At 45.0% G+C, this 144,179-nt stretch overlaps 1 protein-coding gene, 2 long non-coding RNA genes and 2 pseudogenes across 4 annotated transcripts; 2 read left to right on the top strand and 3 right to left on the bottom strand.

The window, feature by feature from the left end:
• Nucleotides 1–35,045: 35,045 nt before the first annotated feature.
• On the top strand, nucleotides 35,046–37,140 carry LOC146704128 (uncharacterized). The gene is made up of 2 exons (XM_085465100.1): nucleotides 35,046–35,165; nucleotides 35,607–37,140. The coding sequence occupies exon 2, from the start codon at nucleotides 35,611–35,613 to the stop codon at nucleotides 37,138–37,140; it is 1,530 nt and encodes a 509-aa protein (XP_085321226.1). The 5' UTR covers nucleotides 35,046–35,165; nucleotides 35,607–35,610.
• A 246-nt stretch (nucleotides 37,141–37,386) lies between these two features.
• LOC146704127 (uncharacterized) lies at nucleotides 37,387–67,650 on the bottom strand (annotated as a pseudogene).
• Nucleotides 67,651–79,905: 12,255 nt separating this feature from the next.
• On the top strand, nucleotides 79,906–80,970 carry LOC146704126 (uncharacterized). Its single transcript, XR_014921639.1, has 2 exons — nucleotides 79,906–80,133; nucleotides 80,208–80,970. It is a non-coding gene; the product is annotated as an uncharacterized LOC146704126 (long non-coding RNA).
• Nucleotides 80,971–84,679: 3,709 nt separating this feature from the next.
• On the bottom strand, nucleotides 84,680–88,219 carry LOC146704125 (sterile alpha motif domain-containing protein 3-like; annotated as a pseudogene). Its single transcript, XR_014921134.1, has 6 exons — nucleotides 87,749–88,219; nucleotides 86,615–86,810; nucleotides 86,095–86,305; nucleotides 85,700–85,891; nucleotides 85,498–85,577; nucleotides 84,680–85,393 (listed from the first exon to the last, which is right to left on the bottom strand). The product of XR_014921134.1 is annotated as a sterile alpha motif domain-containing protein 3-like (transcript).
• Nucleotides 88,220–140,019: 51,800 nt separating this feature from the next.
• LOC146704124 (uncharacterized) lies at nucleotides 140,020–140,648 on the bottom strand. The gene is made up of 2 exons (XR_014921638.1): nucleotides 140,615–140,648; nucleotides 140,020–140,537 (listed from the first exon to the last, which is right to left on the bottom strand). It is a non-coding gene; the product is annotated as an uncharacterized LOC146704124 (long non-coding RNA).
• Between the last annotated feature and the right edge of the window lie 3,531 nt (nucleotides 140,649–144,179).

Below are 144,179 nucleotides of genomic sequence, written 5' to 3'. Positions count from 1 at the left end.
CCTCTCTGTAAATTAAAACCATTAATAACCAACTGGGAGAGGAGCGAGAGGGGGCAGGAGGGAGATTGATACAGGCCAGAGAGAGTACCAGAAAAAGTGAGACTTGGGAATGAAAGACTGGGGAATGCATGATAAGCTGATGGGCAACTTATATAACTACGAGAAAGTGTAGAAAAAAGTGAGAGCAAAACAGAGATAATAAATATTTTCTATTCATTACCAGAAGCAGCACATACTTGTAGGTGGCACATTACACAGGTCAGCCCAAAGAGTGGGTTAAACAGACGAGTGGAAAGTATCTTGTTCAGTGTGTATTTAAAAAAAAATACTTCATGTTTCAGGGACAACCTGAAACTTGAAGTATCTGTTCATCACCTTTGTGATGAGTGGAGGGTCCCTGCAGACATGGCGGTTAGGTTTTGCCAATTTCTTGCTTGTTTTCAGGTATTTAAAAAAAATAAAACATTTTAAATGAAAGTCTTTCTTTGAATGTTACTTCGGTGTAACTCCAGTATAAATATTTAGATAAATACATTTTTCAAGTGGTACAATTTATTTAATTTGTGTCTTGGTAACAAAAGATATTTAAGTTACAGCTGAATACCAACTTAAAATGAAGCCATGAGGGTTCACTGGACAAAAATACTGCAATATCTATTGAAGGACTACGGTTATTATTATACATAGTTTTCTTTTCTTTTCTTTCAGTTATCAAGTCAAGTCAAGTCAAGTCAACTTTATTTGTCAATTCTGCCACATGTACAGGACATACACAGAATAGAAATTGCGTTACTCTCAAACCCTAGTGATTAGAAAAATGCAAATAAAATAATTAAAAAGTAAAAATTTAAATAAATACAATACAATTTTACGTATAACAAAAAAAAGCTATGCAATATACAATATACAATATTCAAGTAAGAAGGCATAGTGGTGCAAAATAGGCAAATAGTGCAAATGGGGATTTAGTAGTGTACGGTAAGAGATAGTGTAAAGTAGTGTACGGTAAGAGATAGTGTAAATATTGTGTTATATTTCCTTGAAAAGCTTTTTCATTGGTAGTTGTGCAGTTACTGTTTTGTTATTTGCCACGTGCTTTAAACAGGTAAATGTTCTAATGGTGTGGCATCTCCATTTTGGAAATACAACTGAAACAAGTCACTTTCTGATTGCTACTCAAATTGATCACATAGATATCATATTTACGTAGGCTTTTTTTATATGATCCAGACAACCAGCTTTTCTCCCCAGAGCATGAAGTGCACAGCATCTCCTGCCCAGTTTTAAAGACATTCACAGACTTAAACTTCAAGGATCAATAACTCATAAGGGAGAAGCTATAAAAACACAAATGTTTCTTTCTTTTCAGCTGTAATAAGAAAGACAATGATCTATAAACTTCCGCGGGACCGTCATTCCACTGGAATTCAGCCATAACCCAGCGTGGACCATAACAACGCGGAAGGTCACCTTTCGCGTTCCTGAGGAACACCTTGGGACATGACAAAACATTGGTATACTACGCCCTGGGAGTGAGAATGGGCTGCGATACCAAGTCGGCATCGGTATCGGATCGATCCTAGCCTGGTGAGATCGATTCTTTACTTTAAGCTCCGCTTTTCTCTGCAATGCTGTGGTTTCGGCAAAGACAAAACAGCCAGATCACTGGACTCACCGCTCCTGTGTCAGCGCAGAGCAGGCACACTTTGCCCCCCCCCCCCCCCCCCTTTTTTTGTGTTTAGGTGTTTTTGTTGTTGAGGATTTTAATTGTATTTTTGTATTGTAGTTTCTCAACAGTACTTGTTCATTTTAATTTGTTTACTGGTTTGCATGCACTTTTTAAGATTTTTCTAAAAAAAACACTTTTTTTAAAATTGATAACTAAACCACCACGGCAGACCCGACAGCATTTTCATGCTTCCCAGCATCATTGTCACGGGGTCCTCTCCTAAACTTCTCCCGAACAAATGCAGGCATAGACAGGAAGCGTTCAGTGTGTATAGTTTCATTCTGCCGCCCTCCCAGGTCCACAAAAGATTATTTACAAAGAAAATAATTGACTTAATGCAAAAAAAACCAAGAAAAAATCTACATACAAAACACAAGCGGCTGAGCTAGTCTGCATGTTACCCTCACTGTAACATCTCACAGAATGCCCAGGGAGGCTCTGACGGCCTCCTTTTATGCCCCCTTGCCCCTCCCACTAGGCATAATAGTCATTAGTCATCCCTTTATCATTTCTTTCCCCAAAACACTCTTTTTTCCTCAGCATATTTCCAGCTGTATTCCTACAATAATTAAAATTGTAAATATATATTTTAACTCAAACGTACAGTTTTTAAATTTAATGTTTCTGAAACAACAAAGGGATAAAAAAATAAATCTGATGGAGGAATCACTCATCTTTGGAAAAGAGAGTTTATTACAGAGAAATGGCTCTTTCAAAATAAAAGCTATACTATACGCTTCTTCTGGGCTATATTCTCAGCTCTCCAGCGAGTAGTGCGGTGCTCTGAACGGATAATTGGAGGTGAGCTTCCCTCCCTCCAAGACATCTACAGGAAGCGGTGCCTGAGGAAAGCGGGGAGGATCATCAAGGACTCCAGTCACCCCAGCCATAAACTGTTCAGACTGCTTCCATCAGGAAGGAGGTTCTGCAGCATCCGGTCCCGTACCAGCAGACTGAGAGACAGCTTTTTCCATCAGGCCATCAGACTGCTGAACACGTCATAGACACCTCAGCTTCACTACTGGAACTTCAACATTATGCACTCCACACTGTATATAAATGCCACTTGTTTTGCACATATTCAACTCTGTATATTTTATATATTTTATTATTATTATTATTATTATTATTATTTTATTTTATTTTTTTACTATTTAATTTGTAAAAATGTGTATACACACACACACACACACACGTAGGAAAATATTTAGTATACACATCCAGAAATGCATACACTATTATATATTGTACATATATTTATTAGTTTCAGGTTGGCCATTCTTGTATTTTGCTCGTTTGTGTTGTTGTGTTTGCACATCTCTGTTGCTTGTGGGGCTCGCACACAAGAATTTCACTCGCATGTGCTGTGCCAGTGTGCCTGCACATGTGATGTGACAATAAAAAGTGATTTGATTTGATTTGATTTGATATCAGGTCCCCATAAGGAGAATCCTGTGCTAACGGCTGTCTAAATGACTCGGCTAAAGTTTGTAGCATGCGTGCTTGTTGTTTTTGTCTGCTTCCACTTGTCTTTGCACTAGGATGATGTCGGCGTAAATGTGCAGTCATATTCGTTGTGTTCCCACTAGTGCTGTCAGCGTTAATCTGAAATGACGTTAAGGCCACAACACGGCAAATCTCTGTTAACAAGTTACCGTGGACATAATGAGACACAGGAAACAAAGCAGAATATACTGACATAGGACACAGACTGTCAAAATAAAACAGGAAGCATGAGGCATTCACAAGGATGCAGACTAGACAGAGATGTGGAAACATGACACACTCTGGAACAGCAGGAACATGAAGACAAAAGTAACAAGACACAGGGAAGACATGAAGACAGAAGACTAAACATACAGAACAGAATTAAACCTTCACCAAGGACACCGGGGAGGCACAGAGACAAAACAGAAACCTGAAAACCAGGAACTATAAATATAATACAAACAAAAAAACATAATTCAAAGACTATAGCTTAAACAAGAAACACCCAGTGCCGTGACACTTATAGTACCACGTGACCTCAGTGGGGCTCTTTGCTATCTAAATACTGACTTATTGGGTGGTATTTAAAAGTAGAATGTGTCTTTTGTCCTATCTCGCTTCCCTCACCCTCAACCAATCGCAGCAGATGGCCCCACCCCTCCCTGAGCCTGGTTCTGGTGGAGGTTTCTTCCTGTTAAAAGGGAGTTTGTCCTTCCCACTGTTACCAAGTGATTGCTCATAGCAGGTCATCTGTTTGTGGGGGTTTTCTCTGTAATAATGTAGAGTCTTTACCATACACTATAAAGCACCTCAAAGAAATGTTATGATTTAGCACTATATAAATAAATGAACTGAAATGAACTGAGAAAACTGCATGCATCTTTCACCATCCCGTTATCCCGAGGTGGAAAAGGAATGTCTCACATTTTTAATTATTACAAAGAGTAATGTACCTGCAGTATACAACTGCAGAAGGTACGCCACAGTCTTTGAGCATACTAATTAGAAAAGTACTGATGATATTATAACGTCAGAGTGAGTAGAAATGGCTTTGGCTTCTTTAAGTAAAAGCTACATCTGCCCATCAAGGATACCGATATTGCCTAGCAACAACTACATCAGTTGTTTCTTTCCCCTCTTTGTTGTTCACATGTTCATTTATGTTCATTGAAATCTGCCAGATAGTTCACCAGTTTCATAAGCAGCCACAGCCTTGAGTCAGCTCACTGAGTTTTTTAGCTACACACACACACAGATGCACTTATACATGACTATTTGTGCACAAGCACACACACCCATTCACAAATGCACATACACACACCTCTGAATGTGTGTGGCTCTCACAAAAAGATGTTACAGAGTGTCAAACCAATATCTGTCTCTTCACTGTAGCCTGCCTCTCCATTTTCAGCTCAAGGACAGAGAAAGGGAGGCAGCAGGAGAAAAAAAGAGTGAGAAAGTGATGGAGAGAGCAAGTGACAAGAAGAGAGAGATGACGCTTTAATCTTAACAGAGGAAAGCTTTTCAGAAATAGAGAACATCCGTAATCACATATAAATACATAAAGGGTGCTCTGGCAATGTCAAGACCCTGAACACTTACCATAAAATTATATATATCCAGCTTACACTTTACTGGAAATTTCAGTACATAAAACCACGAGTAAACCAGTGGTGTATTTATGAATGCCAGTATAGTTGGAACAGGTGAGACTCAAGTCGGTTAATAACGTACGGGCTGATATCATTCCCTAGTTGGGTTGCTTGAATTTGCTAATCATATGCATGTATAATTCTTTCAGCAAAAGTGACCTTGAACGGATCAGCTATAGACACACCGCAACTGCAGCAGTATTTATGCAGCCTGGGGAAGCTATATCTGCTAAGTTAGTTGGAAACGTAATAACTGAGTGTCTGTGAAGGTTCTCAGTCATCCAGGTCATCGTAGTTAAAGGAGCTTGCAAAGTAATAACTGAGTCTTTAAGATAACCAGATATCGCTTTTAACGCATTTAAATAATATGGAGCTCATATTAAACTGGAATCTAAATCATCTGAAAGTATTATTTTAAAATGCAGCGCACAGGTGTACAATATGCCATTGTTCTCTTTTGCCAGTATATACTTTTACCTTCTCAAAGGCAAAGTTTGTGGTTTGGTTGTCTGTAAAACGTTAGTTTGGGGGTTTGCAAGACAAGTGAGTTTTTTGTCAGGGCTAGTCACTTGTATTTTTTTAAAATAGGGATTTTGCGCAGGCCCGCATGGTGGCACAGTTGCCTCACAGCAAGAAGGTCCTGAGTTCGAATCCACCATGTGGTCAAAGGCCTTTCTGTGTGGTGTTTGCATGTAAACGTGCAGTTAGTTGGTTGGTCATTCTAAATTGCTCATAGGTGTCCTTTGACTGGTGACCTGTCCACGATGTCCCCCACCGCTTTACAGGCTTCAGTTAATAAAATAAATACATTTTAAAATCCATCAGAAAATATATATCTGTCCACATGAAAACAGAAAAAAGAGCAACAGGTGGTGATCTAACCCTTACTGCACAGAAACGCTGGCCGAGCTCAGAGTTTGATATAAAAAGAGGAAGATAAAGGCACACCTTTGATGCTGTGTTTCCCATCTCCACACATAAATACAAAACAGAGTTTTTCAGAAGGGCTAGTTTCAAGCATGTTTTTCATTTAAGCTAAATTTCCAAAATACCCATGTACTTGTGGAAAGGGTTTTGGTAAACAGCACGGGCTGTGTAAGTGCTCAAACGTAAGGGAACTGTGCAATTGACACTGAATTAAAAATTCTGGCAGGCCTACGAGCCTGAAAGGCTTGCCAGTTCATCCCCTAACCCTCGGCCTAGAGGAGGCTTACAGATATGAATCAAAATGCAAATCAGGATAGCAGGGGGGGCTTCCGCTGGACAAGAGGTTACAGCTTTGTTCCTCAAAGGTACTGACTCCATTTTAGGATATTCTCTGATATAAATAGATCAGGCTTGGGTCAATTAGATACTCATTAATTGTAGCTTTAATAGATGAAAGCAAGCATTTAATGAAAGCAAGCATGCCACAAATAAGAGCAGTAACATTACTCTTACCCAAAGGTTTGGGACAAAGCTAAATAATAAAAATGGACGAAGTGGCAAACTTTAGACCCTATAAAAGAAAAGAAAGAAGATATAACTGAGTCCCATATTTTAAGAAATCATTGTAGTTTGGGAGACACGGAGGATTATCAGTTTCACCATATCTCACCTGTTTAAATGTGCTGTGCATAAATTAGGGGCGTGGCTGCCATACGTGTTGAGTTTCCCAGGTAAGTACACTTTGTGCCCCACTCAGCAGTCTTAACTGTAACTCATCAGCTGTGCTTTTGTGCGCAAATATATTAACATAAAAATAAATACACAGCATAAAAAGGTGACTCACAATGGTTAAAGATGAGTTACTGTGCTTTCATCTATCTTTTATATACAGCGTACACTGCAAAACCAGTGGAGGTTGTTTTTGTTTGTTTGTATTTCTGTAAATGTTAAAAATTCAATCCAAAGTTTACAACAACCTGACAAAAAATCCTTCATTTTAAAATAATAAATGGTACTGTAAAGCTTTTTCAGTTTTTAATGCACATGTCAGTAGACTGAAATATAGTTTAGTAAATAAATATAGTATAGTTTATATGTTTAGTTTGTTACATCTGGAACTGAATCCAGTGTTGGACTTTGAATTCTTTCTCCTGATATTTAAAATAAACACGAGATAGGAAAACCAAATCCTGCAGCACCCACACGTATTATTACAGTGAAAAATGATAGATTAGAAAACAGAAAACTCTAATTGTTGAAAAACATTCAAGTGAAATTTGACTTGGAGCAGCAATTAAAACTCATAGCTTTGTGATGTTTCTCATTAGGTTATAGACTCAAAAGAATTCATTTTATTTTCACATACGATTTTATATGAACTGTCTGCTTTTAGCTTTTAATTACATGTATTTATTTTTCCACTTTGATGGTTAAGAGTGATTGTTTACAGCGGTGAAACTTAAACAACAGCTGCTTGGTTCTACAGCGTGATAAGAAAAAGGTAAACGTTATGAAATGTGCAGTCAGTGAAGCTTTTATCTGTTTGCTGTCGTTAACATTATCAGGCGCCTACAGACAGCTGACAGAGAGGTGAGAAAATGAACGAAGGGAAAGAGATCAAGTGATGGGAAAAGAACAATGAAAAGAAGATTAGTGGAGCTGCACGACGGCCATTAGCATTCTGCCAGCATTGTTTAGCAGTGACAAGACGAGCTGTTGTGTTTCTAATTATGTTATTAGCTTTTTAATACACATCCACATGCAGTCATTTAATTCTAGTAGCGTTTCCCGTCCCAGTGATGGGTCGCTGATTGCTGCACTCAGCCGTTTTATTAGGCCTAATTAAATTAACGTTATTTTGGTCCTGCCGTCAGCTACACACTCAGAGTTGAGGCAGTGTCATAAGGGAACCAAGTGTGTTTCTATGGATTTAAAAATACAATCTTTATGGGTTTTTTAATTGTAGAATTCTTATGGGTCGGTCCTGAGGTGTGTATGTATGTCACACAGTATTGACCCAGCAATAAGAAATATTTCCCCTTAAAGTAAGTGTCTAAATGATTAGAAGTACACGAGCAGCAGCTCATCCATAATTAGGCACACACAGAGTTAAAGTCAGGTTTATCCTTGTAGTGTGATCTATCATGATGACTTTTTCAGCATTAAGATAAAATAAGAATTTGCACATTCACATTTGTGTGTGCGTGTGTGTGTGTGTGTGTGTGTGTGTGTGTGTGTGTGTGTGTGTGTGTGCGTGCGTGTGTGTGTGTGCGTGTGTGTGTGTGTGTGTGTGTGTGCGTGCGTGTGTGTGTGTATGTTCGGTCACAGTTATTTCTCTGTGTGAGCACTGCAGTGACGCGCCATCATTACTCACCACCTCTCTCTTTCTCCACTCCTTTCCCTCCATCCTGGAACCTTTCCATTTCTTATCTGCCCCCCATGTCTTCTTCTCAAACTCTCTTTCCTGAGTACACACATTTTACCGGTTTCCATGTTTCCCACCTGCTGACCGTCTTTCTCCACATGCCTCAGCTTCTTTCTTTCGGTTTTACTCTCTTCCTTCTGTGCCCTCGCACCAGGGGTGTTATAGTGAGCAGAATAGTGGGACTAAATTAGGGCCAAAACTGGCAAAAAGAACAAAGGCAGGGGCCTCAAAGAGTCTGAAATTAAAACAATTATTTTTAATTAAAATGTTGAGGTTTTTTTTATTATTAGGAATTCATGTGTTGGTTGAATTAATGCTTTGGCAGACTGTTGTCGAATATCAGAACATTCTACCCTTTTCAAATATGCACACAGTTAAATATAATCCATTATTAGGTTTAACAAAAACAGCTTTTTGTTCTGTTGCTTTCTCACTTTTATATATATTTGAATTGTGCCTTTTGATGTTTTATTATGCTGCTTCAGTGTCCCGACTGTCTAAGCGGGCGCTTTTTAGTAACTAATTAACATAAATTCTGCAAAGAGAAAACATGATTTCAGTGATGTCTTCCTTATTTGGCTTTTATTTTGATTGAAATACCTGACTCATTCTTCTCAGCATGGAGTCAGACTGATCCTCCTAGAGTGTTTAAAGTATAACTAAAACAGTGAAAGAAATAAGAATGACATGTAAAAACCTCATATAGCCAACCAGTTTGTGCTCACACACACGCGTAGATAAATGTCAGACAAGTACAGGCTCATATAGCCACTGAAGGCGCCGTGTCTCGTGGGTGTCCCTGCTCAGAGACAAATCCCACATTCATCACACGCACACAGACACACCTATGGCCCAGTGTTCGCCAATGAAATGTAGACGGAAGGTAATTAAACAGGGATCAGGCTGCTCTTTATCAAGGGCTCTTCACTGCTGGGCTAAATTAACCTCTGCCCACACACACACACACACACACGCACGCACACACATTTTGCCTTAAGAATCCATACACACACATTAACACATGCACATTTTCATGCATACAAAGACGGACATATGCAATGAAAATCACTGGGACACCTCTGAGTACTGCTTGCTTTGCTCTAATGTATTTTCTAATGTAAGCTCATGTAAATCCTTTGTTACTTTTTCTCATTTAAAAAAATAAAGGCATTGACTAGTTTGTTACATTTATAGCTCTGATAGTAAAAAACAAACAAACAAGAAGCCACGTGAAGTCTAAACAATAGTTTAGTTTTATTTGTTTAAATAAATTATGGTTTCTAATCAGCTCTGTTTTGTCCTTTAATTGGGAAAAATGATTTTTCCTTAACCTACTGCACGAACAAACAAGACAGCGGTGCAGCACTGGCTCTGATCGCTGCTGCATGCTCAGGGCAGCACAGTGCTGTTTTGTGAAGTCCATACATAACAGCAGTGATCCTGCTGTCAGAGCAGTGTGTGGTACAAACTCACAAAAATCACAAGCCCTAAAAGGGTGTCAGTACAAACACACAGAGTTATACTCGTTTAAAATTTGGCCAATAACCTTCAGTCAATCACAGTTTTGCCAGGGCAGGGGAAAATGCTGCAATTCTTTAAAATCCACACAATGCTTCAACACTTCACAGCTATGACATAAAATTCAATTTAATTAGTTTATGTACATTATATAGAAACACACAGTGAACATGGGTTGGTTTGTGATGCAGCCACACATTCAGTGAAACTAGACACCACCAAAAACTATTTTCTGCAGAGTCACACTGGGTACAGATCTCAACTTATTTCAGTCCAGCATCCATCTACCACCTACAGGCAGGGAATGTAACAGCCACACGATGCTCCAGTATTTTCCAGTATTTGTGTTGCTCGGACAATCGTTTAAAGGCGGCTGTCCCAAAGAGATTTTGTTTGCCCACAAAAAGGAAGATGCATCCCTCGGTTCTCATGCGGTGGCTTCACAGAGAGGGGACAACCCGAGTACTCAAAGTTACCACAAGAAAGAGCAAGGACATGGAAACAGATCCACTCTCAGTCCAACAGCTGCCTTCGTCAATGGTAATAGTGCAGCTGACACTGTAACCTTGTGATTGTTGTGGTTTAATATGACAGAGTTTCTTTAGGAAAACAGCATTTTGACTGCACAGCTATCCAGCATTCACCCTTTGTCTCTCCTTTGTTCTTGGTGTTGCTGTGGTTTGTCTTGTCTTGTCCAGGTGCTCGTCAGGATCAGAGTACTTTGCTTCTCTGCCCAGCTGTTCAGCCACCTGTGGAGGTGAGACCGAAACAGAGAGGGATGAGTGCTACGGAAGCACACAAGGATAAAGAGATGGGGATAAATACAAACAGTGAAACAAAAAGGGAAAACTGGTAACAGAAAGAAGTGAAGGCAAATTTTACCTTTTAAACTACACTACGGAAAACAGTTGCAGCCTCGGGCCTCTGCGCTGTGTTTTCTGGCTTGAACCTTTGTATTTTAGCAGCAGATGCTCACGCTCGTCAGGTGATCATGGACAGAAAACTGAACAGCAACCCTGCAGAGATTTTTTTGTTTATTTTAAAAGGACATATTAATCAAACTCAGTTTAACATGAATGACACTCATGACAGTTAGTGTTAAAACCAAGCTTAAAAACAAAACTACATGCACGTATTTGCATATATTGCATGTATGTAAAAAAAAGAAAGAAACGAAACATCATGCTAAGATTGTGTGCTTTACAGTGCAGTATGCAGCAATATTATGAATCCTAGACTTGGCCAGTTGATTGTTGTGCACCATGCTGTAGAAATCCTATTTTCTCAGGCAGAAACACTCAGGTTGTCTTAAGAAGACTGAGAAGATTTGTCTTTTTTTGCAGATCAATTACAACTAATCCCTTGGATTAAAATCCCTAAAAAAATGTCGATGCATTAGAAAAGTTTAGGCAACTGCACGGATCCTTTGCACGTAAATAAGGATAAATAAGGATCGGTGCTTGTGTAGATGCATGGGGATTTGGAGCTGTTACAGTAGCTACAGTGCCAGAGTGTAGATTAATAATATTTTGATTAATAATAACTGAGCACAGCACTGCGGCAGATTGGCAGCCTATTCAGGGCGTGCCCTGCCGCTCCCCCTGTGACAGCGAGGAGGAGCTTCAGCCCAACTGAAACCAGCCACCTTTAAGCCGTCAGGAACATGAGCATGATTCTCTAAAGGTGCCAAGCTAATGACTATATGAGATTCACAGTAGGATCCATGTATTGTGCTAGATGCCATCAGCATACTAAAATGCTCAACTATATACGATACCTCAGGGAGCGATTTGCCGGGGGGGATTCCTTCCCAGGGGCTTTTCTCTGCTTAATTTCTTTTATCCCACGTGGTATCTCGAAACAGTCGACAGTCCAAACAACAGTAAATTCAGCTTTCAGAACAAATCTGTGACAGCAAACATGACACTGCTTGAGGCGGGGATTTGGAGGGGGGGATGTTTCTGATCCTGTTCATCTTTTCATGGAGTCACTAAGCTCCACTGTTTCAGAGTAAAAACTACCGATAATGAAATAACGATAATGAAATAAAAGAGACTCGAAATAATCTTCAGTCTAAGACTACGTCCACACGTGCACGGGTAGTTTTGACGGAGATTTTCTGTTTTCGCTTTTTTTTTAAATCCCGTTGTTAAGTCAAATTGTTGAATGTTGTCATTGTGTTTCTTAAATTTGTAAAGTCTTAGTTTAAACTATAGGATCAAAGACATTCCTTTGCCTGACCACCTCTCCAGCCTCTCGAGGTTCTGTTTTATCACAAGCACATCCCTTGTGAAGGTTTGTTTGATGCTTGGTCAGCTTCCTGCCCTTTTATGGCTTCACTGTGTTGTGTATGGTGAACCAATACAGGAATTGAACCATATATTGGGTGTGGGGGAGATTACCCCCTTATGACCAAGGATGTTGTGATCAGGACGTCACGCACACAGATACACACACACGCACACGCGGACACAGCCTAAGAGTTGACACATATGTTCCAAAGGTTTTGTGAGATTTTAGAAACCACAGATTACCACGAAGAACTCTTTCATGTGCATAACTGACACATTACAGCATTTCATGTTGCTCCCCTAATGACCATCTAAACTAGGACAAATCAGATTATTAGCAGATTCATGAAGAGGCAGCTTGGATTTAACTCCAGCAAACACTCACATCTTTGATGTTCCACATTCAGCCCGAACAGCTTCACCATCATAACACAACTCTCTATTTTTTACAACCAGGTACATAAATGAATAGGTGAATGTAAACTTTATATATATAAAAAAAAAAAACACCCAGCACGCCCATGCGGGCGGTTTATCCTTCAAGCTCGGGTCCTCTACCAGAGGCCTGGGAGCTTGAGGGTCCTGCGCAGTATCTTAGCTGTTCCCAGGACTGCGCTCTTCTGGACAGAGATCTCCGATGTTATTCCCGGGATCTGCTGGAGCCACTTGCCTAGCTTGGGAGTCACCGCACCTAGTGCTCCGATTACCACGGGGACCACCGTTACCTTCACCCTCCACATCCTCTCGAGCTCTTCTCTGAGCCCTTGGTATTTCTCCAGCTTCTCGTGTTCCTTCTTCCTGATATTGCTGTCATTCGGAACCGCTACATCGATCACTACGGCCGTCTTCTTCTGTTTGTCTACCACCACTATGTCCGGTTGGTTAGCCACCACCATTTTGTCCGTCTGTATCTGGAAGTCCCACAGGATCTTAGCTCGGTCATTCTCCACCACCCTTGGGGGCATCTCCCATTTTGACCTCGGGACTTCCAGGTTATACTCGGCACAGATGTTCCTGTACACTATGCCGGCCACTTGGTTATGGCGTTCCATGTATGCCTTGCCTGCTAGCATCTTGCACCCTGCTGTTATGTGCTGGATTGTCTCTGGGGCATCTTTACACAGCCTGCACCTGGGGTCTTGCCTGGTGTGATAGACCCCAGCCTCTATGGATCTTGTGCTCAGAGCTTGTTCTTGTGCTGCCATGATTAGTGCCTCTGTGCTGTCTTTCAGTCCAGCTTTGTCCAGCCACTGGTAGGATTTCTGGATATCAGCCACCTCCTCTATCTGCCGGTGGTACATACCGTGCAGGGGCCTGTCCTTCCATGATGGTTCCTCGTCTCCCTCCTCTTTCTTGGGTTTCTGCTGCCTGAGGTATTCACTGAGCACTCGGTCAGTTGGGGCCATCTTCCCAATGTATTCTTGGATGTTCCTTGTCTCATCCTGGACTGTGGTGCTGACACTCACCAGTCCCCGGCCCCCTTCCTTCCGCTTAGCGTACAGCCTCAGAAGAAGAAGAAAGTGTACTTTATTGGTCCCCGTGGGGAAAATCCCTCTCTGCATTTAACCCATTCACTCAGTGAAGCAGTGGGCAGCCATTGGGCGCCCGGGGAGCAGTGTGTAGGGACGGTACCTTGCTCAGGGGTACCTCAGGGTAGCTGTTCAGGGGAATTGAACCCCCGACCTTCCGATCATGGGGCCGCCACTCTACCTACTGAGCTATCCCTGCCATCCCTGCCTCAGGGTGCTGGACTTGGGGTGAAACCCTCCATGCATGGTAAGGAGCTTTCTTGTCTTTATGTCAGTGGCTTCTCAATGGGGATGTGGCGTACAACACTAGAGGCCAACTCCAAGCCCATAGCACAAGTCACCATCAAGTCTACCAAGGAGATGCTCTGTCCCCACTGCTGTTCTGCATAGGCCTGAACCCCCTCAGTGAGATCATTAACAAGACTGGCTACGGATACCGACTACGGAACGGAGCAGTTGTCAGCCACCTCCTGTACATGGATGACATCAAGCTGTATGCCAAGAGTGAACGAGACATCGATTCACTGATCCACACTACCAGGCTATACAGCAATGACATTGGAATGTCGTTCGGACTGGAGAAGTGTAGTCGGATGGTAACAAAGAGAGGGAAGGTAGTCAGAACTGAGGGGGTTGAACTACCAGAAGGCAACATTGCAGACATAGAGGACAGTTACAAGTACTTGGGGATCCCGCAGGCGAATGGGAACCATGAAGAGGCCGCTAGAAAAGCTGCAACCACCAAGTACCTGCAGAGGGTCAGGCAAGTCCTGAGGAGTCAGCTGAATGGTAAGAACAAGATCCGGGCCATCAACACGTACGCGTTTTGTCTGCAAAGTGGAACACCCCAATCCTGTTTTCTATTTTCAAAATAATGTATTATGCAGGCTTACAGTGCAAAATGTATTTGTTGTCATTTGACTGCTGTGAGTTGTTTTCTTGATTACAGAGTTAAAAAAAAGTTAAAGTTAAAAAATACATGGAAGTGGAAGAGAACGTCTGGTCAGTTGAGAATGTCAAGAGAAAAGATTAGCATTTGTAATGAATTTATTTTGTCAAACCAGCATAAAGCTGGTTTGATGTGGGCATAAAGCATAAAGCATAAAGCTGCTCTACAATCACGTTCACCAAAGAAAACCAACATTCAGAGAGGATGAGAAGAATGCCCTTAAAGTGTTCACAGTGGGAGATTTCTGTCAGCCGCAGGCCAGTCTGGGTTTCAGGTTTGGCTGAGGAAGACCCAAGAGAGACAAAAACAGAGGGAGGGTTAACACACTGAACATACTGGAGAGTATGAGGAAGGAGGAAGCAACAATAAAACCCCCTTTTGTTGTCTGAGAAGTTGTGACCATAGTTTTAACTGTGTGCGTGCGTGTGTGCGTGCGTTTTTCAGTATGACCGCTGAGAGATCGCATCCCACGCTGGGCATTTCTGCTGAATCAGTGACTAGTCACCTCTCTTAGGAAGATAAACAAAACATTAACGCACACATACACATGTGCACAGGAGTGCACTCACAGGCTATGATACACACACACCTACAGTTACGCATCTTCATTGTGCAGAATAACAAACCATACATATCTATAAAGACCCAGCCATACACACTGAAATAATGTGGATAGAGGTACACGTACATTTGTGAGTGTCTTCTCCTGAATACTCAAAGACAATGAATTCTTGGGCTTTTATTATGACTTTTGTTACCTGTGTATTTGTCTTGTATTGATTCAAAAGGCAAATATGAACAAAACATAGGAAATGTAGAACAGAAATGCACGCCATGCCATTGCAGAAAAGGGATGATCCCTTCATCACTGCATGGACACTACTGCTGTTAGCGTTAGTTTGGTGGTTTAAGTGAGCTTCAGTATAACCAATTTCTAGTAAAAACAGCTTTTGCATCAGTGTTAACAGCATGTATATAAAAGTAGAACAATTAATTAGCATTGTTTCCGTATTCTCACAGTGACTGTGCCCTTTCAAGCTGTAATGTGTGGTTAAAGGATGCTAATGTTGTAGATGTGGTTCACATATTCATCTAACAAGCAAAATGTCTGTGGTTCAGTGCTGCGGGAGACACAAATCCCTTTGGGGTTGTGTCGGAGAGGGCATCTGGACAATCTGCCAAGTCAAACATGTGCTACCTGTTGTGATGACCCTTTGTGTGAATAACGGGGCAGCTGAAAGTAGCATACCGCTGCTGTCAGACTTTTGCTGCTGATCAAACCCTCACACGTGCAATAAGACTGCTATCTGTGCAATTCTTCTTCTGACGAAGTTGTACTTTTGTATTTTCTTACTCAGTTGTATATAGCATTTGTATTTCTATTTTATTCTATTGTATATATTATTCTATTCTATTTTATTCTATTGTATATAGCATTTTATTTTATTTTATTTTATTGCATTCCAGTGTTTTCTAATTTCTGCTACATAACTTTGCACTTTTGCTGTAACAAAACAAATTTCCCACCTGTGGGACTAATAAAGGTCATCTTATCTTATCTTATTACAATTAAACAAATTAAAAAAATCAGTGGTGGATTGGAGACAAGGTAAAGTGGTTATTGAGCTTCCTTCAATGACGTGAATACCACATTGTTTATAAACTCCTTATTAGAGTTAAAGACTGTCCCTCTACTGGGTGACAGGAGTGTTGCATATATTCAATATTTATCCAGCTGCAAAGTAACAGTCATATATTCATTCACCCTTCTCCTGTGCTTGTTTACTGAAGATCATGAAAGGTAAATGTCAACTATGTCAGTGTTTCCATCCCATCTTTTCTCTTCATTCTTCAGTGCCTTACCCCAGGGAATATGTAAGTTATCTAGAAATCTGTGTGCTGAGTGACTCTCGATTAAACTTAAACTTTAATCAACTGTGGTAGTGATCTGGTGTTATATAAATAAAATAGAATTTTTGTTTTTGCATTGATTTAAATAGCCAGTAACTTGAATATTAAAGCCGTCTTTGTCACAGCAGCCACAGTAATTATAGCACCACCTCAGGGAACGCAGAGGGGAAAGAAGAACCCACATGTAGACTCTCTAACCCACCTTTAAACTGTCCAAATAAGTTCATACAAAAAGATAAAAAATATATAAAGCCACAAACAACATCCAAGCATGGACCACACAGAAAACACAACACAGACCAAAGGAAGGGCTGATCCATGACGAGAACGAGGTAATCAGGGGAAGTGAACACAGCTGGGGGAAACAAGGTAAACAGAATCTAGAGAGCAAGACATGGGGATGCAAAACTAAATCCAAGACACGACAGATGAATGACTACCAAATCAAATAAGGCAGTAACTTAGTAAACACAGAAAGGCACACAGAAACAAAAAAGGAGGAAGCAACAACAAAACACCTTTTCTTTTCTGAGAAACTGTCACCATGGTTTTAACTGTGTGTGTGTGTGTGTGTGTGTGTGTGTGTGTGTGTGTGTGTGTGTGTGTGTTTCACCTTGACATACAAGGAAACACTCTGGAGACTAACCTCCAGTTAGCTATCCACAGTTTACAATAAATACCAAGGAAGAGTCCCGTGATGAGGTCTGTGAGAGGTCTAAGACCTGTGTGAGAGGTCTACCTATGACAGACAGTAATTAGCCAGGTGCACCTTCTGAATTTCTCATTTATGTTATCGCTGCGCTGATTAATCCTTACTTCATACTGTATACCAGACCCTAACCTTGTGCTCCAGAGTTCATCACTGCTCCTGGTTCAGTTGTCCTACAGTATACCCTGTACTATTTATAGGAAACATAATTATTTTTAAATACGGGTTGTTTTTAATTGTTCCTTATTTTCGGAGACATCCTCAGCACATTTGCTTGATATGTGAAAATACATTTTCTACCTCTTTCACTTCATTATGATCTTCTTATGTTTTTTAATTTTTATTTCTAAACTTTATATTTTTCTTATTACCTGTGCTCATTGTTTATATCTTCTTCTTATTACAGTCCCAGTTTGCTCCTCTGCTAATAATTACCCATCTCTGTTTTCTACTGATTTATCTGTCATTTTCACCACGCCTTGATCTTCTTTTGCTTTTCTCCTCTTCAAATCTTATTGTAGCTCTTTTTTTTTAATCTTGCCAATTTCATTTTTTTATGTCTGGCTTTCCAATTTTTCTTCCTGAAATAAAAAATTCTTACTCTTACTCTCTCATCCTGTTGGCAAGCCTTTGAACCTCAGAGAACCACCCTGCACACATGTTTTTTAATTTGAAAAGCAGACATTAAGAGAGATTTATTGGTTCCCCACTTATATCATATCACATCAGTGCAGTCTGCTACCAACAGACAGATTATTGGTCGAAGAAATCCCAATGGAGTGGTACTATGTTTTATTGCTTATGTAATGCTAATAATGCTAATAATAATAATCTTTAACCATTTATTCAAAAATCTTTATCATGCATACTGAGATCCTAATCTCCAGTCCTTTAAAAAATCAACCAGTGTATACAGTCTGACCCATGTGGCTCAACTCTGTAGCTCAGATTTCGTAAGGGTCTGTGGGAGGTGCTCAGAGTGGGTGATGGTTGTACAAGGCACATTACTCAACTGCCTTAAACCTGCATTCGCTTTCAGTGACCAGCGAGGTGCAACTCTGGAAAGAAATCTGTGGATTGATATATTATATTCTTCATTCAGCAGATCCCTTTGGGGTAAATTGTCTCATTTAATCTCATCCTATCTCTTGGATCATCTTCTTTCACATGAACCTCCTGCACGTCTTCCTTTAATATATCCCTGAATCTTCTCGGTGGTCTCCCTTCTTTCCTCTTGCCTGGCAGCTTCATATTCACCATCCTTTTCCCAATATTCCTCTTCTGCACATGTCCAAGCTGTCACAGCCTTGCCTCCTGAACTTTGTCTCTAAAATGCTCCAAAAAGGTCCATTCTGGTTGCTCATAGTGAAAATCTTAACATCTTCAACTCTGCTGCCTCCAGTTCCACACCAGATACACTTCCTGACGCAGCCCTACCCTTTTATGCATGCTTTGGACTGGGACTACAGAACACTGGCATGCAGTGCTTGTATTTTGGTTATAGAGGCATGTTTTTTAACAGGCACAGATGTGCAGCGTTCATTGTTTTTGTTGCAGTAATTGTAGTTTGGCACCCAATAAAAATGAAAGTGCTATATTTATTTTTCCAATCAAGCCAACTACACGATAGCATTAAGACATTTTACACATTTCCCTAGCTGGGACCACATCCTCGGTAACAATGGACGATGAGGGAGTATGAACTGGTGCTGCGGTTTGGGGAAGGCCTCGAAGGGGACTGGCGACGGCTCCGGGGCCGGGCAGATCCCGTGTACTAACGAGAAGTGAATGAAGGAAAGGAAGAGAGGAGAAGAGGAGAAGAAAGGGAAAATGGGGGGGAAGGGTGGGGCATGCAAATGAGAACAGCAGGTGAAGGGGGGCTTTTATAGCCTGAGGCCAGAGGGGGCGTGAAGGAGGAGTGGTCCCGCTCCTGGAATTCAGATGATATTCAGGTAGCTCCATGCCCTCCTGGGTTTTAAATGCACCTTAGAACACACATGCATCAACACTACAATGAGCGGGTGGAGGGAGGTTTGGAGTCTTCTCTCACCCCCGTTCTCTGCGGCCTGCTGGAGCGGGGGGGCTAGGAGGAGTTGGCCATCCGACTGCGGTCTGGAGTGTGGGGCCTCCCTGCTGCTGCGGAGTCAGGGCGGTCTGCCTCCCCCCACCGCAGGGAAAAGGGTAACACCACCTGGGTCTGGGTGCAGTTCCCCCCTCCAGGGGCAAGGGTACCTAGACCCGGTTTGTAGAGTACGCTTGGGGAGTGTGATTGTGTGTACAGCGTCTCTTTATGTCTGTCTCCACGTTGGTTGAGTGTGGAGTAAGTGTATATGAGAGCATGAGGGTGGGAATGGATGTTTGTGTCTGTGTGTGCCTGTATGTCTGTGTCTATATGTCAGGTTGGGTATCAGACGCCACCTCTCTGGGGACATCTCAGGCCCTCCAAGGTTTGGAGGCCTATCTCCACCCACCACCACTTCCCCTGCCAGTGGCGGACTCCCTCAGGTGTCGGTGCGTTGGTGGTTCTTTGTGTCCGGGGGTGGGCGTCCGGGTACACACCGGCTCACTCCTTGGCTGCCGCTTATCGGGGCCTGGAGCCTGGGGCTCGCTCGGGCCACTTCGGGGGTGGAGTGCCCCCGGCCTCTCAGCCTGGAGCTCGGTCACTCAGGCACGGCTGGCTGCCAGCGGAGCTCACGGACGCGTCACTGCAACTCCCCCTGGCTTCTGCTCCGCGGCTGCTGAGTGAGCCCTCATCTGGGACTCTCCTCAGCTCTTTCTGGGACAGTGGCGCGGCTGCCCCTCTGTTGGTCTTCCTTGGTCTCTTGTGTTCTGGGGGCCTCTGGATGTCTGGAGTTTTGATCTCCTCCATACCTGCTTCATGCCCTGGAGGACGGGGCTGTGGCCCCCCCACACCCTCTAGCAGATCATTACATGGGGAAACCTTTGGAATGCAAGCATGCTGAGCCACACAGGTATGCACACAGGTGTACATACGGGTATTCACAGACGCGGACTACAGCTTTCTTGGCTGCTGCCTCAAAGCACATTGTGCGCTGTCTATTTTGCGTGCTGCACAATATCGTTTATTATTTAGTATCTACTGATATCTACTGCTAGCTAGTTTATTGTGATGGTGCCGGTTTTTTTATTATGTTGCTCTTTGTTGTTTGCGTTCTCTTCTGTTTTTTTCTCCATACAGGTGACCCAGGTGTTTTTTTTTTTGTTTTTTTTTCTTTCTTCCCCCCCTTCTCCCCGTCTCTTCTCCCCTTTGGTTTTCTTTCTCTCCCTCTCTTTCTTTCATTCTTTCTCCCTGTCCTATCCCCCAGTCATGTCTGTCCCGTTTGTAGCAACTGAAAATAAAATAAATTCATAATTATAATAAAGGTCAATCAAATGGACCAATATGGCAAGGCCTGCAGTAAACGCCAGGACCGCCTCCTACAACGCGGGTCTCGCCACTGGCGATATGAGCGCCTACAAAGCGGCCTCATACGGTGTGCGGCGCGCGGTGAGAGATGCCAAACGCCGGTACCGGGAACGTGTGGAGTCCCGCTTCCACCAGGGCGACACACGGAGTATGTGGCACGGACTACGCACCATTACGGACTACAAAGCCAGGGACACTGCGCCGATCAACGCCGACTCTGCATTCACCAACGAGCTGAATCGGTTCTACGCCCGTTTCGAGGTTAGCCAGGCGGCTAATGCTATCTACCGCCTGACTACCGAGGACAGTGACGTCATCAGCGAGAGACCGGTGACCAGCATCGCGGAGCATGACGTCCGAGCGGCACTGAGGAGAGTGAACCTTCAAGGAAAGCGGCGGGGCCAGACGGCATCACCGGCCGTCTGCTGCGCTGCTGTGCTGACCAGCTAGCAGGTGTGTTCACTTACATCTTCAACGAGTCCGTGGCGAAGTCTGTGGTCCCCACATGCTTCAAAAGATCCACCATCATCCCTGTGCCCAAGAACAGCAACCCCTCATCCCTGAACGATTACCGGCCAGTTGCACTGACCTCGGTAGTAATGAAGGTGTTTGAGAGGCTGCTGAAGAACATCATCTCCTCCTCCATCCCAGACACCACAGATCCGCTGCAGTTCGCCTACAGATCCAACAGATCCACAGAGGATGCCATCGCCCACGTCCTACACACCACTCTCAGCCACGTGGACAAGAAACAGGGTAACTATGTGCGAATGCTGTTTGTTGATTACAGTTCAGCGTTTAACACAATAGTGCCCTGCAGACTGTTCACAAAGCTGAGGGATCTGGGACTTAACAGCCGTCTGTGTGCATGGGTGTTGGACTTCCTCACTGGCAGAACTCAGGTGGTGAGGGTGGGCAGGTGCTTCTCCAACAGCATCACCATCAACACAGGAGCACCTCAGGGATGTGTCCTCTCGCCACTGCTCTACTCCCTCTACACTTCAGACTGTGTGGCCACCCATGGCTCCAACACCATTGTGAAGTTTGCTGACGACACAGTGGTGTTGGGTGCCATCTCCAACAACGATGAGGCGGCCTACATGGATGAAGTGAAGAATCTGGCATCGTGGTGCCAGGACAACCACCTCCAGCTGAACGTCAGCAAGACCAAGGAGCTGGTGGTGGACTTCAGAAGGGGTCAGCACAGAGACTACAAGCCCATCATCATCAATGGAGCTCCAGTGGAGAGGGTGCAGTCCTTCAAGTATCTTGGTGTCCACATCTCCTCAGACCTGACATGGGCTGCCCACATTCAGGTCCAGACCAAAAAGGCTAGGCAGCGCCTGTATCACCTACGACAACTGAAGAAGTTCAGGGTCTCTCCAAAGATCCTCAGGATTTTCTATACAGGCGCTGTGGAGAGCATCCTCACACAGAACATGACATCGTGGTTTGGGAACAGCTGTGTGAAGGACCAAAAAGCTCTCCAGAGAGTGATCCGTACAGCAGAACGCTGCTGCAGGATTGCTCTCCCCCCGCTTCAGGACACCTACACCAGGAGATGCTGGACTAGAGCAGCGCAGATACTGAAGGACCCGTCCCATCCTGGCAACAAACTGTTCCAACTTCTGCAATCTGGTAGAAGGTTCCGCATCTTCCGGGCAAGGACAGAGAGACTCAAGAGGAGCTTCTATCCCCAAGCCATCCGTGCCCTAAACACACACACCCGCCCTCTCACATCATCTATAATTGACTGAGACAGGACTCTTCCAGACACTAAACCAAGGCACAATGTACATTTCAATTCCTTTAATTTTAAATATGTTTATATTGTCTATCCTGTAAAATAGTCAGATGTCTATTCATATTAATGTTCAGAATTCACCTGCTTGCTGCTACTACTGCACATTCACCCAGTGTATATACTATATGTATGTATATATATATATAATGTTCTTCCTCTACAGCCCCCCCCCCCCCCCCCCCCCAATTTTTGCACATGTCGAGGAGCGTGTCAGGCTACATTTCACTGTGTGTTATACTTGTATAACTATGCATGTGACAAATAAAGAACCTTGAACCTTGAACCATGATGATCCACTTGGTAAAATATATCCGCTTGGCATCTTTCTTGGCCTTAAGACAACAATTCTGATGGCTAAAGATCCAAACGGGACACAAAAAAAAAAAAAAAAAAAAAAAGAGAACAGCAGGTGAAGGGGGGCTTTTATAGCCTGAGGCCAGAGGGGGCGTGAAGGAGGAGTGGTCCCGCTCCTGGAATTCAGATGATATCGCCACTTAAATTTTCCTTAGGAATTAAAAGTCCTCTGGGAACTGATAAAAGTCCGGTCTTTTATCAGTTCCCAGAGTCAGAACCAGACACGGAGAAGCTGCATTCAGCTTTTATGCTCCTTATATCTGGAACAAACTCCCAGAAATCCTCAGATCAGCTGAAACACTCAGTTTATTTAAATCCAGGTTGAAGACTCACCTGTTCTCAGCTGCATTTGAATAAAGCACCAAATCCACACTTTTAAGCTTAAATTTTAAAACTAACATTTTAACTATTGATTTTATCTATTGTTCTGATTTTATCTGTTTTGATTTTATATACAGGTTTGTTTGTTTGTTTGTTTGTTAATTAGTTAGTTAGTTAGTTTGCTTGTTTAAATCAATTTTAAATCATCCTTTTTATTTGTTTTTGTTTCTAATGTCTCTGTAAAGCACTTTGAATCACCTTGTTGTTGAATTGTGCTAAACAAATAAACTTGCCTTGCCTTGCCTTGCCTTGTGCGTCACTACTTTAGTAATCCAAAATATCTCTCTGTTAGCCTTCTTGGTTCCGAATCATCTTCAGCTTCTCATCAGCGACGTCCCACAGGGCTCAATTTTAGGGCCACTGCTGTTTTTCCTGTATTTGTTGCCGCTGGGTTCCATCCTTAGAAGGCGTGGGATCTCTTTTCATTGTTATGCAAGTGACTGCCAAATTTATTTGCCACTAAAGCAGAAGGATGGCATCTCCATTAAACCTCTCTTGACATGTCTAGATGACATTAAAGCTTGGTTGGCTTTAAAGTTTTTACATTTTAATGAAAAGAAAACAGAGATGGTATTGTTTGGACCCAGTGGTCCCTGTGAGTCCTCCTCTGTTTGATTTGGGACCCCTGGAAGTTTATTTTAAACCTGTTGTTACTGACCTTGGTTTTAAGTTGGACAGTGATTTTAAGTTAGATAGCCAAATCAGAGCAGTGGTGAAGTCCAGTTTTTGTCATTTAAGGCGACTGGCAAGAGTAAACTTTTTTTTTCTTTCTAGGCAGCACTTTGAAACAGGATCAATGCTTTTATTTCTTCCTCTCTGGACGACTGTAACTCACTTTCTCAGCTGGTTCAAAATGCCGCTACACGACTGCTAACAGGAACTCATAAAAGAGAGCATATAATCCTGTGTTGGCTGCACTGGCTGCCTGTGTCTTTTAGAGTTCATTTTAAAATTCGCATGTTTTTTTTAAATGCTTTCACAGTCTTGCCCCGTCTTACCTCTCTGACCATCCCTACACACCCTGTTGGTCTCTTAGGTCAGCTGCCCAGCTGCTCCTGGAGGTACCAAGATCCAGGAGGAAGCTCAGAGGGGGCGGGGCATTTTCTATCGTGGCTCCTAAATCTTTTTTTTTTTTTTTTGCCTGTCCCGTTTGGCTCTTTTGCATCAGAATTATTGTCTAAAGGCAAAGAAAGATACCAAATTGACCATCCCAGCCTTGCCGTAATGGTCCATTTGATTCACCTTTTATTGTTTATTTTATTTTCACTTGCTGAATACGGGACAGACTTGACTGGAGGAAAGAAGGGGAGAAAGAAAGAGGGAAAGCGAAACAGCTGAGAAGAGGGACGGGGGAGAAGGGCAAAAACCAAAAACCAACAGAATGAGCAGAAAAAAAATGCATATATCAATCACCTGGGTCACCTGTTGAGAAAGAAAAAAGAAAACAAGCAGAAGAGAACAAGAGTAATAGAATAAACAACATCACAATGATATATGGGAATATGACAGTAAATACTAAATATTAAACATTATTGTGCAGCACGTAAGATCAACAGAACACAGTGTGCTTTGAGGTAGGAGCCAAAAAGGGTGTAGTTTGTGGGTGTGATCACCCGTGTGTACACCTGTGAGCATGGACGTGCTTGTTTTTAAAAGATTCCTTCATGTAATGATCTGCTAGAGGGTGTGGGGGGGCCACAGCCCCGTCCTCCAGGGCATGAAGCAGGTATGGAGGAGATCAAAACTCCAGACATCCAGAGGCCCCCAGAGCACAAGAGACCAAGGAAGACCAACAGAGGGGCAGCCGCGCCACTGTCCCAGAAAGAGCTGAGGAGAGTCCCAGATGAGGGCTCACTCAGCAGCCGTGGAGCAGAAGCCAGGGGGGGGTTGCAGTGACGCGCCCGTGAGCTCCGCCGGCAGCCAGCCGTGCCTGAGTGACCGAGCCCCAGGCCGAGAGGCTGGGGGCACCCCACCTCCGAAGTGGCCCGAGCGAGCCCCAGGCTCCAGGCCCCGATAAGCGGTCGCCAAGGAGTGAGCCGGTGTGTACCTGGACGCCCATCCCCGGACACAAAGAACCACCAACGCACCGATGTCTGAGGGAGTCCGCCACTGGCAGGGGAAGTGGTGGTAGGGGGAGATAGGCCTCCAAACCTTGGAGGGCCTGAGATGTCCCCAGAGAGGTGGCGCCTGACACCCAACCTGACATATAGACACAGACATACACAGATACAAACATCCATTCCCACCCTCATGCTCTCATATGCACTTACTCCACACTCAATCAACGTGGAGACAGACATAAAGAGACGCTGTACACACGATCACACTCCCCAAGCGTACTCTAAGCCCCGGGTCTAGGTACCCTTGCCCCTGGAGGGGGGAACTGCACCCAGACCCAGGTGGTGTTGTGGCTCCTAAATCATGGAATAACTTGCCCTTGCACGTTAGAAAGAATCATTCACTGTCCACTTTTAAAACATGTCTTAAAACTAGTGCTGTCAGCATTAATCTCATTCATACGACGTTAACACCATAACCACATTAACACAGCAAATCCCAGTTAGGGAGTTAACGCGGATCACCCCGTGCCAGCACTGCACGGCGCTAATGCATTAACAAGCTAACCGCATTAATGCGGCAAATCCCCGTTAATGTGGTATTAACGGCATTAACGCTGACAGCACTACTTAAAACCCATTTTCAGTCTGGCTTTTGACCTCAGTGAGACTTAGTTAATAACTAATTTAATTACAAGAGAAACTAACTAATTAATTTACTTTTTTCTTTTATTTGGCTTTTATTTCTATCTTATATAATTTTATTATTTAATTCCAGTGTACAGCACTTTGCGTTAGCTGTGGTTGTTTTAAAGTGCTCTATAAATAAAGGTGATGATGATGAAGTATGTCTTAAGTTAATGAAGTAATAAAATAAATAGATATGAGTCCGTTGTTTAGTTGTTTTTATTTAAACTTTTCATGCTTTCAGAAGCTATGCATGCCATCCTTTTTCTGTTGTTATTGTCATTGGCTTTATCATTTAACATGCTAACTAAGGCCTGTAGAGCTCTTGGGAATTTTATTTAAATCTCTCTGAGCAATGCATAATCTAACCTTGAGGAGAATTTGCTGGGACATCCACTTGTGGGAAGATTGGCAGCTGTCGCCAATGTTTTCACTTGTGAATTATCTTTCTTGCTGTAGATTGATGGACCTGAAATTGTTTGAAGATAGCCTTATAACCCTTTCAGCACTCATGGGCAGCAACAATTGCAATTAGTCAACACACACACTGCTCACAATGCTCCAGACCACCACTGCTTAACCAAGCACAGTTGATTAGCAGCACCAGACTGCTGCCTACCCTCTTTATTCCTCTGGGAACAACAAGGGGTTTACTTAGTTTTTCATACACTGTGTCTCCATTTTGAATTAATGTTTGTTAAATAAATTATTTCTTTCTTTCAGTTTTAGACTGCTCTATAAGTAAATGGACTGATTCGTATATAGCACTTTTCTACTCCCCCAGAGTACTCTAAGCGCTCAATACAACATGTCTCATTCACCCAATCACGCCCATTCTCACAAGCACTTTATCTATACATAGTGCTTTCTAAGTACATTCACACACATTCATACTCCGATGGATGCATTGGAGAGCAAGTTGGGGTTAGTATCTTGCCCAAGGAAACGTGACATGCAGACTGGAGGAGCCAGGGATCGAACCACCAACCTTCCGATCAGTAGGTGACCAGCTCTACCTCCTGAGCTACAGCCACCCTCTAGCATTTACCTTTTGGCAAGTTTACTTCATTAGAAATTACAGTGATTCAGTCGACATTTTAAGACAATAAGCAGAATTTAAATTTCACATTGTTTAAGACTTGTACTTGTTCACAGTAACAAATATTTGTCAGCTGTCAACAGTTATTTTGGGAAAATGACCTGGTAAGAAAACCATCCCAAACACCAAACAGGTACCAGTAGCTCTGATTTTATTCTAGGCGTCATTCATTGTCCTTTCATTGTTACTATTTTTGCTGGAAGACAGTGGTACAAATCATAACAACACCATCATTTTTTCCAAATGATTTGCTTGATTAGGCTGAACTTTCTCCTGTTTCATTTGATGGAGTCAAATCCCTTCTGCAGCTTCCAGCTAATTGGGAATCAGTGACCTAGTGTAACAGAACTGATAAATATTGCATTTAGGAAGTTAATGTGAGCTGACAGAAACCAGCATTAATCAGCTGGACCGTGATCACTGTGTCATGCTGTCCTACAGGCAAAGAGCCTAAACATAAATGCACATGTGGAATACGATGCATGCATTCAGGCAGAATGGATGGATCACAGATGTTGTTCATATTTACTTGTATGTGTTTGGTATATCCCTTCCTAAACATGTTCTTAGACATATTTTGTAGGCTAGTTTTTAATCAAACACAGTACTACCTGAAACAATTTAAAAACGTTGAGTTTGTGGGTTTAAACACCATTTCAAATCAAATCAAATCAAATCACTTTTATTGTCACATCACATGTGCAGGTACATTGGTACAGCACATGTGAGTGAAATTCTTGTGTGCGAGCTTCACAAGCAACAGAGTTGTGCAAATGTCTTCACTGTAAATGGTAAACTACCATGTTAGCATGCTGGGAATCTTTGCTATAATCAGTCAGAAAAAGTTCTTCAAGCGTGATTTTCCTCTTTAATGTGGCATTTACTGCCCCCTGACATTTTTTCATCGTTTGATTCAATAAAAATGAATTGAAAAGGGAGAATAAGGCTCTCAAGCAGCTAGCTTCCTAAGTGTCATAAATAGCACTGGTAAGGTCATGGGCAGATTAACCTCCTAAGGGACCCCACTGTACACATCAGTTTCGTTATTTCTCCAGACACCCAGAAACCAAGAAATCTTCTAGAGGTGAAGAGACCAAGTTGATTAATTAATTAACAGTGTGTAACCCAGAGTAAAATCTGTTTTACTAGAATTTAGTAATTTCCTGCACTTATTGCCTGCCAATGAACGCATCACAAATACATGACTCCAACCACATGACTTTGCTCAGCCAATCGGATGGCATGTAGGTCATAGTAAGCCTGTCCCGGCTTTCTCCCGTCAGATGCGTGGAGGCAAGCCAGGTGACAGAGCTGTTGCAGGTTTGTATTGGCAAACACTTGCTTTTCCCGTTTTAACCCTCTGGGGTCCAGGGTATAATTGGCAAGTTTTTGACAAATTTTGATTTTAACTCTATATTTCACCTTTAAAATATTTTTTTCTTGCCTTGTTTGGTACCATTATTTTCAGCACAACCTCAAATATCTGAAATTTGAGTTATTTTTTTTCATTTTAGTATACTATATTAGCACAGTTGATCTAAATTAAGACAGAAAATTCAAAATCCGAGTAGAAAAAAGTTATATTTCTTACTGTAAAACCCACAAACATGTTTAATGAATCATTGTCATAACTTGAAATGCAAATAGAAATTGTACATTTCTAAAAATTATGCACAAGTTTTGCAAACAACAAAGTTATATGATACTATTTACCTAAAAATGCAGCCAAGGCCTCAGGCGGTTTTTATATAACCATTTAAATCTATTTCCAGAACAATCAGGTGTGCTGCATCAAATAAGAAGGCACACAAATTATTTGTGCCAGTCCAAAAAATGTAGTTTGTGTTCAGTATAAGACAGAGGAGAACACCACAGGCCTAAACCTGCAGGTCTGACAGCAGGAGGTGCATCAGTCCAGTTTTCCATGTGGGAACAGCGTTTACACTGGAATCTGCCTTTGACGGCTTTTTTTTGGAGAAAATGTGAAATTCAGCAGTATAACTGACACACAATACAAAACCATAACTACATAACACACTAACTACAGCCTCCAAACACGCTAAACGTCACTAATGTCTCACATATGAAAACTCGCTTTCTCTCTGTCTTTCGCTCGCCCGCTTTCCGTCGCGGGTGTCACTCCTAAATCTGTCCCCTCTTCCTAAACAACCAAGTGTCACATGTTGCCATATCATTTTTTTGATTGGCTGACATAGTAAACTAACACCAATAGGGAAGAGGTGTTTTTTCTTTTTCTTTTTTCACTCGCAAGCGGAGAGTGTTTGCTAGCGCTGTCTGTAGAAAACGCCGTTTTTACCATTCTTCCTGCTGTAAACACTGTAATGATAAGCAGCTGTTGCTGTAAGTTAACGTAGTTTCATGCCATACCACAAGGTGGTTGTTGTTGGTTGTTTTTTGGCGTGGTGGACAGAAAAGTCAGGGAACGGCTGCTGAGAGACACTGACCTGACGCTAGAGGGAGCCATATGGATTTGTCAAGCGTGTGAGTTGTCACAGCAGCATGTTAAGACTTTCAGTGAAACGGGTGCCATTGCCATCGGTGACGGCGCTACTGTGGGAGCAGTTTCCAGTCAGAGAAAGAAACGCATACTGCCACAATCTGACAGCAGGATGTTGGATTGCAAGCGCTGTGGCCTGAAGCACATGCCCAAAAAGTGTCCAGCTTATGGTAAAATATGCTCCGCCTGCCACGGAAAGAACCACTTTGCCAAGCAATGCTTCTCAAAAGGTAAAGAGAACAAGACAAAACGACCAATAAACACAGTTGAAGATGCTGATCTCAGCGACACATTTTTTGTTGGTCTGGTTAACTGTGAAACTGAGCCAGACACAGAGATAAATGCCGTAGTGGAAGACAAATGGACAGTGCCACTGGCGATTAATGGGATGCTTGTCACATTGAAACTAGACACTGGTGCTAAAGCAAATCTGATCAGTTTATCTGACATCAAAGAAATGAAAGAAAAGCCCAAAATACAAAAAGCAAAATCGGCCCTGAAAGACTACAATGGACAGGAGATTGAGAGTTTTGGCACATGCAGACTAAAAGTGACAGTAAAGGATAAAGTGCACCACCTGTGCTTCTCTATCGTTGCTGAAGCACATGAGTCACTGCTTGGTGACAAAGCCTGTGAAGATCTTGGATTGGTGAGACACATGTATTACATCAACGCAGATGTGGACTCGCCACCTGACTCTGTAGGCGACATAGTTCAGAGCTTTGCAGATGTTTTTAAAGGACTGGGCACCTTACCCTTCACATACAAAATCTCACTGAAGGAAAATGCAAAGCCAGTTGTGCATGCTGCCAGAAGAGTTCCTGTGCCACTGAAAGATAAGTTGAAGAAGGAATTGGACAGAATGACAGCCCTGGGAATGATAAGAAAGGTTGAAGAGCCAACCGACTGGGTCAACTCCATGGTGTGTGTAAAGAAAAAGAGTGGTGACCTGAGAATATGCATAGATCCGAAGGATCTAAATGAAAACATCAAACGGGAGCATTACCAAATACCTAAGAGGGAGGAGATTACCTGTGAAATGGCGGGTGCCAGGTACGAAACTCACAAGGTTACTGAACACAAAATGAAAAACTGCAAAGAATTGCAGTTTTTCAATGCAGTGCAGTCTTTGACTTCTCAATGAAACAGATGGGGGTTTTTTGGGGGGTTTTTTGTGTCCCGTTTGGATCTTTAGCCATCAGAATTGTTGTCTTAAGGCCAAGAAATATCCCAAGCGGATTTATTTTACCAAGCGGATCATCATGGCCTTGCCATATTGGTCCATTTGATTGACCTTTATTATAATTATGAATTTATTTTATTTTCAGTTGCTACAAACGGGACAGACATGACTGGGGGATAGGACAGGGAGAAAGAATGAAAGAAAGAGAGGGAGAGAAAGAAAACCAAAGGGGTGAAGAGACGGTGAGAAGGGGGGGAAGAAAGAAAGAAAAAAAAACAAAAAAAAAAACACCTGGATCACCTGTATGGAGAAAAAAAACAGAAGAGAAAGCAAACAACAAAGTGCAACATAGTAAAAAAACCCGGCACCATCACAATAAACTAGCTAGCAGTAGATATCAGTAGATACTAAATAATAAACGATATTGTGCAGCACGCAAAATAGATAGCGCACAATGTGCTTTGAGGCAGCAGCCAAGAAAGCTGTAGTCCGCGTCTGTGAATACCCGTATGTACACCTGTGTGCATACCTGTGTGGCTCAGCATGCTTGCATTCCAAAGGTTTCCCCATGTAACGATCTGCTAGGGAGTGTGGGGGGGCCACAGCCCCGTCCACCAGGGTATGAAGCAGGTATGAAGGAGATCAAAACTCCAGACATCCAGAGGCCCCCAGAACACAAGAGACCAAGGAAGACCAACAGAGGGGCAGCCGCGCCACTGTCCCAGTAAGAGCTGAGGAGAGTCCCAGATGAGGGCTCACTCAGCAGCCGCGGAGCAGAAGCCAGGGGGAGTTGCAGTGACGCGCCCGTGAGCTCCGCCGGCAGCCAGCCGTGCCTGAGTGACCGAGCTCCCGGCCGAGAGGCCGGTGAGTGGAGATAGGCCTCCAAACCTTGGAGGGCCTGAGATGTCCCCAGAGAGGTGGCGTCTGATACTCAACCTGACATATAGACACAGACATACAGGCACACACAGACACAAACATCCATTCCCACCCTCATGCTCTCATATACACTTACTCCACACTCAACCAACGTGGAGACAGACATAAAGAGACGCTGTACACACAATCACACTCCCCAAGCGTACTCTACAAACCGGGTCTAGGTACCCTTGCCCCTGGAGGGGGGAACTGCACCCAGACCCAGGTGGTGTTACCCTTTTCCCTGCGGTGGGGGGAGGCAGACCACCCCGACTCCGCCGCAGCAGGGAGGCCCCACACTCCAGACCGCAGTCGGACGGCCAACTCCTCCTAGCCCCCCCGCTCCAGCAGGCCGCAGAGAACGGGGGTGAGAGAAGACTCCAAACCTCCCTCCACTCGCTCATTGTAGTGTTGATGCATGTGTGTTCTAAGGTGCATTTAAAACCCAGGAGGGCATGGAGCTACCTGCCAGAGAGCAGCAGGTAAGCGCATGGTCCCTCCTGCTAGCCCTCAATGTCTACGTGGAGATTATCCCCACTGCGAGAGTCACCACATTCCCAAACCAGAAACCGTGGATGGACAGATCGATCCGCACTGCAGTAAACGCCAGGACCGCCTCCTACAACGCGGGTCTCGCCACTGGCGATATGAGCGCCTACAAAGCGGCCTCATACGGCGTGCGGCGAGAGATGCCAAACGCAGGTACCGGGAACGTGTGGAGTCCCGCTTCCACCAGGGCGACACACGGAGTATGTGGCACGGATTACGCACCATTACGGACTACAAAGCCAGGGACACTGCGCCGATCAACGCCGACTCTGCATTCACCAACGAGCTGAATCGGTTCTACGCCCGTTTCGAGGTTAGCCAGGCGGCTAATGCTATCTACCGCCTGACTACCGAGGACAGTGACGTCATCAGCGAGAGACCGGTGACCAGCATCGCGGAGCATGACGTCCGAGCGGCACTGAGGAGAGTGAACACAAGGAAAGCGGCGGGGCCAGACGGTATCACCGGCCGTCTGCTGCGCTGCTGTGCTGACCAGCTAGCAGGTGTGTTCACTTACATCTTCAACGAGTCCCTGGCGAAGTCTGTGGTCCCCACATGCTTCAAAAGATCCACCATCATCCCTGTGCCCAAGAACAGCAACCCCTCATCCCTGAACGATTACCGGCCAGTTGCACTGACCTCGGTAGTAATGAAGGTGTTTGAGAGGCTGCTGAAGAACATCATCTCCTCCTCCATCCCAGACACCACAGATCCGCTGCAGTTCGCCTACAGATCCAACAGATCCACAGAGGATGCCATCGCCCACGTCCTACACACCACTCTCAGCCACGTGGACAAGAAACAGGGTAACTATGTGCGAATGCTGTTTGTTGATTACAGTTCAGCGTTTAACACAATAGTGCCCTGCAGACTGTTCACAAAGCTGAGGGATCTGGGACTTAACAGCCGTCTGTGTGCATGGGTGTTGGACTTCCTCACTGGCAGAACTCAGGTGGTGAGGGTGGGCAGGTGCTTCTCCAACAGCATCACCATCAACACAGGAGCACCTCAGGGATGTGTCCTCTCGCCACTGCTCTACTCCCTCTACACTTCAGACTGTGTGGCCACCCATGGCTCCAACACCATTGTGAAGTTTGCTGACGACACAGTGGTGTTGGGTGCCATCTCCAACAACGATGAGGCGGCCTACATGGATGAAGTGAAGAATCTGGCATCGTGGTGCCAGGACAACCACCTCCAGCTGAACGTCAGCAAGACCAAGGAGCTGGTGGTGGACTTCAGAAGGGGTCAGCACAGAGACTACAAGCCCATCATCATCAATGGAGCTCCAGTGGAGAGGGTGCAGTCCTTCAAGTATCTTGGTGTCCACATCTCCTCAGACCTGACATGGGCTGCCCACATTCAGGTCCAGACCAAAAAGGCTAGGCAGCGCCTGTATCACCTACGACAACTGAAGAAGTTCAGGGTCTCTCCAAAGATCCTCAGGATTTTCTATACAGGCGCTGTGGAGAGCATCCTCACACAGAACATGACATCGTGGTTTGGGAACAGCTGTGTGAAGGACCAAAAAGCTCTCCAGAGAGTGATCCGTACAGCAGAACGCTGCTGCAGGATTGCTCTCCCCCCGCTTCAGGACACCTACACCAGGAGATGCTGGACTAGAGCAGCGCAGATACTGAAGGACCCGTCCCATCCTGGCAACAAACTGTTCCAACTTCTGCAATCTGGTAGAAGGTTCCGCATCTTCCGGGCAAGGACAGAGAGACTCAAGAGGAGCTTCTATCCCCAAGCCATCCGTGCCCTAAACACACACACCCACCCTCTCACATCATCTATAATTCAAATTCAAATTCAAATTTTATTTGTCACGTACACAGTCATACACAGTACGATATGTAGTGAAATGCTTGGACAACTGCTCGTGACCTAAAGAAAACAAAAAAGGAAAGGCTATGAATAAGATTAAAAAGGGTAAATTTAACTAGGAAGGAATAAAATATAAATTAAGGTTAAAAATGAAATAACTGTACAACACAAATTAGAATGAAGGGTAAATTTAACTGGGAAGAATAAGATAAAATATATAAATTAAAGTTGAAAATAAAATAACTGTACAACAAAATACACAATACACAATATAGAACTATATAAGAATGTATGAAGAAATCTAAATATAAATAAATATATACACAATAACAGCAGCTGTACAAGTATTAACTGGAAATGAAGAATATAGTGACCAGTGTTGTGCAAAAACAATGTCCAGAAAGTCCAGTGTGTGTGTAAGAACCATATGTGTGGGTCAGTACTGTGTGGTGGTGTGATTGAGAGACCGTATCGCCTGCGGGAAGAAGCTCCTCCTCAGTCTCTCTGTGTTGGTCTTCAGGGAGCGGAATCGCTTTCCTGACCTCAACAGAGAGAACAGTCTGTTGTTGGGATGGCTGAGGTCCTTCACGATCTTCCTGGCCTTAGTCCGGCACCGCCTGCTGTAGATTGAGTGCAGGTCAGGGAGCTCGGAGCGGATGGTGCGCTCAGCTGACCGCACAACCCTCTGTAGAGCTCGTCTGTCCTGCATGGTGCTGTTCCCGAACCAGGTTAAGATGTTTCCCGCCAGGATGCTCTCTATGGTGCACGAGTAAAAGTTCCTGAGCACCTTGGAGGGCAGTTGGAAGTCTCTCAAGCGTCTGAGGTGGTAGAGACTAGGGTTGCAAAATTCCCGGAATTTTCAAAGATGGAATCTTTCCATGGGAATTAACGGGAATTAATGGGAATTTATGGGAATTAACGGGAATTTATGGGAATAAAGTGGGAATTTTCAAAATTGAAGGTTGGCTCTTCTTAGGGAACTTAAATATAGTTGAGGAAAGTATATTTTAGCATAATATTGACAAAAACAAACAAATGCAATTCAAATACACTTGAATATCCATGCCATTCCTTAATCACATGTACAGAGCACAAGCTTGCTGCATAGCTATTGAGACCACCTACTGGCACTGTGCATGCCTCCATCACATGTACACATGGACCACACTTTTGAGCCTGAAGGACAAAGAGTATTAAAGGCACACATTTGAGCCTGTGGACTTAACAAGTGAGGTAAGTTTTGATGATATTATGGGAAAATATATTCATTAAATGTTTAAATTGTGAATATCACATAAAATGTATTAATCTGGTAGATAGCAATCTGATAAGATGCTAAATAAAATGCTAGCATCTGATAAGATGCTAAATAAAATGCTAGCATCTGATAAGATGCTAAATAAAATGCTAGCATCTAATCAGATGCTAAATAAAATGCTAGCATCTGTTAGATGCTAAATAAAATGCTAGCATCTGTTAGATGCTAAATAAGCCATAGCTAGTATAACATAAAGAAGATGCTAGCTTCCTCATTTGGTTGTTTTGTTTTGAAGATCATTCCAGTTGTTTAGCTAGCCTTACTATTTATATCTGTTTATTATCATATTGCAATTGTATTATTACGATCTCTTGCATTGCATTAGCATTTTTACAAGCTCTTGTTTTATTTTACAGAAAAATGCCACGTGCGCTATCTGATGTGTGGAGACATTTTACACCAGCTAATGTACAAGGGAAATCTGTATATATGTGTAAGTATTGTGATAAGACGTACGTGAAGAATGCCACAAAAATGCAGCAGCACATTGCAAAGTGCAAAAAAATTCCTCAAGGCCCAACACATGCAGCAGCCAGGAGTTCCACTCAAGGGGAAAATGAATCTGTTTCAGCTGTATCAGAGTCAGATACCCACTCATCAGCTCCTGGTCCCTCTGGCATCAGAGGATTCTTTGATTTTATGGATGACACTAGCCAGAAAAACGCAGATGAGTGTTTCGCTCGTGCAATCTATGCAACTGGCTCACCCCTGATGCTGACATCCAATGTGTACTGGAAGAGATTTTTGAATGTTCTCCGACCAGCATACATTCCCCCAACCAGACATGCATTGTCTACTCATCTACTGGATGAAGAGTTCAGTCGAGTTCAAGCAAAGGTGAAACAGACCATTGACCAAGCTGACTGTATTTCAGTCATCTCTGATGGATGGTCCAATATCAGGGGACAAGGAATTATTAACTACATAATCACCACTCCTCAGCCTGTGTTCTACAAGAGTGTAGACATAAAGGAAAACAGACACACAGGCCAATACATTGCAGATGAGCTAAAAGTGATCATCAATGACCTTGGACCAGATAAGGTTTTTGCACTGGTCACTGACAATGCAGCCAACATGAAGGTTGCCTGGGCACATGTGGAGGAGACCTACCCTCATATAACTACTATTGGCTGTGCAGCCCATACACTAAACCTTCTCCTAAAAGACATAATGGCACTAAAAACAATGGACACTCTGAATAAGAGAGTGAAGCAAGTTCTGAAATATGTTAAAGGCAAACAAGTAACTTCCGCTACATTTCTGTCAAAGCAAAAGGAAAAGAACAAGAGTACTACACTGAAGCTTCCCAGCATAACGCGATGGGGTGGTGTTGTTATCATGTTTGACAGCCTTCTGGAGGGAAAGGAGTCTCTGCAAGAGATGGCCATATCCCAGTCTGTAGGCATCGACAGTGACATCAAGAAGGTCATCTTGGATGATGTGTTCTGGGAAAGAGTATCTAGCAGTCAGAAAATCCTCAAACCTATTGCAGCAGCAATAGCGAAGATAGAGGGGGATGGTGCCATCTTGTCAGATGTCCAGTGCCTTTTTGCAGAACTCAAAGAAGAAATCCAGACAATTCTGCCCACTTCCCTACTACTGAAAGCAGAGGAAACGGCTGTGGTCAAGTCATTGGAACAGCGGAGGGAGTTCTGCATGAAGCCAGTGCATGCAGCAGCATACATGCTGGACCCCAAATATGACAAGGGCATACTTTCCGGGGAAGAGATCAACGGTGCCTATGTGGTCATTACAGCCATGTCTGACCACCTGGGTCTCGATAAAGGCAAAGTTCTAGGCAGTTTGGCAAAGTATCGAACAAAGCAAGGCCTTTGGAAAGGGGATGGAATATGGCAGTCATGCCAGCACATATCTGCAGCCACCTGATGGAAGGGACTATGTGAATCTGAGGCCCTTGCACCTGTAGCCTCCATCCTCCTCCAAATCCCACCATCATCAGCCGCCTCCGAGCGCAACTGGTCACTGTTTGGGAACACCCACACAAAGGTTCGCAACAGGCTCACAAATGTGAGAGTGGAAAAGCTGGTCGGCATTCGGGCAAACCTACGGCTCTTTGAGCCTGACACAGAGCCATCCTCAACAAAGCTGGAAAGTGACACTGAAGAGGAAGACTCAGAGTTGGATGCTGAGGAAGTGGACATGTTGTTGGATGATGATGAGGTCCAGGAAGAGTCTAATGACTGAGCAAAAATGAGAAAAGAGGATTGCTTGAAGGAAGATTTGAATGTTTAATGGGACGTTTTGGAGGATAAGTGGCATTTTTCATTTAACGTTTTGAATGGGACTTTGTGGAGATTTTTGGACAGGGGGCATTTTTGAATGAGCGGGGTTAGGGGATGGTAATATTGAACTCAACATTTCTGTTTTTATTCATCCATGAAACAAGTTATTGAAACGTGTTCTATTCTACTGTACTTACAAATAAATCTGTTTAAATATCTGTTGAAAACATTTTGCATGGAGGTTTTCTTATGATTTCTGTTTATATTTATGCTTGGAAATAATATATTCCCAGTTAGTTCTCCTAAATTCCCATTAATTTCCATAATTCCCATTATTTCCATGGACAGTTTCCAATATGGAATATTTCCAAAATTCCCAAGCTTAACTTACCATGGAAATTTACCGGAAACTTTTCGGAAATTTACCGGAAATTTTCCGCCCCTTTGCAACCCTAGTAGAGACGCTGTCGGGCCTTTTTCACCACGGTGTTGATGTGACAGGACCATGACAGGTCCTGCGTGATGTGAACTCCGAGGTATTTGAAGCTGTCCACTCTCTCCACTGGGCACTCGTTGATGACGGGGGTCTGGTAGTTCCTCTCCTGCTCAGTGCTGAAGTCCACTATCAGCTCCTTTGTCTTACTGACGTTTAGAAGGAGGTTGTTCCTCTGGCACCAGTTCTCCAGATTCCTAATCTCCTTCACGTAGGCCGTCTCGTTGTTATCAGAGATCAGGCCCACCACGACGGTGTCGTCAGCAAACTTGATGATGGTGGTGGAGCTGGTAGTGGCCACACAGTCATATGTGTACAAAGAGTACAGCAGGGGGCTCAGAACACACCCCTGGGGGGCTCCAGTGCTGAGAGTGGTGGAGGCTGAGACATGTCCGCCCATCCTTACTGCCTGTGGTCTGCCAGTTAGGAAGTTGGAGATCCACTGACACATAGATGAGCTGAGTCCCAGATGCTCCAGCTTGGTGGTGAGTGTGGAGGGAATTATGGTATTAAATGCAGAGCTGTAGTCTATGAAGAGCATTTTAACATAATTCCCCCTTCTAGTGTCCAAGTGAGTGAGTGATGTGTGGAGGAGATGAGAGATGGCATCGTCTGTGGAACGATTTGGACGGTAAGCAAACTGTAGTGGGTCCAGTGTGTCTGGTAGTGAAGAAATGATGAAGTCTCTGACCAGGCGTTCAAAGCACTTCATCACTACTGAGGTGAGGGCTACAGGGCGATAGTCATTAATAATAAATCAAATCAATAATTGACTGAGACAGGACTCTTCCAGACACTAAACCAAGGCACAATGTACATTTCAATTCCTTTAATTTTAAATATGTTTATATTGTCTATCCTGTAAAATAGTCAGATATCTATTCATATTAATGTACAGAATTCACCTGCTTGCTGCTACTACTGCACATTCACCCAGTGTATATACTATATGTGTATATATATATATATATATATATATATATATATATAAAAACCCAGCACGCCCCTGCGGGCGGTTTATCCTTCAAGCTCGGGTCCTCTACCAGAGGCCTGGGAGCTTGAGGGTCCTGCGCAGTATCTTAGCTGTTCCCAGGACTGCGCTCTTCTGGACAGAGATCTCCGATGTTGTTCCCGGGATCTGCTGGAGCCACTCGCCTAGCTTGGGAGTCACCGCACCTAGTGCTCCGATTACCACGGGGACCACCGTTACCTTCACCCTCCACATCCTCTCGAGCTCTTCTCTGAGCCCTTGGTATTTCTCCAGCTTCTCGTGTTCCTTCTTCCTGATATTGCTGTCATTCGGAACTGCTACATCGATCACTACGGCCGTCTTCTTCTGTTTGTCTACCACCACTATGTCCGGTTGGTTAGCCACCACCATTTTGTCCGTCTGTATCTGGAAGTCCCACAGGATCTTAGCTCGGTCATTCTCCACCACCCTTGGGGGCATCTCCCATTTTGACCTCGGGACTTCCAGGTTATACTCGGCACAGATGTTCCTGTACACTATGCCGGCCACTTGGTTATGGCGTTCCATGTATGCCTTGCCTGCTAGCATCTTGCACCCTGCTGTTATGTGCTGGATTGTCTCTGGGGCATCTTTACACAGCCTGCACCTGGGGTCTTGCCTGGTGTGATAGACCCCAGCCTCTATGGATCTTGTGCTCAGAGCTTGTTCTTGTGCTGCCATGATTAGTGCTTCTGTGCTGTCTTTCAGTCCAGCTTTGTCCAGCCACTGGTAGGATTTCTGGATATCAGCCACCTCCTCTATCTGCCGGTGGTACATACCGTGCAGGGGCCTGTCCTTCCATGATGGTTCCTCGTCTCCCTCCTCTTTCTTGGGTTTCTGCTGCCTGAGGTATTCACTGAGCACTCGGTCAGTTGGGGCCATCTTCCCAATGTATTCTTGGATGTTCTCCTCAGGACTTGCCTGACCCTCTGCAGGTACTTGGTGGTTGCAGCTTTTCTAGCGGCCTCTTCATGGTTCCCATTCGCCTGTGGGATCCCCAAGTACTTGTAACTGTCCTCTATGTCTGCAATGTTGCCTTCTGGTAGTTCAATCCCCTCAGTTCTGACTACCTTCCCTCTCTTTGTTACCATCCGACTACACTTCTCCAGTCCGAACGACATTCCAATGTCATTGCTGTATAGCCTGGTAGTGTGGATCAGTGAATCGATGTCTCGTTCACTCTTGGCATACAGCTTGATGTCATCCATGTACAGGAGGTGGCTGACAACTGCTCCGTTCCGTAGTCGGTATCCGTAGCCAGTCTTGTTAATGATCTCACTGAGGGGGTTTAGGCCTATGCAGAACAGCAGTGGGGACAGAGCATCTCCTTGGTAGATCCCGCACTTGATGGTGACTTGTGCTATGGGCTTGGAGTTGGCCTCTAGTGTTGTACGCCACATCCCCATTGAGTTCCTGATGAAGGCTCTTAGGGTCCCATTGATCTTGTACAATTCTAGGCATTCCAGTATCCAGCTGTGGGGCATTGAGTCATAGGCCTTCTTGTAATCAATCCAGGCAGTGCACAGGTTGGTCAGTCTGGTCTTGCAGTCTCGGCTGATTGTTCTGTCTACCAGTAGCTGGTGTTTTGCGCCTCTGGTATTCTTGCCAATTCCTTTCTGTGTCCCGCTCATGTATTGACCCATGTGCCTGTTCATCTTAGCCGATATGATGCCTGACAGGAGCTTCCATGTAGTACTGAGGCAGGTTATTGGTCAGTAGTTGGAGGGGACCGGTCCCTTCTTGGGGTCCTTGGGGATCAGGACCGTCCGGCCTTCAGTTAGCCATTCCGGGTGTCTCTCGTTAACTAGCAGCTGGTTCATTTGTGCTGCCAGACGCTCGTGGAGTGCAGTCAGCTTCTTCAGCCAGTAGGCGTGAACCATGTCGGGCCCTGGTGCTGTCCAACTCTTCATACTGGAGACCCTTTCTTGGATATCTGCCACTGTGATGGTTACTGGACCCTGTTCAGGGAGGTCGCTGTGGTCTGCCCTCAGATCGTCTAGCCACTGAGCATTGCCGTTATGGGTTGCATCCTTCTCCCATATGCTCTTCCAGTATTGCTCCGTCTCCAGCCTTGGTGGTGCTGTTCTCTTATTGTTCCCTTGCCACTGAGAGTACACCTTTGCTGGTTCTGTGGAGAACAGCTGGTTTATTCTCCTGCCTTCTATCTCTCTGGTGTACCTCCTCAAGCGGCTGGCCAAGGCTGTGAGTCTTTGCTTGGCAGTTTCCAAGGCCTCAGGTATGGACAGCTTGCTGTATTTCTTAGGCACCTTATTTGTCGCACCTTTCTGCAACTCCGTTAGTTGGCTAACCTCCCTCCGTGCTACTTTGATCTTGCCCTCTAGCCTCCTTCTCCATGGAGGGTACTGCCCCTTGTCGCTGTTCAACTTGTAGCCAAGCATCTCACTGATCACTGTTGCCGTATTGTAGATGAGCTTGTTAGTGTCGGTAATCGTGGTTGTAGGTATTGCCCGTAGTGCTGCATTAACATCATCTAGCAGACCTTCTGAGGGTACTTCACGTAATCTTGGTAACCGGCTACGGGGGATCCAGGTTTCAAGCTTGGCCATGGTCCTATTTTTCAGGTCAGTTCCTCTCGCACTCAACGATCCTTCTCCTATCGCACTTGGGGCTATGTACCCAATCTCGGGTGATGATATCTCCCCCCTGACCTGGCGTCCTGACTCCTCCTTGCCGTAGCATTTGTGTTGTACCTCGTCAATCTCTAGCTGTGAGAGCAGTCCCTTCTAGTCCCTAGTTGTTTCGCCGTCATTGTGGATGTTGGGTATCGAAGAATCCATAGGTCCCTCATCCTATTCATGTAGCCCCTTCCGCCAGGGTTAGCATTCCAACAATGCCCTGTTTTCGTCTCTTGCCCACCGATGCCTTCTTGTTCCAGTAGCCCACTTTTCGTCAGGGTGCCCTGGTTCCTCAACACCTGACGCGGACCTTGTTGATCCGGGCGACGTCCGAGCCGGCATGCCTTCATATTTATCTGTCTCGCTCATGTCTGCGGTAGGCTTGCTTAGCATAGGGGGTCTAGCCTTAGGACCCTTACTGGATACAGACGCCCCAGGCAGGAATCGAACTTGCGATCCTCTGTTCCAAAGGCGTGTAGTCTAACCACTACGCTATCCAGCTGCTATATATATATATATATATACATATATATACACACAATGTTCTTCCTCTACACCCCCCCCCCCCCCCCCAATTTTTGCACATGTCGAGGAGCGTGTCAGGCTACATTTCACTGTGTGTTATACTTGTATAACTATGCATGTGACAAATAATAAAGAACCTTGAACCTTGAACCTCTACGTGTATTTAACATTGGATTCCGTGTATCGTGCCCACCCCCAAGATCCTATATGTATGTGTAATGAGAGTGTGAGTAAGTAATGTGAATGTCTAAGTTGTGGGATAAAATTGTGGCAGAGGCAGCCAGAAGGGGACAGGGGGGGGGGGGGGGGTAGCCTCCTCTGCACCCTGGTGACATACCCCTACTCCAAGGTCCTGCATGTGTGGGTGGTTGTGGTGGAGCGGGAAGGGGGAGGCAGCTGGAGATGGGGAGGGAAGGAAGGGAGGGGCAAGTGACCCCTCCCTGGGGCCAGCTCCCCCGCTGACCCCAGTAGGCACTCCCATACTCCGCGACCCGCCAGGGAAAGGGGGCCCAGGCCCATCCAGACCGGGGCCCAGCGCAGCAGCACCCCCCGGCCCCACAGATCCCGGGACAGTCCACCCAACCCCACCACAGAGAAAGCTGCACCCACCCCACCATCCACTCATCTTCCAGACTACATGAGACAATAGACGCCCAGGCTGAGATCTTCCTCCACCTCTCCTGTATCTCCCCCTCCTGCAGAGAGTTCCTGAGGAGAGGAAAGCTCCTGCAAGGTGTAACAACCTCCCCCACCAGTTGAAGAGCCCCCCAGGTGGCTCGACGCACCGGCGGCACCCTGCGCCAGGGCTGGGCCCCCATGCACCCACCCGCCCACAACCCCGGCAACACACAAACCAGGACCCAAGGCCCCGAGGCCCGGCCAGGGCCCCAGCCCAGAGACGGAGCGCCCCCAGAACCTCACGCCCATCCCGGACCCACCCAGGGGACAGCCAGGCTACCAGGTCAGTAACCCACGTCCGTCAGCACAGACCCTCCCCTAGCCCCGCTGCACGCAGCCATGAGGAAACAGTCACCCGAGAGCCAAAAGAGCCCCCAACCGGACATGACCGCTACCCCGGGTTGAGCCCCCCAAGGAAGATGCCTCCGGGGAACCCCCCGACGCCCTAAGCGTGTCCCTACCCCCACCCCAATCACAACAGTGAAGGCGGGACCAAACAGATGGTTTTTGAAAGCAAGAACTTTAGAGAGTTTAGCTCCATCCAGTTCCATGAAAACCTTCTGGAAAACGTCAACGTTGTAGCGAAGGTCCGCAGGGTAGGCAAGGTTTAATGCATACATGAGTCCAAATAGCATTATCACAGCAAATGCTACATTATCCAAATTCTTCGCCACCCTGATGCCTGCAAGGACAACTCTTGTTCATCTGCTGAAGCTTGCTCTTTAAGGAGATAAATTCAAACAGTGGTGTCTTCAACAGTCTCACTGATGGCACGTTCTTCCATGTTAGTCATTTCATGCCAAGCAAGTAATATGACACTGTGGAAAGTCCGAAAAAAAAGAAAAAAAAAGACAAGTACATACCACATACTCCCGGATAAGCATGCCAGGGTCTTCACCCATGTAGATTTCACTGTGTGTTATACTTGTATAACTATGCATGTGACAAATAAAGAACCTTGAACCTTGAACCTTGATACACACTCCCTTGACACACTCAGCATCAACATCTTCACACTGAAATTAAATGTATGTAATTAGCATCTTCATTCAGCTCTTGTCCTTCATTTAAGTTTTAATAGTGTACTTTACATGAATGTTTTTAAAGTAAAGGCACACAAATTAATAATAGATTTACTGGCAATTAATAATAAGTTGACAAAGTGAAGGTTAAAAAAACAAGCAGATATAAAAATACAAAATGAGAGAATTTATCATGGGAAACATGTCTGTGAAGGTTCTCAGTCATCCAGGTCATCGTAGTCAAAGGAGCTTGCAAAGAAAAGCGTCTGGACTTCTTTATGTAGCCGGCGTATCAGAGAAACTCAGGAGAGTTTTCTCCAAGCATGACATCCCAGTGTATTTCAGACCCAGCAACACGCTCAGACAGAAACTGGTTCACCCGAAAGACAAAACGCCAAAACACAAACTTAACAATGTGGTGTATGCTGTACAGTGCAGCGAGGAATGCTCAGACCTCTACATTGGAGAGACCAAACAGCCACTTCACAAGCGCATGGCACAACACAGAAGAGCCACCTCCACAGGACAAGACTCAGCAGTCCATCTGCATCTTAAGGACAAAGGACACTCTTTCGAGGATGCCAATGTTCACATTTTGGACAGAGAGGACAGATGGTTTGAAAGAGGAGTGAAAGAAGCCATCTATGTCCACTGTGAGCGACCATCTTTGAACAGAGGCGGGGGTTTACGACACCAACTCTCTGCCATCTATAATCCAGTTTTGAGATCCCTTCCCAGACGCCTTAACGCCCACTCACATCCTGGGCCATCTGACCTCAGGAATTTGCATGATAAGGTGGGGCCAGGTTTCACAATGAACACACCCGAAACTCTGGCTGATTGGGACCCACGCCCAGTTTCCCACCTTGGCTCAGGCGATTAGAGGATCATCAGGGGGTCCTTTTGTCCCTCTGTGGGGGGTCACTCCCACTAGGTTTATATCTGGGACTCTCCACCATTTGACCTTAGAACTGAAGAAGCTTCTCGGATGAGAGGTGAAACGTCTTCAAGCAACTTAAAGAAGTCCAGACGCTTTTCTTTGCAAGCTCCTTTGACTATCATGGGAAACATTTGAAATCTTCCACAATTATAAAGTTTCATCCAAAGAGGATCATGTTAAGTGAATGTTGAGGCTTAATCACTTACATTATCCATTCATGCCACAATTCTTTTCAGTATTAGTCCAAGCTCTGCTCTTCTGTTGACCAACTTCACCAGGTTGTCCAGGTGGAGAGCCAGCTGAGCCACGAACTTTGTCTGAGGGGGGATGGTGGCAATTCTCTTAAACTCAGTGTTGATCTGAAAACATGAGCACAGAGAAATGAGCTTTAAATCAGAATCAGAATCAGAAAGGGTTTTATTGCCAAATGTTGAGCAGGTTTACAACATTAGGAAATTGCTGCGGTGCTTCAGTGCAAACATACTGTCATAAAAATATAAAAATAAGAATACGAATTAAAAGTGCTAAGTGGATAGATATATACATGATATATACATGAGTGCAGGTGGTGATCAGTGCCAAACATGGAATGATGCAGTGAACACAGCGTAGGGTCATGTGTTAGTGGTGGGAACAGTCATACGGTTATTGTTCATGTGTCCGACAGCAGAGGGGAAGAAACTGTTCTTATGGCGAGAGGTTCTGGTGCGAATGGACCGGAGCCTCCTGCCTGAGGGGAGCAGGTCAAACAGACTGTGTCCAGGGTGAGAAGGGTCAGCTGAGATCCGAGCTGCACGCCGCAGTGTCCTGGAGGTGTACAGGTCCTGCAGAGATGGGAGTCTGCAGCCAATCACCTTCTCAGCAGAGCGCACAACACGCTGCAGTCTCTGTTTGTCCCTGATAGTGGCTCCAGCGTACCACACGGTGATGGAGGAGGTGAGGATGGACTCGATGATTGCAGTGTAGAATTGCATCATCGTCCGTGTTGGCAGGTTGAATTTCTTCAGCTGCCTCAGGAAGTACATCCTCTGCTGGGCTTTCTTAATGACGGAATTGATGGTGGGCTCCCACTTCAGGTCCTGGGTGATGGTGGTACCCAGGAAGCGGAATGAGTCCACAGAGGTGATGGGGGTGTCAGTCAGGATGATGGGGGGGAGTGGGGCTGTGTGCTTCCTGAAGTCCACAATAATCTCCACTGTCTTCTGGGCATTCAGCACCAGGTTGTTGTGGCTGCACCAGGACACCAGACGTTCAACCTCCCTCCTGTAGGCAGACTCATCCCCGTCCGAGATGAGTCCGATAACGGTGGTGTCATCTGCAAACTTGATTAGCTTGACAGACTGGTGGGTGGAGGTGCAGCAGTTGGTGTACAGGGAGAAGAGCAGAGGAGAAAGAACACAGCCCTGAGGGGAGCCGGTGCTGATGGTCCGGGAGTCCGAGACATTCTTTCCCAGCCTCACGTGCTGCTTCCTGTCCGTCAGGAAGTCAGTGATCCACCGGCAGATGGGATCAGGCACATTCATCTGGGAAAGCTTGCCTCGGAGATGGTCTGGAAGGATGGTGTTGAAGGCAGAGCTGAAGTCCACAAACAGGATCCTGGCGTAGGTTCCTGGGGAGTCCAGATGCTGCAGGATGAAGTGTAGGGCCATGTTGATGGCGTCATCTACAGACCTGTTGGCTCTGTATGCAAACTGCAGGGGGTCCAGGAGGGGGGCCGTGAGGGTCTTGAGATGGGAGAGAACTAGGCGCTCAAATGACTTCATGACCACAGATGTCAGAGCCACGGGTCTGTAGTCATTTAGTCCAGTGATCCTAGGTTTCTTGGGGACAGGGATTATGGTAGAGGACTTGAAGCAGGCAGGCACATGACATGCCTGCAGTGAGGAGTTGATAATGCCAGAAAACACTGGGGCCAGCTCGTTTGCAGTGTCTGAGGGTGGCAGGAGACACACCGTCTGGGCCGGGAGCTTTTCGAGCATTCAGACTCTTAAACTGCTTCCTCACATCTGCTTCATGAATATGAAGAGTTGTGGTGGGAGGAGGTGGTGTGAAATCCTCTTTTGTGTGGGGTGAGGAGGGGGGTGTTGCAGGTGAAGTGATTGAAGGTGGTGATGGCTCTATGGAGGGGGGAGAGGTGGGGGAATGAGTGTCCAAAGTGTCTCTATTGTTGGGGCCGTTGGAGGTGTGAAGGCTGCCTGATGACTCGTCAAAACGGCAGTAAAAGTCGTTAAGGGTGTTGGCCAAGAGCAAGTCGTCAGTGGAGTGGGGGGTTTTAGGCTTGTAGTTGGTGATATTCCTAAAACCTTTCCACACAGAGGCCGAGTCATTCTCTGAGATCTGCTGCTGCATCTTCTCAGAGTGCTGATGTTTAGCAATGTCCACTTCTTTAGTGAACCTGTACTTGGCCTCTCTGTAGCAGTCCCTGTCTCCGCTTCTGAACGCCTTTCTCTTTTCAAGCCACAGCTTTTTGAGTTTAGGAGTAAACCAGGGTTTGTCATTGTTATAACTCACCCTGGTGCGTGATGGCACAATGCTGTCCTCACAGAAGTGGATATAGGAGGTGACAGTGTCCGTAAACTCGTCCAAGCTGTTAGAAGCAGCCTTCAATGTGTCCCAGTCTGTGGTCTCCAAACACGTGCGAAGCTCCTCCACAGCCTCGTTGCTCCACAGTTTTTTGGTCCTCACGACAGGTTTGGAGAGCTTCAGCCTCTGTCTGTACGCAGGGATTAGGTGGATCATGACGTGGTCAGAAAGTCCGAGTGAAGCGCGGGGCACCGCACGATAGGCCCCGCTGATCGTGCTGTAACAGTGGTCTAATGTCCTCTCCTCTCTGGTCGGGCATTTAATATACTGCTTGTATTTCGGAAGCTCATGGCTCAGATTGGCTTTGTTAAAGTCCCCAAGAGCAATGATGAGAGAGTCCGGGAATGTCCGCTCCATGTGCAGTATCTGCTCCGCGAGTGCGCACTGAGCTGCCTGCGCATCCGCATCTGGCGGGATGTAAACAGCGGCCAGGATGAATGAAGCAAACTCCCGCGGAGAATAAAACGGTTTAATACCTGGAAGAAGGCTGCAGTCACTCATGCTGAAGAAATGGGCTGTCAAATAACAACTGTGCCTTAACCATTTTAGGCTAATACCACAAGAACACCGTGTATGAGGCAAACCTTACCTCATGGAAATCAAATAGATCAGGCCATCTTGCCATGAAAGCCTCCACCATTGGTGCATCACGAACAACTTCATGTCTTCATGTCTTCTGTATGAAAAAGTTTTCTGTTACTCTTTTTTATGTCCATGTGGTGGGCTTTGGCATGTCAATAGCTTTAAGAGTCCCTTTGTCTGCTACTTCTGAAACTGAGGTGAGGTTAAGAAACTCATTCCCAAACAAGGAATCCATAAACTGAAGTCTGAAACTGCCCTGAAGACAACACTGTCTCTTGACTTCAACGATGAGATCCTCAGTTGATTCAGGCGCTCCATTAGAGAGTGAGCCTTCGACAGGTTCCGTCAGCCAAAACAGTCTTTAGGACCATAGGACTCCCCATAGGACTCTGTAGGCAAAAAAGAATTACATATTCAGAAAGAATCCTTTCAGTTTAGTTTTCATAAAGCTACCCATACCCAATAGTCAAAGTTATAAAGATCAGACGTAAAAAAAGAATTTATCTAATGAAATACATGCCACTGAACCTATTACACTTATATGAACACCTTTTAATTCTATATGCCTTTTTAAAGTCACAATGTGGACTGATCCAATCTCATAGTCAACCAATGGATAAGTATCAAGGAATTCACAGAGTGAAATGAGAGTGAATATTCTTGTGGATACTGGGCTGAGCTCAAAAGCTCTGTCGTGCTCTCTGTACCAGCCACCAAGCTCTCTGACAATGTAGAATATGCTGTGATACAATGCAGATATGGTTTTTCAGTATTCTGGCAATCCACCTGCTGCCCTTTAGGCCAGTACCATTCCATTTCTATAAGTTATGCCCTTTAATGTCACACACTGTGCAAGGTTGACCTCTAGAATGTCAGGGAATATGTACCTAATGACTTAAGCTATTTCCTCTTTAAGTCTTTAACTCTTTAAATCCACTAGAAAGGCCGATACAGCTGAGCCCTCTAATTCAGAATTGCCAAGAGATGGGGAGTTTAAATGGTAAGCTATCATCATCTGATGTTTTGACTTCTGTAATCATAAAGGTAAAAATTCCACCATCACAAAAAACATTAATTTTAATTGAAAAAAGGTATTCCAGTCCAGAAGAGCATCAATGGTTTTTTAAAGTACCAATTTTCCCCTCATTTATACATAATGTTTTGAGAAGCAGCTCACATATGTTCTACACAAAGTAGAAAAAAAAGGGGGGGGGGGGGTCCTAATTTTTGTTAGGACGATGTTGGAAAATTCACAATACATCACTTAATAAGACATAGTCTGTTGAACAAACGTATCTCCTTGTAGATATCTGCTGTATTATTTGGGCTTGACCAATAGAATAGTCAAGTAAGTGACACTTCACCTAAAACAATGACTAAATGGAAAAATGATTTGGCATTTATGGGCACAGGTTCTTAAACCCACGTCTAAGGTGGCAGGATCCTTATTATAACTTGAGTGTGTGTCAGCAGCAAGAATTAAGGTATGGCACTGTGGGGCTCTCAGCTTCTTAAACTCTGACGGTTACAGCCGGACTAATTAGCCACTGTAGCCATAACTAGCACGAGTAACACAAACACTACTGCGCTCTCTCAGTGACGTTTTAACTTGGTAAGCCATCAAAAACGTCAGTGCTATCTGCAGAGATGGGCAGTAACGCGTTACTTTTTTCAAGTAACGAGTAAAGTAAGGGATTACTATTGCAAAAACAGTAATTAGATTACCGTTACTTCCCGTAGGAACGCTGCGTTACTGCGTTACTAAAACCGTGATTTTTTGCGAGAATGTCTCATTACAGTGAGTGCGCCATTCGTGACAACAGCTGTGTGCAGATCAACAATGGATCACATATCGAGTGCGGGAGAGAGTATGAGCGTGCAGCGTTTAAAGCGTGGAAGTACTGACCCTACTTTGAGTTTGATTCCATAAAATGTGACAAAAACATTAGTGTCCGCTGTGCGTGGGAAGAAAACTTCTTTTTACAGCGAAAAAAACCCCTAAACTTCCAAGCAAGTACCGAGTAGCTACGACGTAATGGGAAACTCACAGAGAAACTCGCGGATTCTTCCACTGACCGTGGCACACCTGCACCAGGGTAAACCTCCGCCTGCCCCACTCCTGCTTTACAGGTGAAAATAGAGCAACAGGACCGCTGAGTCTTTGACTTTATTTATTTTCTGCTGTGTTTTACTTGCATCTATTTGAAAGACTGTGTGTAAACACAAAAAATATTTTGTTTTATGTGCTGGAATGTGCAGAAAATAGGTTTCAATGTTAAACTAATTTATTCAAGTCAGAATGTTGCATATAATTAAATTTTTGCTTGATGCATAAAGTTAAAAGATTAAAACTAATAAAACAAGTTAAAAAAGATACTTTTCCATTTGATTACATTTTGTATGATGGATTATGCAGAAAAAGTAGAATTGGGCTGAAAGATCTGTCACTTTATCACCTATTCAGGTTGTAAATCGGGTTTTTTAAAAGTAACTAAGTAACTAAATAATTAATTACTTTTGAAAATAAGTAATCAGTAAAGTAACGGGATTACTTTTTGGGGGAAGTAATCAGTAATTAGTTACTGATTACTTTTTTCAAGTAACTTGACCAACACTGGCTATCTGTCACATGCATAAATTTCGACCGGCAACAGCTGCAATTTGTTACTATTTTTCAGTTTTAGCCACAAAGCTAATACCAACTTTAGCTAGCACTGTAAAAACAACATGTAGATGCATTACAGATCACTTTTTATATAGCATGCACTACAACAATTCTGTGAAAACGTACCCAACTAAAACAAATGTATTTAAATTACTTACCTTCTCAGTATGCCTGACTCAGTGCCAAAGGTTGCATGTGGCTAAACAGTCTTCCAGAATCTGGCGGTCAATCGCGCTCTCCTTAAATTATGTTGTTGTCTTATTGGATAAGACTCTAGGTCTTATTATCCAATCATATTTAGTTGTTGTCTTTGAATAAATTGCATCATTTCCGGTTGTGGTCAAACATGATTACAATGGTTTTAGTATTCTAATTTAGTCACTTTAAATCAATGCAAGAAAAATGAGTAGTCTCAGTATTGTTTATAATCAAGTAAATGGTACTTTATTTAATAATGTAAATAAGAGAAACATGAAAGGCTTGTGTAGCATTAACTAAATTCATTTGTGCAAATTCAAAAGCCTGCCAATTCCCTTTTTTTCAGTGTGGTTTTACGTGGCCCATCGACACAATTCAAAAACTGGTATGTAGTTTGAAGTCTTTCGACCCAAGTTGAAATGGAGACTCTGACATGCTGCATCTTGTAGCTGTGCCGTCTTAAATTGGTCATGTGATTTTGAGGCGCCGGCGGGTCAGCTAACTTGTGCTGATTACGGTGAGCCAGAGCCATAATGTTGTTGTGCACTGAACAGAACGGAATTGGTGAGTTTGAACTTTTAATTGACTGTTTGTATTGCTACCAGCTGACGCTAATTGGCTGCTGCTGGTCCAAACAATTTGATTTTGATTTTTGATTTGACTGATAGTTGTTGAATAACAAATGTTGTGAAGCTATATAATATGTATATAGCAGTTGAAATGTTTTAGTTAAATCCTTATTGGTACTGTTTGTTTATTTATTTATAAATTGTGTACACAGGAACAAGAATAACTTAATGTATTTAGCTTAACTGACTGACATTTTGTATTATTCTTGTGATTTCTTATTGGCCTTGTTTATTTAATGCAGGCCAGTTGAACCTTTTTGGGTATGGAAAAGGATGGCGAGCCAATGAACGGCTAGGAGCAGGACTCATTCTGCATTGAAGCTTCCACTGGACTGGTAGGAAGCTATCAACGACGACGCTCTGTCCCCATTTTCTGAATACACTGATTTCCACAATCATACACTCCATTTCCCCCGTTTATGGACAACAGCGCTTGGTATGGAAGCCCGTTTCCGCCACTAAATAAAAACAAAACAGCTAGTATCCATAACTCGAGATTTTGAGTTATTTTTCTCAAAATTTCGAGTTAGCTTTGCCAATCAAAAATATACGTGAATGAGGTCGCTTTCTTGTTACCCGGAAGCATATGGCGCAGAGGAACGCGCACTCAAAAACGGATCCCAACAAATTGGCGCTTTCGCGAGTACGTTTGCTAATAGTAACACCATGTGATTCAGCTAATAACACAGGGATTTCATCATTTGTGAAGCCTGTATTAATTCATTAGCGCTTCATCAGTGTTACAAGTGGTATAACAGGTCAAAACTAGAAATCAAATAGATAAAGACACACAACCCTCAGGGATGCACAAAATCACCAGGGATGGTGCAGAAAGTGTTCAGTGCATGTGAACAGTGGCTTTAAAGCCTTGTGTTAGGGGTTAACATGTGAGTCATAGCACAGGTGGGATCTACTGTACGCTTTCCTTCTTACCATTAACAGGCTGTGTTTTTACAGGGACTGGGTGATGGACTGATAGGAAAGAGAGATGAAAGATCAAAGACACACAGAGAAAGAGAGAGTGTGTACCTGTGACTGTGCAACAAAGAGATTTGGAGAGTAAGATGCTATCATTTAGAAACCACAGTGCAGGGAAGAAAAACTTTGGCAGATGGTCGCTCAGCATCAGCCAGTCTGCACTCTTCCCTGTCAAATATCCCTCTCTCTGTCATACTGTCAGCATCCTCCTGTCTTCTCTCGAGTGCACACTTCTGATTGCATTGACTCATTTAAATCTGTGTAAGAAAAAAATGTGCAACATCCCATAGATAGATGTACATGTGTGCGCGTGTGCTCGCATGTTCTAATGAGTTATTTCTGTCTCATGTATTTTTCTTTCTAAATTCATGCAATGACTCAAACCTTCAGATAAAGCCGGCAGCATAAATACTGCCCATGTAAGGTGACCAAAAATCTACTTGTAAATGTTTAAGTCTAAACAACAAACAGTAGGAAGAAGAGCTCAAATGAAAGACATAAAGTCCATGAGCTGGTAGCTGTTAGCCTGAGGCCGACAGCAGCAGAGAGAATAAAACTAAAGACGTGGTCACGGCTGAGAGTGAGTGTGTATAAAGGAGAGCTGTAACCTTGTCTCTATGGGCAGTTTTAATAAAATCATTTATCTCTGTTCTTGAGGATGATAGCGCTCTGTGAAAATTTAATTCCCAGCTGATAAATGTTTGTTTGCTGCAGCAGAAATTCTAAAGATTTTATGTTTAAAACAGAAATAGAAACGTGAGCTCAAAAGGTTTCTCATTTTTGATTCTATGTTGTATTATGTGACTCACCAAGTTCATCAAAACATCTGTTAACAACCCTGTTTGTTGAGACCTTTGCTGAAAACAAATTAAACAGCAGCAAAAACTTTGTCTTCCGAAATGCTCCAATCATAACTGTACCACCGTTTTATGTGACAACCCTGCAGGAAACAGCTGGCATTTTCGAAACAGGAAACGAGAAGTTGTCTTGTGTGATAATCCTCAGCACTTTCCTCGCCCACTGATCCACCTTGACCTCCTCTGTACCCTTTGCTTTCACTTTTGCTGATGTCACATGTACTACTGCTTTAATTGGGGCACATACTGAAACAAGTGACTTTTTCATCTTGAAAGAATAGTGTCCAATTCCGTGTTTGTCTCATTTAGGGATAAAAAAAAAACATAAATGCAAAAACACGAAGGCACCGTCTTGTTCTCAGGAAGCTTACTCATCGTCCCTGCGCATGACCTATAATTCTCTGCGTGCTTTCACAGGCAGGTACAGCTCGTTCCCCCACCCACTTTCTCTCACACAAAACACAGGAACAAGGACGCCACATGAAAGCAGAAACAGCAACAAAGTGCTTGACATAAAAAAGAAAAATTAAATAGAGTAAACTTAATAGAATGGAGCAGCCTTAAACTGACTTTTCAAAGCAGAGGTTGTTGGTTTGCTTCCAAGTATCGAGAGTACTGAGAAGACAGTGCCGTCTTTCACTGACAGCCTGCAGATACACACAAAGTTTGGCTTCATACATAGATATGGATTCACAGTCCTCGCAGACCCAGACTTACTTTGTCGTGCTTCTTTCTTCATCGCAGTCGGGGTCACATCTAAATGGATTCATCAGTAGGAAATGTTGACAAGAGGTGCTGGCTGCTGTGTGCAGCTTTGTGTAGGTGTGTGATTAGATATTCAAGTACAATACATCTACCTTAAATTCTGTTTCACACTCAGTAATAAGTGCTTAACCTCTGGTATCTTTATGTGTTTCTGCAGTACAAGTAGTTTTGTTCATGTTGCATAAGAGAAATGTCTTTATATGAAATGTTTCAGGACACACACGTCATCAAATGATTTACTTATCAGATAAAACTGATGTTCTTATTCGAGATTCAAATGAATGTGTGTTTGTTTTCTCAGCTTACTGACTGCCTAACGGGATTTAAGTTTGTTTTCAGTGTAAACGGGTCCTGAATCTGCTCATGTGTTTATACTTTGTAGGAGTTGAAGATTAGACTTGCCTGCTCACCAACTCTGCCCCTCTGACTTCAGCAGAAGTGTTAATCCTTCTGTTTTGATTTGGGTGACATCTTTGGTGTCAAGCTGTCATTTATCAAAGCCCCGATAAACAGATGGTATAATGGGTGTCAGTGTGACGCGACAGATAACAGTATGAGTCACAGAGAATCTGATCGCTCTCACACACTGACCCACAGGCAATAGTCCACACACACACTCGCACACACGCCTGTATTTGACTGCAGCACTACAGTTGCTCACTCGTTCATCTTGTGTTTACTCTGACATATTGTCCAAAATAATACCGTCTTTCCTAGTTCGTCCTTGGTCACTATGACAACTGCCCAGGTAGCCTGCTACGTAGCACTGTGTGACTGTTTTTAAATCGATGCAAATAAAAAGTGCAGTAAACGGAAAAATCCTAGATCAAATTTTAGTGCGACTGCTTGTCACGGGTAAAATAGCACCGGTTCACAGTTCTTCAAACTACTTGGCTGGTAGCTTGTTTCAAGCATCTTGGAGGACTCGACACATTTTGCTTTATTTGCTGTCGAGCCATCTGTTGCAGGAATACTTGCTTTTAATCACGTAGTTCTTTATGGCTGCATTTGTGGTTGTTGTAACTACCAGGAATGACATTTTGGTAGAATGGCATCAGAAATCTGGACGTCCTTGATGTGACTGTACAACTTCAATTCAAATCTATACACTTTGATGTATTGTTGCTACAGATTCTGCTATAAAGTGGTCCATTAACTGAAGCATCTGGAACAAGAAGACATGTTTGAAATCGTTATAATTACAAAGACAATGCCAGTCTTCCTCCTTTTACCTTCGTCCTTATCTCTTTTATTTTCATATTCACAGTCATCTCTCATTCTTGCCCTCTCTATCCAGTTTTGTCACCCTCCCCGAGCTCTCACTGCCTCTGTTCTCATCGCTTTTCATCTCTGTCCTTCTACCCTGTTTCGCTCTCTTCCTCTCTGCACTCTGTTCTCCAGCTGCTCACTGAGCTGGGTGTTTATTTGACATATTGAACTGTTTTGAAGCCAATAACCTTTCTGTGTATCTTGGACAGTAAGTACTGTTCAAGCTTGCGCACACACACATTTTATCTATAGATCATCATGTTATTGGCCATTACCACATATAAGCATTATAAAATCTTAGTACACATTTTATAGATTACATGTAACCAACACAGTTGTGCACAGTGTGAAAACGTATACACATAATCTTTCAGCGGGCAGGACTTATTTTCTTCCATCTAAAATCTAATTTTCATTTCCTTATGTTCTTTGGCATCACATCTGAAATCAAAGGCAGGCCCGTAATAGGATCATATGGTGAAAATATAACCAAATAATTTTCCTGCATAAAATTTTATGCATTTAATCAACACTATAGACTAAGACATTACTAATAAAGTGTTACAGAGTGTGATTCCAGTTATATTAAAAAATTAAAAATAGTAATAGTAGTTAGTGATAATCACGTGTTCACTTATTCTTAATTTTTCCATGTGTTTATTTGTGTTAGAGGTGGACAGATATAGCCCAAGGTATATTCACTTTACCCCAGATGATTATGATGGTGATGACGACAACAATGATACCTCCAATGACTCTGGTGGTAGGCCTGCTGAATGCACTTTGTCATGGCCCAATAACATGAGAATATAGAATTCCTCTGTGCATTTTTGCCAAGTACATCTGTGGTCCTAAAGAATAGGGATATAGGGACCCATCACAGGGAGACAGTTTTTTAAATTACTGCGATTAGCAAGTCCATCTAACCTTTCCTGCAACATATCCAGGTCTGGGTTGTGGGGGCAGCCAAAGAGATGCCCAAACCTCTCTTTTCCTGGCTTTCGCTCCTCTAGCTATTCCCTGGGGACGCTGATGCATTAGTGATAGCGGAGAGATGTAAACTTTTCACCATGTCCTGGGTCAACACCAGAGTTTCCGTCTGGAAGGAGGTGCCCAAAACACCTCACCTAAGCAGTGCCTAGGAGTATCCTAATTAGATGCTTGTCCCATCACATCTGGATCCTTTTGGTATGGAGAAGCAACTCTGAGCAGCTCCCAAATGACAGAGCTTATGATCTCAAAGGGTGAGCCAACACACCAAAGAAGGACATTTCAAGTGCTTATAGCCACAGTCTTATTTTTTCAGTTACTACCACGGCTCCTGGCCAGCTCCTTCACCACCACAAAAGACCAGTACAACATGTGCATGTCTGTAGATGCCACAGCAATCTGTCTTCCAAGATAGTTAAAGCTTGGGATAGAAACTCCTCACTGACCTGGAGTGGGCACTCCATCCTTTTTCTCCTGACGACCTCCTAGCCTCACCTTTGGCAGAGCTAATTCTCATTCTTTAACATTCCTATTGTTTGGCTTCAACATGCTCCAGTGAGCGCTCCATGTCCCTGGTGGATGAAAACAAAAGCACTACATCATCTGTAAAGTGCAAAGAGATAATCCTTGGGCCACCAAACTGGAAATCTTCCATCGCTTGGCTACATGTTGACAATGTGTCCCTAAAAGTTATGAAGCCAGTGATCGTAGTCAGTAGGTAGTCCGGGCTGAGTCCAACTGACTTCAAGCCAAGTCAGAGCTGGCTAGTAAGCTAAATGACTGAAGCACTGTGTGAGATTATTTCTGGTTTCTCCGGTCTTCCTGTTTCCCATTCGGCCTTTTAAAGAGTGTTTGCACTGTTCTTCACCTCCTGTTGTTTTTTTTACCATTCCCGTTGTGGAGCAGTTTGCACTTTGACTTACGGCGAAATAAAAATATTTTTTACAACACAGCAAATGTATTAAGTCCTGCAGCATCTTCCTTTCTGGACTTTCACACTTACCTCAATAATAGGTGCTGTCAAAACTGCTTGCTGTTGGGCAAGGTCATTATTTAGCAAAGCAGATTTTGGTGATAAATTCAGCAACTACCCACAACATGAAACGCTAGCAGCACTGAGTAGTGGTAAATAAACTGTGTATAATTATCTCATTACTCGATGGTTTATTAGTGTATTTGTAAATCAGATTTTCACTGACAGGAGAATTTCCTAGAATTATCTTGACTTTTTTTTTTTTTTTTTTGGGGGGGGGGGGGGGGGCGGGGCAACCGTGGGACTACCTGCTTTTTTTTTCAAGATTCTTTATTCATCACATGCATAGTTATACAAGTATAACACGCAGTGAAATGTGCAAAAGGGGGAGAGAAGAAGAACATTATATATTATATACATTAGGTGAATGTGCAGTAGTAGCATTGTATGAAGCAAGCAGGTGAATTCTGTACATTAAGTGAATTAAATAAGAATAGACAATCTGAACATTTTACAAAATAGACAATATGAACATATTTAAAATTAAGAAAAAATTTGAAAAGTACATTTTGCCAGTGGGTTTAGAGTGTCTAGAAGAGAGCCCTGTCTGACATACTCTGAGAGAGCCCTGCAGTATAATGTTTCAGTCATGAGACCCGAGTGACATGAATATATGAATCCTGCTTTAGGGTGCAGTACAAATGAGGCTTACAGGTTTGTCTTTATTTCAAAGACACAGTATTTGAATAGTGGGACAGTGTGTCTCTGGCCGTAGATGCATTAATGTCTTCGTTGACACCCAAGGGCACCGTGCCTGCTGTATATCATTACTGTTAAGATCTGCATAAATCTAAATAAAGCTCTAATTTGATCTCTCAGCAACCAACAGGTCCAAGTTCAGTCCTGACCTCTCCCTCTCTCCCTGGAGCTCGTTTTCTGCTGCACATTTGCATAAATGAAGGATGATTTTGAATATGTGGCAAATATGCAAATAAGCCAATTATGATTGATCAGCTGATTGATTGGTGTTGTCTTTGCCAGTGCAACCTGTCTGCATGTGCTGATTTTTCTCTCTTTGCAAGTAGACCTTAAATTAGCACAGCAGACGCTTTTGATGGTAGATGTCTCTGATTGACAGGTGTGTATGTGTGGCCAGAGGTTCGCGATGGTAGAGGTCGCGTGCACATGCCCATACTCTCGTAAACCCATCGTTTGGATTCAATACGGGTGACAGATCAACAAAAAATAATAACTCAGAGGGGAAAAATAGAGTAGGAATAAGAAAATGTTGGTTTTAATCTTGTAAGCATGACAAACACACACGTGCAAGCTAGAGTTATTGAAAACCTGTCTCTCATACTAATGCATTCAATCTGCAGAGGCTTTTGATTCTTTCAAGGACACACCTGAACACACGCCCCCGCACAGGCACACACAATGCATACTCATACACACAGTGAAAACGCTCTCGCTCAGTTCAGAGGAGAAGCCAGGCCAGTGTCTAGTCCTGGCCTGACAGTGGAGGGAGGGCCACAGAGGTGAGTGGGAGTTGATTGAGTTTGCTCAGCTACAGCCCATGGGACTACAAACAATATTACAGGACTCACACTCTCCCCCACACACACACACCTGAAAAGCGGCCAGCTACTACACACTCAATTTAATCAGGGCTTATGTCTATGGAAGTGAGCATATGTGACCTCCTCTGTTTCCACGCCCCCCCTACACCTGCCTCTCTGTCATTCTATCTGTCTATCAATGTATCGTTCTGTCTTTCTCACGGTTTGCTTCTTCTGCTTTCTGTCTGACTGCCTGTCTGCTTTGAGACATTTTACCTTTTTCACAGTTCGTATAGATCCACCTTTAAGAGATGACAAGGGATGTGGTTTTCAGAAAGCAAAAGCAAAGCCCATTAACTCATAGATTTAACAGGAAAAGGTGCTGTGTGCTGAGGCAGGGCTCTTAGATCTTGGGCTGGCATGTTATATACTCAACAACGAATTTAAAGGTTCTCAGACATGGCTTGCATTGTGATTTCTCTGCTGTGCTCAATGAGAGAGCAGACAGTACATAAATTGAGAAGAGTTTGGACAATCAGTAATAATTCTAAAATCAGGGAATGAAAGCATATTAGTAAAATGTCTGATATAACAAATATAACGTTAGAGGAATTTACAGGTCAGCCAGACTCACAGACTGAGTTTCTGGTTCTGATCTGCACATTTCTAGGTTTTATAGCTTTATGTGCAGCTAATTCCTGTCTCACCTGATCTTTTAAAACAGGCTGAAAAATAGACATCTGTACTTTTGTAGTTCTCATGAATCAAACTGGTTGTTGTTTGCATAGCTACTGTAGTTGGGGGGGGGGGGGGGGGGTGTCAAAGCTGATTTAACATATATGTTTTTATTTTTATTTCTAAGATATACATGGGACTGTGTGACAGTGTGTAAGGATATCTGCTGCTTGTCTGTGCTAACACATACTCTCTGGAGGAACAGAATTGCAGCATTCAGGTTACTTTTCCCAAAAGCCTCCAATTAACAGAATCAGAGAGATGACCTCTCCTTCCTCTTATCTGCCCCTCTCTTTTTTATCATACACACAACACTGATCATCAATAAGTGTGACCACATTTCTAAAAGCAGAACTCTTGGCAGTATGCTGGTCTGAAGCATTCAAATGATTGTTACGATGACACAATCTTCCCAGAAGTGGCGCCTCAGCAAATTCACAGTCTGACTTGTACAATGGTCAGAGTAACTGCAAAAACCTAATGTCTGCCTCTAGGACTGTACAGTCCTCAGTCAGCATGTAAATGTTAAAGTTCCCAAGAGTGCAATAAGAGAAAGGCTGAACATGTAAAGCTTATTTGGAAGGGTTGCCAGGATTAAGATTAGGTTTGCAAAGTTACATCTGAACAAACACAAGACATGTGCAGCAGTATCTTTTGGACTGATGAGTCCAAAAAGTAGAGATGTTTGGCCATAATGCCCAGCACCACACTGGTACAATGTCCATTTCCATCAAGAGTGATGCACAGTGATGAAGCAGTGATGATTTGAGCTTGTTTTTCAGTCAAAGAGTGACTGCACTTTGTTATTCAGAGGAGTTAATGGTTAAAAACAACAAAATACTGTAGAGTCAGTTCTACCGACATCTGTCTAACTGCTAAATCGTGGCTGAAATTGAGTCAGGACAGTAAGTGAAAGCACAGCATCATCTACAGGGTGGGCCATTTATATGGATACACCGTAATAACAGAGGAATGGGTGGTGATATTAAAGTCCTGTTTGTGGCACATTAGTATATGTGAGGGGGCAAACTCCTCAAGATGGGTGGTGACCATGGTGGCCATTTAGAAGTCGGCCATCTTGGATACAACTTTTGTTTTTTCAATAGGAAGAGGGCCATGTGACACATCAGACTTATTGGTAATGTCACAAGAGAAACAATGGTGTGCTTAGTTTCAACGTAACTTTATTCTTTCATGAGTTATTTACAAGTTTCTGACCACTTATAAAATGTGTTCAATGTGCTGCTCATTGTGTTGGATTGTCATCTGGGGTCCCTCATTATTCTTTCATGAGTTATTTACAAGTTTCTCTTTGTTCACAGCCATTGACATGTCGAAGAGGTTAACACGTGAGGAGCGGATCAAAATTGTGTTGATATCTGGTGAACGCAGTAACCGGGTCATTGCACCAGATTTCAATGCAAGACACCCTATGAGACCACCCATCTCCCATGCTACAGTTAGCAAACTGCTTGCTAAGTTTCGTGAAACTGGTTCAGTGTTGGATTTGCCAAAATGTGGACGCAAGAAAACTGTCACTAATGAAGAAACATCAGTGGCTGTCCTAGCTTCATTCAGCAAGAGCCCACAGCGCAGCACTCGCCGCATGTCACGAGAGATTGGCATTAGTCGAACATCCCTTCAGTGGATATTAGCTACTCACAAATGGCACCCTTACAAACTCCAGCTACTGCAGGATCTCAACGAGGATGACCCAGATCAGCGCACAGAATTTGCAGAATGGGCAAAACCAAAATTGGAACAGGACCCTCAGTTCACGCAGAAGATTTTGTTCAGTGATGAGGCAAACTTTTATGTGAATGGTGTTAACAAACAAAACCACCGCTATTGGTCTGACACTAACCCACATTGGATGGATCCCTCCAAGACTGTTGGCACAACAAAAATGATGGTTTGGTGTGGTATATGGGGAACAACGATAGTGGGTCCATTCTTCATCAGTGGAAACCTCAAGGCCACTGGATATTTGAAATTGCTACATGATGATGTGTTTCCCTCTTTATGCACTGAAGCTGGCACGTTCCCTGAGTTTTTCCAGCAGGATGGTGCACCACCACATTATGGGTGCAGGTCTGAGCATTCCTAGATGAGCAGTTTCCTGGAAAGTGGATTGGTCGTCGTGGGCCAGTTGAATGGCCCCCAAGGTCTCCCGATCTGACCCCCTTAGACTTTTATCTTTGGGGTCATCTGAAGGCAATTGTCTATGGTGTGAAGATACGAGATGTGCAACACCTGAAACTACGTATACTGGATTCCTGTGCTGGCATTTCTCCTGCGGTGTTGCTATCAGTGTGTGAAGAGTGGGAGAAGAGGGTTGCATTGACAATCCAACACTTCTTCTTGTACTTAGCGGGCGACCAGCGGCGGTGGTCTGCCGCACAACCAGTACGCTGCTGTAGGTGCCGCAGGTTCTCTTGCTTGACCAACAATTATCTTCCACGCTTTTCGATCTAAGGCGATGGTTCTTGCCTGCTCGAGGTCAAGTCGAAGGGCCTTAAAATCATCCTGGATTTGTTTCATCCATGTCTTCTTTGGTGCATTTCGATGCACCCTCCAATCGGTGGGGCGGGTCAACCAGAGTAGGCCATGGGGTAGCGGCTCGGGTCCATTCGACAAATGTGGCCAAACCAACGGAGTCAGCGGCGCTGGATTAGGTCGCCGATCGTCAGTTTGCTGCCGCAGCTGGTGAGGATGGTGTTATTCGAATGATGGTCGCAAAGGGAAACGCAGAGAACGCATCTAAGGCAACGCATTTGGAAAACTTCGAGCTTGCTCAGGTCGTGTTTGAGCATTGTCCACGTCTCCGCGCTGTAAAGTAGAATGGGCAGGATCAGGGTTCGGTAAAGGCGGATCATTGTCGCCAATGAGATGTTCTTCTTCTTCTTCCAGACACACCAGCACAGGGAAGCGAATGCTGCCGCCGCCTGCCCAGTTCTGGAGCTTATCTCCACTGATGATGCCACTTTCTTCTCCTCGATGAGGGACCCCAGATGACAATCCAACACAATGAGCAGCACATTGAACACATTTTATAAGTGGTCAGAAACTTGTAAATAACTCATGAAAGAATAAAGTTACGTTGAAACTAAGCACACCAATTGTTGTTCTTGTGACATTACCAATAAGTTTGATGTGTCACATGGCCCTCTTCCTATTGAAAAAACAAAAGTTGTATCTAAGATGGCCGACTTCTAAATAGCCACCATGGTCACCACCCATCTTGAGGAGTTTGCCCCCTCACATATACTAATGTACCACAAACAGGACTTTAATATCACCAACCATTCCCATCATAGCTGGACTGGCCATCGGGCATACTGGACTGGGGGCATCGGGATTTTTTGTTTTTATGGGCCGATCGATTTTTTTATTTTTTTTTGGAAGGGTATAAATAATGAAAGGTGTTGGATTGGCCAATTGGTCATGATCGACTCTCGGCTGGACCAATTACAGCCGAGGAGGTCCCCCCTTGTTTAGCAATCTTATAGACGAACTAAAGAAAATGGAGGTGCAGAAAAAATTAGGGCCAAAAAGAAACAAGCCCTTCAGGCAGACGTTGCCAAATGTGTAAAAATAACTGAATTGTTTGGTGGTAGCTATGGCATAGCTTCCACAGATTTAGCAACATCAGCAAGTGGTGGAGGCCAGCAGGTGGATAAGGGAAAGGGGAGTCAAGAGGAGGAAAGACCCGAGGCGGCCGCCGGTCATAGTGGCAGAGGAACTGAACTTCACATAAGAAGTTATGACCTGCTGTCTCTCTGTGTCAGATATAAACCAAGTTTAGTTGTAGTTTGTTTTCGTTGTGCTGACTTTTTACAGTCGCTTAGAATAACTGGTACTGCGTACTAGCTAGCATGACGGAGTTTATATACTGCTGGGCCAGGTGCTATGAAGTTACTGATAGTAAATTTTATTTTATGCTTAAGGTTAGTTTCTCAAACTCCTCAAAACCTTAACAAATTGTGCCAATCCTTACATGTTGCACCAGGCTGATTTATCATCAAAAGTGGAGAAATCTGTGACAGAGGAGACAGAAGAGCAGCAGAGAGAGATGGAGAGATGACTTCATGTCATCCACGAGGGACGCATTTGACATATGTTTCACATATTATAGCCCAACAAGTTACTTACAGCAATTTAAATACGAGCAATCAGTTTTTGGCAAATACCGGAAATCAGTTTTTGGCAGACAATCACTTTTTGGCACAACACCGGCTATTGCAGTTAATAATACAACAGCTTCTTGCCATTTTTTGTGTTTCTTTTTATCGCTGTGTAACTGAGTTCAATTGAAAGCCTGCATGCGCTAGTACCTCTTGCCACAAGTTCCCAGAATCCTTTGCGGTTTTACCCCTGAATGACGTCACATTTTTGGTGGGCCGGTCTCTAGTCAAAATGCCCAGGCCGATTTTTTGTCCCAGTCCAGCCCTGATTCCCATGTTATTACGGTGTATCCATATAAATGACCCACCCTGTACATCTACAACATAATGAATCTGTGAAATAAAAGCTACATCCTAATCAAAGTCCAGACTTAAACCCGGCGGAAATGGTGTGGAGAGACCTTAAGAGAGCTTGCGTAAAGTTTTCACAGCGCTGCATAGAGTCCTCTGAAAACTTTTTTTTTCCAAATTTGCATTTAAAAAGCTAAAGGCTCCATTTATAATTAATAAAAAACAAGGAGCCAAGAAAGATCATAATAAGACAGTGCGTTAGACTTTTTTGCTTATTTGTTTTCAGAATTAAAGTATTACTTTTTTCTGTGCTTGCCCAGTGCTTTCTCTGGAGTAAACCCGAGTGTTGGCAGATTCTCCTTTCCATCCACTTCCCTTCAGGAATATTATTGGCACGCACCTTCATCCCACACCCCCAGCTAACTCTTGAAGTATGCAGCAACAGTCCAGGGTTTTTTTTTCCCTCACCTACTCTTTGCTTCTTCCACCCTGCCAAACCCAGCCATGCTCTCCCTGTCTCTCTCTTTCAGTCATTCTCAGTCATCCCTCTCTCACTCACATATTCTCCCTCTCTCTCCATCTAAAGGTGAATGTTAGCGGTCACTGGCGGCAGATTTGCCCAGAAAATTGAATCAGCCAGCAGGTTGGGGGCCAGAGAGGCACAAGTGCCAAGCTGTACACTAATTTAATTCAGTGTGTGTGTGTGTGTGTGTGTGTGTGTGTGTGTGTGTGTGTGTGTGCGAGGTAGAGATTGTAGTTGCTCTGTGTGTTTGTCTATAGATACAGTATGTGCTTACGTGTCTGTACTACATATGCAGCATTGGATACAGATTTGTGTATCCTTCAGAGAGAGTTCACCTCTTCGTGGCTACTGTAGCTGCATGTGTTCACAGTTCTGTTAAGTCTAAGCTGAGCTGATTGTTATGAGACTGGCATGTGTTGTATTTTTGCACTGTTCTAGTTACAGTATATCATGTAAATGTGATTTTTACATAATTGAAAAAAAGTCTGGTCCCTTCAGGTCTTCAGATAAGTAATAAAACATGAGATATTACCCGATGAGATTTTTTATTTAACAAAAACTAAGTAAAAGTAGTAGTAGCAGCCATGATACAAGATTTCTTACTGAAGAAAATGAATAGCATTGTAAATCCTATGTTTCGCTGATAATTTTCCACCAATGGTCATAAAATACCAGTCTATTTTGACTAATGTGGTTCTATAAACAGTGTATTTTACAGTCATTTTATTTTTGGGTAAAATCATTTAGTTATACTTGTCAGTACAACAAATAATCAGTCAGTCAGCAAAAACTTCCTTGTTTATGTATTATATTTCCAAAAGATAAACAAATAGGACTCAGTTGTTGTCTATGTGCAGTGTGTATCCATAGCAGCTTTTTTATCTTTTCACATTAGTGTAGGCTTATAACATTTATAACATTATAACATTCTTGGAAAAGAAAAGGTGTATTTGTTCCAAGCCTATCAAGTAACTCCCTCAACATATGAATCAGAGAGATTAAAAATCAAACATGGACCATTTCTAATTTTCTCAAATCAAATGGCCAGAAGACACACAAATTCCCATCTATGGATCGTGCTGACTTTGAATTTTCCACCTCCACTGTAAAGATTTGGGAAAACGGGAACTGGCATACATAGGACTAAAGCAAGCTGTAGGGAGGTAGTTTTTCAAGTCTTGCCATTTTGTAGATGCTTGCTGTCTGACATCATCACCCAGCAAATTCAGCCACACTCTGCTGTTGTTCTTACAACAATATATAAACAAGAATATAAAGATGATTGCAAGTCATTTTAGTTTGACTCTTCATTGGCCCTTACAAATGACAGTGCCAGTGGGCTCATTAATGGGAAATATGGTGGTTTGAAATAAACTTTAAAAATGTAACTTTTTAGGAATGCTAGCAAATTTTGAGGTTAAAAATAGTTCGTGGTACCTACCCTACCCCACCCTCGCATCCCTCCCTCTGCTGTACATGTAAGCCTCTGTGTTTAGAGTTCCAATACTTAAAGATCACACTTTATATTGCTAGAAATGAGAAGCCTGCTGCTATTGCTTGCTACTGTGTGAAATGAAAATCAGCTGTTTGAAAAATTAATGAGAGTTTTGAATGGTAAATCTAAAATCAATAAGTTTGTAAACTGCCTTGGAGCTCAATTCCTCTTATTAGGTTTCTTGAGATTGTTTTGGTAATTACATAAGACTCATTTCAGTAGACTCAAATGAAGGGAAAGGAGAAGGATCAAGAGAGACAGAAACAAAGGCATTCTCCTCTGTTCTAAAGATAGACAACAAAATGTGAGGTCAAACAGAAACAACAGGTGACAGCAGCAGAGGAAAAATGACTTTTAAACCCACAAAGATGTGACAAGAGACAGAAAGACAGTGAGAAAGAGAGATAAACAGAGGTGCCTCTGGCTGTCAGGTGGACCAAAACAAACACTGGGTGCCATGTTGCCAAAGGGCCTGATTCAGCCAGACTGACACTAAATTAGACCCTCTACTGTCTCGTTCAAAGCAGCAAAACACCAACACAACATCCAGTGTGAACCTCTGCCTGTTTGTTTGAAAACAATTCTCCTTCTGTCTCTCCTTTTCTTTCTTCCCCTAGCTTGTGATTTCAAACTCGTCCTTCTCTTTGATTTCCCCCTCCATCCCCTCTCTCATTTCTTTCTCTTATTTCTTATCCTTTATTATTCTGTCTTTGCACCAACCCTACGTCCATCCATACAACCTTCCCTCCCATTGATTGCACTGCCCTCTTCACCCCATCTTTCTCATTCATAATTGAAAAGCATTAACTGCTGCCGAGGCCAAGCATTCGTTTAATTAGCTGACCAGCATGCTGAGACTCTGTCTTCTCTGTACTGCAAAACATACATTAAACTCCTGCTCAGAATATTCACAATATAGAGAACTGGACCTTAGTGCGTTTGAAGATGGGTTTGGTGTTTTAGAGTCTAATTTGTCCACTAAACCTCCATTCTTTCCCTTCTAATAGGAAGAGGATCTCATTTGTCTAACCCATATTTTGTATGTGTACAGAGGTTGTGTGTCATGGTCTCTGCTGCATATTGTACACTGTTGTTGTTTCCACCCAGTAAACATGGCTTCCTTGTAGCCTACAGGCACATGTGTGGTGCCACTGTGGTCAAAGTGGGCTGTCTTCTTATTTTGATTGTCTGTAAACCAGGACCCTTGTGGCTGATTACTTAGACTACATAAGGTACCCTCTGAAAGTCTATTAGAAGATGTCAGTGCAGAATTACAGACAATTCCTAATGCGACCTTCACTGAAACCATCCAGCTGATCTACACCAGGCAACAGTGATCCTTAAGATGCTGGGCTAAGGTCAAAATGAAGGCAGCACAGAGGGAAGTTAGCCAATTATCGGAACTGCAGAAAGGTGTGATGAAGAAAGGAGTGCCTTAAAAACACAGCAAGGTGTCTATTCCTGAGGCCTTGGAAACAAGCAAAGAGTCGTAGCCTTGGTTACCCACCTGAAGAAGTATACCAGAGAGATAGAAGTCAGCAGAATAAACCAGTTGTTCTCCGCTGAACCATCCATTGTGTACTCTCAGCAGCAAGGGAACAATATGAGAACAGCCTTGCCAAGATGGGAGACAGAGCAATACTGGGACACCATATGGGCGAGCTAACAGCAGATCATAGCAACCTGCTTGAACAGGATCCAGTAGCTATCACAGTGACATCCAAGAAAAAGGCATTAAGTGTTGGACAGTGTCAGGTCATGATATGATAGCTAATTGCATTCCATGAGTGTCTAGCAGCACAAATGAACCAGCTGCTTATGGATGGGATGGACCCAGAATATTTAACTGAAGGCTGGACAGTCCTCCCCCATAAGGGACTAGTCCCATCCAACTACTGGCCAATAACCTGCCCCAGCACTACATGGAAGCTCCTGAAAGGCATCGTAGTGGCTAAAATGAACAATACACGAGCAGGGCCCAGAAAGGAATTGGGAGAAACACTTGAGGGGCTAAACACCAGCTCCTGGTAGACAGAGCAGTCACTCCAGACTGGTGCACTGTCTGGACTGACTACAAGAAACCTATAACTCAATGCCTCACACATGGATCCTGGTATGCCTAGAACTTTATAAGACCAAAACAACCCTACGAGCCTTCATTGGGAATATGACCAATCAATTCAACACCACTAGGATCTACAGTAATGACATCAGAATGTAATTCAGACTGACGATATGTAATCGGATGGTAACAAAGACAGGGAAGGTAGTCAGAACCGAAGGGGCGGCACTACCACCACCACTACGCTAGGAAAAGCCACAACAGCTAAATACATGCAGAGTGTAAGCCAAGTGCTGAGGGGGAAGCACAAAATGCTTAAAGGATAAAGACCGCCAAGTCTTTACAGATGAATGGATAGATACCTAATCTGGCCATTCATTAAGAATCTAAAATAAGAAGACATCTGATTATAAAGTTAGTCCAAAACTGATTTGATTAATTTGATGGACTGCAACTTAATGAACTCTCGTTTGAAATACCATTACCTTATATTACATTATTTGACATTAGTTTTTTTTCTCAGCACAGTGTTTGATGATATCTGATTTACAGTGGCATGGAGATTTTCAACTAAGCCTAACGATCAAACATAATAAAAAACAAAAAAAAATGCAAACACTGGAGCCCAGAAAGCAACAGAACAAAAAACAGGAACAAAGTCCAAAACAACAGCACCAAGGCCCAGGCAAAGTCCAAAAGCAAACAAACAAAAGAGCTCACGAAAGGCGCAGAGGCCCAGGCAATAGTCTCAAAAATGTTCAGGGGGGCCGGCCCGGAGGCTAACGGCACAACAGTCCAAACCCGGGCAGGTCAGAATCAGAATCAGAATCAGAATCAGAATACTTTATTGATCCCTGGGGGAAATTATTTTTTGTTACAGTGCTCCATTTTAAACCAACATTAAGACAAGACAGACAATACGCTAACTAAGAATAGTACAATATATACATATATATACATACATACATACATAAGTCACTTATAAATAAATATTTGGAAAAGAAACATGTGTAGTTGTAGCAGCAAACAGTGTGTTAAGTGGATGCGTTGTACAGGGAGATGGCCACAGGCAGGAATGATTTCCTGTGTCGTTCAGTGGTGCTTTTCGGTAATCTCAGTCTCTCACTGAACGAGCTCCTGTGACTGACCAACATGTCATGGAGTGGGTGGGAGGTGTTATCCAACATTGTCTTTATCTTGGACAGCATCCGCCTCTCCGACACCACCTTGAGGGAGTCCAGCTCCATCCCCACAACATTGCTGGCCTTACGGATCAGTTTATTAAGTCTGTTGGCATCTGCGACCCTCAGCCTGCTCCCCCAGCATGCAACAGCATAGAGGATCGCACTGGCCACCACAGACTCATAGAAAATCCTCAGCATTTTCTGGCAGATGTTGAAGGACCTCAGTCGCCTCAAAAAATAGAGCCGACTCTGGCCCTTCCTGTAAAGTGCTGTGGTGTTTTTAGCCCAGTCCAGTTTATTGTCAATGTGTACTCCAAGGTATTTATAGTCCTCCACAATGTCAACACTGACCCCCTGGATTGAAACAGGGGTCAAGTGTTTCCTGGTCTTCCTGAAGTCCACGATCAGTTCCTTGGTCTTTGCCACGTTGAGCTGCAGATGATTCTGCTCACACCACGTGACAAAGGAGTCGACCACAGCCCGGTACTCTGTCTCATCATCCCTGCTGATGCATCCAACCACCGCAGAGTCATCAGAAAACTTCTGAAGATGGCAGGTCTCTGTGCAGTGGCTGAAGTCTGTGGTGTAGAGGGTGAAGAGGAAGGGGGAGAGGACAGTCCCCTGTGGTGCCCCTGTGTTGCTAATCACCTTGTCAGACACACACTGTGGGAGACGTACATATTGTGGTCTTCCTGTCAGGTAATCAACAATCCAGGACACCAGAGAAGCATCCACCTGCATCGCTGCTAACTTATCGCCCAGGAGGGTCGGCCTGATGGTGTTGAAAGCACTGGAAAAGTCAAAAAACATGACCCTCACAGTGCTCGCCGGCTGGTCCAGATGGGTGTAGACACGATTGAGCAGGTAGATGATGGCGTCCTCTGTTCCGAGACGAGGCTGATAAGCGAACTGAAGGGGATCCAGATGTGGTCTTACTATGGGTCGCAGCTGGTCCAGGATGAGCCTTTCCAGGGTCTTCATGATGTGGGAGGTCAGTGCCACGGACCTGTAATCCTGGGGGCCACTGGGACGAGGCGTCTTTGGTACAGGGACGAGGCATGATGTCTTCCACATCACCGGGACCCTCTGCAGACTCAGACTCAGCATAAACAGTTTATGAAAGACTCCACACAGCTGGGGGGCACAGGCCTTGAGGACAAGGGGACTCACTCCGTCTGGTCCAGCAGACTTGCCTGAGTGAAGTCTCCTCATTTGCATCTCAACCTGGTATTGAGTGAAGGTGATGGGTGGGGGAGGGGTGTCAGGAATCTCACAGGAGGCAACATGTGAAGAGAGAGGCTGGCACAGTGGTGTGGCTCTGGATTCCAGGCTGACTGCAGGTGAGGTTGTGGGGGTGGGAGCAGACACTGTGGTGTCGAATCTATTGAAAAACAGATTCAACTCGTCGGCTCTATTCTCACCTCCCTCAGGTCAGGGGGGCGGCCCGGAGGCTGATGGTCCAATAGCCCAGAAAACAGGTCAGGAGGCCGGCCAGGCGGGAGGCACCGGTGGCGACGGAGCAGATCAGGAGGCCGGCCGGGCGGGAGGCACCGACTGCGACCGAGCAGGTCAGGAGGCCAGCCGGGCGGGAGGCAGCGGCGTGGTTCAGGGGGCCGTCCATGACAGCAATGACGTCCAGTCATCGGCCGGACAGGACGTGCAGGACGAGCAGGCCGGACGGGACGAGCAGGACGTGCAGGCCGGACAGGACGTGCAGGCCGGACGGGACGTGCAGGACGAGCAGGCCGGACGGGACGAGCAGGCGGTGCAGGACGAGCAGGCCGGACCGGACGTGCAGGAACAGACAGCATGGAGACCTCAGGAGCAGACGAAGCTGAACACTCGGAGGCCGGACCAGGCGGAGCTGCAGACTCGGGGGCCGGACCAGGCGGAGCCGGTGGTGGCTGAACGGCCCCCTCGGACCCTCCAGCGGAGACAGGCGGCTGAACGGGCCCCCCCTCGGACCCTCCAGCGGAGACAGGAGGCTGAAGCGGTTCCTCGGACCCCCCAGCAGGAAGAGACAGCTGAAGCGGTTCCTCGGACCCTCCAGCGGAGACAGGAGGCTGAAGCGGTTCCTCGGACCCTCCAGCGGAGACAGGAGGCTGAAGCGGTTCCTCGGACCCCCCAGCAGGAAGAGACGGCTGAAGCGGTTCTCCAGAACCCCCAGCGGGAACAGACGGTGGAGTGAATGACTGAGGTGAGAACTGAGCAGGTGACTGAGCTGATAGGTGAGCTAAAGTCTGAGCTATGGAGAGAAGTTTAATGTGTATTGACTCTTGTAAGAATGGTAGTAATGGTGCGTGAGGTGGTGGATTAGCAGACGGTTGGGCTAGGTTGTCTGAGCTTACGGATCCTAAAGAAAACTGCTGGACGGGCTCACATGAGCCTCCAGCGAGGTCAGAAACAGGTGCAGGTACCTGCCAGACACCAGCCACTCCCACCCGAGGAGAAGGTACAGGTGCAGGAGCTAACTGGTTGCCGGTCATCCTAACCCTGGGAGCCGGGACAGGCACAGCCAACGGCTGGGCAGCTGCTGTCCCCACCCGAGGAGCTGGTACGGTAGCAGCGACAGGCAGAGGCTCAGCCAGCCTAGACACCAGAGCAGGGACCAGCTGGACCTCAGCCTCCCTCACCTGAAGCACTGAAACAGGTGCAGGGGAATGCTGGGCCCGAGCTGCCCTGGGAGCAGGAACACAACGGTGCGAAGGAGCAGGCTCAGCAAACACAGACTCCTCTAAAATGTTTTTTTAGCTTCCTACCACCACCACGTCTAACAGTCTTAATAGTCTCAGTCTTAGCAGTGTTCATATGATAGTTTCTTTCCAGCTCAGAGGAACGAAAGCAATCATCACTCACCACCGGGAGTTGCTCCGCAGAAAAAGAGTGGTGACGGTGTGAGCGTCGCCTCCTCCGGGAAGTGGGGGGTGGCAAACTGGGCTGTAAATCCTCCAACGGACCGGGCTGCGATGAGGAATCAGAGAGTTTGTGAAGCTCAGAACGTGGCAGACCCAAAAACAGAGCGAAGGACTGCAGCGGAGTGAGTCTAACGTCCGGCGTCACATAATCTTTCTTCCTCCGCCGCTTAACCCTCTTGTCGGACTGGTAATCCAGGGGTGAAGGCGGAGGTGTAGCGACCGGAGAGAATGAGCACGTGCTCAACCTGATCGCCCGAGACATAGGCGCTGGCTCGGCCGTAGCCATGGCAGTTTGGAGGCTGCGGGGCCCTCCCGAAGCCAAACGTGACCCATAGAAAGGTGACTGGAGCTCCTGGGCATGCTCAGCTTCCTCCCTCACGATCTCCTTGAGGAAGGCAGAAACTGCGGGTCGCTGATACCACATGGAGTCTGCTGGGTCCATGTTCTGGTCGCGATCTTCTGTTAGGTGTGGCTGTGTGCAGACAGGAATAGGACCCAAGGTGCAGACTCCGGAGACAGAACTTAAACCAAAACAGCTTTAATGCTGAACTCAAACATAACATAACTGGGGAAAAAAGGTCAAAGATAAACTAACACCGGCGGATTGCCAAAACACACAGCAAAATAAACAGTAGATCGCGACACGGACACAGAGAAACACAGGGCTTAAATACACAGAAGGAGCAATCAGGGAATGAATAACAGGAGGGAAACACAGCTGGGGCAAATCAGAACTGACGAGACCAAAGAAGCGTAAACTGAAACACACTGAGATAAGACAGAGACCTTCAAAGTAAAACAGGAAACACATAACACAGACTGAACAAAGACACAGACTCACATGCAGGCACTACAGAGGGAACAGAGACGTGGGACCAGGGCAGACACAAACACTGACTGGACACGGGGATATAGGAACTAAGGATACACATAGACGCGAACTAGACAAGGGGATGCAGGTGATAGGGGAGACAGCGCAACTAAAGAAGACAGAGACATAAACCATAAGACAGAACTCAAAGAAACCAAAAACTAGAAAGTATAAATAATATCATAAACTCAAAAACCCTGGGTCAACGACCCAGGCATCCTAACAGTAAGCAAGGACAGTGTCTCAAAGCAAAAAGCAACAATTCAAATCTCAAGACACACACAGCTGGGGGGGGGGGGGGGCTTTTAAATGAGCAAAGAGCTCCAAACCTTGTTAAATTAGGAACTGTTGCTGAATTAAGCAGCAAAAGTTCTGTCTCGGATATTCGAGGATTTTAAGAGTCATATATATAAAAATTCCCCTCTTGCCCCTGCGGGTGATCTATCCTTCAAGTTCGGGTCCTCTACCGATGGCCAGGGAGCTTGAGGGTCCTGCGCAGTATCTTAGCTTTCCGTAGGGCTGTGCTATATATAAAACGATGAAGTTTTCCCAAAGACATTTAGCCACAGTTTTTGCCTTTTGGTTTGGTATTGGAATGGCAAGGGCATATTTGGTGAAATGATCTGTCAGTACCAGGATGTCTTTGGTGTTGCTGGTATTGGGCTCGAGACTGAGGAAATCCATACAATTGAGTTCAAGTGGACGTGATGTCCGAATGTTAACCAGAGGAGCAGTTCTCTCTGGCAAGCTTTTCCGGCGAATACACCGGCCACAGGTCTTTATTTTATTTTCCATATCCACTGCCATTCTTGGCCAATAGAACCAAGTCCTGGCAAGGTCAAGGGTCTGTTCCACTCCCAGGTGGCCCATATCATTGTGGAGGCTGTGGAGAACAGTTTGCCGCAGTTCTTTTTTTTTTTTTGTGTGTGTCCCGTTTGGATCTTTAGCCATCAGAATTGTTGTCTTAAGGCCAAGAAAGATGCCAAGCGGATTTATTTTACCAAGTGGATCATCATGGCCTTGCCATATTGGTCCATTTGATTGACCTTTATTATAATTATGAATTTATTTTATTTTCAGTTGCTACAAACGGGACAGACGTGACTGGGGGACAGGACAGGGAGAAAGAATGAAAGAAAGAGAGGGAGAGAAAGAAAACCCAAGGGGGTGAAGAGACGGTGAGAAGGGGGGGAAGAAAGAAAAAAAAAAAAAAAACAAAAAAAACAAAACACCTGGGTCACCTGTATGGAGAAAAAAAGCAGAAGAGAACGCAAACAACAAAGAGCAACATAATAAAAAAAACAGCACCATCACAATAAACTAGCTAGCAGTAGATATCAGTAGATACTAAGTAATAAACGATATTGTGCAGCACGCAAGATAGACACCACACAATGTGCTTTGAGGCAGCAGCCAAGAAATGTAGTCCGCGTCTGTGAATACCCGTGTGTACACCTGTGTGCATACCTGTGTGGATCAGCATGCTTGCATTCCAAAGGTTTCTCCATGTAACGATCTGCTAGGGAGTGTGGGGAGCCACAGCCCCGTCCTCCAGGGTATGAAGCAGGTATGGAGGAGATCAAAACTCCAGACATCCAGAGGCCCCCAGAACACAAGAGACCAAGGAAGACCAACAGAGGGGCAGCCGCGCCACTGTCCCAGAAAGAGCTGAGGAGAGTCCCAGATGAGGGCTCACTCAGCAGCCGCGGAGCAGAAGCCAGGGGGAGTTGCAGTGACGCGCCCGTGAGCTCCGCCGGCAGCCAGCTGTGCCTGAGTGACCGAGCCCCAGGCCGAGAGGCCGGGGCACCCCACCTCCGAAGTGGCCCGAGCGAGCCCCAGGCTCCAGGCCCCGATAAGCGGCCGCCAAGGAGTGAGCCGGTGTGTACCCGGACGCCCACCCCCGACACAAAGAACCAGGTGCACCGACACCTGAGGGAGTCCGCCACTGGCAGGGGAGGTGGTGGTGGGTGGAGATAGGCCTCCAAATCTCTGTGGAGAATGCAAGGCAGTGCCAGATCAGCAAAACCTAGAACTGGTGCAGTGGTAAGTTTGTCAATGAGAGTATCAAAAGCCAACTGACATTCAGGACTCCACCTGGAACCAAAGGAGTGCTTGGGATCAAACTGTGAGCTCTCAGAAGTCTCATTTTTAGAACTTTTGTGTGAGGATGGGTACCCACGTGTGAGGTTGTTGAGTGGCTTGGCGATCATGGCATATCCCTTAATAAAATGCCTATAGATTAGATTAGATTAGATAGAACTTTATTAATCCCTCGGGTGGGTTCCTCTGGGAAATTCGATTTCCAAAAAAGCACAGCACCGACAGAAGTTACAGAGTTACAGAATATTATATATATATATATATATATATATATATATATATATATATATATAGGTGTACTCTCAGTGGCAAGGGAACAATAAGAGAACAGCACCACCAAGGCTGGAGACGGAGCAATACTGGAAGAGCATATGGGAGAAGGATGCAACCCATAACGGCAATGCTCAGTGGCTAGAGGATCTGAGGGCAGACCACAGCGACCTCCCTGAACAGGGTCCAGTAACCATCACAGTGGCAGATATCCAAGAAAGGGTCTCCAGTATGAAGAGTTGGACAGCACCAGGGCCCGACATGGTTCACGCCTACTGGCTGAAGAAGCTGACTGCACTCCACGAGCGTCTGGCAGCACAAATGAACCAGCTGCTAGTTAACGAGAGACACCCGGAATGGCTAACTGAAGGCCGGACGGTCCTGATCCCCAAGGACCCCAAGAAGGGACCGGTCCCCTCCAACTACCGACCAATAACCTGCCTCAGTACTACATGGAAGCTCCTGTCAGGCATCATATCGGCTAAGATGAACAGGCACATGGGTCAATACATGAGCGGGACACAGAAAGGAATTGGCAAGAATACCAGAGGCGCAAAACACCAGCTACTGGTAGACAGAACAATCAGCCGAGACTGCAAGACCAGACTGACCAACCTGTGCACTGCCTGGATTGATTACAAGAAGGCCTATGACTCAATGCCCCACAGCTGGATACTGGAATGCCTAGAATTGTACAAGATCAATGGGACCCTAAGAGCCTTCATCAGGAACTCAATGGGGATGTGGCGTACAACACTAGAGGCCAACTCCAAGCCCATAGCACAAGTCACCATCAAGTGCGGGATCTACCAAGGAGATGCTCTGTCCCCACTGCTGTTCTGCATAGGCCTGAACCCCCTCAGTGAGATCATTAACAAGACTGGCTACGGATACCGACTACGGAACGGAGCAGTTGTCAGCCACCTCCTGTACATGGATGACATCAAGCTGTATGCCAAGAGTGAACGAGACATCGATTCACTGATCCACACTACCAGACTATACAGCAATGACATTGGAATGTCGTTCGGACTGGAGAAGTGTAGTCGGATGGTAACAAAGAGAGGGAAGGTAGTCAGAACTGAGGGGATTGAACTACCAGAAGGCAACATTGCAGACATAGAGGACAGTTACAAGTACTTGGGGATCCCGCAGGCGAATGGGAACCATGAAGAGGCCGCTAGAAAAGCTGCAACCACCAAGTACCTGCAGAGGGTCAGGCAAGTCCTGAGGAGTCAGCTGAATGGTAAGAACAAGATCCGGGCCATCAACACGTACGCCCTGCCCGTGATCAGGTACCCTGCTGGGGTAATAGGCTGGCCAAAGGAGGAGATAGAAGCCACTGACATAAAGACAAGAAAGCTCCTTACCATGCATGGAGGGTTTCACCCCAAGTCCAGCACCCTGAGGCTGTACGCTAAGCGGAAGGAAGGGGGCCGGGGACTGGTGAGTGTCAGCACCACAGTCCAGGATGAGACAACGAACATCCAAGAATACATTGGGAAGATGGCCCCAACTGACCGAGTGCTCAGTGAATACCTCAGGCAGCAGAAACCCAAGAAAGAGGAGGGAGACGAGGAACCATCATGGAAGGACAGGCCCCTGCACGGTATGTACCACCGGCAGATAGAGGAGGTGGCTGATATCCAGAAATCCTACCAGTGGCTGGACAAAGCTGGACTGAAAGACAGCACAGAGGCACTAATCATGGCAGCACAAGAACAAGCTCTGAGCACAAGATCCATAGAGGCTGGGGTCTATCACACCAGGCAAGACCCCAGGTGCAGGCTGTGTAAAGATGCCCCAGAGACAATCCAGCACTTAACAGCAGGGTGCAAGATGCTAGCAGGCAAGGCATACATGGAACGCCATAACCAAGTGGCCGGCATAGTGTACAGGAACATCTGTGCGGAGTATAACCTGGAAGTCCCGAGGTCAAAATGGGAGATGCCCCCAAGGGTGGTGGAGAATGACCGAGCTAAGATCCTGTGGGACTTCCAGATACAGACGGACAAAATGGTGGTGGCTAACCAACCGGACATAGTGGTGGTAGACAAACAGAAGAAGACGGCCGTAGTGATCGATGTAGCGGTTCCGAATGACAGCAATATCAGGAAGAAGGAACACGAGAAGCTGGAGAAATACCAAGGGCTCAGAGAAGAGCTCGAGAGGATGTGGAGGGTGAAGGTAACGGTGGTCCCCGTGGTAATCGGAGCACTAGGTGCGGTGACTCCCAAGCTAGGCGAGTGGCTCCAGCAGATCCCGGGAACAACATCGGAGATCTCTGTCCAGAAGAGCGCAGTCCTGGGAACAGCTAAGATACTGCGCAGGACCCTCAAGCTCCCAGGCCTCTGGTAGAGGACCCGAGCTTGAAGGATAAACCGCCCGCAGGGGCGTGCTGGGTGTTTTTTTTTTTATATATATATATATACACACACACACATATATATAAATACAGAGACAATATAAATAAAATATACGAAGGGGATAAATAGAATAAATAGGAATAAAAAATAAAAATACAAGTGAATTGCACATTTCAAGTATTGAGGTCTATTGCACTGTTGACTATTTACAAAAGTATTGCACAAAAGGTATTGCACAGTGAGGTGAAGAGGCACTACAGCTTAGTTGTTCCCCCCTCCTTTGTCCTCCTGTTTCCCCTCCCTCTCCCCTCCAGAGAGGAATTAAACAGTTTGATGGCGTGTGGGACAAAGGAGTTTTTAAGTCTGTTAGTTCTTGTCTTTGGGAGAAGCAACCTGTCACTGAACAGACTCTTCTGGTTGTTAATGGCCGTGTGCAGAGGATGCCCAGCATTGTCCATAATGTCCATCAGTTTCTTTAATGTCCTTTTCTCTGCCACTGTCACCAGAGTGTCCAGCTTCATGCCGACCACAGAGCTAGCCTTCCTGATCAGTTTCTCCAGCCTGGATGAGTCCTTCTTTGCTGTGCTGCTCCCCCAGCACACCACAGCATAGAAAAGTACTCCAGCAACCACCGACTGGTAAAACATCCTCAGGAGCTTCCTGCAGATGTTAAAAGACCTCAGCCTCCTGAGGAAGTACAGTCGGCTTTGGGCTTTTTTATACAGGTGCTCTGTGTTGCATGACCAGTCCAGTTTATTGTCCACCCACAGCCCGAGGTACTTGTACTTGTTGACCACCTCCACCTCCTATAGTAGCCAGCGAATCCCAGAAAAGATTTCAAGGTCTTCAAGTTGGTTGGAATTGGCCAGGATTTCAAGGTGGCAACCTTTTCTGGGTCTGTCTCAACACCATTTTCTGAAACAATGTGGCCCACGTGATCAGGTACCCTGCTGGGATAATAGGCTGGCCAAAGGAGGAGATAGAAGCCACTGACATAAAGACAAGAAAGCTCCTTACCATGCATGGAGGGTTTCACCCCAAGTCCAGCACCCTGAGGCTGTACGCTAAGCGGAAGGAAGGGGGCCGGGGACTGGTGAGTGTCAGCACCACAATCCAGGATGAGACAACGAACATCCAAGAATACATTGGGAAGATGGCCCCAACTGACCGAGTGCTCAGTGAATACCTCAGGCAGCAGAAACCCAAGAAAGAGGAGGGAGACGAGGAACCATCATGGAAGGACAGGCCCCTGCACGGTATGTACCACCGGCAGATAGAGGAGGTGGCTGATATCCAGAAATCCTACCAGTGGCTGGACAAAGCTGGACTGAAAGACAGCACAGAGGCACTAATCATGGCAGCACAAGAACAAGCTCTGAGTACAAGATCCATAGAGGCTGGGGTCTATCACACCAGGCAAGACCCCAGGTGCAGGCTGTGTAAAGATGCCCCAGAGACAATCCAGCACATAACAGCAGGGTGCAAGATGCTAGCAGGCAAGGCATACATGGAACGCCATAACCAAGTGGCCGGCATAGTGTACAGGAACATCTGTGCCGAGTATAATCTGGAAGTCCCGAGGTCAAAATGGGAGATGCCCCCAAGGGTGGTGGAGAATGACCGAGCTAAGATCCTGTGGGACTTCCAGATACAGACGGACAAAATGGTGGTGGCTAACCAACCGGACATAGTGGTGGTAGACAAACAGAAGAAGACGGCCGTAGTGATCGATGTAGCGGTTCCGAATGACAGCAATATCAGGAAGAAGGAACACGAGAAGCTGGAGAAATACCAAGGGCTCAGAGAAGAGCTCGAGAGGATGTGGAGGGTGAAGGTAACGGTGGTCCCCGTGGTAATCGGAGCACTAGGTGCGGTGACTCCCAAGCTAGGCGAGTGGCTCCAGCAGATCCTGGGAACAACATCGGAGATCTCTGTCCAGAAGAGCGCAGTCCTGGGAACATCTAAGATACTGCGCAGGACCCTCAAGCTCCCAGGCCTCTGGTAGAGGACCTGAGCTTGAAGGATAAACCGCCCGCAGGGGCGTGCTGGGTGTTTTTATACATATGTAACCCACATAAAAATAAAAAGAACTGCGTCTATAACTAAATTGGAATCTTAAATTCCAACCGGAGCGTGTCCGTGAAGGCATCGTGCGTCATGACGCACGCCACGCCGCGAGGCTGCACATGCCTGTTGTGACCAATCACATTCGCGAGGCACCGATATATGCCTTCCGGGTTGTCGCCTCGAAACGACGCGGGGGAGAGGCGTTAGCGGATGGAAGCAACAGGTACGTGGGGCGAGCGCTTTTCGCTGTTTACTATCTTGACTTGTTTTGAATTAATTGTGGATTGCGTTCAACAGTATTTTGATACCGCCGTGGGTAGATGCGTGGGGCTCGTATGTGACATCGCATGTAGTGAATGGTGAGTCTGAATGTTTGTTTGTATTTGTAACCTGTATCAGTATGCCAGTGCTATTAGCTGATGGGATGGCTGAGGCTTACTGCATTACTACTGCTCTCACTTTATGTGGCTGTAGTTTTGTTATTTGAGATTGTCATTTGTTTTAATTCATTACAATGGTTGGATATGTATTTGTTGTATTTTCTCATGGATTTTATGTGTACACTGGAACTAAAGCTAGCTTGGGAAGTTTAGATGAATTTTGCTAATAGTGGTTTTGTGATTATAGTGCAGGCTAGTGGTGCCCTGGAGAGACCACAGCGACACCACTACTTTGGATGGCGAGCTAGGCCCAACGAGCCAGAACCCCAGCTACAACTTCCTGCGGTCTGGTAGGAGGCTGCTGCGGCCTACACTCTCCCCTCTTGGTTTAGTCCCCTAAATCTCACTTCTGAGATTTCAGCTTTGGAATCTTAGTGCTGATCATCCTACTTCAAATTTCAACCTGTCTAGACTGTCATACGCGTTGGACTTATATCACTCATGAAATAAACTTTATGGACATTGTTGCCAGAGGTTGGACGAGGTTCCTGCACTGCCGTGCAGCGGATATTTTACAAGCTTGAATTGTTTTATTTTTTCCTTGTCTGCAGATTTTGTAAATATTGGTGTTTGGTAATTGCACTTTATTTTCACTATAAATAACAATTGTAATCACAATATCTGTGGTTGTACGTTTATTGTACTTCACTCACCTCCTAGAGCCGAATCTGATATCTTCTGAATTAGCCCAACTATTCATAACCAACTTAAATTATTTTAGCTTATGTACTTGCTACACATATATATATATTAGGGGTGAATGTAACATATGTGTTAAATACTTGTGAATTTCACCCAAAACACATTTTTTTTTGGATTAAATATGTCATTTTTGCATCTCAATCTCCTACCTGTGTGACCTGAGTCTGTGTGCGTTCGTGTGTGTGTGCGCGCTGCGTGGTGACGTAGGCGCGTGCATGTGTGCCCCGGTCACAGCTCCTTTCAGCATGGCCGGAGGAGAGGTGTACTGGCAGGCGCGTGACACACACAGATCAGACACATATTTCTATGTTGCAGATGTGCAGTAAACAGCCAAAGACGTAGTACTGTCTCCTGCCTCTTACTTTCACGCCAGAACACAACGCAAGAACAACAGGCGTAACACATGAACGGGTTACAGGTGCAATGACACTCGTATCGATATTGAACCGTTCGATACAGTGCTTTCGGTTCGGTACGCATATGTATCGAACAATACAAAATTACAATGAATATGACTGCACATTTACTCCGACATCATCCTAGTGCAAAGACAAGTGGAAGCAGACAAAAACAACAAGCATGCATGCTACAAACTTTACCCGAGTCATTTAGACAGCCGTTAGCACATGATTCTCCTTATGGGGACCTGATGTGTTTAATGTGCTGCTGAGAATATAGCCCAGAAGAAGCGTATAGTAGAGCTTTTATTTTGGAAAGAGCCATTTCTCTGTAATAAACTCTCTTTTCCAAAGATGAGAGATTCCTCAATCAGATACAGGGCTCGCAAAATCGCTAGCCCGACGTCCTGGGGCTATCGATTTTTCCAGTCGGGCTACCAAAATCTATCGTAGGAAGGAAAAATATATGTCAATGCTTTTGCATTCTTTCGGAAATGTAACTGGGTAATTATGTCATTGGCATCGGTGAGCCACTGTCAATATGTGACATATTGAAATCGCGTTTGAATTTGCGCTTGTTTTTTGCTTTCACTTTGCAATCGCGCGAACTGTGTACAGAGAGCGACAGCACTGATCTGTGAGTGATGATAATTTGCACACCAATTCCTCTGACATCGTCTTATTAATCGTTAGCTTACTATGCAAACATGACAAGTGAACTCTCCCGCAGCAAGCTTAAACATGTGAGAGGTTGATTGCACAGAGAATCGCTGAGCGTTATGTGAGTGTGTGTGTAAAAGAAGCAGGATATATATTTTAGTTCTGCTGAGCCAAATAAGACAGGTCAGGGTGAAGAAGTGACAGCAAAAGAAAAGCTTACCACAAAACAGAAAAGTTATGACAAATCAGACTATAAGGCAAAAAGAAAGTGCAGCTTTATGGTTTCATGGACAAAAGAATTTCTGTGGCTGCAATATGACGAGCTAAATAACCAGGGCTGCACATAAGTGGTCCGCAGGTGCACATTCGCTGTCGAAATAAAAAAGGTGCACAAGATAAGAAGTTGCAATGCGTGTTTGCTTACATAAGATTTTCAGGAGGAGGACAGACATTTGTTTAGAACTCTTAAAGATGTCGAAGAAGCAAGCTCCTTTAAGCAATTACTGTGATGTTCCTCCACCTCCAAAGAAATGTCAGAAGGAGTCCGAACCACAAAAGAAGCACGTATTCTCGGAAAAGTAGTTGCAGGAGGTGAGCTGTCTTCAAATGATGAACGCACAGAGATGTGGTGCGGAATGTGCCGTGAAAATTTAATAAATGACAAATTAAAAAGGCATGAACATTTTTTTTTGTATCGAAAAAATATCGAACCGTGACACCAAAGTATCCTGCCTAGAAGATCAACAGGACCCTGAGAGCCTTCATCAGGAACTCAATGGGGATGTGGCGGACAACACTGAAGGTTGCCAGTTCGAGCCCCGGCTTGGACAGTCTCGGTTGTTGTGTCCTTGGGCAAGACACTTCACCTGTTGCCTGCTGGTGGTGGTCAGAGGGCCTGGTGGCGCCAGTGTCCGGCAGCCTCGCCTCTGTCAGTGCGCCCCAGGGTGGCTGTGGCTACAATGTAGCTTGCCATCACCAGTGTGTGAATGTGTGCGTGAATGGGTGGATGACTGGATATGTAAAGCGCTTTGGGGTCCTTAGGTACCGTGGCCCCTAGAGACAAAGCACGTACAAACTCCAAAACACTTGCAAACTCCAAAACACTTGCAAATTCCAAAACACTTGCAAAATCCAAAACACTTGCAAACTCCAAAACTCATGCAAATTCCAAAACACAACAGAAGTGCTCCAGGACGCCAGGGGCAGTGTTGAGCTCGATTTGCAAAATAAACGGCAAGTTTGTCTGTATGGGACGGTCTAGTCTCCGTCGCGCTTCCCAGGTTGCCTAGCAACCATGATACTAACCGCTGGAAACGTGTCATACAACTTTGTTTGACAGAAATGAGGGAGAACATATTTTGTTAATTTGTTTGTTTGTTTCTACAAGAGCTTTGTGTGATTTGATAAGTATCTGAGGCTGAGACCACAGGACAGTAAAACATGATTTTTGGGCTTCATTTCTGTACTGAACAGTTATTTAAGATTAGCTAGTAAATAACAATTAGCTAATGTTGTTCATGAGACTAAAGTCATATCACTTTGGTAATGTAAATATAATATGGCCAATATTATAGTTATTATATTAATCATTATTAGCTATTACAGCAGTGAACATGAACTCTGTGTCAGCCTCAGTACAGATTCAAGTTGCAGTTATTTATATGTCTTATCACCTTAAATCTTCACTCAAAGACAAGTATCTTTGACAGTGCATATATAGGTGTATCATATATAAGAGACAAATGTTGTTCCTTCAGTATGTTGGCATTACTAAATTTGGCTCATTGCTTACATATATTTATAAAAAGAAAATGTACAAGCTGTGATAACTGTTTCTGATAAAATGAAGAGTAGACTGATATATTGAATATTCCTTTATTGGGTGAGAAAATCAGACCATGTCATAACTGCTTTAAGTCATACAGAATAGATATCAGAGCCTTAAACAGGCTGACTTCTGCTAAATCTGTCACGGTCTGGCTGGCCGACCGTGGGGCTATGGGGGAATGAGGACCCAAAACGCAGACTCTGCGATGCAAACAGTGCACTTTATTTACAGTGAAGATAACAGATGCCCAATAAATCCCCTTTGCTCCCTAGACTCCCATATGTGTGTTCCCCTCCGACGTCCGTGCTCGTGCTCCCGGCAGTTGTGTTTCTGCACACCCTGTGCGTGCTGCCCTTCTGGTCCCTCGTTCCACCTGCAGGACAATACAGAAGCAGCCGTTAAACACTGAACCCGCGCGCACACACAATGCGCACTTCCTACTACACACTCAGAAATTAAAGTACAGAAATGTACCTATAAGGGTACAATGGCTTGTCACTGGGGTGGTACCCTCTAAGGTACCGTTCTGTACCCTAAACTGTGGGTACTGATTTGTACCCTTGTAATTTGTACCTTTTACACGTCAAACCTGTACTTTAAAGGGCAAAGTTGTACCCTTAGTATAAAGTACAAAAAAGAACCCTTAAAAGGAGTACAAAAATGTTTTTCTAAAGGTTCAGTATCTACACACAGATTTCCTATATTTTTCCTCTCAAGATTTGAAAAATTGAAGATACAAAGTCAAAAATACTTGTCACATTTATTACCTTCTTAAATACATTGCTTAACTGTTACATACAAACTGTTATCAACACAGTATGTGTCATAAGCTGCAACATCAATTTCCTGTCCAGGTTTTAGCAACGTCCATTCACTATCAACTCTAACACTGTATGAATGAAAATGGTTGTCATATAACAGAGGAATGAGAATTTTTCCACAAAAGACCCACATTGTGTCAATATTAACACAACACCTGTTCTCTGTGTTTCCTATACACATGTCGTCTGAAAGATTCATATTTTTTGAAGGAAGAACAGCAGTCACTGAGTCCACAGGTTATATCAAAATTGGCATCACCTATGTGCTGAATAAGCTTTGTCAAACTAAAGGTTCTTCTGCCACATTTGGAGCACTGATATGGCTGAGGCATGGTGGTCAATACAGAAGATTTATTTGTCTGGTGACTGTGATTGGTAGAGGCCGGTCCTCACCCTCATCTATTTTCACAATGTACTTTTGGAGAAAAATCAGGGTGTTCTTCAGATGTTTTGGGTAAGCAAGGTTGAAGACAAAATACAAGCAGAAAGAAGAGATGATTGCTTCAAAAATACACGAGCTTCTGCACACTTCACTGCCATCCAACTTCACAATGTTTGGAGCGCTTCTGGAGAACACTGGTTTCCAGTCTTCATAAAGTAGCTGAACAGTTGGATAGGGGGTTTTAGGATAAACCTTTGAAGTCAAAAGAGAAGGTAGAGGAAAGCAATATCTTAGTCTCTTAACAAAAGATACATTTGTTTTCCTTTTATATAGACTAAATATTTTAATACACACACCTCTCCAAGTATGACAAAGAGATCCAGTTTCTCCTTGAAGACGTATGGCAGGAATAAAAGTGCAGCCCTTGTGTCAAGATCTGCCAAACAAACAACAAAACACAAGATCACCCATGCATTTTATCTGGCATTTCCAGTTACCTATAAAAATTATATAAAATGGAAGCCTTGAAGTTAAAAAAAAAAAAAAAAAAGCAAATACCTGGTAGGTCATCAGTGAGAGCCTCCTCTCTTGCATCAAGGTAGAGCTGGTAGAGTGGGGTTTTCCCTCGTGTAACGTCAATCACCTTTGCTGCAACACATGAGAGCCCTTCACGAAATTGCTGGCTTACATTACCCGTTGTTGGTTAATTAATTTTCAGTACAAAATAACAGTGTATGAAAATGAAATAATCTAAAGTTGATATTAATTATGTATGGTGCTGCATAATTATTTTTTTATAGAATTTAACAACAATACTGTAAGAAGTTACATGAACATAAAAAAAAAAGGAAAGAGGGACAGATGAAGAAAACAAGGTCAAGGGCAAATAAAATTTACTACTATAAACATGTTAAATGTGACAGCTATTTCCAAGTTCAATTCAGCTTTCTGACTTACACCAGTAGGCATCCCTAAGAAGGGGTACTTCTTCAACACATCCTCCACAGGCATACCATTTGCAATTTCTTTCTGCCGCCAAGCAAACGTTTGCTGCATATGGTTATGAACCACCATGGTATCTGGTTGCATCTTCTGATATTGGCACTGTAAGACCTTTAAGTGGGCGTCTATGGATAATAAATCCTCTCCTTGGACGCATGGTCCCTTGAAAGAAAGCAAGAGTGAGAAGAGAAAGTCAAAACAGATTAGAAACCCAACATAAGACTAAATATACAATTAGAGCTGACACGATCTGTGCATCACAAAGAACTCGTATCGGTTAAAGTCTCAAAGTATTTTCATTGCTGTGAAAACAGTTAAGTGTTTGTTTTTATTGCATGAATTGAAGTATAAAACACTACAGTAACAATACATATGGTAGAAACAATGATCATATTAACTAAATCCTAAAAGTGCATAACGGCCAACATGTATGTTTCAGACATACTAACTTCATTATAAATAAGAAAATACCTTATTGAAGTTGACGAAGTAGATGGTTGCCAGTCTTCTGGAGAGACAGTCTGTAGAGTCAGCGTCACTGAAGATTCCTTCATCCTTGACACAAATTGGTTGAATTTAACCTGCTTTTTGAAGGATCCTTGGAAAAGGTATGCAACCATAGTCTCAGTAAGACCGCAGTCAACTGTGTCACCATCAACCTCATTGTCTGCAAGATAAATGGTAGTACAAACTCTAAATTCCATGTAAGAATATTTATCACCACATTTTTACATGGGTAAAAACCGTATATCACACACATTAAAACCTTTTGTAATACTTCTTTCAGTTCAAAGAAATATTCATTAAAAAAAAATAAGTAAATTAAATAAAATAAACCAAATCTTTAGAGTGAATCCTCTCGATATGCAAAGTTTTCATTTTTAAATTTAGATGTTTGTTTGGGACTACTGGACACAGGAGAGCAGAGTCTGAGCATGCTTTTGTGCCCTTTCAAGTTTGGAAGAAAAAAAAAGACTAGAATGCTGTAATTTGTTAATATTCACTACTAAGGTGACTCCTTTCTCCAGATTTCCGACAGTTTCTGCCGTCTGTTCTTTCAGACCGATTACTTATAGCGATAACACCCGGAGGACCGTATTACAAGCTCAGATTACATGCTGAAAAAGTTCCCACATTGCTTAAAACGCGACTATCAAACCCCAGCTGCGACACCCTTGTTATATTTTAAACAAGTGCGGCGTCAAGATATTTCCTTTAGACGTTATATTCAGCCGCCCATGTGTGTTGATGGCCTTGGAATGGATGTAAAAACGTGATTTTATTAAACCATTAATACACTAACGGTAAACTGCATTCAGCTACCAGGGAATCAAATTTTGCGCCGTTCCGCTGCGCAGGGGTTACCGAACCTATAGACTGTGGCTGAACCACATATATAAGTTCAAACTTATACAAATACTATGTGTACACATTTTTCAGAACTGTGACCTCAACTTTACACATGAAACGTTTGTAAAAACGTTTGTAAAAAGACATAATTTGAGCTAAGAGAGTGCCGAAACTAGCTAAATTGCTAATATACGTTAAGCTAGGCTAAACCAATAATTAGTAATTATGCTACATTTTTCTTTAAATAAAACTTACCTCTGAAACGCTGAGCTTCAGCTTCGGTGACATCTAAGCCCCACTCTTGTATTTTTGTTAAGAGTTCCTCGGACAAGTTCGTAATTCATCTCCCTCCGTTGATAAAACAAAATGGCACCTGCTGCATTTACAGAAAGTTCTAGAATCCACCAGCTATTCGTTGAGTTTCTTCTTCTACTTTTTGTTTGATGTTGTGAGGATGGGCTCAACTCGCACTCCGAGTTCAATAAGGGTGCTTTTTTTTAAGGGTGCTTTTTGTCAAAAATAATAAAAATAAAAAAACTCTAATCAAAAAGTGCTTAATCAACCTGTACTTTATCTTTTGAAAGAATGGGTACAAATAAGTACTTTTCACAATTAAGGAACATGTATGTACCTTTCAGACACTAAAAAAGGTACAGATAGTTACCCCGAGGTCCAATATTTGTCCTTAGACTGTATTAATGTCATTTTTGTACCTTGGGGCACAGTAATGTACCCCTTCCGTACCCCTATTTCTGACTGTGTACTACACACTGACTTGGAGTCTTAGCTTAATGATCCCGCGCCGGTGGGAGCTCCAACACTCTCCTAAGTAGCTCCCCCGACGAGCCCTGATCACCAACAGGTGTGTGGCAGGAACTTCAGGTGTGGCCAGTCCTCCTGCAGGGCCACACCCATCAGGCCTGCATGTGGCTGTTCTCCATCCTCCAGCCACACATGTACACACCGTGCCTCTACATATGAGTGGAAACAGCATAGTGCAGAAAAACAGATCCCCAAATAACAACAACACTAATAATAATAATAATAATAATAATAATAATAATAATAATAATAATAATACATCCTGCTATACTATTATATATTGTACATATATTTATTAGTTTCAGATGTAGCCATTCTTTTATTTTGCTTGTTTACATTATTGTATTTTGCACAACTCTGTTGCTTGTGAAGCTCGCACACAAGAATTTCACTCACATGTGCTGTACCAATGTACCTGCACATGTGATGTGACAATAAAAGTGATTTGATTTGATTTGATTTGCTCACGGGTCCGTGACATAATGGGTCAAACTGGGCAGAAAGTCTACAAACACATAACATCCTTATAGAATAAGATGTAACACTATAGATCAACTTACCTCAGAATATATAAAGAATATATAAAGCATATATTACAATTACAGCAATATGATGCAACAAACACAGCAGCTGCTGATCCAAAATACTCAAAGCTTCATAGAACTGAAACCAACATTTATTTTTAGCTCCATTCTGCTGCTGATACATACTTTAGGTTTCTGAACATTAAACTTGTTGCTGCCTTTCATAGTGTGTAACTTGAAGGCGCTGAGTACTTCCTCCCACACTGAAAACACTGGGAGGATAAAATTATTTGAACATTACCTAATAAGACTGATTCAGGACAGACAATTAGTGATTCTAAACTTTTCTAGCAGTCCTTCACAAACAGGGAACAGTCTGTCTATTCTCTCCATCTGTCAGCTGCTGCTGGCTCTTCCTCCTCCTCTTCCTCACACACTGCTGAGTTTGTCCTGGTGGATCATCAGGGGTGCAAAGCCTCACAGATGATGTGCAGCAGTGGGTCCCTCAGTCTGTCCTCACTCTGGACACTTGCAGTCGTCACACATGGAAATCAAATGTGTGATAAGCTGCAGGATTCAAACACAAGTGTAACTTATAAATGAATGTTCATACTTTTATTACACAATCAGAGAGAAAGAAACAGAGAGAGAGTGCAGGACAGACAGACAGGTGACAGTCTCAGGTGTACACACTGCTGCAAAACAGCACAAAAGAAGGAGGATTTAGTGTTTGTGTTATTACGAAAGAAAAAGAGTTCCCAGATGGTACAGTGGACACATGTGTGACTCCTGTGATTAAAGCATCTTTCTTTCAGCTTAACGAGTGAACCGTCAGCTCGTTCAAACACACGTTAAAGTCCGTTTGGCTCAACACCACCGAACAGAGGCAGCAATATAACGTAGCTAACATTAACAGTGCAGTGAATCCTGCTTGTGCCGTGATATTCAGGACTGCAAACCGAGCAGCATCACTGACTTTCAGCCTGTTGTGTTTGTGGATATATGACTGACTTTAATTATCCATAAAATCATCACATTCTCAGTAAGATTAAGGTCAACTATTGAACGGCGTATATTTTGAAGTAAAGGCTTTAAAACCAAGTTAGTACAAACATCGCTAATGTCACATAACTTTCCCGATATGTGGCCAACAGTAATGTTTTAATGTTCTTCATTATAAAAACATTTGCGCATAAATAAGTGACATAATATTCAGTACTTACTTCTGAAAGTTTACTCTTCAGCGGCTCCGCTTCCGCCGTTTTTTTGGCAAAATTATCCACACCACCACCGCGCTGTGAAATCTGGGATATGTTGGGCCCATCCTTAAATCCTTAGATCATAATTTTGCCCTGGAGGACGGGGCTGTGGCCCCCCCACACCCTCTAGCAGATCATTACATGAAGGAACCTTTAAAAAAAACAAAAAAACAAGCGCGTCCATGCTCACAGGTGTACACACGGGTGATCACACCCACAAACTACACCCTTTTTGGCTCCTACCTCAAAGCACACTGTGTTCTGTTGATCTTACGTGCTGCACAATAATGTTTAATATTTAGTATTTACTGTCATATTCCCATATATCATTGTGATGTTGTTTATTCTATTACTCTTGTTCTCTTCTGCTTGTTTTCTTTTTTCTTTCTCAACAGGTGATCCAGGTGATTGATGGATGCATTTTTTTTTTTTTTTTTTTTTTTTTTGTCTGCTCATTCTGTTGGTTTTTGGTTTTTGCCCTTCTCCCCCATCCCTCTTCTCAGCTGTTTCTCTTTCCCTCTTTCTTTCTCCCCTTCTTTCCCCCAGTCAAGTCTGTCCCGTATTCAGTAAGTGAAAATAAAATAAACAATAAAAGGTGAATCAAATGGACCATTACGGCAAGGCTGGGATGGTCAATTTGGTAAAGTAAATCCGTTGGGCATCTTTCTTTGCCTTTAGACAACAATTCTGATGGCAAAAGAGCCAAACGGGACAGGCAAAAAAAAAAAAAAGAAAAAAAAAAAGAAGTTATGACCTGCAGTCTCTCTTGGTCAGATATAAACCAAGTTTAGGTGGAGTTTATTTTCATTATTCTGACTTTTTCCGTACTGCGTGCTAGCTAGCATGACGGAGTTTCTATACAGCTGGGTGGGTGCTATGAAGTTAATGATGTTGAACTTTATTTTGTTCATAAGTTATTAGAGCTGCCAACCGTCCCGTCTGGTATTCAGAGAAAATATTACGCGTTTCTTATTGAGGTGAAAAGGAACAGTTTGTCACCTGTTCATCAGAGCTGAACAGGTGATGGAGAAACAGGTTTACCTTTTAGGTGACATGAATGAGTTGAAGGGAAGTTATGAACTGTTTCTAAGAGACAAATAACACCAGGATCCTTTTCTAAGTGTCACGGTCTGCAGAGACAGGCCGTGCGGTGGTGTGTGTGATGGACCCAGGTGCATACACAAGCTAGTAGACGGGAGTGGACTTAACAGAAAGCGAGCCTTTATTATGGCGTGAAAACATGGAGGTGAGAACACAGACGACGCGACACAGACTGTACGAAACACAGAGACTAAATACACATGAGGGAAGATCAGGGGAAGTGGATGCACACGGGGAACACAGGTGACACTGATAATCATAACAAGACACGGCAGGAGTGAACGTAACACTGATGGGAGATGGGCAAAGTAAAGCAGGAAGTACACAGAGGTTCAAACAGGAGGAGAGAGAGCACGGGGAGAACGCAGACATAACGGGCTGGGGAAAACATAGAATAAAGCACAAAGAGAGACGAGGGCTCATAAATACACAGAGGGGCACACAGGGGGTAAGAGTCACGAAGGGAAAACACATAAGGAACAACGTAACAGATCAACCCAGGAAGCATGGCCTAAATAAAGAACAAAATACAAAAATACATGAAAACTAAGAATACTGGGCCCACGTGGCCCAGGACCATGACACCACCCCCCCCTAAAGGGCTGGCTCCCGACAGCCCAAACCCGAGAAACAAAACACAAGCGAAACAGAAAACACCCCACCCAGGGCGGGAGGCGGGGGACCAGGACGGAGGGAACAAAACGAACCAAAAACAAGGAGCACGAGAACAAAACTGAGTCCACAAATACACAAAAGAGTCCAGAACAGGAAGGCGAATGTCCAAAGAGGCCCGAAGGCCAACCCGAGAGGCGACAACACAAAAGTCCAGTCCAACCGTTCCGGAGGCCGGCCACAGGAAAGGTGGCCACGGTGACAGAACAGATCCGGAGGCCGACCGCGCGGAAGGCAGCGGCGGCGGCGAAGGCGGAGCAGTTCAGGGGGCCGGCCGCGCGGAAGGCAGCGGCGGCGGCGAAGGCAGAGCAGTTCAGGGGGCCGGCCGCGCAGAAGGCAGCGGCGGCGGCGAAGCAGTTCAGGGGGCCGGCCGCGCGCAAGGCAGCGGCGGCGGCGAAGCATTTCAGGGGGCCGGCCGCGCGCAAGGCAGCGGCGGCGGCGAAGCAGTTCAGGGGGCCGGCAGCGCGCAAGGCAGCGGCGGCTCTCCAGTGTCAGGCGTACTGGCCGAGGCCCGGTGGGCACAGGACCAGTCGAGGCGGGACCAGTCAAGGCGGGACCAGACGAAGCACAGGCTGAGGCGGGACCAGGCGAAGCACAGGCTGAGGCTGCAGCAGACGAAGACTCTGAGGCTGCAGCAGACGAAGACTCTGAGGCTGCAGCAGACGAAGACTCTGAGGCTGCAGCAGACGAAGACTCTGAGGCTGAAGCCGGAGCCGGACCAGGCGAGGATGACGGCTCTGAGGCTGCAGCTGACGAAGCACAGGCCGGAGCTGCAGCTGACGAAGCACAGGCCGGAGCTGCAGCAGACGAAGCACAGGCCGGAGCTGCAGCAGACGAAGCACAGGCCGGAGCTGCAGCAGACGAAGCACAGGCTGGACCAGGCGTAGCAGAAGGTGGCTGGATGGGCTCCTCGGGCCCTCCAGCTGATGTGGCATGGTGCTGGACGGGCTCCTCGGGCCCTCCAGCAGACGAGGCGTGAGGCCGGACGGGCTCCTCGGGCCCTCCAGCTGAGACAGGAGGCTGAACGGGCCCCTCGGACCCTCCAGCGGAGACAGAAGGCTGAACGGGCCCCTCGGACCCTCCAGCTGACGTGGCATGAGGCTGGTGCGGTTCTCCAGAACCCCCAGCTGACGAGGAAGGTTGCTGAACGGGCCCCTCGGACCCTCCAGCGGAGACAGGAGGCTGAACGGGCCCCTCGGACCCTCCAGCGGAGACAGAAGGCTGAACGGGCCCCTCGGACCCTCCAGCGGAGACAGGAGGCTGAACGGGCCCCTCGGACCCTCCAGCTGACGAGGTAGGTGGCGGCGTGGGAGCCGCGGAGTCCTGGATGAGCTCATCCGAGCTCCCAGCAGGAGCTGATGCAGAGCCAGAGAGATTTGAGACCCCTGGCTGAATGTTAAGCTGACCAGCGGACCGTACTGCTATCGGGGACTGGGCTACAGGAGCTACTGGGGCCTGCGCTACAGGCGGCACTGGAGCTACTGGGGCCTGCGCTACAGGCGGCACTGGAGACTGAACTGAGGGTGGCTGCGAGGGAGCTAACTGAACTGAGGGTGGCTGCGAGGGAGCTAACTGAACTGAGGGTGGCTGCGAGGGAGCTAACTGAACTGAGGGTGGCTGCGAGGGAGCTAACTGAGCTGTGAAGGGCTGCGAGGGAGCTAACTGAGTTGTGAGAGGCTGCAGACCCTGGCGGCTCCGAGGGCCCCCGAGAGCCAGGCGTGTTCCCCGAAAGATGTGCTGACAATCGGGGGTAGGCCACGGCTTTCCCCGGAGCTCCTCCTCTACGTGGGTGCAAGCTGCTTGCTGCTGCTCACAGAGACCGGGCTCCATGATTTCCTTAGTAGGTCTTTCTAAACAACTAAACACCGTACTGTCAGTCTCCGAACACGATTCAGTCATAGTGTCCGGCCCCGGCAAATCAATGCTCATCTCACTCTGCTTCATAGAGGGGACGTGAGGCACGAAAACGCAGTCACTCACCGGAGTTAATGCGGTGCCACGGCGGCGCCGGCGCCGCCCCCTTCTGGTAGCTGGTGCGATGGGCGCTGATGGCACCAATGCAGGGGGTGATGTAGCGGTGATCTCCCGGTCGTCCGCCCACATCCTTGCCAGAAATGAGGCAGGCGAAGTAAAGTCTAAGCGGATTGGAGACGGCGAGCGGCTGGTAGGCTGTGCAGCAGGTGAGAGGTCCTGCTCCGAGATGAGCCAGGGCTTCCACCGGAGCTCGTCCTCCCGATAAGCCCGTAACACCTGCTGCCGCTCTTACTCGCCAAAGTCCATGGCCTCCGTCGTCTCCGTGCGCCACGCCGTGCGGCCAGACCGCGGTGAAGACGCGGAAGCCGACGGGGCGCGAGCGGAAGGTGTGTCGGTGGCGAGCCTCACCGTTCCAACTGCAACTGCTTCTGGCTCGCGAAGCAGCGGGGAAACGGGACAACAGCAGGGCTCTGGCGGCATAGCCTGCACACTAGGCAGCCGTGGCTGCGGACGGAGTTGGAGAGCGGTGACGAGAAGGTCGGTGATCAGCGGGTGTAGTGCCTCCCATAGCCAGGGAAACACAGACACGCATACTCCCACTTGGCGGGCCAACTCCTCCCGTTCCTCCTCTCCGGAGCACCGCAGCCATCTACCACATAGCGACTCCACCGTCTGGAGGATCTCCCTCTCTTGTGTCGCTGGGTCCGACATGGTCGCGTCGTACTGTCACGGTCTGCAGAGACAGGCCGTGCGGTGGTGTGTGTGATGGACCCAGGTGCATACACAAGCTAGTAGACGGGAGTGGACTTAACAGAAAGCGAGCCTTTATTATGGCGTGAAAACATGGAGGTGAGAACACAGACGACGCGACACAGACTGTACGAAACACAAAGACTAAATACACATGAGGGAAGATCAGGGGAAGTGGATGCACACGGGGAACACAGGTGACACTGATAATCATAACAAGACACGGCAGGAGTGAACGTAACACTGATGGGAGATGGGCAAAGTAAAGCAGGAAGTACACAGAGGTTCAAACAGGAGGAGAGAGAGCACGGGGAGAACGCAGACATAACGGGCTGGGGAAAACATAGAATAAAGCACAAAGAGAGACGAGGGCTCATAAATACACAGAGGGGCACACAGGGGGTAAGAGTCACGAAGGGAAAACACATAAGGAACAACGTAACAGATCAACCCAGGAAGCATGGCCTAAATAAAGAACAAAATACAAAAATACATGAAAACTAAGAATACTGGGCCCACATGGCCCAGGACCATGACACTAAGTAGCTGACAGCTGGTAACTGTGCAGGTGCGGATCTAGCAAAGTGTTGCCAGGGGTCCATGTGGGGCATTAACAGGCAAAGGGGGGCACAAAGAAATACTTTTCTTTCTTATTCTCATTTAAAATGTCTCGCTTTTAAAAAATAATTATCTGAATCTTACAACAAACGATTGATAGATTGATGCATATATACCATCAAAACAGTGAACATCACTGTCACAACAGTGTTTATTTTCATTCAAAGGCTTTATGATTTTTCCTATAATGGTTGGCTAGTCTCTGGTCAAAATGCCCGGGACTATTTTCTGTCCCAGTCCAGCCCTGTATGCAGCTCATCTGCAGTCTGGTGTTGCCTACATCTTCCTATTCAGAGGGCAGAATTTTCGAGTTCTGAGTACAATCGAAAGCACCACGACTGCAGTTTTTGTGTTGGATGTAAAAGGCGCACATGACGCTGTGACGTAGGCTAGAATCATGGCAGCAGTCAATGACGGTCCAGGCGTGGGATTTCTCTCGTGGAAATATGCACATTATCTTTTCCTTTCTGTTGGTAGGTGGCACAGTGCACTGTGGCAAGTAAGCAAGCTAGGTCCTTCAACATCTGCCAGAAAATGCTGAGGATTTTCTATGAGTCTGTTGTGGCCAGTGCGATCCTCTATGCTGTTGCATGCTGGGGGAGCAGGCTGAGGGTCGCAGATGCCAACAGACTTAATAAACTGATCCGTAAGGCCAGCAATGTTGTGGGGATGGAGCTGGACTCCCTCAAGGTGGTGTCGGAGAGGCGGATGCTGTCCAAGATAAAGACAATGTTGGATAACACCTCCCACCCACTCCATGACATGCTGGTCAGTCACAGGAGCTCGTTCAGTGAGAGACTGAGATTACCGAAAAGCACCACTGAACGACACAGGAAATCATTCCTGCCTGTGGCCATCTCCCTGTACAACGCATCCACTTAACACACTGTTTGCTGCTACAGCTACACATGTTTCTTTTCCAAATATTTATTTATAAGTGACTTATGTATGTATGTATGTATATATATGTATATATTGTACTATTCTTAGTTAGCGTATTGTCTGTCTTGTCTTAATGTTGGTTTAAAATGGAGCACTGTAACAAAAAATAATTTCCCCAGGGATCAATAAAGTATTCTGATTCTGATTCTGATTCTGATTCTTTAGAAGACTGGCAAAGTTATGGAAGAAACACCCTAACAAGAGAATTCTGAGTAAAACCAAAGTTACTTTCCCTAGTAACTAGTTACTTTGAAAGTAACGAGTAACTTGAAGTAACTGAGTTACTTTTGAGAGAAGTAATAATAATAATAATAATGGATTGGATTTATATAGCGCTTTTCAAGGCACCCAAAGCGCTTTACAATACCACTATTCATTCACTCTCACATTCACACACTGGTGGAGGCAGCTACAGTTGTAGCCACAGCTGCCCTGGGGCAGACTGACAGAAGCGAGGCTGCCATATCGCGCCATCGGCCCCTCTGGCCAACACCAGTAGGCAAGTAACTAGTAATGTAACTAAGTTACTATTTTAAAGTAACTTACCCAACACTGTTAACAAGACTGGCTACGGATACCGACTACAGAACGGAGCAGTTGTCAGCCACCTCCTGTACATGGATGACATCAAGCTGTATGCCAAGAGTGAACAAGACATCGATTCACTGATCCACACTACCAGGCTATACAGCAATGACATTGGAATGTCGTTCGTACTGGAGAAATGTAGTCGAATGGTAACAAAGAGAGGGAAGGTAGTCAGAACTGAGGGGATCAAACTACCAGAAGGCAACATTGCAGACATAGAGGACAGTTACAAGTACCTGGGGATCCCGCAGGCAAATGGGAACCAGGAAGAGGTCGCTAGGAAAACTGCAACCACCAAGTACCTGCAGAGGGTCAGGCAAGTCCTGAGGAGTCAGCTGAACGGTAAGAACAAGATCCGGGCTATCAAGACCTACGCCCTGCCCGTGATCAAGTACCCTGCTGGTATAAGTTGGCCAAAGGAGGAGATAGAAGCCACTGACATAAAGACAAGAAAGCGCCTCTTCTTTCTCAGGAGACTGAAAAGATTCGGCATGAGCCCCCGCATCCTCAGGACCTTCTATCGCTGTGCCACTGAGAGCATCCTCACTGGATGCATCACCACCTGGTACGGCAACAGCACCGCTTACAACGGGGAAGCTCTCCAGACAGTAGTGCGGTGCTCTGAACGGATAATTGGAGGTGAGCTTCCCTCCCTCCAAGACATCTACAGGAAGCGGTGCCTGAGGAAAGCGGGGAGGATCATCAAGGACTCCAGTCACCCCAGCCATAAACTGTTCAGACTGCTTCCATCAGGAAGGAGGTTCTGCAGCATCCGGTCCCGAACCAGCAGACTGAGAGACAGCTTCTTCCACCAGGCCATCAGACTGCTGAACACGTCATATATGTTCAGCATATGTATACACACACACACACACACACACACACACGTAGAAAAACATATTTAGTATACACATCCAGTAATGCATACAATCTTATCTCATATTTCTGTATAGTTCTTTATTTCATATTCTGTATAGGTTTTTTTTTTTCATATTTATATCCTGTTCATATCCTGTACATAGCTTGTACTCACTACAGCCTGTACATACTTATAGTTATAGCACATTCATAACATACTTCATACCGTGTACATTATAACATACCACAATAGACCCATTTCTGTAATATACTTACATATCTATAATATTGCAAATATATATTGTAATATATCTATATCATGGCTAAAGCACTTCTGGAAAAGCTGTGGCTGGAAAAGAGAAAGGCGTTCAGAAGCGGAGACAGGGACTGCTACAGAGAGGCCAAGTACAGGTTCACTAAAGAAGTGGACATTGCTAAACATCAGCGCTCTGAGAAGATGCAGCAGCAGATCTCAGAGAATGACTCGGCCTCTGTGTGGAAAGGTTTTAGGAATATCACAAACTACAAGCCTAAAACCCCCCACTCCACTGATGACTTGCTCTTAGCCAACACCCTTAACGACTTCTACTGCCGTTTTGACGAGCCATCGGGCAGCCTTCACACCTCCAACGGCCCCAACAATAGAGGCACTTTGGACACTAATTCCCCCACCTCTCCCCCCTCCATAGAGCCATCACCACCTTCAAACTGTTCACCTACAACACCCCCCTCCTCACCCCACACAAAAGAGGATTTCACACCACCTCCTCCCACCACAACTCTTCATATTCATGAAGCAGATGTGAGGAAGCAGTTTAAGAACCTGAATGCTCGGAAAGCTCCCGGCCCAGACGGCGTGTCTCCTGCCACCCTCAGACACTGTGCAAACGAGCTGGCCCCAGTGTTTTCTGGCATTTTCAACTCCTCACTGCAGGCATGTCATGTGCCTGCCTGCTTCAAGTCCTCCACCATAATCCCTGTCCCCAAGAAACCTAGGATCACTGGACTAAATGACTACAGACCCGTGGCTCTGACATCTGTGGTCATGAAGTCTTTTGAGCGCCTAGTTCTCTCCCATCTCAGGACCCTTACGGCCCCCCTCCTGGACCCCCTGCAGTTTGCATACAGAGCCAACAGGTCTGTAGACGACGCCATCAACATGGCCCTACACTTCATCCTGCAGCATCTGGACTCCCCAGGAACCTACGCCAGGATCCTGTTTGTGGACTTCAGCTCTGCCTTCAACACCATCCTTCCAGACCATCTCCGAGACAAGCTTTCCCAGATGAATGTGCCCGATCCCATCTGCCAGTGGATCACTGACTTCCTGACGGACAGGAAGCAGCATGTGAGGCTGGGAAAGAATGTCTCGGACTCCCGGACCATCAGCACCGGCTCCCCTCAGGGCTGTGTTCTTTCTCCTCTACTCTTCTCCCTGTACACCAACTGCTGCACCTCCACCCACCAGTCTGTCAAGCTAATCAAGTTTGCAGATGACACCACCGTTATTGGGCTCATCTCTGACGGGGATGAGTCTGCCTACAGGAGGGAGGTTGAACGTCTGGTGTCCTGGTGCAGCCACAACAACCTGGTGCTGAATGCCCAGAAGACAGTGGAGATTATTGTGGACTTCAGGAAGCACACAGCCCCACTCCCCCCCATCATCCTGACTGACACCCTCATCACCTCTGTGGACTCATTCCGCTTCCCTGGTACCACCATCACCCAGGACCTGAAGTGGGAGCCCACCATCACCTCCGTCATCAAGAAAGCCCAGCAGAGGATGTACTTCCTGAGGCAGCTGAAGAAATTCAACCTGCCAACACGGACGATGATGCAGTTCTACACTGCAATCATCGAGTCCATCCTCACCTCCTCCATCACCGTGTGGTACGCTGGAGCCACTATCAGGGACAAACAGAGACTGCAGCGTGTTGTGCGCTCTGCTGAGAAGGTGATTGGCTGCAGACTCCCATCTCTGCAGGACCTGTACACCTCCAGGACATTGCGGCGTGCAGCTCGGATCTCAGCTGACCCTTCTCACCCTGGACACAGTCTGTTTGACCTGCTCCCCTCAGGCAGGAGGCTCCGGTCCATTCGCACCAGAACCTCTCGCCATAAGAACAGTTTCTTCCCCTCTGCTGTTGGACACATGAACAATAACCATATGACTGTACCCGCCACTAACACATGACCCTACGCTGTGTTCACTGCATCATTCCATGATTGGCACTGATCACCACCTGCACTCATGTATATATCTTTCTACGTAGCACTCTTAATTCTTATTCTCATGTATATATCTCATGTATAGCTCATGCACATATCTTTCTACGTAGCACTTTTAATTCTTATCCCTACTTTTATTTTTTCATGTCTATTTAAGTGCTATTTATGACACTATTTAAGTGCTATTTATTCAAATTCAAATTCAAATTCAAATTTTATTTGTCACGTACACAGTCATACACAGTACGATATGTAGTGAAATGCTTGGACAACTACTCGTGACCTATAGAAAACAAAAAAAGGAAAGGCTATGAATAAGATAGGAAATAAATATGAAAAATTAAAAAGGGTAAATTTAACTAGGAAGGAATAAAATATAAATTAAGGTTAAAAATGAAATAACTGTACAACACAAATTAGAATGAAGGGTAAATTTAACTGGGAAGAATAAGATAAAATATATAAATTAAAGTTGAAAATAAAATAACTGTACAACAAAATACACAATACACAATATGTATTATGTATTATGACACTATGTTTGCACTGAAGCACCGCAGCAATTTCCTAATCTTGTAAACCTGCTCAACATTTGGCAATAAACCCCTTTCTGATTCTGATTCTGATTCGGATGGATGCAAACTGCATTTCGTTGCCCTGTACCTGTGACATGTGCAATGACAATAAAGTTGAATTCTATTCTATTCTGTTCCGCATATTTCCAACTCCGTAACCTTAATTGTCTCCGCCCTTTTCTCTCCCCACATGCCGCTGCCATCCTTGTTCATAACCCGGTCACTTCCCGGATCGATTACTGCAACTCTCTTCTTTTTGGTCTTAGTCAAAAATCTATCCATCAGCTTCAACATGTCCAGAACTCTGCTGCTCAGATCATCACCAGGACCCCTTCTATGCACCACATCACTCCTGCTCTGCAGCAGCTTCACTGGCTTCCAGTTAAATACCGCATCAATTTCAAGATACTTTTGTACACATTCAAGGCTACCCATCATATCTCGCCTTCATACCTCTCTGACATGGTTCATATCACCATTCCTTGTCTGTGTCTCAGATCCTCCTCCGCTCTTTCTCTTTCCGTCCCTTCCCTCCGGCTAGCCACCGTGGGGCGCAGGGCTTTCTGCTGCTCTGCCCCCCATCTTTGGAACTCCCTTCCTCCTGAGATAAGAAATATCACTTCCCTCCCTCTTTTTACGTCCAGACTCAAAACTCACCTGTTCACATTAGCCTATTCCACATAAATTTTTCCATCCTGCTACTTTAATTTATTTTATTTATTTGCTCAACGTTTTATCCTTATTATTTTGTAAATTGCTATGTTTGTTGTTGTTATTGCTTGTGTACAGTGTCCTCCATTATTATTATTGTTATTACTAAGAGTCCCACCAGAAATGTCATCTAAGCATAGCAATAGTTCTACTCATGTCCAGGTGTCATGAAAACCGTGCAATGTGGGCCGCTGTGAATGACCGCTTCCCAGGCGGGGCAAGGAACAAAACATTGACTGTAGGGACCAGTACCAGGGTCAGGGTGCCCTGGGAGGACCTCCTCAATGTCGCAAGTGAGGGAGCCCACCCTGCAGGTGGCAGGAAGGATGGTGGTTGGTTCTGGTTATTCAGAATCGGAGGAATATTGGCGGAAGAGAGCATCAGGCTTGATGTTCCAGGAGCCTGGATGATAGGAAAGGGAGAAGTTAAGGTTTTAATCCACAGTCACACAAACCATAACTAGGGAGACTTTAAAAGATAAAAAAACAAACAAACAAAGCAAATAAAATTAAAGTAACTTAAGATGTAAATAGAAGCTTTATTTATTAACAAATTCCCTATTTCTATGGACAATGATTGACTTTATACCACATGACCTAGTCCCCATCCTTGCTGATGCCTCATTGATGGAGTTGTATGTTGGATGAATACCATGATTGAAAGTTTAAACATGCCTTCAGATCAAATACATATGCTATTTAAGATACTGTCTATGATATGTTCTGTGATTACCTCGATGAAGGCTACTAGCCCAAACGTGTTAAAGTCAGCAGCAAGGTTGTTCTTGATAAATGTGTTGCTGGATTTTCAACCTCCTAAATTTTATGTTTTTCTCATTGGACCTTGAAAGTAGGTGAAGTTGTGCCAGAAATCCCCACTCTGTTTCTACAACAAGTCTTACTGCAACATATTGGCAACGTACGAGCATTTACACTTTCAGTACTCCATTCTTTAAGGAAACCCTTGGGTTAGTTTGTTACAATAACAGCTTTTTCAGCTTCCTCCAGAAAATTGGCTATTACTGATAATTGCCATAAAATGAAAAGAGACATTATTATGCTGAAATTCTTATTTACTGCAATCTCAGTAGTTCTCTCACTGGTGACAAAACCACCTTGCGTCTCACTTGACCCATTCATTTAGAAACATTCATCAATTTGCAAACATACACCCACACCCACACAATCCCTCATGCCTCTGGGAAAAAACAGACATGAGGCAGGTGTAAAATGAAGGCAAGTATAACTGACACTTCAAGATCACAAAGATGCAGGAAAATAAATGCACACATTGTGACAACAGTGACAGGGTGTCAATCTAAGAGCACCAGCAATATTTTCAGGGGTAGCGCACGCTTGAAAACACAAAAAAGTAATAAATCATGAAAGAGAACCTGCATGTGTAATTTTAACCAGGATCAAGACAAACTACTCATCTAAAGGTCTATTATCCCTCGCCTCATTCTCCAACAATTTTACAAGAAGCAAAAGCAGTGCTATAACTAAAATACCAGCAATTAGGGATACACGCAAATAAAGACCTGGAAGGTTAACTGGAAAGTTTGGATTTGGCGTTTTTATCAAATCTCTCAATCTCATCTAATTCTCCTTAGCTTGTGGTAGAAGGAGAAGAAGAAACAATATGAAGATCTCAGAGCTTAGATAAAGCCTCGTATAAAGCTCAGTTAATGTTTCAGTCCATTAGCCGTTCCTCACTTTTCTTTGGTGAAATGAATAAAATACTTCATACACACAGACAGACAAAAAAATGCATTCATTTGTGTCCTGAAGTTTGAGGAGCAGACTGCTCTACTTTTTAGATGTTTTATATATCCATAGGTAAGGTCATAGACACAGTAGTCCCTATTAGGTTGCTGACAGTATATAGATACTGAGGTTCGGTATATATGAGCATTGCTGTCCATCATTGTGTGGCTATTGCCTTTCTAGGTTTTTTAGCTGTGAAAACTAATGCAAGTATTTTTGAACCATCCAGTTTTCGTCACGTACTTAAGAGTGTTTCCGCTCTAATTGCTGACACTTTGACACACCATGTAATTATTGGTAAGGTGTTAAAACAATAGGTGTCCCATAATGCCTCAGGAACATGGTGTCAGGGTTCCTGGGTCGGTGACCCAGTGTTTTCAGTTCACACTCACTGTTTATCTACTGCCTGTTCCACTTCCTGTTTTATTGTGTTAGCCTTGGTCTGTGTGTATTATGTTCAATCCTCTTCCCATTATCATTAGTTCATTATGTTCAGCTGTGTACTCACCGGTCCCTCATTATCATCATTATCACCAGTCTGTGTATTTAAGCCCTCTGTTCTACCCATTCAGTGTCGGGTCATTGATGATGTTGTTTCTGTCGTGTGTTCCGTCCAGTCAGTCAGTTAGCCAGCCAGCCAGTCTACCAGTCCGCTAAGTCCAGCCAGCCAGCCATCCATCCTATCATCTGTTGTCTACATATTCAATAAACCTCGTTCTGCACCACGAGTCCTGCATGTGGGTCATCCCTTCCTCGCCTCCGCACACGAGCCCTGACAGAATGACCCGACCCGTGCCAAGAAGACACGCTTTTGACCCAGCGGACTCGGACCTCTACGAGCGGCAGGAGGTAGCGCTCTCCTTGTGGGCTGAAAAACTCAAGGAGAGACAGCGGCTCTTCGCGGAGCGAGAGCACGTCTTCGAGGGCACTCGCTTGGCTCTGGGCGGGCCTCGGAGACGCCGCGTTCCCCCACCTGCTGCCTCACCTGCACCGGAGCATCTGCCGCGGAGAGTGGACGTTTCACGCCGCGCTTCGGCCGCTCCCTCTCTCGCCACTCCGCTCCACGCTCACACATCACCTGCCTCATTCACCGGACCTTCAACCTCGCCACGGCACAGCGGCTCCGTCTTCCACCTCGGCTCAACAGAGGCTCCCGTGCCAGAGGCTCGGACGTGTACCCCGTCCGCTTCCTCCTCCCGGAGAAATCAGCGCACACGCCGCCATAAAACGGACCACTTTCAGCCACTCCCGATGGTGAGCTCCAGTGACTGTTTTTCGCACTCACCATCTGATTATTCACTCAAAACGCACAATAACCCCATCTCTGATTCGTGGGATGTTTCCCTCCTGGAAGATTCTGTGGACTGGGAAGATTTGTTCTGCTCTGCTCTCCCAAAGACTGTAAATAGTGGTGGCAGGAAAACCAGAACAATCCCCAATAAACCTGCTAACATCACACACCCAGTCATTATCTCCACTCCCGTCAGTCAGTCTACCCCCACACCAGTGCCAGCTCCCAGGAGGAGGGCAGCTGCGACCCAGTCTACCGCCACACCCGCTTCGGTTTCTCGAGTGGGGGTGACTGGTGTCCAGCCACCTCCCGTGCCTGTCCCAGCACCTAGGCTGAGGACGGCCAGGATCCAGCCTGACCCCCCTAGAGACTCAGCTGAGGCTCTCCAGCCAGTGCCCTCACGCTCTGGAGGCACGGAAGAGCTAATCAGTCCACCACTTCATCCACCTCCTGACCCAGCCTTTCACGCACTAGCTTTATCCCTGGTTAGGCTGGCTGAAGTGTCCCCTGCTCAGGCACCGGCCTTACTAGCTCAGGCTGTAGCTTTATCTCCCTCATTAGCTCAGTCTGTAGCCCAGCCATTAGCCACACCAACCTCAGCTCCGTCGTCAGCCTCACCTACTGTTCAGCTTCCAGCCCCATCAGTTCACTCACCTGCTCTCCAGTCCGCTCCTGTCCAGTAACCCGTAGCTCAGTCGCCTCCTGTCCAGTCACCCGTAGCCCAGTCGCCTCCTGTCCAGTCACCAGTAGCCCAGTCGCCTCCTGTCCAGTCACCAGTAGTCCAGTCGCCCGTCCACCAACCTGTTCAGTACCCAGAGCCTGCTGTGAGCTACCCTGCTGCCCAGCCAGGGGTTTCCGCACCCGCTGGCCCGGCCGCTCCTCAGCCAGGGGTTTCCGCACCCGCTGGCCCGGCCGCTCCTCAGCCAGGGGTTTCCGCACCCGCTGGCCCTGTCCTGTGTGTGCCAGGGGCTCCAGTGCCCACTGGTTCTGAGACCGTTTTCGCTGGAGGGCCCGAGGAGCCCGTCCGGCAACCTTCCTCGTCAGCTGGGGGTTCAGGAGAACCGCACCAGCCTCATGCCTCGTCAGCTGGAGGGCCCGAGGAGCCCGTCCGGCAACCTTCCTCGTCAGCTGGGGGTTCAGGAGAACCGCACCAGCCTCATGCCTCGTCAGCTGGAGGGCCCAAGGAGCCCGTCCGGCAACCTTCCTCATCAGCTGGGGGTTCAGGAGAACCACACCAGCCTCATGCCTCGTCGGCTGGAGGGCCCGAGGAGCCCGTCCGGCAACCTTCTTCGTCAACTGGGGGTTCAGGGGAACCGCACCAGCCTCATGCCTCGCCTGGCCCGGCCTCAGACCCTGCCTCTGCCTCGCCTGGCCCGGCCTCAGACCCTGCCTCTGCCTCGCCTGGCCCAGCCTCGGAGCCTTCGTCCTCGTCTGGCCCGGCCTCGGAGCCTTCGTCCTCGTCTGGCCCGGCCTCGGAGCCTTCGTCCTCGTCTGGCCCAGCCTCGACTTTGGCTTTTATTTCGCCTGCTGCAGCTCCGGCCTGTGCTTCGCCTGATCCTGCCTCGTCTGGTCCTGTGCCCACCGGGCCATGGCCAGCACGCCTAAAACTGGAGAGCCGCCACTGCCTTCCGCGCGGCCGGCCCCCTGAACTGCTCCGTCTCCTTCGCCGCCGCTGCTGCCTTCCGCGCGGCCGGCCCCCGGACCTCCTTCGCCTGAGTGGCCGCCGTTGCCTTCCGCACGGCCGGCCTCCGGACCGCCTTCGCCTGAGTGGCCGCCGTTGCCTTCCACACGGCCGGCCTCCGGACCGCCTTCGCCTGGGTGGCCGCCATTGCCTTCCGCACTGCCGGCCTCCCGAACTGTGTCCACGTCACCGCCGTTGCCTTCCGCACGGTCGGTCCACCGGAACAGTCTCGCCTCGGGCCACGTGGCCGCCCACCCGAACTGTCTCTGTGTGGCCTCCGTCCCTCCGTCCTGGGCCCCCTCCGCCCGCCCTGTTCTGGTTCTTTTTCGTTTGGCCGTCGGGTGCCGGCCTTTGAAGGGGGGGGTCCTTTCAGGGTTCCTGGGTCGGTGACCCAGTGTTTTCAGTTCACACTCACTGTTTATCTACTGCCTGTTCCACTTCCTGTTTTATTGTGTTAGCCTTGGTCTGTGTGTATTATGTTCAATCCTCTTCCCATTATCATTAGTTCATTATGTTCAGCTGTGTACTCACCGGTCCCTCATTATCATCATTATCACCAGTCTGTGTATTTAAGCCCTCTGTTCTACCCATTCAGTGTCGGGTCATTGATGATGTTGTTTCTGTCGTGTGTTCCGTCCAGTCAGTCAGTTAGCCAGCCAGCCAGTCTACCAGTCCGCTAAGTCCAGCCAGCCAGCCATCCATCCTATCATCTGTTGTCTACATATTCAATAAACCTCGTTCTGCACCACGAGTCCTGCATGTGGGTCATCCCTTCCTCGCCTCCGCACACGAGCCCTGACACATGGATGCCAATTTGCAAGTAAAATATATTTCTATTCTATTTTTCCACTTCTTAGTACACAGCATTAGGTTTACATTAGGATATTAATGTTATTACTTAACCCCCAACATTACACAGCTCAGTGAGACGTGCGTTACCCAACAGCTCCAACAATCTGATGCTGCATTGCATGGACACATTTCCATTAAAGCCAAGACTTAAGATGGGGTGAATGTTATGACTGAACTGGAAGATTGTCAGGAAGTTGAGGGTTTGTGGTTAGCAAAAATATGAAGTCTCTATAACATAGGTGTCAAACTCTGGCCCGCGGGCCAAATTTGGCCCGCAGCCTAATTACATTTGGCCTGCGAAGCCACACCAAATTACTATTAGAGCTGGCCTACTGGTATTATACAGCTAATATATATATTGTTTAGTATTAAGCTTTGCTTGTTCCATATTTAGTTTTTCAGCTAAACTTGTTTGAGTCCATAAGAAAAGAATCATTCTTATATCTGGAGGAAGATTTTTTTTCAATAAATATTAACGTTAGCCCGCGACTTTGTTCCATTTTGAATTTTGGCCCACTGTGTATTTCAGTTTGACACCCCTGCTCTATAAGCTGTAGCCACTTGTAAAAACCATTTACATTACAAGATATATTTATGAATGTGGACAAAAGCAGCACTAAGTTATCAACTCTGTCCTTATCACCGAACATGGATATAAAAACATCCTGGTTGCTGCTTGCATCTCCGAAGTAAATTTACCTCTAAAGGTGCATCATCTGGTGCACCAGAAGACTTGCAGGGGCATTCTGCAATTTCAGTACGATGCTCAAATTTTTGCGGAGTGAAAACATGAAAATTCTGTACCTGCAATGACCCTCAATGACCAAGCCAAGGAAGGCGCATCAGGCTGGGAGCATGCTTGAGGCCTCTGAGTGAGAACATTTGGTGCAAATGAACTGTGGCTCATGCCAGCATGTACCTGTTCACAGCGTAGTGAATAACTTCCCCTAAATGACAGTCAAATTATCTAATCCAGTGCGTGACATACTGGGGAGGATCCAATAGGAGAGGCAAATCATCACCTCCATGTGCTCTGAGACTTGCAGGGAGTGATGCAGACAGTCTTGAACAAACCTAACGGGGATATCAGCAAAATACAAGGTTTCTGCTTTTTACAGGCACAGTTAAGAAACTCATAACTCGCAACTTTACAAAAGCTCATGTGTGCAGCCCAGATATTAAATCAAGACTTTGGCTCCTTATATCAAATACAGTAGAGTCTACCAATGATATTGTAGTTGATATGAGACCTAAATATCAATATATTGGTTCTTTAAATTGATAGCAGAAAATATGCAAAAATGTTTCTGCACCCATTATTTCTCTGCCACGTCAGTTTTGCATGGATAAATATTTGAAAACAGGTCAATGAGAAGGTCAACATTTCGTTTTAAAATCGTTCAGATTGTTATTTAAGAGATGAGACCAGAATCTCAAAATCAGCGCATCTCTAAATAGCATGTATGTTTGTACGAGGGAATATAACATAAGATAAGATAAGATAAGATAGAACTTTATTAATCCCTCGGGTGGGTTCCTCTGGGAAATTCGATTTCCAAAAAAGCACAGCACCGACAGAAGTTACAGAGTTATACACACACACATATATATAAATACAGAGACAATATAAATAAAATATACGAAGGGGATAAATAGAATAAATAGGAATAAAAATAAAAATACAAGTGAATTGCACATTTCAAGTATTGAGTCTAACATTTGACTGAACAGAGCTTTGCAAAGAGTCAGTGAATGGTGATAGAGTTAGAAAAATAGTCCATGAATCTTCCACAGTTTTGGACATTACCTTCTAATTTCCCCAACATGTTTTGGGAATTCTTGGATTTCACTTTTCACATTTTGCCCTGCAAAATATATGCATGATGGAAACTATGCAGAAATAATTCAGAAGGCATATTCATGTAAAGATGAATACTGCATTTTGCCATTGTGTTCCAGGTTTCTTAAAAACATCACGTACTTTGTTTAAAGAGAAATGTTAACCGGTAATGTTCAAACTGTGTGTAATGCCAGTGTCTTGTGTTTTCATAGCCACAGAATGTAGTTTTACAAATCATGTCTCCATTTTTCTAGCAGGAGAACAGGCTTCCCACCCTCTGTTATTAGTTTAGTTCCAGCACGCAGAAAGAAGGATTCACATTTATCTTTATAAGTGGAGCCAGTACAGCACATACAGAGCACCTACTGCGCACATACTGTAAATGTATATGTGTGATTGGATAGAGGGAGCTGGCATATGGGTGGAAAGGTTATGTCTGTATTTGTATGTGCTTGAATGTGTGGAGGAGTGTGTGTGTGTGTGTGTGTGTGTGTGTGTGTGTGTGTGTGTGTCTGGTCCTCTAAACACCAATGAAAAGAGTTTGTCCTTCATGCAAGGCAGACAGGGACAGAATTGAATCCTTCTCTTTCGTTCCTACTGAATGTTTGAATAGAGTAATATGCTTCGCGCTTTCTTTTTCTCTCCTCAACAGTATGCCAAACAAAAACTGCTTTCAGCCTTTAATTGAAATGCTGGGTTACATAAAAGGTGACACACACACACAGAAACACACACACAAGTGTACTCCGACATACAAAAAGCATGCAACACAGCACACGTTCAGCCCTATCCCACACATGCACAGATAAAAATGACAAGATATAGCTTGCAGATATGAGAAATGCATAACTGCTACAGTGAGGCTGACTTCCTTCATTCCCCAAGCCCCCTCCTCCTGTCCTCTCTTTGACCTGTTAAAATCCCCTTTCAGTTCTCATATTTTTGAACATACACATATTTTACATAAAATCTGCCCTTTGGTCCAACTTGTTCACTTTCTTTAACTCTTTTTCCTAAAACTATTTCCTTCCCATCTTCCTCCTCATCCCTCTGATACCTTCTTCCCTCTCTCCTCATTATCCTCCACTGCCACAGCAACTGCAGAAGAAAAACAGGGTGAGGACACACTCTGTGACCCTCCTCTCCTCTTCATCCGTCTTGCTTCCTCCTCCTCCTGTTCACTCTTCCATCTTCTGCTTCTCTTTTTAAGGATTTTAAAGGAATCGCTTACTGTGGACCTTTGGTTTCAATGTGGCATTCTAGTGATGCTAACAAGCCGTTTTTAGGGAAAGTGAAACTTTTTCCCTCCACAATATGACAAATGTCTGGTGACAGAAAATAACCAGGCAAAAATTCAAAATGCCAAGGTGTAGCTTTAAGAAGACAAGGCTAAATTGGCTATTATTTTTCCTTCCTGTCTGCGCTGTCCTGTCCCTCTCTACATCTCCTCCTTCTCCCAGTCATTCTCTTTATTAATGACTGCAGGTAGCCACACTTATCTATGTGCAGGTGTGTGTTTCAACTTAACTCTTGCATATTCATCAGTGAGCTTATAGTGGCAGACTTACCTTAAGTATGCTGATGCAGATACACTAAATAAACTCATAACTAAAAATTCATAAAGAAAATAGATAAAAGTGAAAAAGGATTGTTATAAACCAGATGCATTTCACTGGTGGAATAGAGAGGCATATTTGTTTTGTGAAGAAGCACGGCTGTATTTTACAGTTTTAGAGTTTCTGTCTGAAGCTTTATCACCTTCATACAGAAATACTTCAGTGAAATGCAGTTTTTCATTTGATTTGGGGAGAATTGTAAATTATTCACAAATGGATAAGAGTCTCTCAAATGAAAGTTCAGTCGTGCGGCGCTGGGATTTTGCTTCCAAATGTGATGGGTGAACTGATTGATTAATTAATTGATTGAACTAAACAATCATTCTTTTGTTGTATGAATCCATTAGGGTCCAACCAAAGTAGACCCAGTTAGACCCATTTTGACACATTGTTTCTTTTCTTTTTGTATCTTATAGTGTTTCTTGTGATATTTATTCAATTGTGTGTCACAAAACCATATCTTTGTCTGTGTCCAAATATAACTGTGTCAAGAGACCATATATCCATTTTGACCTCTGCACCTTTAACCCTTGACCGTTTGATATTTGACCTCAGCAGTGCTGCATCAGATTCAGAAGTCACAAAGAGCAAACAGAGGGATGACAGCAAGCCCGCCGAGGAAAGGACAGAACTGTAAAGGCTGGGCAAGAGACAAGTGCTGAGGAGAAGAAAGGAGGACTACTGTACACATTTACATATTTACAACCCCCACACCACTACACAGTGTGTATGCAAGTATGCATGTTCAGAAACTAAGAACTAGTGACTCATGAGTTACTGACATTTCCATCTCCCCAAACCGAGACAAACTGACCCACGTCTGCCACTATTTTATTATAAGTAAATTCAGTTGTGAGCTGAGGGACAAGCAATTCAAGTTCAAACCCTGGAAACTCTGCTCCTTTAACTTTATTCACTCTTGTTAACCAAATATTCATTTTTGCCTGACCTATGAAAAGCTTAATGAGACAGACATCTCTCCACTGCGCTGCACTGACCCAAAAGTAAAGATCCTGTCATCCAGCAGCAGTCCTAGCTAACCACCGTGACAGTAATGCATATATAAGAGCCAGTGTGGGACAGCTGGCACACAGATGCAGTAAGGCCATTTGGCAAAATCCACAGTGACCCTAACCCTAACCCTTATTTTAGGCTCTATGGAGTTTTTCCAATCTTACTGACTGTGCAAAGTGCTTAAACACACACAGGCTGCAGCTGTATTGGTTTTAGCCATATATTATGTGATTTTTCTAATATTATAGTTTTCATGTGTGCAGTCCCATGTTTTGATGCTGTGACTGGTCATAAGAGTCCACTAGAAACTCAGTGAACAACACAAGGAATATGAGCTATGAAACTGGTTTGAAAGCTTGACTGAAGATGACGAGATGATCTGGTAGAGAAGAAATGAAAGTAATGGAGCACGTGGTGTGTGTGTGTGTGTGATCAGCTGATTAGGTAAAGGTCTGCCAGGAAAAAAAAACATAGGTGACAATGACCTAGAAACTGCTCCAGGATTTAAAAGTTTTGAATTAAACTAGCCTAACCCTTCTTTAAATAGGCAGTGTTAAAAGCAGAGATGAGTGAAAATTCAAAACAATCATGACTCTGTGCACAAACTAACAGCACACCATGTGGTGAAGAGGGGCGTTTTCACAAAGAGCAAATGTGTGAAAGATGTTTGTTAGATTTCATCGAACTACACCTCTGTGAAACCTCATCTTAAACGAGAACACTCACAGCACTTCCCAGTGTCTTGTAAATGTGTCAGCATGTCAGTTTTGTCAAAAATAAATTAGCGTCACACACTCCTTTGATTTGTCTCTTGCCTGAATTTGTAATTTGAGAAATTCTTACGACAGACGAGCTAAACGGTGAAATGTCAAATGTATTGTGTCGTCACACTGATGGCTTCAAGTCCATCTCCTTGTCGTATGGTACCTCAAGTTTTAGGTACATTTCCTGGGAGAAGAAGTGGCTCAACTTCGTTCCAACATCACAAATCATTCTTAATTATTATCCCGTGGATCCACAACAAAGAGAAAATATTGTAATGAGGCACTTCGCTTCTTTCCTCTGCACATTGCTACCGAGGTGAACGCTCATTTTTCAGCCCCACATTTGCATAAATTCTGTTCTTTTTTAAGTTGGTGCTGCCAAAAGTGATAAAGTGTATGCAGCACCAGGGAGGAGAATCGGGGAGAGGGAGTGGGTAGCAAAGGAGGAAAGGGGGGAATGGGGTTATAGGTAGAAGAAGAGGAAAAGAAAGTTTAAAATAACAGAGAATGCACACAATCTGCATATGCTGTCTTCAAAGCGACAAAAATAGGTGGGCAAGAAAAGCGTAGTGACCACGAGAGCATGAATCGATGGCAGTGAAAACCAAAAACAAGTTATGGACAAAGAACATCAGATCTGATTTTACCGATATAATGAAGAGAGAGAGGAGAGGCAGAGATAATGTGAGTGGGACAGATAACAAACAGAGAGAGCTGCAGGCAGGGGGCTATAATGGACTTGTGAGTGGAGAGAACAAGAGATAGATTTACGAGGAGAGAGGGACGAGTGCGGGGAAACAGAGATAGTCTGATAGACTGCTAAGTGGAAGGGGTAAATTGTCGCCCTGCCTGTGCTCTGTTTTCACAAAGCCCGTCATGAAAACGGTGTTTAAATTTAATAGGCAGCTGCATTAGTGCGTGCAAACACACACACAACCTGAAACACTCAGACATATATTTTTTCACTGTGGTGCAGGACGACTCTGAGGAGCTCGCAGGATCTACGCTGCATTCGACACACATTCATTCGTCCGTAGCAAAGTTTGTTCATGTAATACATTATTCAACTTTGTTGTGTTAAATAATAAATTCACATTATTAATGTCTCAATATACCCTCTGATGACTGAGTGATGTAAGGTTAGCAGTATAAACATATTAGATAGCTATAGCACTAAGTTTTTGTTCAAGCCTCTCTGGAAATAGCTCTGCATGTGCACCACATTTTAGTGTGATTAACTTTAACTCGTTCAAATTGAGTCTTTATTTAAAGTCAACAAGCATGCAATATTTGGCGACTGTGTTGATTAGCTACAGATAAACATACACATATGCGTAAGTTAGCAAGATATTCAAAGAACGAGATTTAAAACAGTATATCTGCAGTAGTTTGAATGGATCTGTTCATTTATGCTCTGGTCACACAGACCATATTTGTGACAATCTGGCAACGACCAGTTACCCATCAAAATCAACTTATCCAGTTCACAGGGAAGGGCTGAATCCTAGCCCAGCCGCCATCGTACAATGGGCGGGGTACACCCTGGAGAGGTCACCAGTCATTCGAAGGGCTAACACAGAGACACAGACATTTACACCTATAGGCAATTTAGAATCACAAATTAACCTAACAGCACTAACTGAATATCTTTGAATTGTCAGATTGCCTGAAGACAACTACCTCCAGCAACCAGTCAAAGAATACACATTCTCGCTAGCAACTGAAGACCCATGTGACTGAGGCTTAGAAATTTAATTGGATCTCTATTTCTTAAGTTCTCATATTCTAAATAATGGCTTCTTGGCAGAAAGAAATAAAACCCCTCTGAATACAATCGGTTTTTCAAAGTCAAAAATAACTTTATTGTTATCTCAGGCATACACAAGAATACAAAGCTCAGGGTCCAAAAAATAATGGAATGTGCTTCAGGAGTGCAAATACAACAAATACAAGTAAATAAGCAATATGCCAGTAAAATTAAGCTCCATGTTTAATCTATGACATACTGTTCATACATATGAGAACATAGAATGACACGTGTCCTGAGTATATGGAGTGCACAGTACAGGATATAAATATGTGTGCTGCAACATGTGCAACACAGTTCAGCTGCCCGAATCTACAGCATGTGTACTTTGTTAGAGTTTGTATTGTTGATTGTCATTTATGCTTAGAAATATTTACTTATATATGCTTAGAGTTTTGTAATTAGTTGTAGATTGGTAGAGGTTTTGATCCTTGATAGTCTGCAAACTTTGTGTGTATTAGACAGCACTTTGGGAGCATGAGAGGTCATACCGTGTCTTATTGTTTTATGGTAGGATTAACGTAGTTGCGTCTGTTCTAGTCTAAGTGCTCTTTGTTTAGATGAACTGCAGGACTTCCTCACCGTGTTATCTAGGATGAACCATCTAGGGTGAGGGGGAGGCTACCCTCTTCCTGACCAAGGATGTTTGACCCTTTGATCAGCAGTCCACACACACACACACACACACACACACACACACAGGCAAGGTACTCTTTGTTTGTATGTAGACGTCGTATGTTAATGAACCTATGCATATTCATGTAACCTCAATAAAAGGACAGTGTATGGGAGAACGGACGAGACCAACTGGAGTCAAGCGGTTGTCCGGTTCTCTCCCGTGCACGAGTAACATGAAGAACTTTGCCTACTTGCGTCTTGCTTGCAGTGTAATTATATTGTCTTAACGTTCCAGCGAATAGGTTTATGCTACAAACCTAACAACTTTAATACTGATATTAGCTTTGTATAACAAAGATACGTTTACTTACCTTTTTCAAGGCAACCTGTTCAAGCAAAGTAGCCTCAGGCTGTCTGATCACGGTGGGGATAAAAGCTTTGGTCTAAAAGCAAAAATTGACTCTACAGAAAACATGAACAAGGCTAAAATATACATCAAAAAAAAAATTAAAATGTGTTTAATGTTATTGTTTCAGCAAGTGCACCAAATACAACAATATCTGACAGGAAAAAGGAAACGTTACTAACGCTGCCTTATAACCCTTATAACCATCAATACTGACCAGAAAAAATAGCCAACACTGAAGGACTTCTACATTTGGCCATATGAGCCTCTGCAGTGCTTACACACACACACACACACGTCCCACAAAGACGTGAAGGCAGAAAACACACCCGTGCCATCTATTCTCATGAACGTTCATATGTAGTGCACACGTATACACACATATAGAAACAGAAAACTCAGAGCCTGGCCTTGTCTGGTGCAGTCATGGCTGGCTGTTGTCTAACAGAGATATATGACAGAAGCTAGCTGTGTGGAGAACAACATTTATCTACAACTCCTCACCTTTAGTATGCAAGGACAGCTACCAGCAGAAACACTTGGCTCTCTCTCCATCTTTTCCCCTCTCCGCTCAGCTTTGTGAATATTATTGTACGGAAAGCAGCAAATTAATGTATGTTGATATTTGTATCTACCTTTGTGCTTCTGTATTAATATTTGGACAGTATATATATGTGTTGCAATACAGTACTGTGCAAAAGTGTTGAGCCACCCGGTATTTCTTTATATTTTGCTTCCCAAGAGCCAGACTTATTTTCAGTCCTGACCTTGTGTGTTTGTTAAGCCACTCAACACAGACCTATGAATCGTTGAAGCATAAACAGCCACCTAGGTCAAGACACGAGCCAGTGTTGTGGCTACAGATTTTTAAAGAACCCATTTTAAAATGTTTCTTTGTGAACTTTGTTACTATCAGCCTGTTTCAAACATAAATAGCTGAAACCTGGCATATCTTGGCATCATGTGCAGTGTGTCCTTAAAAAGATAAGGAAACTAGACAAGTGGAAGTAGCAGCTCTAAAAAGCCCATCTACAGCAGAGGAAAAGTATTTGTTATATCCTTAAGAAACAGGAAAAAAGTCAGCCAAGACCTGACACAGGATTTGAGACATGCATTTGGACCTTCAGATGATCCATCTACTGTTTGTTGAAGCCTCATCAGAAATCATCTCGATGGAAGGGTAGCTGTCAAGTAGGCATTCTTAAGGAAGGGAAACAGGGAGAAAAGGCTGAAGTACGCACAATTACACACAAGACCTGGACTGAATATCACTGGCAACAGGTATTGTGGAGCAGTGAATCCAAATGTGACTCTTTTGTTGTTGCTGTCAAAATGTATTGAGGACATCATGGTTTCGAGCCGCATTTCTTGTCAAAATGGATGGAATAAGAACATGTCACTGATATTAAACACTGCCAATGAAGTAAAAGCATACCTGGATAGAAAAAACGAAAAAACAACAACAATGGAAACGTATCATGTAGTCGTTGATTGGCTTCCCCACAGCCTGGGGATAGAGTCAGTGATATCAGCAGCGGATCACTCCAGTTAGTATCCAGTTCCCCATGTTTGCAGGCAGTCCAGGCTATAGCTGACAAAGTGATAAAAAAAAAGTTTAAAGGTTTTTAGTTAAGCTAACTAAGGTTAGCTCGCGCTGATCACTGTTGGCAGAGGAAGAGAGTCGCTAAAGCAACTGGTGTTCTGAAGCTAGAAAACATCACATTTTTCTAATCTTTACATATAAATCAATCCAAAGACTCTTAGATAAAATTCATAATTTAAGTGTTGAAGAGAAAACTTACGGCTCATCTTTTAAGTTAGATTAAAATTCACTCAGACTTAAACATGTACTCTGCTTCTTCTGTGACCACATCACTGTGACAGGGTTGAGATATCTGCCATCTTGCATAATAACAAATCATGTTTGTGGTATATTTGCACCACCTGAAATGACTCTTGTTTTTACATTAGCACAAACACGTGCAACTTTCAAGTAGGAGGCTGGAACTATTGTAAAGCTTTGTCTTTACTTTCTCCGTGCTTTTGTTCTCACTTTCTTAAGAGGTGGAGATATCAGCCACATTATACATGCACTAGTTCACACAGTCACTACAGGTAACTGGATTTAAAAATGTTTTTGTTGATATTTAGTCAGTTGAGTGACCTGATAATGCCACCAAATTCAATGTTGAAAAGCCACAAATGTTACCCACTTCATTTTGAATTGAACACGTGGGGAAATGGCCAAAGTCTGTTCATCCTGTTCAACCTTTTAGCTCAGTACAATGGGTTTGCTATGGAGGTGGTAGAGCAAACGACCAAACTTCCTTCACAACGGTCAGACTGACTGAAAACCACACTAAATGATGGATTTCTGCATTATAGCAGCTATATTGACTGAAAATTCATACATGGCATTCAAGTGCCAAGCTAAGAGTTTCTTTTTTATGGTAATGGGTATTTACAAAGCTGCTGAGAGCAAATCTTTCAGTGGAATGTGAACAATATTTTCAGCACAACAAATGCAGCGAGGGAGGTGAGGCAGATGTCTCCACTTTCTGTCTCTTAGGAGTATGACAAGTTAACGGGTGGTGGTGAGGAATAAACACCTTGTAAGGTAAAGTAAGACAAATTATTGAAGTGGAGGATGTAAAATCACAGCCACACTTTTACAGCTGAGCGAATGTCACTGCCACCTCTTATTTTACAGCTGAAATACAAAAAATGAAGGGGAGAAAAAAAAAAAGGAAATTTCTTCTGGTGGCTGGAAAGTCAAACGAGGAAAAAATGCCAGGCTTGATCTCGAGCTGTCGAATCATCCTTTTTCATGAATACACACATTTTCATTACATATCTGTTTAGTACAGTGGCTAGAGTGAGTTCCTTCTGATACTGAAGTTACTGGGTGTTTTCCTGATGTTGTGAGTGAAGTGGGGCCTTTTTAAATTAATGTTGACCCAATTACACAACAGACACCCAGCAGTAGAAACTCTAGTTTTAAGTACCTTGAGTATTACTCTTTAATAGATCAGCTATTTAGTAGGGCTGGGTTTTGATTATCGAGTTATCGATTAAAATCGATTCTGGCTTGGATAACGTGATATCGATTCATTAAAATCCTGAAGCGATTTTTAAATATAAATGAATTTTGCCCAAACGCCAGAATCTCAGGTTAAACCTCACAAAATTTCTACAACCACTAAACAGATAAAACAGTAAATGAGAGCAGGTACACGGATTCTGCACAAAGACGTAAACACAAAACGCAGACCCAACGCATCCGAATCAGTGAGCTGTTGCCTTTCTCACCCGACGGCACGTACGCGGACACGGACACGCTGTCGGGGCTGAAAGCCAACAGCTCGCTGATTTTAAAGCATCAGCGGGTTAGCTATAAAAACCCAGACCAGGAAAACCGCCGTCATGTTTTTCTATGTTTTATCCTCAGTTACTTTGACACAAAGGAATCTGCTGTGATGTTCACACATTTGATAAAGTCTCACAAGTGTCAGGTTTCTTTTTATAGATATAAAAATATAGATATGCACTGATAAGTGATCAGAATTATAATAATTCTGACTGTCTGAGGCAAAATTTCTGAGATTCAAATCGAATTGAATCGTGGATTGAATCGATTCGGGACCTTGTGAATCGGAATCGAATTGATTCTAGAAATCAGTGACGATAACCAGCCCTACTATTTAGGTCTGTAATTTTTTCCACTGACATATTATTACTAAAGCATGGTCCAGTCATCTTTCAGTTGTTTCTCATACCTTTACCTCTTTTATTCTGACATAAACCTAAAATCCCCTTAAAACATGAAATTAGTACTGAGCAGTGTATTTTAACCTCCTACGACCTGCGTCCACATATGTGGACATCACATTTTGGGTTATTTAGACCAAAATACTCAATTTTGCTCTACCAGGGCCTGATATCCACTTACATTATGCTGCTACTGTTCTATCGAAATTTTAAATAAATATCCTCAGATGTGGCTCTCATTTTTCTTAGGAACAAAAATTAGGTATAAAAAATTAATAAATCTGCTAATTCTTTGTTTTTCAATTTATCAGGCCCCAATCAGCCCAAATATCAACGAGAAATTTAAAATGCATGCTGTGGAGGAGTTCGGGCCTTACGAGGTTAAGGCACTTTGCAGAATCTTCACATGTTGTGTATCACAGGGCTCTGAGCTTCATCAGCAGCTGTGGTCCCCTCTTTTCTTAAGTAATGTTTTTATGTATCCGACACCTCCGTCGCAGGTATGTGTTTATTTATAAAATCATTTTGGGCATTGTTTCTTCTTATTTTTGTCTGTTAACATCAAAGTCACACTCTCAGATCTATGGATGTTGAGCCATTTGTAGCCCCCACTATACAGACTAAATTAGGCAAAAAAAGCAGTAAGATTTTTGGCTTCACATCGTTGGAATAAGTTACAATGTGAACATCATCTTCACACACTTGTTACATTAAAGTTATGGGGAGATCATTACGGTTTACCTTGTCTGTGTTTTGGTGAGTAAGTTTTAATGTTCTTAAATTAATCTGATGTTTGAGCTCAATGGGAATGGATAATTAAAGCTTAAATACAATGATACATAATGCAAAACATAGCTAAGTCTTGGATCCAGATGATCTCTTGCTTTTAGGCCTTACAGTTTTTGTGTGGCATCTCTCAGAAGGTGTGATCTACACTGCTTTCACACAATACTGTGTGCATCTGAAAATTTAACAAAACCACTTCAACTCCCTCATTCAAGTTCCCCACTGTTACACTGTCAGTCACACATGCACACACACAGTGGTAGGCTCGCAGTGTGTGAGTGACCCAGACATTTGGCATCTTTCACATCAGGGTGCAATCTCTTTCTTTCCTCTCATTTTCCTCATCAAACAGAGAGGACGGTGGGGAGAGGGAAAGAAGAGGGAGGCAGAAGGTCAGCAGAAACGGAAAAGACGGATAGGGCGTAATGATGATCCACCAAAAAAAAAAGAAAAACAAAATAACAAAGACGGAGGACAAGCACTGAGGGAGGTGGAAGAAGGTGGTAGAGCAATGGAGAATGGGAGGGAAAGCATTTGGGCTCAGGAAGGGAAAAATATGGTTACGCATTGAAGCAGGTGACAAGAACGATATTATAAAAGACAGATAGAGGAGAAATGTGGAGAACAGAGACAAAGTGGGAGGTTGTTTTCCTTTATCTTTATCAAGTGCAGAAACAAAAAAAGGCATTCTGCCCAAGTGAAGTTGTAACGTTGGGTTGTGTTGTGTGGTTGAGAAGAGGCGGCAAAACACCTAGCAGGCTAGGCGGAAGGATACACACCCACACTGGTATCAGTAATCCACGGTGGTTCTTTAATACGCATTCTTCAGCAACCATATAAAAGCCCGGCTGAACGGCTGCGGCTCAACAACAAAATGCCCAGCGTTCATACAACCCAAGCGTTGCAAAACAAAACAAAAAAAAGGGTCTGGAAAAGAAAACATAAGTCCGTCCCTCGTTAAGCACGAGCGTGAAGGCACGTGTCCACACCATCACAGAGAGAGAGAGCAGAGAGAGCAGTGGCACACACTGATGACACCATCAACCCTCGACTTGGGTGTCTTAAAGGGACACCACACCATAGTGGCTGTTACAAAGTGATGCTGTGGTTTCAAATCTGGACAATCATCTTCTGCTCATGTTATCACCTACTTTCTCCCATCAGTCCTTCTTATTGTTATCATTCATACAGTCACAAGGAAACTAAATTAGTAAATCAATAAATATAATACTAATTTTGCCAGGTAGACAGTATCTGTGGAAACAGTCTAGTTAAAATAAGAAAAAGAGTGTGGATACTCAAATATTTCACACTCAGTGATTAGGAAAATTAATGGAAATGAATGAAATATTCCTCGTCTACCCTTCTTGTTAGCATTTTGTGATAATAAACCGGTTTGGAAGTTCTAACCAATCAGCATTGGACAGTGTGGGAGCGTCAGTACAGAGCGAGAGTGTACAAAGAATCATGCTATTGTGGCAGACCCAGCATGCATCTCACTGATAGCAGCTCCAACAGTAGTGACTGCTGAGAGACAAAAAATCTTGGATTAGAGACCAAGAGATTAGAGACTGGATTAGATTAAGAAAATGGAAGTGTGCCAGTGGCACAAGTTGCATTGGAAGCAAACACAAGACTTCTGGGATAATGATTTTTGGACAGACGAGACAAAAGTGGAAATGTTTAGTCAGAAGAAAGACCTCAACCTAATTAACCTGAATTAAATGGACTGGCAGAAACGTAAGAGAGTTGCTGCTAATCTAGAAATTCACCTACCTGAATTTGCTATGCAGTGAAAAGTTAGAAACTCATCTCTACCAGTCATCTATATCTTCACGCCCTGAGATTGTAGACCTAGTTAAGTGTGCCTATGCCAAAAGGCACACTTATTACTATTGCTCGGATTTATTAGTAACTCGCCCCACAGTTTTGAGACAAGGTTCACATATGTTATATCATTTTGTGCGGCTGGAGCTGAAATGAGTTGCTATGACTTTTGGTGTTTATTACTTCTATAGTTTTTTAAATATGAATATTTTAATGCAAGTTTTTGCCCATTGAAATGAATGGGAAGCAAAGTGAAACTTAGCAAAGTGAAACTTAACTTCAAATGTAAGTGAAACTTAATTTGTGGTGTGTTGGCTCACTCTAGTGGTATGTCCCCGTATTTGGATTACCATAATGATGACAATATCAACGGCACGCACAGCGTCGGTGCTTTCAGGAACCATTGGAATTCTTAAGGTTGCGCGAAGCATTGAATAGTTACGGTAACGGCAAGGGTGTATGCTTGGTGGGAAACTGCATATCCTACAAATTCATAGCACGCCTCTACCCAGTCAAACAATGACGGCTGCCACTTGGTTTAATATATTCCTCTTATTCGTGTTTCTAGGTCACAAAGTAAACTTTTAAGATATTTTCAGGCGAGAATGTAGGTGTGTAAACGTCAAATATCTGCTCGTTTTGTCAAAACATCCCATATTGGCAACAGATTTTTCACGATGTTGGCTAGCTAGCGCGGCTAGCTAGCCGGCTAGCGCCGCTTCACTCAAAAGCACCCAGGCTTGGCGTCTCTAACTCCTTTCATCCCCGATCGCTCCGCAAACAGTCTTTGTCTTAGCTGGACTTATTTTTCGTTTATATGGGCCAATGATGCTGGTCGATGAGGAAAAACTAACTGAGTTGTTTGGTGGTGGCTAACGCGGAGCTAGCTAGCCACCGGTATGTGTCTCTTTCCCCTCGTATGTGGGGAAAGAAACATGCGAGGCGGCCGCTGATCGACCGGTTTTCAGGCGAGAATGTAGGTGTGTAAACTTCAAATATCTGCTCGTTTTATCAAGGAGTCCCATATTTTATCAAGAAGTCCCATATCTCTCACGATGTTACAGCTAGCGCCGCATGGCAGCTAGCCGGCTAGCTGGCTAGCGCGGCTTGTGTGACACCCAGGCCGGGCTGGCTCACACATAGGCCGGCTCACGCTCTCGTTCCACCCCCTAGTCTTTCTTAATGACTCTTGGTTGGCTGCTGGATTTATTTTTCATTTATATGGGCTGGTGATTCATTTATTCATTTTAGTAACAGTAAGAACAGTGAAAGGTGGTGGATTGTCCAGATGCTGTTCGATGTGGAAAAAATAACTCGGTTGTTTGGTGGTGGCTAACGCGGAGCTACAATGGAGGGCAGCGGTTCTCTGTCTGGTTTCACCCCCCTCACCCTCACGCCACCGGTACGAGTGTCCGGTGAACTGAATGTCAGGTAAGATGTTATGTATATTTTCGTTGTGCTGACTTTTTACAATCAGTTACACTGGTCGTGTCCAAATTCATGGGCTGCATCCTCCTGAGGAGGTCGGGTAGGCCGGAAGTAAACGGCCGTGAAATTGGACGGTCTAGCCTTCAGATTAGCGTCGCCGCTGTCTCGGTGGAGTTTAATAAACTCAGCCGTCTGCTCCTTGCTATCTAAAATATAACAGGACACTGGCGTAAATTCTCGACTGTCTCATACTTATGTTTAATCAGGTTTCTGTTTGACGTTTAGTCAGCTGTGGAAAAACCAAGGAGGAGGGGGATTAATAAAGTTTTATTTTATCTAATCTAATCTAATAGCTTTAATCTCAGCCAAACCGATTTACTCACGAGCAAACAAAACACTGAAAAAAGCCCAACAATAACATCTGTAGGTTGTCTAAGTGAATTATATATTACATTTAACCCGAGTAGCAAAAGTCCGCGATGATCTGAAAATGATGTGCCGGGAGTTGTGCCGTTCTCGGCCGCATCAGTAACCCTCGAGCTCCCGGCTAGCTGTCGAGCTGGTGGGTAGCAGACGTCTCCGAAAACATCGAAGCACTTTGGCAAATATGCGATATCTTGATAAACCGAGCAGATATTTGATGTTTACACAGCTACTTTCTCGCCTGAAAATATGTTAAAAGTTTATTTTGTGACCCAGAAATATTAGTAAGAGTAATTTAAAAACTTAGTAGCAGCCGCCATTGCTGGAAACTGGAGTTTGAAACTGGAGGCAGGAGGCTCCGGTCCATTCGCACCAGAACCTCTCGCCATAAGAACAGTTTCTTCCCCTCTGCTGTTGGACACATGAACAATAACCTTATGACTGTTCCCACCACTAACACATGACCGTACGCTGTGTTGACTGCATCATTCCATGTTTGGCACTGATCACCACCTGCACTCATGTGTATATATCATGTATATACCTATCTATTTAGCACTTTTAATTTTTAACTTTTAATTCTTATTCTTATTTTCATGTCTATTTAAGCATATTTTATGACAATATGTCTGCACTGAAGCACCGCAGCAATTTCCTAATGTTGTAAACCTGCCCAACATTTGGCAATAAAACCCTTTCTGATTCTGATTTGGCTGGGCCGTGCTATGAGTTCTGGGATATGTTGGGCCACGAAGGACACACCCGACCAATCCTTCAAATTCGGGGAAAAGGAGGACGCATTTGTCGGCTGCATTCGGAGTAGTCTACGAATTTGAACAGCCTTCGGCGCGTTGCTGTGACGTAATCGGTCTACAAATGTGGCCTCAGGAGGATGCAGCCCATGAATTTGGACATGACCAATAAGTCGTACAGCTGGGTGGGTGCTGTGTTACTGATGGTGAACTTTATTGTATTCATAAGGTTAGTTATTGGGTTGCCAACCGCCCCATGCAAACGGAATCGTCCCGCATTCAGAGAAAATATTACACGTTTCGTATTGAGCTGAAAAGGAACACAGTTTGTCCCGTACTTCAGGTAGAATGGAAGAAGACACAAAGCTGGATTTATTCAGAACACTGTGTAAAAATAACAAAAAACAAAAAGTGAATGCAAAAGTGCATAAATATTTATTTTACGTGTTTGATGTGTGTGGCAGGGCGTGGTCTGCAGTGCCGCTGCAGGGGAGGTGGACCCACCTCAGCGGCATCTGCAATCACGCCTCTCAGGCGTAAAGTCTGTGCTCTCTCTTCCGTTTTTTTTTTTGTTTGTTTTGTTTTTGTTTTTTTGGGTATGTGTCGGGCTGTAAGATGAAAAGCTACAGCCAGCTGTGTGGGTACAGCAATTATGTGTGAAAAGTGGTCCATAACGTAATGCTTCAAAGTGTGTTCATGCAAATATTGTCGGGTCTGCTTATGAACCTCTGCGCACAGCGTCTGCAAATCGGGGCTGTACGAAGTCACCCCAGCTTTACACAAAACTGTAAGCTGTCATCTGTGAGGCGCGAGTGGTGTTTGGTTTTACCATAGTTCATGGTGGAGAATGGCTGCTCTGCTGAGTTTTGCTCTCTGTAGCCATTTGAATGGCAAACTACACTGATTAGCAGCGGCATAGGCACACTTAAAATTTCTTCAGAAATTTTCGCTTTCTAGTTTATGTTATTCTTGTTCCAGAATACCACCGGTTTACCATTTTGATCTTCCAGTTCTGCCTGCCCAGCCCCAGACCCTGATCCACTCCTGCCCACACTGAGGTCCCCTCTACTCCCTGCATCACCAGTCTTTACCGGTTTGGTCAGATCAGCTCACACTCATAAAAAAAAACCCTCTTGCTCCCAGTTCTCTTCCCTCGGATAAACTTCCAGCTTAATTTAGGCAGATTCTTCTCTGTGTTCTACATCTGAGTTCTGCTTCAGTCATGACACATAACTACCAAAGTGTAAACCAGTCTTTTTCTGCCCTAATGCCAGCTTTAAGAAACCATTTGAGGAACTGCATTTTTGGCACTTCCTTGATGGCTTATTCTTTTCAAGGCCAGAAGTTGAAAAATCTGTATGGATCAGGGAGAAGTATCTTGTTAATGATAGTATAATTACCGCGACATAAAAATGCTCAGCTCAGTTAAAGGAACTGGATAACACCTAATATGTAAATTCCACGCTGGTTTCCACAATGCAATGTGTTTTCTTTTGGCTGTGGAGGTGTAAATTTCTCAAATGAACACAAACACAGAAACACACAAACAGCGTTTAAGTGGACAAGCTTTGAAGAGAGTTTTTTTTCACAGCTTTCTGAAGAGGCAGCCAGTATATTCGAGCTTCTTTAGTGTGGGAGATGAAATCTGGACATTCATTAACGCTGCTTCAAAGATGCTGCAACAGTCACATACTCATTTTTAGAATCCTGCTTCTGCTCCACGTACATCAGAATGTGATTATGGTGCCTCGTGGCTTTAAACAGCGCACTGAACAGGGAATCAATGATGAGAATATGAAGAGGCTGAGCTAGTGCATTTGAAAACTGTAAAGACAGACAGACAGATACTGACTGCAAATACTGACTCACCTTAACACTGTGCTCTGGAACCAGTCTTCTGCAAAAGGGACTCTGTTAAACTTGCAGAACTGCGTATCCCCAACATACAGGCACCCTGCTCGCTGCATGTACATTGGGGTTTTTCCCAGTGGAGAAAAGGGTTAACCACGGTTTGTCTATAACTAACACCATGTTCAACCATAAGTTGCACCAGGCTACCCTAGGTCGCAGGTCAATTTTTGGCTTTGTGTTCAGGAGCTGAGCTGTCATGACCTAACTGTGAGTTGGATCAGATAACAGGGTATTGTGCTGGACAGGCCTGCACTTCAACAACATGGACACTGGAGGTGGAGTGAGCCATCAAGCTGAAGAAGGAGTCCTGGGATTAATTAACCTGTGGGACTCTGGAGACAGCTGACAGGTACTGGCAGTCCAAGCACAGTGGGGCTCTGGCGGTGGCTGAAATGAAATTGGATGTGGGAAGAGTTTGCTAATGCTTTTGAACAAGACTTTTAGAGCCAGCCACATTTTTCCAATCTTTTATTGTCCAATTTTCGTGAGCCCATGGGAATTATGGGAATTGTAGCCTTAGTTTCCTGCTGTTAGCTGACAGAAGTGGCACCTGATGTGGTCTTCTGCTGCTGCTGTAGCCTATCTGCTTTGAGTTTAAATGTCTTATGCATTTAGTCTCATGGTCGGACGGTCCTCCCCGGACGACCTGTCTATATGTGTGTGTGTGTCTCTCTCTCTCCTCCTCCCGACCCTTATTGTCTCCACCCAGCGGCCGACACACCTGCACCTAATTTGCCACCCAGCTGTCACTAATCATTCTTGGTTTTGGGCCGAGGTATTTAACTGTGTGTCCTGACAGCAGTTGACGCTGGATTGTACTGGAAGCTCAGTAGTAAAGAGTGTTTGTTACTCGTAACATAGCTTTAGCCAGCTAGCCTTCTCACCTGTTGTCGTCACTCGTTTGTAGGAGGAAGTGATACGGAGCAGAAGGTTGGAGAGAAGGAGCCCGCTGGATTGGTCAGTAGGGGACGTAGGAGTTCCGACTGGACTCTCGTCTCTCGAGTGGAGAGAGGAGGAACCGGACTCACCTGCGGATGAGGAGCAACCCATGGAGCTGGGACGGACTAAATTCACCCAGAGGAGAAGACAACTGGTGGGTGAGTGTTTTGGGTGCAGGAAGAAGTGGCATTTCCCGGACGCCTGTCCTTCACGGTTAAAAGACTCAGTAAAGGTAGGGATACTGACGGGTCCGCCGGTTAATACATTCCTCCACCTCAGCTGCCCAGCTAAATTACTGTTTCTTTCCCGCACCCATTCTTGTGACGCACTAATAGACTCGGGAGCTGAACAAAGTTTTTTGGATGAGGCTTTGGCCCACAAAATGGGTTTGCCTGTTGTTCCTCTCCCTGAAGCGCTCCAAGTGTCAGCACTTAATGGCAGTCCTTTAGCCGCTGTCACTCACCGCACCCAAGAAATCACACTCACTCTCTCCGGCAATCACACTGAGCAGATGTCCCTGTTTCTCTTCAAGGCACCTGACACACCTTTAGTTTTGGGATTCCCCTGTCTCCAGTGACACAATCCACAGATTGATTGGGCCAAGGGATGTATCATGGGGTGGAGCACCCGTTGCCATGAGCAGTGTTTACGCTCTGCGGTGCCGGTTTGCATGTCTGACGATCCTGCGGGGCCGCCCACTCGCCCCATCTTGTCAACCGTGCCCGCCGAATATCACGACCTAGGGCAAGTCTTTAGCAAAGACGGGGCCCAATCACTGCCCCCCCATCGTCCGTACGACTGCGGGATTGATTCGCTCCCGGGCGCCCCCTTGCCCACTAGTCGACTCTATAGTATCTCAAAACCCGAGCGCGAGTCTATGGAGCTCTATATTACGGACTCCCTGGCAGCTGGCATCATCCGCCCCTCCACCTCTCCCTTGGGCGCAGGCTTCTTTTTTGTTGACAAGAAGGATAAGACCCTACGCCCCTGCATTGACTATCGGGGACTAAATAAAATCACAAAAACAAATATCCTCTACCTCTGCTCGCCTCAGCTGTTGAACTCCTTCAAGGAGCCACCCTTTTCACCAAACTTGATCTCCGCAATGCTTATCACCTGGTCCGCATCTGCGAGGGGGATGAGTGGAAGACAGCCATCAACACCCATCTGGGTCACTTCGAGTACCTGGTAATGCCGTTCGGACTCACAAACGCCCCTGCTGTCTTCCAGGCCCTGGTAAATGATGTCCTACGAGCCTTTTTGAACCACTTTGTGTTTGTTTATCTTGATGACATTCTGATTTTCTTCAGATCCAGAGCTGAGCATGTTAAGCATGTGAGACTGGTGTTGCGCCGTCTGCTGGAGAATCGGCTGTTTTGCAAAGCGGAGAAATGTGAGTTTCATGCCTCAACTGTCTCTTTTCTGTGTTTCATCATTGAACAGAGCCGGTTGCAAGCGGACCCGGCTAAGGTCAAAGCTGTGTTGGAGTGGCCTGTGCCCGGCACCTGGAAGAAGTTGCAAAGTTTTCTTGGATTCGCCAACTTCTACAGATGTTTCATCCGGAACTTCAGTAAGGTAGCACTGCCTCACAACTTACATCACCCAAACAGCCATTCCTGTGGTCTCCAGCAGCTCAACAAGCATTCGACCGTCTCAAAAGCCTGTTCGCCTCAGCCCCCATCCTGGCCCAGGCTGACCTCACCCTGCCATTCGTGGTGGAAGTGGACGCTTCTGATTCGGGAGTTGGGGCGATTCTCTCTCAGCGCAAGGAAGGTAAATTACACCCCTGTGCCTTTTTCTCCCGTCATCTCTCACAGGCCGAAATGAATTATGACGAGGGCGACCGGGAGCTTCTTGCCATCAAGTTGGCGCTGGAGGAGTGGCGGCACTAGCTGGAGGGGAGCGAACATCTTGTTGTCGTTTGGACAGACCTCAAGAACCTTGCCTACCCCCAAGCGGCTAAGCGCCTGAACGCCCGACAGGCCAGGTGGGCATTGTTTTTTGCACGGTTTTGCCTAACCATTACCTACAGGCCCGGGTCCCGGAACACGAAACCTGATGCCTTGCCACGCCAGTTCGCGCCAGACACAGACCCTGAGGAGAAGGAGAGGCCCATTCTGCTGGCCTCGTGCATTGTGGGGACCCTCACCTAGGAGATAGAAAGGGTCCGAGATGCCCAGCAACAAGAGCCCGACCCCAGAACCGGTCCGGAAGGTAGATTGTATGTTCCCTCGGCGGTCGGGGGTAAAGTTATCCACTGGGCACACACCGCGTGGTCTACCTGCCATCCAGGTAGGAATCGAACTGTCACCTTTTTACAAAGGTTGTTTTGGTGGCCTTCTCTCTCTCAGGACGTCCGGGAGTATGTGGCCGCATGTCCTGTGTGCGCTCGAAATAAAATGTCCAACTCACCTCCATGGGAACTCCTTAGACCACTGCCTGTCCCCAGCCGGCCGTGGTCGCACATCGCTCTGGACTTCATCACTGGTCTCCCTCCATCCTCTGGTAAACCTGTTATACTCACCATCATTGACCGTTTCTCTAAGGCTTCCCATTTAGTTGCCCTTACCAAACTTCCCACCGCTCTAGAGACTGCCCAGCTCCTAACCCAGCATGTTTTTCACCTTCACAGCATTCCTCTGGACATCGTTTCTGACCGTGGGCCCCAGTTCACCTCTCAGGTGTGGAAGATGTTTTGTGCCGAGCTGGGGGTCCAGGCCAGCCTGTCTTCTGGTTTCCACCCGCAGACTAATGGGCAAACAGAGCAAGCGAACCAGGAGCTGGAGGCCATGCTGCGCTGCGTTGTTTCCTCCAACCAGTCATCATGAAGTGAGCAGTTGGCATGGGCCGAATACGCCCATAACTCCAGCACATCGGCCGCTATAGGTGTCTCTCCCTTCGAAGCATCCCTTGGGTATCAACCCCCCACTCCTCTCCATCACGGAGGGTGGCCGTGCCTTCCGTCCAACATCACATGAGGTGCTGTCGACGGATCTGGCGGGCGACTCGAGCGGCCCTACTGCGTACGAACGCACACAATAAGAGACTGGCTGACCGCCGCCGCGTCCCTACACCGGCCTATGGGGTGGGCCAGCAGGTATGGCTTTCCTCTAGGAACATCACTCTGTGGACCGAGTCCAAGAAGCTAGCTTCCCGGTTCCTTGGACCCTTTTCTGTGTAAGCCATCCTGAATCCAGTAACTGTCCGGCTGACCCTCCCGCGCAACATGAAGGTACACAACGTGTTTCATGTTTCTCAAATTAGGCCAGTCCGGACCAGCCCATTGTTTGAGTTACTGTCCTATCAGCTTGAAGCTCTCCTCTGACCTCTGGCATCAACAACATTATGCCATTCTCAGTAAACCCCAGAGAATTTTGTGTAGGACAATCATCGTCAATCAGCAGTTTCTAAAATACCCAGATCAGCCTGTCTGGCAGCAACAATCATGCCACCTTCAAATTCACTTCAGTCATCTGTTCTTCCTCAATGTGATGCTTGGTTTTCAATTTTCAGCAGGTCATCTTGACCCTGTCTGCCTTGGATGATTATATGTTTGAGTTAACAAGCAGTTGAATAAGTGTACCTAATGAAGTAGCTTGTGGGTGTATATTGTCTTCCCAAAACAACATGTGGAATTTAATCTAAGGTGATGTGCTGACTAAATCAGTCGGCACCTTTGGCAAGCTGCCGATCGTCTAGGTCAAGATGGATGTGCACACTCTGCTTGCTTCTATTCTCACACATTTGCACACACGTGCACAGCTTCAGGTGACAGAGATTAATAGCCTTACAGAGTGACAGAGTAACTTCCACTTCCTTTGTGTCACTGTCAGTTCCCAGCTGCATGCATGTCACAGTATGTGTGTGAAGCCATTATTAGAAGTATAATTGCACAGACATTTAAAGTGTTTCCCCTCAAGGATTGCGCCAGCATCCAATAAAGTTTTCATACCACAGGAGAGATGGCAAGAGAGTGGAGAGAGAGTGACAGAGCAGACAGGAGGAAGAAGAAGAGAGAGTCTAAAACAACAAGACTCTGCTGCAGGTGTGTTGCAAGGTGCAGTTAGCCGCAGGCTGGTACTCTGGAATTAGGGTTAGGGGGTTAGGGTTAGGGAGAGGAGCATTGCAGGTGCATGTTATTGTAACTCCCTAAGAAATCTGAACACATCAGCAGAAAGATTAAAAAGCTGAAGTCTATAGAATCTATCTTATATTTTCAATTAAATTGAAATTTAAGTAAAACAAGTACATTTATTTCAACCAAAATTACAAATTTACATTTCAAGAAGTTGAATTTGTTGGTAATCCAGCAAAATACTGTAAATGTAAACAGAACTGATAAGAGGAATGGGATCACACAGGACATACAACAAGCAGGCAAACAGAAGAAACTGCAGTCTGTAACAACCCTTATTATTGTGGTAAAGCACCACTAGGGGGTGTTGGCCTGCTATTGTAGTAGCTGGGGAGACTCCTAGTGTGTGTGAATGCAGCGGCAGCTGTGTAGCTGTTCCGAGAGAAACCATACCATTGTAACGACTACCTAACCCCGCACATGTATGTACAGACAGAGTAGAGCCGTGGAGACCTGGCTGGTATGGTCTTGTTGTGTTAACAGACCCAATAAAGGCCTTTTGTTCTATTTAACTGACTAGACTGGCTACACCTGCTAGCCACTCCTTCCTCACCAGACTGCCGTTACTGTTAAGTTGTTCAGTGTAAAACACAAAGAGGGCAACTTTTTGTCCAGCTTGATGGTAAAATGATTACATATTCAGTGAAAATGTCAGTTGGCATATGTTATTTGACAAACTGAAGAAAAGGCTGAAAGTTATATTTGTGTTTCTTTTTTTTTTCGCCAACCAGCAAAGACTGCAAAAATATTGAGTGCTTTAAGGCAACAGCTCCATAATAAACAACGCTGAAGAGCTTGGCTCTGCATTTATGAACCATCACTTTAATGCATTTTTACTGTTTAGAGTTAAATATGAAATTACAGCAGTGTGAAGGTTGAGAGATGGAGAGGAAAAGTGAAGGCAGAGGAGGTGAGGAAAGGTGATTACTGGTGCAGTGAATCTCGGAGGATAAAGGGTTTTTATTAAAAACAGATGAGAAGAATGCATGACAACTACTCTGCCTCGCATTGCTTCTCTTCACTCTTCAGTAGCTCTCTACATTCTCTCTCTCCCCCTCTTACACCCACCTCTGGGATTTACATGTCATATTGAGACCGGATAGACCGTACCTGAGAAATTTACTCAACTAAACAGCTCAAAGTACAGCTTGTCCATTAAGATGAGCTGGTGTGAGAGCAGGAAAGACACAATGCCTCCATCTGTCTGTCTGACTCTGCATTTTCTCCTGCAGTCTTGTTTTTTTTGTTTTGGTTTCTTTTTTCATCGTTGATTTTGACTTCAGCTGTGGATATTTGACGACTGAAGCGACTGGGACTTTTGTTGCTCGTGGGTCTCCAATCTTTGTGGTGGTCTTTTTCTGTTTTGTTCCTTAACATTCTTCTTTTTCCTCTTCCTCACGTCCTTTCCATAGTTAGGCCTTCTCCCTCCTGAAAATTGCTGACACAAGTGAGTTCTTACATTGAGTCTATGATTATTTATCCCTATTATAAAGCAATCATTATTATATTATAGTTGTAGCAGCAGATAACCACCCCTCCCTGAGCATGGTGTCGCTGGAGGTTTCTTCCTGTCAAAGGGGACTTTTTCCTTCCCACTGATGCCAAGTGCTTGCTCATAGAGGGCCATTTGACTGTTGTGCTTGTCTCTGTATTATTGTATTAGCATAACTACAGTATTGCAAAATTAGTATAATTCTTAGTATAATTAGCAGACATATCAGCTGCTCTCAACGAGTTTCTCAACCTCACAGGTTCGCCTGAAATTTTTTTCCAACAGTCTGATAAATGTTCTCTACATCTTTTGCATCATATTATTTATCAGTTTATTCCTCTTAAACTCTTATCCAAATAGGAAAATTGTTTAAGACTTACTGTATCATATATGGCACTAATAGTTAATATTTTATTATTTTTAGATTGTGGCATTTTAGCACTTTAACTGTAAAAGAAAAGTCCTGGAGACGTTTCACTACCTCTCTTCAGTTGGCCACTACACGTTGCTGTTATTTGTGCATGGTAGAAAACAAATACAAATGCACTGTAAGAAGTTTTGTTCCACAAGAAAGCAACTCCAACACCAGTTACATTTTCAAAAGCAGCCATTATAAATAAGCCAATATGTTGGTGGATATGCTGATTTGCATTGTAGATACATGAGGATTTGTCTCACGCTGCCTGTGGCGACAGGTTATGTGTAGTGAGGAAAAGGGCCATTATTATCATTCATTCACATTCCTGGATTATCATAACTACTCAGGTCTATTAGACTGTGTGGTGCATGTGTTTAAAATTTTTCTCTTTTGTTTCTTGTCTTTGTTCATTCATCCTGATGTTTTAATGAGGAATCCATAGACGAAGGTTTACTGGAACTCAACAAAATAATGGTAAACACATCATTCCTCATGAATGATGCGGTTTCTGTCATGGTCTCCGTGCCTGCCCAGCCGGCCCCACAAGGCTACATGTGCTGTTTTGGTTCTCTCTCTCTCTGCCTGGGCGGAGCTCACTGTGGGCTCCTGCCCTTGGCCTACACACCTGACAACAATCACCTGTCATCACCGGGAGCACTATTTGAGGCTGGAACACAGATCCTCTCGTCGCTGGATGATTGTACTACTTTTTTTTTCTTTTTTTTTGCCTGTCCCGTTTGGCTCTTTTGCCATCAGAATTGTTGTCTAAAGGCAAAGAAAGATGCCCAACGGATTTACTTTACCAAATTGACCATCCCAGCCTTGCCGTAATGGTCCATTTGATTCACCTTTTATTGTTTATTTTATTTTCATTTACTGAATACGGGACAGACTTGACTGGGGGAAAGAAGGGGAGAAAGAAAGAGGGAAAGAGAAACAGCTGAGAAGAGGGACAGGGGAGAAGGGCAAAAGACAAAAACCAACAGAATGAGCAGGGAAAAAAATGCATATATCGATCACCTGGATCACCTGCTGAGAAAGAAAAAAGAAAACAAGCAGAAGAGAACAAGAGTAATAGAATAAACAACATCACAATGATATATGGGAATATGACAGTAAATACTAAATATTAAACATTATTGTGCAGCACATAAGATCAACAGAACACAGTGTGCTTTGAGGTAGAAGCCAAAAAGGGTGTAGTTTGTGGGTGTGATCACCCGTGTGTACACCTGTGAGCATGGACGCGCTTGTTTTTTTTTTAAAAAGGTTCTGTGGAGCAGGGAAATTATTTTACTGCTATTGTTAAAGAATAATCTTCATCACCATTGCATTAATAATATAATCTGTAGTTTATATTGCATTCAGAGGTTGAACAGTGTGTGTCTTTCAGAAAGACTAAGTCACAGGCTGACAGGAAACAGGCTTGCAGAGAGTTTGCAGAAGTGAAACCAGTCTTAGGTTATTTTGAGCAGCAGGCCAGACGAGGCCATTTGAATTACTAGGTTATTCAAATTGATCATTGCTTTAACAATGTAACAGATAGCTTTAAGATGGCCTTAAGATGTTTATGCATACAAGTTATTATATTAATTTTGTATTCCAGGTGCAGTTATAACTATTTTATACATATTGCATATCTGTGCTTATTTGAGTTGCTGTTCAGGTTCATTAATGGTCTAAAGCTTCTGAAGGAAATCTCTGTCATAGATCGAGTTTCCTCCTAAAGCGTGGGCACCAATAAGCAGAGTTCATCCTTTAACATATAACAAAATTAAAATATTCTCATGCATGATCAACGGGCAATCACGGTACCGGCCGGAGTACCGGGAGCAGTTCAGAAGAACAAGAAGACACGGAGACCGTTCTAGGTGTCATTCCAAACTGACTCAAAGGTTTATTAAGTATACAACAGCTTATATAGAGGAGAAAGGTTCGTGTGTCAGCAGATTCTCAGTTCAAACCGGTACAGACCAAATAAGGAAACGTCTTCCTGCCTTGTGAGCAGAGAAGTATCCTTTGTATAGTTCAGCTTCAATTTATGATCATCCCAGCAAAATACACTCCTAGACATAGAATACAGAGTTCTTTCATTAGTGAATTCTGAAACAAACCACCTGGCTTTTAACAAGCTCTTTTCTAAAAGATAAGGAAGGGAGGATGGGAGTAAGGAAGTGGTCTCGTCTCTGTGGTATTTTCGACCTTGGGGTACCAGCCTGTGATTCTTACACATCAATTCTTGGGTCACAGAGAAAGAGAAAAACAACTAGTAAATGGGCCTTATTGAGTAACTCTTTTCTGTATAATATCACTACAAAACAATATCCTGTAAATGCTACCATGGTATCAAAATATCACAACAGCTTCACTAGTGAGAGTGTCTAGATGATCCATGCTGAGGGAAAACTAGAACATAGAAGGAATTGCAATACATGCTTACAAAACACTTATATCAGTTTATTTTAATATCTTTTATATGTTCATATTCTTGTATTAAGCTTTTAGTAGGGGTTCTTGATTAAAACATTTATTTAGTAGATGACACATATATAGTTTCAGTTGTTACATATCTGAGTGTGGCTTCTGCCTCTGTCTGGTTAGGGGTCAGGAGCTAGTCGGCGAGGTGAAACAGGGTGCAATTGTGGTTAGCACACAAACACACACACACTTAGTTAGAGAGAATCATTTATAGGTAAAAGTTTAATCATGTTTTGCTTGGGGTTGCAAAAAGAGCAGTTTGTCGCAGAACTGCTGCTGAGGTGTCAAGATGACAAGCGAGCATCCAGCAGTGACAGGAAGCACCTGTTATGAAGATAGAAGACAATTGTTCTTTTAAATTGTGTCAAAAGTCGTTGTGGTTTTGATATTGACGTATGTGTATATATCCTGTCTGTGACGCATGAAGGGGCGTCAGTAAATCAAACCCTGATGCTATAAAAATCTGTGTATGCTTTGAGGAAGTCGAAGACCACTTGCTGTCTGCGTACAGAGTGTTCTTCCCACACGTGTGTATTCATTAAAATCATTGTTTGACCAAGATCTTCTGGACCAATGGGTGTTTGTACTCTCCTTCCTCAATTTTTGAACCTTAACAGTTCCTTCATGTAATGATCTGCTAGAGGGTGTGGGGGAGCCACAGCCCCGTCCTCCAGGGCATGAAGCAGGTATGGAGGAGATCAAAACTCCAGACATCCAGAGGCCCCCAGAACACAAGAGACCAAGGAAGACCAACAGAGGGGCAGCCGTGCCACTGTCCCAGAAAGAGCTGAGGAGAGTCCCAGATGAGGGCTCACTCAGCAGCCGCGGAGCAGAAGCCAGGGGGAGTTGCAGTGACGCGCCCGTGAGCTCCGCCGGCAGCCAGCCGTGCCTGAGTGACCGAGCCCCAGGCCGAGAGGCCGGGGGCACCCCACCTCCGAAGTGGCCTGAGCGAGCCCCAGGCTCCAGGCCCCGATAAGCGGCCGCCAAGGAGTGAGCCGGTGTGTACCCGGACGCCCATCCCCGGACACAAAGAACCACCAACGCACCGATGTCTGAGGGAGTCCGCCACTGGCAGGGGAAGTGGTGGTAGGGGGAGATAGGCCTCCAAACCTTGGAGGGCCTAAGATGTCCCCAGAGAGGTGGCGCCTGACACCCAACCTGACATATAGACACAGACATACAGGCACACACAGACACAAACATCCATTCCCACCCTCATGCTCTCATATGCACTTACTCCACACTCAACCAACGTGGAGACAGACATAAAGAGACGCTGTACACAATCACACTCCCCAAGCTTACTCTACAAACCGGGTCTAGGTACCCTTGCCCCTGGAGGGGGAACTGCACCCAGACCCAGGTGGTGTTACCCTTTTCCCTGCGGTGGGGGGAGGCAGACCGCCCCGACTCCGCAGCAGCAGGGAGGCCCCACACTCCAGACCGCAGTCGGACGGCCAACTCCTCCTCCTAGCCCCCCCCCCCCCCCCCCGCTCCAGCAGGTCGGAGAGAATGGGGGTGAGAGAAGACTCCAAACCTCCCTCCACCCGCTCATTGTAGTGTTGATGCATGTGTGTTCTAAGGTGCATTTAAAACCCAGGAGGGCATGGAGCTACCTGCCAGAGAGCAGCAGGTAAGCGCATGGTCCCTCCTGCTAGCCCTCAATGTCTACGTGTATTTAACATTGAGAGGTGGGCAACGACGCCAGGGGTGGGGTGTACACCCTGATGGTACTTTGGATTCCGTGTATCGTGCCCACCCCCAAGATCCTATATGTATGTGTAATGAGAGTGTGAGTAATGTGAATGTCTAAGTTGTGGGATAAAATTGAGGCAGAGGCAGCCAGAAGGGGACGGGGGGGGGGGGGGGGGGTAGCCTCCTCTGCACCCTGGTGACACACCCCTACTCCAAGGTCCTGTGTGTGTGGGTGGTTGTGGTGGAGCGGAAAGAGGGAGGCAGCTGGAGATGGGGAGGGAAGGAAGGGAGGGGCAAGTGACCCCTCCCTGGGGCCAGCTCCCCCGCTGACCCCAGTAGGCACCTGCATACTCCGCGACCCGCCAGGGAAAGGGGGCCCAGGCCCATCCAGACCGGGGCCCAGTGCAGCAGCGCCTCCCGGCCCCACTGAGCCCGGGACAGTCCACCCAACCCCACCACAGAGAAAACTGCACCCACCCCACCATCCATTCATCTTCCAGACTACATAAGACAATAAACACCCAGGCTGAGATCTTCCTCCACCCCTCCTGTATCTCCCCCTCCTGCAGAGAGAGCTCCCGAGGAGAGGAAAGCTCCTGCAAGATGTGACAATCTCCCCCACCAGTTGAAGAGCCCCCCAGGTGGCTCGATGCACCGGCGGCACCCTGCTCCAGGGCTGGGCCCCCATGCACCCACCCGCCCACAACCCCGGCAACACACCAACCAGGACCCAAGCCCCCGAGGCCCGGCCCAGGCCCCAGCCCAGAGATGGAGCGCCCCCAGAACCTCACGCCCATCCCGGACCCACCCAGGGGCAGCCAGGCTACCAGGTCAGTAACCCACGTCCGTCAGCACAGACCCTCCCCTAGCCCCGCTGCACGCAGCCGCGAGGAAACAGTCACCTGAGAGCCAACAGAGCCCCTAACCGGACATGACCGCTACCCCGGGTTGAGCCCCCCAAGGAAGATGCCTCCGGGGAACCCCCCGACACCCTAAGCCTGTCCCTACCCCCACACCAATCACAACAGTGAAGGCGGGACCAAACTATGACCCCCCACCCCCACTAGGTGATGGAGCTGATCAAAGGAGCCCAGAGCAATTGATCTGATGTGGTGGCAGAGGCTGTATCAAGACTAATGTAATCTAATAGATAATTTCTATATTGGTTAGAATTAAGATTATTTTTATTTTTCCAGTTCATGAGGACTGTTTTCTTGGCTATGCATAGGGCAGTGGAAACCATATGGGCGATATTCTTTTCTGAAGTGACATTATCTAAGCTGCCCAACAAACACACTAAGGGGGAAGTTGGAATGTTACATTTCAGACACTTCGATAAGTCTTCACATATCTCGCGCCAAAACTTCTGAACTGGTGGACAGAACCAAAGAGCGTGGATATAATTGTCCGGTGAATTGGTTTGGCAGTGTGTGCAGTTGTTGGTAGACGTAAAGCCCATCTTGAACATCCGATGACCTGTATAGTGCACTCTATGTAATATTTTGTATTGAATTAATTGAAGACTGGGATTTCTAATTAGATGAAAGGTTTTTAAGCAAATCTGAGACCAGAAGTTTAGGTCTAAGTTAACTGATAAATCCGCTTCCCATTTTGCAATAGGAAGTGATATTGATTCATCTGTTTTAGAAAGCATTCTGTATATTTTGGATATTAATTTGGGGGTTTTAAGAGTAAGAAATTGAACCACACTTGGTGGTGTTTGTAGTTCAACTTGACCCGGTTTAAATTTCTTTTTTACTATGGATTTAATTTGTTGATATTCTAAAAATCTTTTCTTGTTGATCCCATATTGTGTAACTAGTCCGTCAAATGAGATAAATTCTGTTCCTTCTAGTATATGTTCTAAATATTTGATTCCTTTACCACTCCAATCTGAAAAGTTTATCATATTATTGTTTTGTAATATGTCAGGGTTGTTCCAGATAGGTGTACGTTCGCATGGGATTAATGAAGACGCCGTCAATTTTAGAAACTCCCACCATGCTGTCAGAGAAGAGCTGATGTTGATGCTTTTAAAGCATTCATGTCGTTGGATGTTTGAGCTGATAAATGGTAGGTCTGAGATCTCTAGATTATTGCAAAGTGCTTGTTCTACATCTAGCCAAGGTTCATCTAAGAGGGTATGTTTTAGCCATCCTGAGATAAACTGAAGCCTGTTGGCTAAGAAGTAGTGCTGAAAGTTAGGCAGTTCTAGTCCTCCTTTATCCTTGGTCTTTTGTAGTGTTTTTAAGCTTATACGTGGGGGTTTATTTTTCCAAAGGAATTTGGACATACATGAATCTAGCGATCTGAACCAATCTTGTGGCGGTTTAGTTGGGATCATTGAGAATAAATAATTTATTTATGATTGTACTACTGATGTTAGTGTTTCTCGCAGCTCCTGTGAACTTGTGCTTAGTAATTTGAGATTCGTGATTAGTTTGTTACTTCCCTTCTCTTCTGCTTCAGACCTTCCTCCCTGGACCTCCCTGCCATGTGAACTTGTGTGAGTGTGGGCAAGAAGACGTGAGCAAGTCTAACCGCTCTGCGCCTGAGTTCCTACAACCAGATCGTGACAGTTTCCTTCCATAATGGTGCATTATCTTGCATTAGCATGCGCCAACCAGCGTGGCCTGCATTTGTATAGCGCTTTTCTAGTCATTAAGGACCCCAAAGCGCTTTACACTACATTCAGTCATTCACCCATTCACACACAGGCGATAGCAAGCTACATTGTAGCCACAGCCGCCCTGGGGCGCACTGACAGAGGCGGGGCTGCCGGACACTGGCGCCACCCTCTGACCACCACCAGTAGGAAAACACGGGGTTAGTATCTTGCCCAAGGATATTTGGCATGCAGCCAGGAGGAGGCAGCCTGGGATCGAACCACCGACCTTCTGATTAGTGGCTGACCTGCTCTGCCACCTGAGCTACAGCCACCCACAGCCTGCATGCAGCCTGTTCAGAATCAGAATTAGAATCAGAAAGGGTTTTATGTTGAGCAGGTTTACAACATTAGGAAATTGCTGCGGTGCTTAGTGCAAACATACTGTCATAAACGCTTAGATATAAAAATAAGAATAAGAATTAAAAGTGCTAAGTAGATAGATATATACATGAGTGCAGGTGGTGATCAGTGCCAAATGTGACCTGTGGTAGGTACCTATTTAAAATAGGACAGAGCCGTAGGCGCACAGTCAGTTTAAAAGAGTTTAATTTTTAATACAAAATAAAAGAAACAGTGTAACAGCAGCACCTAAAAACAATTAAAAACGTTACCTTATTAAAAACGATAAAACTGTACGATTGCCCGTGAGACAGGACAAGCGCTGCGGGGAACAGTTTAAAAACAAATCGACATAGCACACAGGTTAAAAATGGACGGCAACTCACACATGACCCCAAATGGGTAAAACACTATAGAAAAAAAGGCAAATCTTCAGCGCCGTCTTCACTCGGGCCCCCCGCTGTGCATGCAAAAGCGGGGAGGCAAAAAAAGGATTTGTTTTCCCTGCAGCGCCTTCACCACCTGCGAATCAATATCTGTGGTGCCTACTGATACAGAAAAAAGTAAAACAAAAAAACAAAACCATCGACAGCCGCAGCAGTCAGTCCGTCGACTTACACCAGTTTAAAACAAATTAAAACACACTGATGTGTCGGGTCCTTTGCCCGCAGCCAGAAATCCACCTGGCAAAGCAGCAGCTCGGTACTCTGTGAATAAAAGGCAGGAGATCACTAGCTGGACAATAAAACACAGGAATATTCCTCCACTGAATTGGTTTTGTTACCTGTCCACAAGTTCGTGTCACACCCTAATAAATGTGAGTCAGTGGCGATGAAGTCCACTATACCGTTCTCACGGGAGCAATGTTTCCCACCTACAAGGGTGCAAATAACTGTAAACCTCTGCCAACAGCCAGAGCTCAAGTGGTACATTTTTGTGTAACCTACCGTTCTAACAGAAGTTTAGGGGAGGACGCGTATCAGACTTTCATAGTTAAGAAACACCAACTTGCCCAACTCGGACCAAGCACTCGCAGCTTCAGGTTTGCAAAGGAATACCCAATTGCCCACACCTGCGCTTATGAAAGGAGCGAAGACCATCTCCGCCCACCAGGGGCGGTCCCAAGTCTCCAGGTCTCACCTGTCACACAAACATGGAATGACGCAGTGAACACAGCGTAGGGTCATGTGTTAGTGGTGGGAACAGTCATACGGTTATTGTTCATGTGTCCAACAGCAGAGGGGAAGAAACTGTGCTTGTGGCGAGAGGTTCTGGTGCGAATGGTCCAGAGCCTCCTGCCTGAGGGGAGCAGGTCAAACAGACTGTGTCCAGGGTGAGAAGGGTCAGCTGAGATCCGAGCTGCACGCCCCAGTGTCCTGGAGGTGTACAGGTCCTGCAGAGATGGGAGTCTGCAGCCAATCACCTTCTCAGCAGAGCGCACAACACGCTGCAGTCTCTGTTTGTCCCTGATAGTGGCTCCAGCGTACCACACGGTGATGGAGGAGGTGAGGATGGACTCGATTATTGCAGGGTAGAATTGCATCATCGTCCGTGTTGGCAGGTTGAATTTCTTCAGCTGCCTCAGGAAGTACATCCTCCACTGGGCTTTCTTTATGACGGAGGTGATGGTGGGCTCCCACTTCAGGTCCTGGGTGATGGTGGTACCCAGGAAGCGGAATGAGTCCACAGAGGTGATGAGGGTGTCAGTCAGGATGATGGGGGGGAGTGGGGCTGTGTGCTTCCTGAAGTCCACAATAATCTCCACTGTCTTCTGGGCATTCAGCACCAGGTTGTTGTGGCTGCACCAGGACACCAGACGTTCAACCTCCCTCCTGTAGGCAGACTCGTCCCCGTCCGAGATGAGTCCAATAACGGTGGTGTCATCTGCAAACTTGATTAGCTTGACAGACTGGTGGGTGGAGGTGCAGCAGTTGGTATACAGGGAGAAGAGCAGAGGAGAAAGAACACAGCCCCGAGGGGAGCCGGTGCTGATGGTCCGGGAGTCCGAGACATTCTTTCCCAGCCTCACATGCTGCTTCCTGTCCGTCAGGAAGTCAGTGATCCACCGGCAGATGGGATCAGGCACATTCATATGGGAAAGCTTGCCTCGGAGATGGTCTGGAAGGATGGTGTTGAAGGCAGAGCTGAAGTCCACAAACAGGATCCTGGCGTAGGTTCCTGGGGAGTCCAGATGCTGCAGGATGAAGTGTAGAGCCATGTTGATGGCGTCATCTACAGACCTGTTGGCTCTGTATGCAAACTGCAGGGGGTCCAGGAGGGGGGCCATGAGGGTCTTGAGGTAGGAGAGAACCAGGCGCTCAAATGACTTCATGACCACAGATGTCAGAGCCACGGGTCTGTAGTCATTTAGTCCAGTGATCCTAGGTTTCTTGGGGACAGGGATTATGGTAGAGGACTTGAAGCAGGCAGGCACATGACATGCCTGCAGTGAGGAGTTGATAATGCCAGAAAACACTGGGGCCAGCTCGTTTGCACAGTGTCTGAGGGTGGCAGGAGACACACCGTCTGGGCCGGGAGCTTTCCGAGCATTCAGACTCTTAAACTGCTTCCTCACATCTGCTTCATGAATATGAAGAGTTGTGGTGGGAGGAGGTTGTGTGAAATCCTCCTTTGTGTGGGGTGAGGAGGGGGGTGTTGTAGGTGAAGTGTTTGATGGTGGTGATGGCTCTGTGGAGGGGGGAGAGGTGGGGGAATGAGTGTCCAAAGTGTCTCTATTGTTGGGGCCGTTGGAGGTGTAAAGGCTGCCTGATGGCTCGTTAAAACGGCAGTAAAAGTCGTTAAGGGTGTTGGCTAAGAGCAAGTCATCAGTGGAGTGGGGGGGTTTTAGGCTTGTAGTTGGTGATATTCCTAAAACCTTTCCACACAGAGGCCGAGTCATTCTCTGAGATCTGCTGCTGCATCTTCTCAGAGTGCTGATGTTTAGCAATGTCCACTTCTTTAGTGAACCTGTACTTGGCCTCTCTGTAGCAGTCCCTGTCTCCGCATCTGAATGCCTTTCTCTTTTCCAGCCACAGCTTTTTGAGTTTAGGAGTAAACCAGGGTTTGTCATTGTTATAACTCACCCTGGTGCGTGATGGCACAATGCTGTCCTCGCAGAAGTGGATATAGGAGGTGACAGTGTCTGTAAACTCGTCCAAGCTGTTAGAAGCAGCCCTCATTGTGTCCCAGTCTGTAGACTCCAAACACGTGCGAAGCTCCTCCACAGCCTCTTTGCTCCACAGTTTTTTAGTCCTCACGACAGGTTTGGAGAGCTTCAGCCTCTGTCTGTACGCAGGGATCAGGTGGATCATGACGTGGTCAGAAAGTCTGAGTGAAGCGCGGTGCACCGCACGATATGGTAAATGGTAAATGGGCCTGCATTTGTATAGCACTTTTCTAGTCCCTAAGGACCCCAAAGCGTTTCACACTACATTCAGTCATTCACCCATTCACACACACACACACATTCACACACACACACACACACACACACACATTCACACAATGGCGATGGCAAGCTACATTGTAGCCACAGCTGCCCTGGGGCGCACTGACAGAGTGCCTCCGGCGAGGCTGCCGGACACTGGCGCCACCGGGCCCTCTGACCACCACCAGTAGGCAAACACGGGGTTAGCCCAAGGATATTTGGCATGCAGCCAGGAGGCAGCCTGGGAACGAACCACCGACCTTCTTATTAGTGGCACACGGTCCGGGATGTCCTCACAGAGCCACGACTCCTACACGCACGGATTGTTTACTCCAGGGATCAGCTGATCGCCCTGATGCCGGCCGGCTCGCTGGCCAGACCCGCAGAAGTACCAGCTGAAATTTGGAGGAAAACACATCGGGGATGCAGAGGTCAAGGACAGAAGAGAAGAAAGAAGGAGACGGTGAGACAGCGGAGGCTCGAAGCGAGGAGGAGGTATAAACCGTGTCTGCCGTCTATCATGATGGGAAATGTGCGATCGTTATCGAATAAAATCGACGAGCTCTCAGCACTGGTACGGAGTCAGAGGGAATACCAAGAGTGTAGCCTGATGTGTTTCACCGAATCATGGATGCACCAGGACATTCCCGATGAGAATGCTTCCGTGGAAGGCTTCCACACTGTTCGGACGGACAGGGACAGCATCGCTAGCGGTAAGCGGAAAGGAGGTGGGCTTGCTGTTTTAGTTAACAACCGGTGGTGTAACCCTGCCAACATAACAGTCAAAGAAAGGATTTGTTGCCCGGACATTGAACTGTGTGCTGTTGGACTCAGGCCGTATTATTTACCCAGGGAATTTACTCATGTCATCTTGGTGGCTGTTTATGTTCCTCCCTCTGCTAACCCCACAGCTGCAAGTGAC

The sequence above is a fragment of the Copadichromis virginalis genome, linkage group LG7 (assembly GCF_057382275.1).
Source record: "Copadichromis virginalis isolate Kocher_CV1m ecotype Utaka linkage group LG7, C_Virginalis_male_GT1.1, whole genome shotgun sequence".
NCBI lineage: Eukaryota > Metazoa > Chordata > Actinopteri > Cichliformes > Cichlidae > Copadichromis > Copadichromis virginalis.
The sequence above is the reverse complement of the archived record's forward strand: the minus strand, read 5'-3'. Positions and strand labels throughout refer to the sequence as shown.

What these genes read in the sequence shown, in the direction of transcription:
- LOC146704128 (XM_085465100.1), top strand. Translation starts at nt 35,611, where the DNA reads ATGCCACGTGCGCTATCTGATGTGTGGAGACATTTTACACCAGCTAAT.